At 32.0% G+C, this 115,588-nt stretch overlaps 1 protein-coding gene across 2 annotated transcripts; it reads left to right on the top strand.

Moving 5' to 3' along the window:
• The first annotated feature begins 13,242 nt into the window (after positions 1-13,242).
• On the top strand, positions 13,243-63,089 carry LOC125071501 (atrial natriuretic peptide receptor 2-like). Of its 2 annotated transcripts, XM_047681780.1 has the most exons (8): positions 13,243-13,350; positions 56,219-56,358; positions 59,329-59,473; positions 59,814-59,963; positions 61,215-61,407; positions 61,511-61,685; positions 61,992-62,182; positions 62,290-63,089. In XM_047681780.1, exons 2-8 carry the CDS (start codon positions 56,223-56,225, stop codon positions 62,815-62,817), a joined length of 1,518 nt encoding a protein of 505 aa, XP_047537736.1. In that variant the 5' UTR covers positions 13,243-13,350; positions 56,219-56,222; the 3' UTR covers positions 62,818-63,089. The 2 variants fall into 2 exon arrangements, with proteins under 2 accessions (XP_047537736.1, XP_047537738.1); XM_047681782.1 differs by lacking the exons at positions 13,243-13,350; positions 56,219-56,358 and adding an exon at positions 59,052-59,091 and having other exon boundaries at positions 62,290-63,087.
• Positions 63,090-115,588: the final 52,499 nt, after the last annotated feature.

Below are 115,588 nucleotides of genomic sequence, written 5' to 3'. Positions count from 1 at the left end.
CACTTATGTCACAGACGTCGACAACAGATTGCTTCTCGGGAATCTTTTCGAAGAGGACTTACACGGATATTGCCACGATTCCACGAGACTTGGAATCTATTCGATTAAAATACCTGAAAATTTGCAGGCATGCTTTTTCATTTAAACAAACAAGTTATGCGTTTAAATCTGAACTCACTATAACTAGCAGGCCTCTAAAACTCATTTAATCGACCCCCTTAAATATTAATTGTATATAGTGTACTAAATACATTAAAACAAATGAAAAAATACAGTTTTCTTTAATGAAATATCGACTGGGTGTTTTATTTTTATTATGGTTAATGGTAATTGTAACTATATATTTTTTTTTAAACATAATTTAAAAACAAACATAATTATTAGTCAGTTACTACATAAATATTCACACTACCGATTTCAAATTACGGTGCTAAAGGAGTTAAATCCTGATATTATGATGACCTATGTTTATACGACTTCAATCAACAATTTAATCCGGGAAAATTCGAGCTGAGATTGAATTTATAATAATTTAAAAGGCAATTTCATATTTCCATCATCTCGACACAGTGAACCTTGAAATATGAATTAACCGGATGACACAAAATTATAACACGCAAAATTTAAACTTTCACGATGGAAACGGAGGCACTCAAAGTGTTTATGAGTTCATAACACTTACAGCGAATGGTTCGTTCCAGAAGCTTAGTTTGTATTGTAAATTTGTGTTTTTGTTTTATAATGATTGTATTTTACTATTCCACGTTCATTATTAATTCTATGCAAATATTAAAAATTCGAAAGTAGCTCTGTTTCTCACGGGCACACCGCTGAACAGAATTTGATGAAATTTGGTACGAATCAAGCTTGAACCTCAATTAATGTTTACAGTAATTAGTATTATAAAATTTTATTTATATTCAAAGTGCCTTATTTTATAAAAGCCATCATTCGCTTGACCTTGTCCGGTAATTTGCGGTCGCGCGCAGTGTTGAAACTATGTAAATTTGGCAGCAGCAAACCGTTAAAAATATAAAACATTTGTACTAAAATTTTATTGAAGAAGTTATATTATTCTAAATTGCACTAACGTTTTGTGCGCCGCAACCAATATAGGGTTTCGATTTTTCTTATAAAAAAGGAATTTTTGATTCGTACAATCGTATAAATTGTTTTCTTTCAATTACCACGTTTGTTGGAGAACATGCGTAGGCAGACTTGCATGCTTTTGCTGTTTCCCTGCCACCAAACAGGTTGAGAAGTTTGTGTTCGATTGATGTTGCATAAATATTGTATCAATCGGCTCTTCTATTATATTTATGTAATTGAAATTCATTTACACCGTTTACCCTGTGTAATATCCCACCGTAAGCATTATATGGAAACTCGTTGCCTATGGGGTATTTCTCATATTTAAATTTCACTCTTAAGGAATGAATTTTTAAAAACAACGGTTTTTCGTACAAAATTACGTCTCTAATTTCACCCTCTTAGACAATACTTTTCCAGAACATTTTTATTCTTATAAACCGAAGTACTTATAATCATAAACTTGGTAATAAAGCTTTCCAAGTTTGTCTGGGTTCTCACTCGCTTATATGTTATATATTCTACAACCAAGTAGCAATAAATACTTAATATTGTTGTTTCGGTTTGCTCACCCAGAGCCAGTGTAATTACAGACACAAGGGACATAACATCTTAGTTTGGCGTATTAACAAGGTTGGTTTGGCGCATTGGCGATGTAACCAATGCTTATGATTTACCATCTGACATTACCACTTATAATCATGGGCTCATAATTTTGCTCGTTTGGCTAACAATTTCATAAAAAAAGAACGTGGGATACTTGAAATTCTCACTATTTATTAAATTTTCACAATTAGAAACGGAAAAGTCACTTTAAAAAATAGCAATAGATACTTATTTATTTAATGTTAGTTTGAGTATTGAGTATTGAGTCTCGGCTACAAAATTAACCAACCCGATGTGACGCTCGCAACATTGGCCCGAAGTACCAATCTTACTTACTAGAAATTTCGGGTATTCCTCGTAATATGTATTATTTTAAATAAATAAAACTATAAATATTAAATAAATAAAACTCAATCTTTATTTTTCCCTTTTTTATTTAAAAGATCAAATATTAAATAAAGTCACTAACAGCTAAAAAATCGCATCCTTTCATAAGCGTGATATATATAAAATATCGGATATATTTATTAAAAATATAGGATTTTTGCTAACCCTGCTTTATACAAACTCCTTGTCCTTTATTGCAACATTTAAAAATGCTGTTAAAAATTATGGTATCTAAAAATAATTTAGACGACTCAAATTAATTTCCTTGTATTATAACATTTTACTATCTTCATCTTAAAAATATGTTAGATATATACATATATATATAATATTTATATATGTATTAAGTATAAGTATTAGTGTGTTAATATTTGTCTAATTAGCCATAAATCCGTTGTATAACTCATCATCATTTCATTTTTTTTTGTTTTGTCATAAGATTTCTTTATATTATGTTTGTGGTGTACAATAAAGTATATTAACAATTAACAATATAGAAAACAGTATTGTAGTTTAAATAAAGCTACTCATTGCAAATGGTGTACAACTAACGTTTAACATACATAAGTGGTAATAAATGCGAAAGTTTACTCAGTCTAGACGAGGCGCTATAACGCCAAGTATCCGTCGTATCGATGTTTATAACATAATGTTTCCATAAGCAACGTTCAGCTTATCGGAGACTTGAGATCCAATCCGATGCGAGAACGTCTTGATAGTATTTGCCTTAGAAGATGAAAGTTTTGAAAAGCGAGACATATTTTCGGAGAGACAGCAGAGATAACATAAAACTGCAAGTAATATTAATAATCATAAAAGTCTATGGACATTATTTTAAGATGAATAAATATGCGTGTCTAACTAAAACCTCCTTAAAGGGAGTGCCGGCCTTTGCCCAGCAGTGGGACGTTTACAGGCTGTTATAGTAAATATGTATGTAGAAGTAACATAAAAGAAACCTTTCACATAACGAAAGGTTTTTTTAATATATAAAAGTAAGTTTTACTTGGTGGTAGGGCTTTGTGCAAGCCCATCTGGGTAGGTACCACCCACTCATCAGATATTCTACCGCCAAATAACAGTACTCAGTATTGTTGTGTTCCGGTTTGAAGGGTGAGTGAGCCAGTGTAATCACAGGCACAAGGGACATAACATCTTAGTTCCCAAGGTTGGTGGCGCATAGGTGATGTAAGGAATGGTTAATATTTCTTACAGCGCCTTTGTCTATGGGCGGTGGTGACCACTTACCATCAGGTGGCCCATATGCCCGTCCGCCAACAAATGCCATAAAAAAAGTACTCAATTTTTTATAATTTATTTTAGAAAGGTGGACAAACTATCTATCTCTATATTGTAAATGGTCATCTTAGACCACAAATACTGGCCCAGTAAGGAATCTTTATTATTTGCGTAAAGAAATAATTGTAGAAGTAAAAGTACAAATTTACTTTAATTTTTAACAACGAAAAATAACGACGTCAAAATATTTCAACAATTTTATCACAATAGAATTATTAAACGCTGGAAACGCTGCCGTATTTCCTTTGACGATATCGTGATTTTTTATATTCCATTGCGTTGTTTAAATTTTTCATTTTACAGTTCTCTTAATGGGTTCCTGCTTTTTGAAGTTTTCAATTATGTACCTACTCTTTTAACCGACTACGGCAAAGCAAAACGTAGAGTAATGATATTGACCGGTATGTTTGACCTATGTATGTATGTTCATCTGTTCCAACATAACTTCTAAATTATTTATTATAATTTGAATAATGACTTGTCATTGAAAGAGCAAGACTCTTAACTCGTTAACTGGTTTAAGGCGGTTATGTGACATAAGTTACTCGCGGCTTTAGTTGCCTGATAATTGGTAACAATTTATTTTCAAATCTAAAAGCATGAAACAGTGAAATATTTTCATCTGAAATTGTTGTTCTAACTATTCAATATTTATCGTCTATAAAATAAACAATTTACACGTAATATATTATAATGCATTTAATAAATATTCATAGTCATGTTTTGAGGATAGCCATGCGATCGGAAGTTATATTCAGCTGTACGAATGTATAAAAGACACACGTACACACCATATTTATTAATAACTAGACTTTATTTATGGTCTGAAATGATTATCACAATATATGTTTTTTTTTTATGACTGGTAGACGGACGGTCAAATGTGCCACTTGATAGTAAGTAGTCAAATATAGGTATATATATATATATTGCCACTAACCTTGGGAACTAAGTTTGCTGTCCCTCGTGCCTGTTGTTATACTGCCTCAATGACCCTATAAACCGGAACACACAATAATGAGTGAGTGGTATACCCAGACGTATACACCTACGTCGGGACGTACATACCCACTAACCCCTTTTTTAAGCTTTTTTATATCTTTTAACTACTACTCAAGTCAAAATACCGATACTCCGTTAGTTATTATCTATATAAATATACTTAAATTGGAGTGTCTGTTTGTAATTTTAAAATAACCGCTTTTTACTAAATGCATATGTATGTATACACGATACATATACCAAAATAACATTTTTTTTTTAATTTTTGTCTGTTTGTCGGGCTAATCTCTGAAACGGCTGGACCGATTTTGATGGGACTTTAACTGGCAGATAGTTGATGTAATAAGGAGTAACTTAGGCTACAATAATATTTTTTTTGTTAAATTCAAACGCGCACGAAGTCGCGGGCACATCTAGTTATTGTATAAAAGAGCAAAATTTTATATTTACTGAAACTACAAACTCAGCTTTAAAATTTTACAAAAAGGAATAGATTTTGTTTATCAGTAAATTGGAATATCTCAACCAACATAGAAATTCTTTTTAAATGTGACACTTTTAAAACGACCGAATTGAACGCTCCATAGAAGTGCTCCCTCAAGCTCGCAAGTCTTGTTACAAGGAATGCTCCCTTGAGAGCTACACAAGTGTAGCTGCGAGCCACTGTACCCACTACAAACTCACTGTAATGCACTTGGAACTTGACGACCCTTTTCTTAGCGTCGTCGTCCAACTCACTCGAATGTAAGCATCATAGTTGCCCACGTATGAGTTGTTTGGTCTTAGATATTTCACTTGATGGTAAGGCTTTGTGCATGATAGACTGGGTAGGTACCACCCAATTATCATTAACTCTACCGCTATGCAGTACTAGTATCCATGGTTGGACTAGGAATCCATTTGGAAAATTCTTTTGTTTAAATATAATTTCATTTTGATCTCATTAAAATTTGATGTCTTAAAACTTCACAGTCGTGTTCTGCGGAGAGATTTGAATTTTTACTTACTATTCTACCGACGTTATATTGTTGTGTTAATAGTATTTAATGGGTCATAATTATTTTACTTCATCAGGTATCACCACTGTTTGTCAGATTGTCAACCAACGCGCCGCCAAACTAAAGGTCCTACCATATTTTACCACTTTTGCATGTTATTACACTCGCTCACTGACCATTCAACCAGGAACATAGAAATATAAAGTATTGCTATTTAGTAGTAGAATTATTAATCAGTTTGAATGACTAATAAGATTTTTTACCTTTATTTTTTTCTATCAAATACAAAAATCATCAAATTCCTTAAGTTTTATTAAGTGTAAAATAAAATGTTAAAAGTGTAATTACTTCCCCGACACGACCATAGATAAATGTCTCTGGTAATGAGCTGCACTGCGGTAAAAGGAGTTTCAAAGTAAACTAATCACGGAAAAACGTTCACTCTTGATAGCTTTTGTTATGTTATCACTAAGATGCTTGCGTTGTATACATATTTTTATACATAAATACAAAACATTCATTGCTTTTCGTTTTTATAAAATATAAAATAATATTTTAGAAAGAAAAAGTGTGTGTGAGAAATATGTTTTAATGTCAATCAAAAAATGTTTTATAACTTACAGAAAGAATCAGAGACAAAAATGGCTTATGATTAATTATAAATACAAAAATGAATACTTTATTAATAAGATTTGTCTACTGTTTATTAATAGTTTTTAATTATTATGAAGAGTATAGTATATGTATATCTTTGGTAAGTATGAAAACATATCTGACGCAAATAGGTTTCATATCTATCACCTGAGTGCAGACTATTTTTTTTTATTTAAAAATCAATATCGTAATATATGTTAATGGTTGAATTATATAGTTAGTTAGGTGACATGATAAATTTTAAGTTTAGCAAGATTCCGAGAAGAACCGGCAAAAAATCATTAGTTATTATTTCTCATCAATTATATTACATGCCATTTTAAACAAAAAAAAAAGCGATCAAAACGCCTTATTTATCTTAACATATATATCTTATCAGTGTTTTTATTTAATATGAGATATAAATGTATTATTTGTCAAAATAAATTTACCTACTTTGTGTTCATTTTTATAAAAAGTCATCTTAAAAATCCAAACAAAATATCACATAACAAAACACATACATTAGTATTTCTGTCATTTTACGTTCCTTGGCTTCGCCACAGACGTCTAAAGCATAAAGACGAGGCGACGGCTAATCCGCAAAGCTTACACAATATTTAAATAATCTGAAAGAGCATATGCGCCATTCTCCTTTTATATATACCGCCTACGCTTTCTCTACGCATGACTGAATGTTTACTATAACCATATTTATCGCAGATTGCCGCGTTCGATTAGCAATAAGTCATGAATAATAATTTACTTCACCACGCCGCAGTGGTCTTCTCTGGTGGAATAATTCCATCATTGAAAAATACTCAGCCGTGGATGTTTGAAGTATGTATACTCCCGTACCTCGAAACGGCAAGGAGCCGAGATGGCCCAGTGGCTAGAACGCGTACATCTTAACCGATAATTGCGGGCTCAAACCCAGACAAGCACCACTAAATTTTCATGTGTGTTAATTAATTTGTGTTTACAATTCATCTCATGCTAGGCGGTGAAGGAAAACATTTTGAGGAAATTTACATGTGTCTGATATCAACGAAATTATGCCACATATGTGAATTCGCCAACCCGGATTGGGTCAGCGCGGTGAACTATACTCCTAATCTTCTCCTCAAAGGGAGAGGAGGCCTTAGTTTAGCAGTCGGAAATTTACAGGCTGTACATGTTGTACCTTGAAACGTGCTTAAAGCCATTGGTCTTGCGCCTTAACTCTATCCGGGCGTGTCGAGCTTGCCGTTCAATCGGATTATGGTAGTGATGGAAGTTGGGAGGGAGGGGAGTAGGGAGTGCTTGCGCAGAAATCTTGCAGTGTAATATGTACTTTTACCAGAATTATCACATTTATATTTGATTTTGGCACCGTTCCCTCTGACTAATATTACCATAGTTACGGTCTACGGTATGTGGTTGGTGTATAACATCGCTTAGCATGTGAATTTACATTCATGTACATGGAAACCACAGTTCCATTATGATGTTATTGGAAAAGCATTCAACGAATAGCCACGTTCGACTGATGTTATGCCGCATTAGGAAATATATCTCGTTTATATAAGTTTCCGGTTCAATAATTCGCGCTTAACGATAATGTAGGTTTATTTTATAAAATATTATTGCATTATTAAGGTTTGCATCTTTATGTGTGGTACGTGGACCCAAAACTTAATGACGCCAAATCTATCAAAATGATCACAAATCGATAACCGGCTATAACTATTAGTAAAAATTGTTATTGAAAGTGTTAATATAATAAATTCGTTTGTTATTTCAAAAAGTAACAAACTTTTAATACGCAGTTGTTCAAATATTATCTCTCCTCTTAAATAGAAGGGGTGTACTCCGCCATATTACTCCATTGTGATCAGATTATTTAATAATATCAATAAAGCCAATTAATATATAAAGATGTTGGTTTGGATTTGAGCATGCAATCTCCATTTAAATTCTATATATTTCATCTTTATGCTCATTTTGTTTTGATTGGTATTTGTAATAAAAAATATATCTTAATTTGCTTCTTCATGCTATTTAGTTATAGTTTGTTATTCTTCTGTAAGTTGTATGTCATTGAAATTCTAAATTATTAGACCTATTTTGATGATTTTTAATATGTTTAAGTGAGTGTTTTTGATTTACTTGGTGGTAGGGCTTTATACAAGCCCGTCTGGGCAGGTACCGCATCATATATTATATCAAACGGTCATACTTAATATTGTTGAGTCCTAATTTGAAGGGTGACTGCCAGTGTAACTACAGGCACTGACAAGGGATTGACAGCTTATCTTCCAAGGTTGGTGGTGCATGGGCGATTTAAGGAATGGTTAATATTCCTTGCAGTGTTTATATATTATATGAGCGGTGGTGACTACTTACCGTCCGGTGGCTCATCCCCAGGTAGGCCCCAATATCATAAATAAAATATTCAGTTTCAGAATATTTTTTTTAAAAGACAAATTCTTATTGTGCCTTATCGTAAATCAAGAGTTTATTATATAATTTAAAAAAATATAATGTTAATATTTTTACTTTGAACTTGATAATATTGTAGACTTTCCAATTGTTAAATGAATATGCCTGCTGTACTTGTACAGACTCATTACATAAATTAAGCAAGGATCCCTTGAAAAGCATTATGTTTCATAATTTAAAAATATCCTTTGCCAAATATATTTATAAGACTAAAGAATCAACAAAAAATTCAATTCCTGTATCAAATTCGGTTGCGTGATCTTATTTTCGTCTAGAGTAGACATTTTATTGATAAAATGGGATATTTATATCATGAAGAAATACATCGACTTTCTGCGCGATTAGGCTTCATAGACAAATCGCTATGAGGAGGCAATAAATACAAAGTGCTTGGATGCCTGGATTCCTCAGAACATTTAGTATCATCCATTACATAAGTAGAATATTATTTGCATTAGATATTTATAGATAAAATAAAAGTTAAAGGAGGTCTTACATGCGTTTAATATTTGTATGAATATTGTTTGATATAAATAATAAATATTCATATTGTAAATTCTTTTTTTTTTATTACAGTATACTTTACTGAGTTGTAACCCTTTACGTATACCTTATATCTACGTACGTTAATAAGGTTTTATCAGCAATTGCAAAGTTAAAAACACATTACATTACTTATAATAGAATTACAATTATTTTGATGAGTTTAAAAAAAAACTGTTAAGTGTTATAGTCATAAAGCTCACTTATAATTGACTTTTTTTTAAATAAAGAATAACAACAAACTTGACATCTAAATATACAAACATAAGATATATATATAAGTTATACAAGGATAACAACACTTGGCAGTTACAGTTACTAAATAAGCGGTACCTAAATTATAACATTCGTATACTTACACTTAATCTTAATTATAAAAATATAATTATTTTTTCCTTATTCTACGTCAACCAAAATAACATTTGAAAGGTTTTCGATGCGCGTATCATTCATTCGAATATTTTTATTTTTTGTACAGTTGTTTTTGAAACGAGCATGATGGTTTCTGACAGAGTACCTTTAATGTTATAAGTGAGTCATAAATCGTACCATAATTACAAAAAAAACATGAAGTTAGGTTTCTTTGAGTTTAATTCAATTGTAATTAATTGACACACCAGTATAATTTTCGGAATAGAGTAACTACTAAGTATCTATCTGTTTTTTTTTTGTAAAATTTATATTCCGAATTAAAGATAACTTTAAATTTAATTTTATCTCTTAAAATGGCGATTCTAGAGTTCTTGTTACGGTCTACTTGAATAAAGTGTACGTGATTTTTTTTCCAAGTAACATTGAGATGACATTCTGCCATTACTCAACGAATAAATATATAAACGACGATACAGTTTATATAATTGTAAAAAACAAAATAATAATGTTTTGAATAATTATAACTGCCAACAATTATTATTATTATAACCCGACGGCTATAACAATAATAATAATTTCTCAAAATTTTCGATGTGTTTGTGAAGTATAAAGACGCTTATCAAGGAATAAACAACTTTATGACCATATATTAAGAACTATAATTAAATATAAATTCGAGGCGGCGCGGAATTAAGATAGACTCAAAACTATGAACTTGGCGTATTATTTTATTCTATGTGACTTGTTTGGCAGACGGCCAAGGTTCGGTCGATGTTGAACTTCTGGAGTTCAAAGACCTGAAATGACGGATATAAATCAAACCAAAGAATGAAGATTATGAGAACTATTACCTGAAACTACTGCTGTAAATTACTGCAGTTATTTGAGAGAGATAATTATTTTCTATTATCAAATTTGTTTTCTTAAATATTTCTCATGTAGACTAATAAACCAATTTCAATTAGAATAAGCGAATTTCAGTGAAATAAAGTTTAAAAATTGATTACACATTGAAATATTTTTTTTTCGGAAAATTAAATACACAAATAAAAAAATAATAAAATGATAGCTAATGAATAACGTAAAATCCTTGGTATTAGATTATAAATTAAAAAAAATCTACCAGTAAATTTTGAAGTTTGAAATTGGAACATAATTTTCTCATACGACCTTTTGCACTAAGTGACGCAAAGGTATTAAATTGGTTCTAGCTATTACGTAGTCTTGACGTCACTGTCAAGTGCCTGCACCTGAAACAGATTGAAACAGCGTAACGCATCACCTGACATTGATATAACCGCAACAGAAATGGTAATTTTACCTTTAAATTGAATTCAATTACCTTAAGATAAATTGACTATTACTAGTCAATTACATATTGCGGTAATGGATTTATATTGAATAATAATTTTAAATTATTAATTAAATTGAGTAAAAATTATGTAATAATTAATATATTATTAAAAACATACCTATTGCAACTTGCAATAAATTAAAAGCAAACTTAACGATAGCAGTGAATTTTAATTATTAAGTAAAAAAAACAAATTGATTAAATAACATAGAGCTTTTATGTTCTAAAATATCATTTAATTTTTAAATTGTATTTTTCATTTGTATAAAGGTTGACTAGCGAATTATGGCTTATTAGATGACATTATGTACTTCCTCTGTGCCATTGTGGTCGGTTAAGTTTAAATAAAATAATAAGTGTGTAAGAATAAAAAATTGTAAATTAAAACACTGAATATATTACCTATAGATTTCTATATTTTACAAAAGTATCTCTTGTATACATATATATGTTAATATAATATTAACTTTAATACATATGTTAATTAATAATTATAGTTATATCCTTACAAAATAAAACCTTTTTTTTACTAATTGATTGGACTAAAAATCAATTATAAATGCTAAGATTATTTATATATTACGATATAGTGTCGCACTAATAACTATAAAAAGCCAACTTTACTATCTTAGTGCGCTATATCACAGCTACGCTTGATACTCCCTAAACGTCATACTACTTGAATAGTGTGCGTGTAAAATATAGTGGCCTACTGTTGGCCACTATATTTTATCTATATATTGATATGTTTATTTAGACATTTAAATAATAATTAAAGCATAAATGTTATTGTTATTTTCTTATTTAGTATAAAATTATCTTTTTAATTATTTACTGAAATTCAAAGGGTTATTAAATTAAAAAGTTTTCGTCATATCATATCATGTAACTTAACTTCAAACATTATATTCAGAATTATTAAACGTTATAAAGTTTAAAGTAATTAATAATTTAAATAATCACTTTTGTCTTTGTACGGTAATTTCAATAATTTAATCTATCTGTGTGAATTTCAGTTTTAATATACTTATAAAATTTATTGCTATATTTATTTATTATGAAATACATTTAAATAAATATCTAGTCAGTTATTCGTATATTAATTATTACGCCTTCGGTTTAGTTTAGTAATAATAATAGGCCAAATTAAATGCTTTTGTTAAAATTATTATTAAACCTAAGTGGTACTTCATTTTGTGAATTGCAATAGTGAGAAATATTTAAAGTCTAAGTATTTTTTTGATATGAAAATAGACAATTAAATAGCTGCCGACGAAATTGAATTTTAACAAATATTCGCTCCTGAGTTTTCTTCCGCAATTTCCACCGAGAAAGTCTAACAAGAGGAAATTGAAATAATCCCCTCAACAAAAGATACAAAAGATTCGTCTCTTTTTCTTTTTTAATAAATTACTTGAAAGTATTGTGGGTTAGAAGTTGACAAAATTAAGACATTATTTTAAGTAAAGTAAAGTATTATAAATTTTTTTTATTTATATAGTGGTATTGGAACTGATTAATCACGAATTCTCAGATACTATACCACCTCCAAACATGAAATTTGGCAGGTAGATTCTTATAGGGTGTAGACACCCACTAAAAACAGATTTTATAAAAGTCCATCATGAGGGAGTAAAACCTGGATTGGAAGTTTGTATAAAAGTCCTGTGTTTAAGAAGTAAGAGACTTGAAATTTAAAATGTATACTCTATAGATTGTATGGATATGCACTAATAATGTATCTTTAGAAATCAACCCCCATTTGGAGTTAAAACAGGGGATGGTAGTTTATGTGAAATTCCAAGTAATTATGAGAAAAGTATTTTAGAGTATAACGAGTGGACCGAGTAGTACATAATAATATTATTAAATTGTAAAATTTGTTTGTTTGTAATAAATTAAATCTGAATCTGTTGACCCGATTATCCAGTAATAATATTTTATTTTATTTCAGTAACAATAAGACTCTTACAGTTACAAGCTGAAATAAATCCTTAAGTTATACATGTGTATAGTATAACATACACCGTGGCATAATAAAATGACAAAAAATAAACACGTAATTCGATCCAGATACAAGAAAAAATGTTTCGCAAAAACGCAAAAATATGAAAATTAAACATTGTGTTGTTGAAATTTATTGTAATAAAAATAGAAATGTTCCTTATTATCGTAATACTTTTGGCCAAAAATTTAAAGCGAAAGTTTCGTTAAGTATATGTGATTATATATACGGTCATAGATTCACGCGAAAAACAGAAATAATAGTTAACATCATACAGAATCCGCGTAAAGAAAATTATTCCTTGATTTTAGGGCGCTTTACGGTATAAAAACACCGTATTACGGGTAAATCATGGTACCGTAAATGTAGTACCTCCCGGCGTTAGGCGTGTGGCCTCATTGATCAGAGTTCCTTGCTAGCCGTCGTAGGCCGAGCGTGTCTACGACAGTCGCGCTACGATCGTAGCACGCTACACTCGTAGCGGCAACATACGCTACGATAAACAAAAATAGCGGTTAAGTGTTTAAAAAAGTCGTTTAGTGTTTTGTGTACCACGTGACTTTTTGATTTCCGGTGGCAGCGTAAGTTTTTGTTAATGTTTCTTTTCGTTTGTGGCGTAATTGTATGCACCTAGTTCTCACTGGCTTCTCATACGTATTAGTGATTTATATTGATGGCTTTATTATTTCAGAAGCTTAAGAAATCTTTAAAAAAAATAAAATTGGAATTTATACATTTTTAAATATATTTTTTTCTAATATCATGTTCTCATAAATTTTATTTATTTGTCGCTAAATGTTTGCAATGTATTTTTAAATTGGAGTAAATAAGAAATTCATCTCTAAATTGTATATTTTAAATTAATAGTATAGTAAAAAAAATTTTTAATTAATATTAAACGTAATGATTTCATATTTGTCTGCTACACAAAAAATTAAAAAATTGGTATTTTTTATCTTGCTTGTTTTTATATTATGAATATAATTAAAAAAAAAAGAAATATATTCTGCTATTAAAGCAGCTATCTTCATTTTCTTATTTTATATATTTTATCAAACGTTTAGTATTCATAAGTTGTTGTATATTTTACTAGCTTACTCATATATGTGGGACAAGTCTCGCTAACAACGTTATAATAAAGAAAATAATATCTGAAAGGGCATAACCACTCCAGAGTCTAGACAAAAATAATACATAAACTATTATTTTAATAATAAGTAATATTATTAAAGAAATATTATATCTTCAGCTAAATATTTTTTATAATTTGTTTTATAGTTGTATTTTGGTAATGTGGTTGTAGAGGTCGAGTTGTTAAACGGCAATGGAAAAAAATAATTCATTTTGTGAGATAAAACAAAAAAAATAGTGACAGAAAAATTATCAAGTAAAAAGTTATTAACGCAAGGAAACCTTCTTTTACTATTTAAAAAAAAAAATTTAGATACAAAATTAATTTCAACTGAACATTAGCTGAAAATAACAATACACAAGATTCATAATATCTTGGTTCCTATTGGTGCACCGTCTTGTACCAACAAATAATTAAGTTCATCAATATGTCGTTACAAATAAGTAAACTATTTATAAAACTATCTCCTTATGTAAAATTTATATAAATAATTAATTTTAAAAGTGTCTCAAGTTGCGACGCAGACATTTTTAACCTTTTTGTACTATTTATATGACAAGAATATCGCTTAGATAATTTTCGATTACAAACTTTGATAGACTCTTTATAGTCGATAGATTGTACCTAAAGATTTTATAAATGAGGTATAAGTTGTATGAAATATTCTATTGTTCGAAATATATAATAAATGTTGTCATGAAAGAGTTTGTATAATTGTGTTATTGTTAGTGTTAATGTCAAAATAATATACCCTTACTCATTTATAGAGAGGTTACAATCCATGATCGTGTTCTGCGGAGAGTTTTGAGTTTGTTTTTACAGCAATAGGATTGCTGTTTAAAAATTAGAATGTTTCTTTTTTTTCTACTCGTGAAATATTTATGAATGACTCGGATTTAAAGTTGGTTTCAGTCAAAGTCTTTGTGAAATTAAGAATATTATTCACTCCTTTCATTAATTTTCATTTTAGTGACAAAAATATATCACTTCTTCGGAAAAAAAAAAACTCAGTGTGTGGTAAGGTTTTACAGTATGAAAAGCAAGTAGGAAATAATCCTAAAAAGATTGTTCACACTGATTAGATTATTTATTTAAATGAACCATTAGTTTTATAATAGTTATTTTTTATGTTAAGTAAGACGAGAAAAATTGCCAACCAAGTAAGTGGTTAACAATGTTTATAAGCATTGTCACTATATAAAATTTTAAACATTCCCTAATACGCCAATGCGCAGCCAAACTTGGGAACTGAGATGATAACATCTAGTTACACTGACTCTCTCACTTTTCGAGTCAGATAACAAAAGTACCAAGTGTTGCTGGCTGGCGGAAGAATATACGATGAGCTTGCACAAAACTCTACCAATTAAACATTTGTTTACAGCTTAGTTTTAAAGTAAATACGAACTACTTTTAACGCCGACTTATGTTCCATAAAATGTAAATTAATTAAATTAAATCGCTAGTATTCAACAGCATCATAATGAACAGAGTATATCATGCTCTTTCTCGTGTATTCACACAAATTTTCGAGTGTATGCACCTAGTGTACACCGCGAGTAAAACTTACTCTGCGCTCTTAATAAATGCGTTAGCTTTTAGGAATTTTTTAGTAACTACTATATCCTTTCAATATTTAATAATTATTTCAAGATAATTCAGTTCTATATACTGAGAGAGAATCAACCCAAAGTTTTTGTAATATAGAACATGTATATTCCGTCCAAACTTCAAACTGTGCGATAGAGCTGAAAACTTTAGAACAGTTCGTATATCAGTATCATTTGTTTCCTGAAGATGCCCTGGTTCTGAAGCGAATGGTTTAAGTGTATGATGTCATGCAAATCGTGTATATCGCATTACTAAAAATAAAATATTTCCATTGCAAATTTAATTGAAACGTGTCAAGAAGACGTTCGTTCCAGCTTTCGTTTTTGTTTGTTGTCATTCTGTCATTCAATACGACATTTTATCAATTCATTATTGTGTAAAATAGACATTATACATTTTTACTGAAATGAAACTATTTCTTCGGCTTCCTTCGCATTGTAGGGTTAGGTGTAAAATGTAACCTTAGTCCTTCCTTGGGGTTCAAGCTTGCTTCCAAATTTCATCAAATTCGATTCAGTGGTTAGCCGTGATAGCGTAACAGATAAACAGACAGAGTTATTTTCACATTTGTAATATTAGTATAGATTGGAAAGAAGATGACGTATGGCTGTTGTTTTGTAAAACTGTGTTATTTGAATTTATCATCAAGAAGTGGCATTGCTCTGATTTATGTACCAGCTACCCTGTTTCATACGTTTAGAAAAGGGTTCGATATTAAACGTTTATATTGAAGGTCAAGAAAAGAAAATTATCTTGTTTTATTTGAGCCGAGCTTTTATCGTAGTATGCAGAACAGCTTACCAAAATATATAAACAAACACAAAAACAATTATTTTTTACTTATAATTTGAAAACTTTTGTTTATTTATCACGTTAGACAGCCATTAATCACTAGATCTAATTGCATCTCGATGTCCTAGGTTCACTCCCAGAATCGGGCTAACAAAAAAAAAAAAAGTTTTTCTGTTAAGAAATTCTCTGCATGGAGTATAGAGGTTAGTATTGTTTACACTCTCGTGCGCTTGAACTCTCCCCAGGCGCGTCAGAATGCCGTCGCATCGGATTCCTAGGACAAAGGAATAGAGAGTGCACATATGTTGCACACACTTGTGCGTTATCTCTTGTGTTATTGACTAGGCTTAGTTGAGACTGTTTGTCGTTACCAAAATCGTTCTGGAAACTTCTGTAGATATGTGACTGCGTGGCTTATTTAGAGTTACGTGATTGATAACTTTGAGTGATTTACATCGGAAATGTAGCTTTGCAATATATTTATTTAACTTCACATGTTCGTGTGTGGGTTAAACCTTCAAACTGAATGTTAAACTAGTTCCACTTAATCGATTGAGCTGAAACTTCGCACAAACTTTGTTGCGGTGTGTTATCTAAAGATTTTTTTAAAGGTATTCCATTTTTGGCTTAAAAATTGTCACTTAAATATTTTAAGCACTCAAATCATTCAGATTTCCGCATACACACACAGACTTCATACAAATAATATGATAACAACGATTTCATTATATAAATATAAGTTGATACTCTATTTAAATTATATTAGTTCAGTGAATTGATGACTATCCTACCAATGAATATCACATAACACATATAATAAATAATCTTGCTAGTTACAAACAAACAAACTATTCAAATTTAGTTTAATACGCGTCAGTAAATACAAAAATGTGAATATTAGTTTGCTTCTTTGCGTATTCGCTTTCACGCTTGAAGTATATAGTAAGTATATATTTTACAAAGAGCTACGATAAATAACGCAATTGAATAATTAGGAAAAATATTATTAGGAATAATGATGTTGAGAGGAAATAGCCGTATGGGAATATTAACTTAGCTAAGTTTATTTATTGTATAATTATTTGTTTAGATATTAGCTTTACGTACAAGTTTTCTCGATCGCATCAATAGTATAAAAAAATTGAGTAAATCTACAAAAAAAAAATTAAAAGACTCAGTACGCGTGTTAGAAACAGTTTTTTTTTTAATTTTATATAGGGAAGTAGCACTGAAGTTCGACTTAGAAATTTTGCTCTCATCGCGATGAAAGAATTTATTCTTAAAATATTTTTCTCAGAAAATATTCCTTGATTATATTTATTTAAAGATGTGAAAAAAAAAAACGAATGTCGTCAGTCACGCGTTGCGTGACGCATGTAATTTATTGCTTATTTGACGGGTATCGTGTGAAGGTCTCGCTGAAAGAAAAGGAATAAGGCTTGATTTACAACCACGGAAAACGTATTTGATCAACTTTTCTTAAAAGTCATAATAATTAGTAGTATTTGATAGACGGCAGATGAAACGAAATATTGATCAAGGAAACTTAAGTTTTATTTTGAATGACGATATACTTAAAATAATAATTTCAGGTAATTATAGCGCGATTTAAGGAACTATTAACGCCATCTATTACTAACAAAATAAAGTAACTGTTTTATTAAACACTATTATTAGAAGTAATGTTTCAGCTTAAAGTCAAAGTCAAAGTAAAAAATCTTTATTCAATATAGAAGTGTTTACACTTGCTTATTGATTGTTAAAAATCTTCCACCGGTTCGGAATTTAGCATCTCGGACCTGAGAAGAACCGGTTTAAAAAAACACCCAGAAAATATTATATTTATCTTAGATTCAGAGCCGCAAGTTGAGCTAAATATTGATGTGTTTATTATTCATCTCGTACTCGGCAGTTAAGGAAAATTTCATGACAAAACTTGTATGATTAAACTGAGCAACGTTATATTTAAATACTATATTATCTTTTGATAAAAGACTACCTACCCGTTCCGACTTCACCCGAATAAATAAGAATTTTATTTACTTATCGATCCCCGCGTGTCCAACCGAGTCCAAAATAAACCATCCAGGGATCCATTCAAATAAACACAATAAATTTCATAGAATCGGTCCCTACCGTGTAGGAGTTCAGTTAGATTCACGTTCAGAAGATTTTTAAAGTTTACAGATTATATTCAGCTGTGAGTATGTTTTGTCTAATAAATAATAAATGTTTGACTTTACTTTTCTGGATGTTGTGTACCAACCTTAAGTCACAAAAACATCTTCAATACATTCACAGCTCCATGGCTTCAATTAATTTAAAAAAAAAAGCCAAGTCACTTAACATTTCTTTTAAAATGTTTTGTATGTCTTCGCAGCTAGTGAAATAATTCGTCTTCTTTGTATTTCGAGATTATTAGGAATAATATTTTTATATTACATACAAAAAAAATATATCAACTGTTTATGGAGTTTCTTATTTTATACATTCGAGGACATAAAAAAAGTACCTGAGAAAAATGAAATACTCAAGCAGTACTAAGCAACGTGTGCTCCGTCAGTTCGTATAAAAACATCACCGAAAATGTGTTTCAAATTCTTTACATTCACGAATTTCCATTACACGAACAAGATATGTAAATGCTTCAAGTAAACAATCGCGTGACGTCTGCTTTATGTTATTTATCGACAACCGTAACTCATTTTCATTCATATCATGAAGGTCATCAACGACAGACTACATAAAGGGATGTTATAATAACGTAATAAACCGTGAAATATTAACGAGTCGATTCTTTGGGAGGAATTTAGGTTATGTCGGTAAATAATCTGAGGTATAGTTAAGGACACATTTTAATATGGAATACGTATTCATTCACTTTTCAAGTAGATATTTTTTGTGTTTGAAATTTAATACTATAACTTTCTATTATAATTGACTTGCTGAGTGTTAAACTAAACTCATTATTATGTATTGTTGTGTTCCGTTTTAAATGAGATAGACGGTACAAGTACAGGGTCAAGGGATGTAGTCAATGTCAAATTCAAAATCTTTATTCGATATAGAAGCATTAAACTTGCTTAATGATTCGAATTGGTTCGGAAATAAACACCTCGGACACGAGATAAACCGGCGTAAGAAACGCAGCGGGGTTCTTTTTCATCTCAATTTTTTTTTATTTGACATAGCCTGGGTGCGATCGTTTTATTACCAAGGTTGGTTTTGTTTTTGGTTAACATCATAATATTTTAGTTTCCAAAGTTTGGTAGTGCCTTGGTGATGTAAAAGATAGGGGTCAATGTCTATGAGCGGTAGTGATCACTTATCATCCAGTAATTTCAATAAAAAATAGCTCTTAAAATTGATTTTTAGTGTATATAAGCGTTTGATAAATGTCCTTCAACTTCTATTAATAAAATATACTAATTATCAAACCTAAGTACCAATTAAATCACCACCTGTAATGTACCACGCACACTATGATTTGACAAATTACAATTCCGACACCAAAAGGAATATAAAATAGCAAGACAAATAGAATAATAAAATAATTTATTTGGAAAGCGAATTAATAAAACAATAAAATAAATAAAGTTCATTTTCCCCTCCTAGAATTCTAAATAAAAGAAAATCTCTCCTTTTCACTGGAATAACGCAATTAGTCACATTTAAATTTAAAAATCATTTCCTTAGAATTTTCATCTTTGGTTTTGTTTCAACTTCAATGAAAGGGACCTACGACGTTCGATCAATCTTGACCCTCGTTAGAAATAAATAAATAAATCATGCTAAGTCTTGTTTATTATTCCTATTTTTATTTTTTTTATATTTCCACATTTGATATGTGCTTCCGCGAGTTGGATTTTTTAGTGTCTGAATATTAATCAGTGGGGGGGTCTCCCTCGTTTATTCAAAAGTTTTTGTAGGAATTTCGAAACTTATGACAGGTTTTGTTTTGATTTCATTTCATTGTAAACTGCAAGTCCCTCGTCTACATTTGGCGCCCAAATAATGATACATTGTTTAAATGAAATTTTTAGTATAGCACCCGGTTTTGTTGCCTCTACTAGTGACCAGGGATCATTTTTTGCCCAGAGGATCTATCATGTTCGTAGGAACGAAGAAAACTCATGAGTTTGTAAAGAACCATGTAATTTCGCATATAGCTTCATTCTGTCACACACTATTTTAACCCACCCACTTAATTTACTTTATTATTTAACAAAGTAAAAAAGTACCCTACATTTTATAATCATGAAATTGTACAGAACAGGATCGGAATTGCGATTCGAAATGCTCCATTCTCGCCACCGTGCCGCGTGGTCATGATTTGTACAGTTAATATTTTTAATTTTTATTTGTATGTAGTTAAGGCCTTAATGTTATTTATTCTTGAGTAATAAAAAATAAGGACACGAATATAAATATGACCAATAATATGACCGCATAGCTTAAAGCACATGTTTTTGTTTAATATATGTATAATAAAAAATATATATTGGTCGAGAGTAAAACTACTCTGGTAGTTTTGAGTCTTTGCGATAAACGTAAAAAAAAATCCTCAACTATAAAAAATAAAAAAGGAAGAGAGTAAGTGAAAAAATATTAGAAAGAAAATAAAATGTCGCGTCAAAGGCGATCTTATCGGTTATAGCAATCTTTCACAGGCAGCCTTTGGTGAAATAAGTTTTGTAGGAGAACGGATAAGTGCATTCAAATTTAAGAGTCAAAAATAATGACTGCATAAACTCATACATATTAAAATAAAGCCATAAATACATACATATATTATTGAGATGTGAATACATGTGTAAATTTTATGATAAAAATGTCAAGAACCTAAAGACAACCTTATAAAACATAAAATAAAACGTACATCCAAATAATTCGAAGAAGATGAAAACTATTGTCATTTGGATCAATTGTGTGAAAACTTTCAGGTAAATTTGTTGGTACTATCTTAAAATTAATTTGCAACTTTTAAGGAAAATACAAAGCCAATTTAAAATAAAAATAAAATATTTGGAAAAGTTTAACTACATATTGAAAATAAGATAATATAATACTTTTAATATTTTTATTATTAATTTAGAATAAGTATTTTTTTTAATTTGCCTGGAATATGCCTTAGACATTTACACTGAAATATATTTTGGCGGTAGATGAGTGGTAGCTACCCAAAAGGGTTTGCACAATTCCCTAGCGTTAAATAATCCTTTATTTATGATAAATATATGTAATTGGGATACACTCTTTATTTTGAGTTCAATATTTAGAGATATTATTAATAGTTAGAGATTCTTTGAGTCTGCTATGACAGATAGATTCATAGACACGAAAGTTATCTAATATTTTGTTTTCATGTAAAATTTACAAAACTGTACAGACGCTTTTATTACATATTGTAATAGAGAGCCTGCGCATCCTTCGGGTGCAATTTATAATTAAAAAAATTAGAAGTGCACTTTATAAGGCAATATTTAATAGGCAGATTTATTTTATTAATAAAACGTCCGTTATCGCTCATTCTATCAGAGAAAATTCTATCAAAATCAGTTGAGTGATGACGGACATAGAGATAAAGCGACTTTGTTTTATACTATTTATAGATATATCTCTAAAGATGAACTAGATCCACTTTGTGTATATGAGGCGTTATATTTTGCTTGGCTGGAACAGAACAGTAAGATTATCTGTCTGAGCGTACGTAATCTTTGCCGGTGCATCGAATCATGCCTTCGAGAACAGTGTTTACGGATACCTGAATCAAGATATCGTGTATAAAACAATATGCCAGTATCTTTAAAGTCTTTCAACAAAATTTTCTTTGCTTTAAATATACTTTTACTACTGATATATAAATATTTAAGTGTACTGTATAAAATAAATAATACGTCTTTGGTTGCGGTGAGACTCTTTCAAGACATAATCAAGCACTACTGAATTTTCATGTACTTAATTTGTGTTTATAATTCATCTCGTGCTCGTGAAGGAAAACATCGTGAGGAAACCTGCATGTGTCTAATTTCAACGAAATCCGCATTGGATAAGCGTGGTGGAATATGCTCCAAACCTTCACCTCATAGCGGAGAGCAGGCCTTAGCCCAGCAGTGAGAAATTTACAGGCTATTAATGTTAAGTACAACGTTTCTAACGCAAGTAGCAAAGTGCGATATTCAATTGTTTTAAATTGTACGATATATATATGATAGATAGATGAAAAATGCTTTTCGTAAAAGAAACGATTTTTTGAACAACATATGAGGCTTTCATGAATTCTCTTTTATACTAATGATCGCATGTTAGACGTCGTTGAAATATCTCTGAAGTTACAATTATATCTGAAGTCAAGGCGGCCTTCTGAAAACAAACTTAAAAATTGAAATCTTCTTTAAAGTTAAAAGCGCTTTGATCACAAGTTTCTCTCGTAGATGAATAATTCAAGTGCAACGCTGCCTTTGAATCTAAATTAATTTTGTTTCATTTTTTGTCGTATTAAATTGGAATTTATTTTGTTCGAGAATGTTCCAATTTGAATAAACAATTTCTTATCGATGTAAAATCCCTAGAGATATCATGAAATCATGGAAGATATTTATCATTTTAGCCTATTATGTATTACTAGAAGACATCTAGTGATATTTATTTATTTATTCAGTTTACAAATACAAACAACAAAATATAAATTAAAAAAATAGAATTCATGAAAGTACTGAAATGTAGTAATTATAAGTAAACATCTTGGATTTCAGGGATGTTATGGATATGTCATGTCGGATGTGGATTTCTATACGGATATGTGAATAATATTTAACCTTTTTTAGATACGGATACGAAATTATTTCGGATTATCCGATTGTTTCGGATAGCTTCAGTTAAGAATATTAGATTATTAAGAAATCGAACATCGATTCGGTTACATTTACGGAGATTCATAGCTTTCCTGATGGATATAGTATAGGACTAGAACGTTATAAAGTTAATAATTGACAAAACGAAGAATAACATTAAATTGAATAAAAAAAAAGCATCGAATTATTAAAATGAAAACAAGATTTAATTGATAAAATAATAATAGTTGTTACGTACCATCAAATTAGTAAAGGTTTAGGTGACAGTGAGTAGTAAAAAATCCACGACTTACATAATTTTCATTGAAACACTAATGAAAGAATTAATGAATCGGAAAAAATATCGACAATCGTGAAATTATTGAGAGTAACATAGTTTTAGAATAGAAGAATTCTCACCAAGCGTGGTTTGACGTAAAGTAGGTAAATATATAATTATATAGATTTATGAGTGACGCTTGTGTTTACGAGATCTCTTAGTGTGCGTGAGAAGACTAAGAGTAGAGACAGCAAAAAAAAAATAAAGATTATATTTCTTTATTTTATTAAATTCTCGATAATTTGACGCGGAGAGATGTGTGTCAAAGATGCTTAGACAAGAGGCATATTATGATACGATATACGAGCCGTACATTTGTCTTGTTCATCCAATGGAAACCAAAAAATGTACATAAAAAAATCGTTCACATAAAGTCACATATAACCCATACAATTACAGCTGTCCAAAACATTTTTTCAAAAATGTTACCAAAACAATATTATTATTTTAATGTCAATAAAATATCATTATTCCTATTTATGATTTATACAAGCTTTTGTAAATAAAAGGCTTATTATATTTCAAGTTTGTAATAAAAAAGTTACATTCATATTCCAAATATATTATCACGATTACCAATAAAATCCTTGGTCAACTATTCATAAAGCTTAATATAATACGTGAAATTAATTGTTTTAGTTCGAATTTTAATGCCAGAATTCTGGTTAAGCATTCAATTGAATAAGCTTCTCCGAAATTGCAAGTACGCTGATCCGATGAGTCAGAAATACAATTTAAATTAATCTGAATTTATTTTCGTTGGCTCCGATGAAAACAAGGTTTTCGCGAATGAAAAAATTTACGTATGGTCGTTTAATAAGTTATACTTGTGTGAATTTAAAAACAAATAATTATTTTATTTAAAATAGTTAGACAGACTGGCATATCGGCCATCTGATGATAAGTGGTCACGACGAACTATAGCATCTACTCTATTAATTAAGATATTACATCCCTTGCGGTTGGAGTTACCACGGCTCACTCATCATTCAAACTGGATCACAACAATTCTAAGTATTGCGGTTTGGCAGTATGTCATGTGTTATGAGTGTCAAAGTACCAAGACGGTCTGCGCGAAACCACCTAGCGAATATTTAAATATTTCGGTATTATTGGTAATGAAAACGTAGTTTAAGTTAAACTTTATTATGTATTCTTGAATTTTTTCATATTTATTTACTTATAATTTTAGCTAAGGGCCAATAAACACTATTGGCGACGTAATTTTTTTTTCTTTTTTGAAGTTATAACTTTTTATGGAAGGGTAAACCGCTTCGTTACGTAACGCGTTACGGCGCCTGCCTGTCTGGCTTCCCTTTCCCTTACGCATCCGGTGGTGGTAGGCAGGCTCCTTCTCTCTCACTCTAACCCACATCGCTAGCCGTATTTCACTTCTCTCGGCCGATTTTATTATATATTAACCAAATGTTTTATGAAAATTGGACTGGTACATTTTTTTTAAATTTATTTATAAACATATTGAGACTATTTTAATTAAACAATAAAAAGCTTTATAATATAAGAATAAATGAAAGCACTATTGATTAAGAAAAAACCGTATAGTTACAGAAAATTATACATCTATATAATATTAATAAATCAAAGCGAAATAATGTGTAAAGGAAATATACCATTTTGATTCAAAGCCAATTAAGTACAATTAATGTTACTGAACAATTTAAAATAAAAGCTTTTTTCATGTTTTGTCTGAAGCGGCATATACTCTCCCGCTGGGAGTATCTAGGTTGGTTATTTTCCTTATAAAAATAAAACTTTGGCGGGAACAAATCTTTTGGATCGAATTTCGAGAAGTTTTTAAATTTGTCTAACTGTAATATTCTTTTAGAGATCCTGAGGTCCTAGGTGCAAAACCCAGGTCGTGTAGATAAAAAGTTATTGGCTTTTTCTATCGAAAAATTTCCAGTAGTAGCCCATAGTCTGGTTATGTTAGTTGGTTGAAAGTATGTACACTCCGTCACTTCGGAAAACACATAAATCCGTTGGCACTGCGCCTGAATTCTTTCCGGTCGTATCGATTTGCCGATCCATCGGATTATCAGAGTGAAGGTAATAGTGCAACTGTGTTTATGCACAGATTTGTGCACTATAATATGTCCTGCGTAGTTGGCTGGTCTCCCATGAGATTGATCGGTGTGGGTGAAATCGGTCAGGACGACATGATCATTATTTGAAGTGACATTATGAATTTCTATCGGGATACTGACTTGAAATGTATATAATATCTTTAGGCAGATATATGTAGGTAATGTTATCGATTCAAGTTATAGGTTTCTCTCCTATAATATATTATTATAGTTGCTCCCCTGGGAATATTAAAATATTAGTAAATGATGTTTATTTAATATATCATTCTGTATAACCTTAGAAATTACAATCACGAAAAATATACATATTTACTCTTCCACATTTTCATATAACGCGTAACCGTATTTTATAATTGAAATCTGTATTTATCTTTTTTTGATAACTCAAGATTTTACTTGATATACATTAGACATCTTTTTTAGTAGTTACAGTAAAAAATGTTTATTTGTAGTAGTTACAGTAAATAATATTAGCCTAAGGTTGCGCAATCAAATCTGGGTAACCAAAGCTGCATTTTATCGAAAATACGTTGGTACCCTGACAAATGAGCCACCTGATGGTAAGTGGTCACCGATGCCCATATTCTTGACGCACAATCTCTTCATTGGTGTATATTTGTATATATTTACAAACATTATTAACTACTTTTTAGATTACTTATTATGTAATGTAGTCGAAGAGAAATTCGGTCGAGCAAATAGCTTTTGTTTTTTTCCCTCCAGTAAAACTCGCTACGTTTTTCCCCCAAATGAGGTAGGGTGGGGGTGTGCCATTTGCCGGTGCTCAGGATGCCTAGCGCGCAGCCTAGTACACCGGAACCCACTAAAAAACCAGCGGTGCTCTCTCGTCTCTTCGGCGGGTGTCACGGTAGCGTTTTCGCATGTCACCGTGATGATCTGGTAACCTAGCTAATACACGAAAACTATACAATATATACATATGTACACACATACAAGATTTTTTTCTATGTAACATTTGTAAATCTCAAGTTTCTTCAGAAAAGGAAAATCATATTAAAAAGAAAAAGATCTTTTTAAAAAAATATATGTATGTTTTGGACATTTCTTTCGTCATTTGTGTGATTATTTTTTATCGAATAATATTATAAATTTGATTGAATCTCGTTATTAAATTTAATAACGATTATATATTTATATATATATAGATATATATATATATATAATATATATGTATATGTATATATATATACAATTCATAACTATGAACGTGCAATTGGATATAATTGGGCGTCAGTCGCTACCTTTCATTGAATTTGTTTATACCATAGTATAAATTTGTATATACCATTGATTTGAAAAAAATGTTGTTCTAAATATGTGCAATAAAACAGATCAAATGTATCTATCCAATGAAATAGCCCGGCTAATGATTCCCAGTTACGTAAACTATTGTCGATATGGGCTAACTTTATCTTATATTTGTTAAGAAACTTAATATCTTCGCTGAACGAACGACTTCAAGCAAAATTACATTTGCTTAGCATTAATACTAAAACAGATTACTAAATGGAATTAATATTCGTTAAAACATATTTATTCTTGTTAAACATATTTAAGAAAATTGGCAAATCTACATATATAATAAAATTTGAGTGTCTGTTAGTATTATTAAAATAACCGCTATTTACTAAATGCTTATGTATGTACCGTACATAAATAACATTTACCAAAATAATTTTTTTTTTGCAATTTTTGTCTGTCTGTCTGTTTGTTCCAGCTAATCTCTGGAACGGCTGGACCGATTTTGACGCGACTTTCACTGATAGATACCTGAAGTAATAAAGAGTTTCTTAGGCTATAACAAAAACTTTTATGTTAAATTCAACCGCGCACGAAGTCGCGGGCACAGCTAGTAATTAATTTAAGTACACACATACATTTCTCTAAAAAGGGTTTTAAAATTAAATATTCATACAAAGCTGTTATGAGAATAATGTAGAAAATCTAATTAAAATAAGATTTAATTGTAACAGCCTGTAAATACCCCACTGCTGGGAAAATACCTTCTTACTTCTTAATGCAGTCTGGGTACACAATTCGATTTCAGCAGTTTCAGAAAAAGATAAATTATAATTGATTTACATTAAATGTTTTAACGTTTTACGGTTTTCAACACGTGCGATTCGGTTTTCATGCACGGTTTTCATCCACTGGGCGATTTCGGTTCTGATTCCTATCTTAATCTCAATTTCATTGTAACAAAGTTTTATCTTTATAAGAAAAATAATAGACTAAGCGCCAGCGGGATATTAAATGCTGGAGCTGAATGGCGTGGATTTATAAAATAATAAAGAAACAAAAATATATTTACTTAAGTTATAACAATAATAATCTTAATGTTGTTGTTTGTTAAGTGTTTTGTTTTAATTAACTGAGCAATCAAGCAAATTAAGTCTTGAAGACTTCCTCCCCTTTAAAATAAAGTAAAGTAACCGTCTTATGATGCCCCATTGCTGGGTGAAGATTCTACTTTGAAGGAAATAGAAGGAAAGATCTGGAGAGAGATTTAGAGCTTGTTCCAGCAAGCTGCACCACTTCTCTATATATATACTATAGGCAGACGAGCAAATGGGCCATCTGATGGTAAGTGGTCACCACCGCCCGGTGGTGGCGCTAATAATACACAATGGCGTTGTAGGAAATAGTAACCATTCCTTACATCACCAATACGCCACCAACCTTGGGAACTAAGATGTTACGTCCCTTGTGCCTGTAGTTACACTGGCTCACTCACCCTTCAAACTAAACTGAAAAAGTGACTGACTCCCATAAAACTAAGTTAAAAATATAAGTTTTATGCTTCTAGTTTTAAAAATGACAATACCTTTAACAACTTACAACCTTTCAACCCCCTTTTCAACCCTTTACTGTTGTAAAGTGTTCTTTATTCCAAATAAAAAGTAGCCTATGTCCTTTCTCGGGCTCTAGACTATATGTGTACCAAATTTCATTTAAATCGGTTCAGTAGTTTTGGCGTGAAAACGAGACAGACAGACAGAGTTACTTTCGCATTTATAATATTAGTATGGAAGTATGGATTTTTTGTTAGATTAATCAACACAAAAGTCTTAATAATAAATATTTTTTTACTGTCTATCCGTTTCTTATTAAAAAAACCCATACCATACTATCTCATGGCAGGTACTATTAGCTTTATTGCGACTTAAATTAAAAAGTTCTCGGGTTCTCGGAATTTTCAATTTCCGTATATAATATACATGCAATCTATGAATGACTTTTTTATTTTCACATTAAACTTGTAATAGATTAAATAATAATTGTTTTTCACTGTGTCTACTTTTGATGCTTCAAGACTCTTCATGTCTACCCAGTCTTCTGATTAAGGTCAACTTTGGTAAGGGACAGTATTGGGTTCGAGTACCTAAGCAACGTACTTGTACAATGGTAGTTTTATAAAATTAGATTGATATTTATTAATTTTGTAAAGAATCTTCGGAATTACATTTAAAATAAGTATACCTTGCTACAGAGAGGATTTATTAACTTTGCGGAGTCGGAAACTTGTTAAAGTTTAAATTCCCGTGTATATAATAGTTGACCCTGTTTCTATTAAATATCCAATAGGTATTACTGGTAATGCACATATTGTTGCTGTAATATATTGTATTTAAAAATATGCTTTAAATAACTTCATCAATACTTTTAAATAAATTAAATACAGTTTTGAGAATATTTCGTAAATATTCTCAAATAAGTATAAGCTTAAAGTATAATCGACAATCTAGTCATAAATATGTCCGTTACTTTTTTTATGATATCGATACATGGACGAGCAAATCGGCCAACTGATGGTAAGTGGTCACCACCGCCCAGAGACAATGGCGTTGTAAGAAATATTAACCATTCCTTACATCACCAATACGCCACCAACCTTGGGAACTAAGATGTTACGTCGCTTGTGCCTGTAGTTACACTGGTTCACTCACCCTTCAAACCGAAACACAACAATACTGAGTATTGCTGTTTGGCGGTAGAATATCTGATGAGTGGATGGTATCTACCCAGACGTGCTTGCACAAAGCCCTACTACCAAATAAACTTTACTTGTATGAATTCTAACAGTGTATGCTCCAGAGATAAGTTTCGAGTTAGATTCTACTGAAGTTTCGAATTTAAAGTTATATCTAAAAAGTTACAGCGTCGCATTACATTACAATAACTACTGTTAATAACGCCGGTTAAACTTTTGCTTTCTTAAAAAATCTAATTAAAACTAACGGCTGATGGCGTAAACCCTACAAAATTTAAACTAATTTAAGTCTGAAGGAAACTTGCTGTTTAATTTAGAGTTTGTGTGACTTTGAATTATTAGAATATTTATTTTTAACTTTCTTATCACGATATTAATTAGCAACGACCTCTTATATTACCGTTATTAAATAAATTGTAAAAGAAATACTAAAGTCTCGGTAACAGTTTTATTTTTGTCACTACGTTATTATATAACACAAAATATGTTTGTTCTTACATATGTAAGCACTTAGTAGTGAACTAGTGGATCGTACCTTCCCGTTTAATCATCAGATTTTCAAAACCTATGACAGGTTTTGTTTGAATTTCACTGTAAACTGACGACCTCTGTTCGATAGGATAGGTATACTCTAGAGAAGCGCATTTAATCTTAGATTTCATTAGTAATTGCCATGAGGCTGGTAAACCTTCGTGATAAAAGTGCTTTATATTTATAACTCTATATGTATTAGATTTTGACACACTCTTACAGACGGTTTTATTAAAAGCATTATGTAATAAATCAAATAATAGTAATTACTAGAACTTGGCTGACACGCTTCCGCGTGTCTAGATTAGTTCATTAAGTTTATAAAATATGAATGTGACTCTCTAATTTTCCACTTTTATATTCCGATGACGGAAAAGTGGATTTGACCGGAATGTGTTTAAATATAGGACCATCGAATTTGCGTGCTTTCCGAGGAACAGGAGTTAAAAACTGTCAATTACCAGACTCCGGGTTTCTACTGCAAATTTCTCAATGGAAACACCCAGTAACTTGGTCCTCAGCAAGGAAGTCAGGCAGTTTATAATGGAACATTGTAGAGATTAACAAAGATAGATTCGAACCGATTTAACGAAGAAATATCCAGCTTTAATCAATTAATTATTTTCCTTGTTAGGAACCAGACTCGTGTGATTTATTGAAATCTTTTCCTTAATCTATTGCTCTTAATCAAACAAGACGAAATAAAAGGTAGGGCTTCATTTGATGAGACGGTATCAGAATGAAAATAAGGGAACGCGTCCGGAAGTTTTATTTACAAGATAAATGAAATGAGCTCAATGAAAATGGTTAGAAGACGTGAACCTTAACCGAAGATTGTGGCTAGAACAAGTATACGTTAATTTTCATTAATGCTTATAATCAAAGTCTGGCTCAGCCGTGAATTTGAATTTTTAATTGACATTTTCAATTGCTGGGAAAGAGAAGAGGCAAAGGTGAAGATAAAAGTTAGGTGTTTCTATATTGTCGAGTAAAACAATTAAGTTTCGTGGAGTAGTGAGTTATATAATACATAAGAAATAAAGGAGTCCAAAGATATGTGGTCAAACCGAGAAATTGTGTAAATCTGAATCACGCTAACGAGTCTCAACTCTTAACACATAGAGTTGTCATTTTGGAATTACGGAGTAATAAATGACAACCGAAGCTCGTAAGTGGTTTTTTGGATCGTGAGTGTACACTTGAAGTGACAAAAACTGAGAGCTCATTTCAGAAATATGTACATTCACATTTATTGGTAGTATCAATATGAAGTTGGAGATCTTTAAGCAAGGAGCAGAAAGGAGAGCCAAGATGCTAAATCGGTACTAGAAATGACGCCAGCACTATCAACTACTGGCTATAATGACTTGATATTGACATTTAGTTGAATTGATAATTGCTCACGTTAATAAGATTATTAGAACTTACACAAGAAAATATTATCAATATCTTCTCAATACATTTGGCAAATAACTTCAAATCAATAAACATAAACAAACAACCGCTTTCTTTTCTATTTTGTTACGCGAACAAATCGGTTTTACGATCATTCCCTGCCGGTTATATCGTACAGACGACATTTGCTATTAATAATACTTTATACTTTTTATTAATCCATTCGAGTTCGTTTTTATTACTTCTGTAATTGTAGAGAATTTGGCCGCCTCGTTGATCTTGTAGCTAAACCTTGACTTTAGAATTTTATTCGAGGTTTGTCAAAAAAAATCCAGTAGTGGCTCTGAGTTAGAGAGTTCCTAGTGTTGTACTGTCATGCCTCGGAATTCACCTAATGGATTATCGGACAAGTCTAGCGTTAGTTCTCTCCGCTTGCATCGTATTACGCTCCCACTGGACAACAGTGACGGAAGAGACAATGCAACTTTGCACTTTGCATACACACTTGTGACGATGTGTGTGTGTCAAATGTGTCTTCTTGCGTTCGCTATTCCTCGTTAAGGATGGTCGCTGCGGTTGAAGTCGGCCAGGAAGACATTGACGCGTGACCCATTTTAAGCAATCCTACGCGGGCATCATTTTAAAATTTTCATATTATTTTTTAATTGTATAAAATGTAGGAAAATGCACGTACATTGTTTTGTGCGCAATTAAATTGAATTTTCAAACGATAATATTTACTATAAATAAATAAATAAATAAATAAATATTGGACAACATTACATACATTACTCTGATCCCAATGTAAGTAGCTAAAGCACTTGTGTTATGGAAATCAGAAGTAACGACGGTACCACAAACACCCAGACCCAAGACAACATAGAAAACTAATGAATTTTTTCTACATCGACTCGGCCGGGAATCGAACCCGGGACCTCGGAGTGGCGTACCCATGAAAACCGGTGTACACACTACTCGACCACGGAGGTCGTCCAACTATGTTTCTCTAACGGTGATTATTAGTTTGTGAGATTTTGTGGCAGTAATTTGAACATAATGTGAACATTATTATTAATTGCAGAGCGAGTTTTGTGTATCAGCAACAGCATTATTGCATGTCAGATGTATTACGGTACAAGGGAGATGCAAATTAGACAGAATTGATGTATCGATACACTGAGTTAGAGGCTATAATCAATTACCAACCTTAAAAATAGGTATCCTGTAAGATACTTAAGTACCTAAGTAGCTCAAATTAAAATCATTTGTAAAAAGTACATTAATAAAAAAAGTATATTATTCAATACAATATTATATAGACGATAAAAAGCGCGATAATACTTGTGTTTTAAATGTTGAAAAACAGTAACTACTGAGTTTATTGCCGATTCTTCTCGGTAGAATCTACATTCCGAACCGGGGGTAGCTTCACTTAATATAGTTTGTAAAATGACGATTATAAAGTATACTTGAATAAAGTATATTTTAATTTTGATTTTGATTAAAATAATTTGGTGATTGCTTACGTTCACGTTCATATAGTAAACTCTGAACACAATTTGAAGATACCATAGCCTGTAATTTAAAAAATATTAATATTTAAAAGAGGTTATTATTTGTATTTGTAAGTATAGTATGTAAGTATGGGTGTAATCTCCGGAACTAATGATGAAAGTATGTTTTTTCACTGGTAGAAAGCTTTATTTTTCCGGAGGGCTATAGAGTACAAATTATATATAAATCATATTGTTTTCTTTTAAATAAATAACACATGTTCGCAGTTTAATATATTAAATAATTCTTCATTCGAAAATAGATTCGAAATCGTATATCGATTGTACGAAATTAAAAATTAAACGGCGCTTCATACGTCATTCGTGAATATTTGAAACGAGTTTCGACTTACCGGTGAAATATATGATTTTGAATATCAACTTTACGTATGTTAAGAATAAATGATAGGCTTATAATAATATAATCACATAAATCGATTTATTAAAAAATATATATACATATAGATATATTTCCTAAAACACGAGTAAAATAAGTATTTACTAAAGAATTTTTTTTAATATAAGTAAATAAAAATGATAACATAATCCGCACCGAACTTAGCGATCAATCCGCGCGCTTGTACTGTGATTCTACGTCGTACCTCACGCCGTTTATAGATTTCATTCGAGTGTTCAATTCCCTCCTAACATCTGTACTTCATTTCATCATTAAAATTTCATTTCATCAATACAGTTTAGCATATAACAAAATTTATTTTGATAAGACTCTGTTAAATGAAGTTAAACTAAATGTCCTTTCGTTCACATAGAAAGCGTCCAAGCCTACGACTACGTTGACACGAATTATCTGAATGGATATCGAACATATTATAAATATACTTTAAGGATGTTTGACATCCTATCACGATACAAAAAATATTTCGAATGAAGCTTTACAAATCTAAGACTATTATTGTAAATATATTATTATAATATTTAAGCTATTAGCATTTGCTTTCAAAGATTTTTCATGGAATTCTAGTAGAATCCTTTCGTAATTAAGCCCTTGAGCCAAATTTCTATATTACGATCTCAAAGGTGAATCATTATAATTATATTATTAATTTTAAAATGAATATGAAACTCTGTTCCTTGTTAGTATTGGCAGTATTTACATTGATTCACTCACCCTTCAATTTGATCTCAAGAATATTAAGTAGAGATGTCGAGCAGTAGAATAAACGAAGAATTAATGGTACACACAAAATGAAATAAAATATCGCTTATTAAAGAAATGAACTATAATAGCGGTCATTGATGCGTCAAGTTCATAATTTATCTCGTGCTCGGCGGTGAAGGAAAACATCGTGAGGAAACCTGCATGTGTCTAATTCCAACGAAATTCTGCCACATGCATCCACCAACCCGTATTAGAGCAGCGTAGTGGAATATGCTCCAAACCTTCCGCTCAAAAGGAGAGGATGCCTTAGTCGCACAGTGGGAAATTTACAGGCTTAATGTTGATGTGCCAAGGCTTCATAAAATTAAAAGACACTTTATTTAAGTAAGCACAGCCACCTTGGAATCGTATTATGTATATATACAATTGTATTAAACGTATAGCTACCGAGAACATGTACTATGTAAGAATGTAACAATTCTTTTATTTCATTAGTATTATTATTAGTTTACTCTCATTTTGGACACTAACAATTATGTATTAAAGTTGACTGGTAGAGTATGCATTAGCTTAAGGCGTTGCAAGTATATACATAAATAATAAATATCTTCTAGAAATCTCCTCTCTCGCTTTTTCACTGCAAAGAGAAACTTCACAATCTAATGCAAACACAAATATGTCTGCTACAGAATTTATTTTACTTCAACAATCCTAGCAGGAAAATATCCATTTCTGTGGTCGCCATTTTGAAAATATTTTCCTCAAAACAAATACCTGATTGAGTTGGAAGAGCACTGAGATCTGTAATAGAGATCTAGTCCCGACAAAGACTTGATACATGATTATTAAAATAATAATTTTGTTGTCATTTATTGCCTAACTTTAAACAATTTTAATAATTATTAATAATATATTAACATACGTTAGTTTATATTAATTATTTTTATATAATAATAATAAATAATATTTTTTTTGTGGGTAAACTAGGTAATTTCCTTACAATAAATTGTTTTTGCAGTAATACTTATAATGGTGCTTATTTTTCTCCTCTGCCTATAAGCGTTTCAAAAAATATATATTAAAAAACAACAATGGGTTTATAAAGATAAAAACAGTGCACAATTTTGTTATTTTATCGAAATGAATAATAAAATTAAATGTGATTTCCAATAATAGTTGTTTGACCAATAAAATTGAGAGAGATAAAGTTGTAAATATAAAGATAGATATAAGAGCGGGTGGCGCGAAGCCAAGAACGAAGATTTACAAAACACTTAATTTAAAATTTTATCACATAGTAAAATGTTGTCGTGCCTTTTAAATTAAAGAAATTTTATGTTTAGCGAAGTCTAATAAAAACTCGTCTTAACTTTTTCAGATTCCTTTATATTCAGTTTTATAACTAAGTAATTTGTTTATCTTTAACGACTAAATAAAAACGTTGCATATTATACAAAAACGCCCCCATCACGTCTGGTTGTCTATCTGTCTGAGCGCGATTAACTTAAAAACTATCAGACGGACTTTAAGGGCATAAATAACTGAGGTTTTGTTTGTTCTAAATGTATAAAAACATAGGAATTAATTAGAACTAACACATAAAATCATTGGCGTATTTTCTTTATATTTATTCTTGTGTCATTGTGTGTGTAAGTTCATTGACCGCAACAAGTAATTTATTAAAACATTATCATATTATTTAAAAATAACGGTAATAATAATTATATATATGTTTATTAATTACAAGTAGTTAATCATACATATTCACCAGCGCATCCCGCTTCACAGAAATAGTTATTTATATTAACTGGTATTTCATTCAAAGCAACCGGTCATCCCTAGCATTAGATCTTTCATTACTCTGGACTGGCTATTCAAATTGCTCTAGGCTCAGCTAAATTGAAATATAGTACTGACACACACACATACCACAATGTTACGAAATAAATCCTCGTATTGTTGCACCTTGTATACGGTGTGAATGTAAATTAATCGTCCATTTTAAACTTTATAGCTTTTGTAATAAGATTTACTTTTGGTCTTTAATTTTAAAATTAATAATCCTTTAAAATTGAATATACTTAAGATGTAGTATTTGCAATACATTCAAACTAGAATTTAATACATGCTACTGTATTCATCATTGGAATTCTTTATCATTGAAATTGGTAGAAGTTGCGTTGTTATGAGGTATATTAGCTAATTGTCATGGCGTCCGTTGGGACATTAACAGTAACAGACGAAGAGATACATGTATACATAGCATAAAAACTAGATATATATTTATTTGTCAAACGGTGTTCAAGTATATTAATCTCAAACAAATGACATCAATCAATATGAATGAATAATCTTAACAGTTAAGACGTAATATAAGATGAGATGATGAAGAAAAATGAAACCAGTGTTAATATGAGTGGTGCAGTGGCGTGAAAAACTGGGCGTTGCCCGTTGGAAACCGCCTCGCTGATGATCAAGTCTTGGACCATTGGGAGCGCCAGAATGTTTATTAAAAATATTTTTTTAGGGTTTTTTTTAGCATTGGCAGCCCGTAAATGTCCCACTGCTAAGATAAAGGCCTCCTCTCCCTTTGAGGAGAAGGTTTGGAGCATATTCCACCACGCTGCTCCAATGCGGGTTGGCGGAATACACATGTGGCAGAATTTCGTTTAAATTAGACACATGCAGGTTTCCTCACGATGTTTTCCTTCACCGCCGAGCACGAGATGAATTATAAACACAAATTAAGCACATGAAATTTCAGTGGTGCCTGCCTGGGCTTGAACCCGAAATCATCGGTTAAGATGCACGCGTTCTAGCCACTGGGCCATCTCGGCTCTTTATTTTTTAGGGTATTGCGAAGTATTTTTTTATATTACTTAATTTGTTTTAATGAACTTAATTACATATTCATAATATTTTATGTATGAATATCGTTTGTGCATCTGTTAGTGATTGTGTATTATAAATGACTCGACCGATGTAGGTCATTGTGTGAATACTCAAAATATTGGACAACCGGCGACGGTGCATTAGACATTATTAACCTTGTTAGATTCAAATTGGTATCGCTTTTGCTGTAATTAATTTATTAACAAATGTTAATTATTTTTTTTAATTCATTTATTTATATTGTGATAAATTGGCTCAAAATCTTCGTGTGGTATTAGTTTTAAATATCAGTCTACCTTCTAAATTACAATTCTGTCGTATTAAGGTCTGAGTTTATTTGAATGATTTAAAAATATTTATAGAATTAACCAAAAAGTTCGATATTGATTCGATGATTTTGGATTTTCTTTTTATTCATTTTTTTTTTTAATCATAAATATAGAATCAAAATTTAAATCGTCTTCATCCTGGCGTAGTCACGATTGAGGTTTTTCTCATAATGCTCACAGCTATCAACGATTGTCAGCTAATCGCATCTACAATCACATTCAACCGTAATCAATCATGCCACGAATGGCTAGTCAATGTCTAGTTTGATAAATTTTCCCACAGAATCCGTGCCGAGAAAGGTTATTGTAGGAGTTAAGAGACTTAGAATTCCATGTAGGTTAAGGATTATTATTACATTATTTCCGAGTGAATTTCTGAAGATTTTCGCTGGGTGAAAAAAAAAGGATTTTAGAATTCCATTTAGTTATCTGCTCTATTTAATTCCATGTGTTCTATTATGTTTATAATAATTTGCGTGGACGTTGAATGTGGATAATATTGTTTAATTATTCTCTAGATACGATTTAATTCAGTTAGGCTATATTATGTTAAGCAGAATTAGACTTTATTTAACTGAGCTTTAAAATCACATTTGAATAATTGTTTTATAAAATTGTTTCATTATATATGAATTTTACCAACTAAAAGAAACACAATATACCGCGCGTTTTGTTATTGCTCTAGTGCAGTAGGATTATTTAAAAAAACAAGCTGAGTCATTCGCTGGTTTATCTCAGGTCAGGGTATTTCCTTTTCTGAACCGGTAATGGTGTTTAATTTGACACTCAATAATTTAAGTGTAATATTCAATAAACTATTTTGATTTGACTTGATTTGATTGGAATTTGAGTTTAGTTCATTTATATAATAATATTATAATGTTTACTGTAAGCATAAGTTTCTTGTCGGTACCGGGAAATATTGGTAATTAAAAAGCTTACGTTGGTTTACATTTGGGTTTTACTTTAGTCTTGTTAATTAGCAATTAAATATTTATTGTAAGACAATATTTAAAGTTTATCTTGTTTTTCATTTGGTGGTAAAGATTTATAATCTGCGGATTTTCTAAATTTAAACCTTTAGGGTAGAAATTAGGATTTATAATTATTATTTGAATTCAAAGATATCGGATTTGAATTAAGAACATAATAATATTCTAAATGCGAAATTGACTTTATTTATTCGTTTGTTTGTTATACTTTTACGTCTTAACCACTCAACCGATGATACTGAAATTTTGCATAAATGCTTTCAGGGGTACATATATCATAAAATGACATAAGGTACCTAACACCCCACCACAAATGTGGATCAGACCACTGTTAAAACTGGTAAAAACATGTATGTATGTATATATTGTATTCAGTTGAACACGCGTTTTCGCTTCTTTCGTTTATTATTTGAAAATAATCATTCTTTCCCGCTTTTATTTTTCAAATACATTTCATCTCGGACGATGGCTTTGTTCGGCGAAGGCGACAGCATAAATATGATAATCGAGTTGATTCTTGCTCGAAACTCGGATGCGGTCTTATATACAGGTATATAAGAACGCCACAGGATGATGATATTCGACTGTCACAGGATATAAATTTCTCGATTTTATTTAAAAAACCTATATATTTTTAAATTATTAAAAAAAATCCCAATTTTCTGATAACCCCCATCAATTGGCCTATCGCCCATTGCCGGCTTGACGTTGATTTCTCGGACGTCCTGTATAAGCTTATGACATTTTTAACGCAACGAGAATTCTTTCGTGAAGTACCAACCTCGGGATCTTAGATGCTATGTCCGTTATGCCTGTAATCACACTGGCTTACTCACCCTTCAAACCTAGACACAGTAATACTATGTATTGCTGTTCGCAGGTGGAATATTTGATGGTGGGTGGTACCTATTCAGACGGGTTTGCACAAAGCCCTATCAAAAAGTAAATACATGAATGGCATAATAGACTTAAACACATTATACAGACTTTTTTAATGATGCAACCGTCCTCTTCATCTGGAATACCGAGAACGATCCAAGTAACGAGATAAGGGCCCCATAACGTCAAAATGGGCCCTAAAGAACAGAAAGGTCGTGGTGCAAAAGAAAATAAATATATATATATCATATATTAGTTTTAAAGATAAGTATACATTATTATATATGTGTTAGTATTGGAAATCAAATAAGAAATTAACGAAGCGAAATAAAAAAATAAGACGAAAAATGGAACTTACTCGTGGAACTCTATAGTAAGAAAAATAATAAAAATAAACAGAGAAATCTCTTTGTTAGTGTTGTTGGGAGACAATTTATTATATCTCCACTAGATATCAACCGTGAAAAGAAAACATCATTTCATCTTAAAGCAAGCCTTAATATTTGTAAAGAAAATTAGTCTGGTATTATACTTGATATCGTGTTGCACGTGTAACTGAGGTTGCACAAACAAAATTTATAATATAGAGGACGCTGATTGGTTGATACATGTTGTGAATAGTATTTTCTTTATTTTTGTAATTTTTATTTTATTTTAGATAGGACAAGTATATGGGTAGCCTGGTGGTAAGTGGTGACCATAAACTGGCATTGTAAAAAGGACAAACCACTCTAGGCACTCTTAAGAACCGAGTATTGTTGTCTATCCCCCCCCCCCCGACTATTCCAATGTCAAAGCGTCAATAGCGTAATGGTTTACGAGCCGCCTAACGATGTAAAAATTCGCAGGGTCGATCTTGACCTCTTAGGCTATTGTACAAACTCCTAGGATGAATAGGAATACGTAGATGACTTCCTTAAAATGGAACATTGCTGATATTTCTTTTTTTAAATAATTGAGTTTTCTGACAGAAGCAGGTTTCAATGCTTTCCTTCACTGCTGAGGACGATATGAATTATAAACGAAAATTAACACTTTGAGGGAGATAGTACACTAGATATTTATAGCTAAGTAATTGTTATGACGTCTATTGACGTTTACTGCTATGAAAATTCGGTTGTAGTGCGCAAATTTGTACCCACAGTCTTCAATTTAGATTGACGTTAATTCCACTTCGATTCACCAAACATATGAATAATACCAAAATTCCTGTATATTATGTAGGTACTTTTGCACTTTTGCTCATAATTGTCGCTTTCATAGCGACCAGCTAGTATCCGACATTTCCTCAAAGTTTTTCCCTCATTCCATTCGAATGCGACCCATTTTTCTGTTTCTCTTCGCGACCTAGTGGGGACCTTTTCTCACTTCAATTGTATTGTAATAACGGAGAAAAGTTACTGGGATTTTATACGGAACACTATCCCGATAAACTTTTATCGATAGACTCTTCTGATAAGCGCATTCAATAAAATAAATGTAGTTTATATAACATGAAATTATTATATATAAAAACGGTGTGAAGTACTTCAGAGTTATAAAACAATCGAGTGCATACGTTGATACATTTTACGACCAAATCTTCATTACAATTTATTTTCTTGAACATTGTCAAGAGTTTTATTTACCTAAATATATATACATATTTACATTTAATATTATGACACCGATTGAACGATGACAACACAGGAAAGGTTTTTTTTTAAAAACAAGAATATGAAATTCGTTTTTTTCACGTCAATAATCTAAATTTAAATCAGGTGAAACTATGAAGCGAAACTAAAACCTCCTTTGAAACTCGTTTCGTCGTAGTATAAATTTTACATAGATTGGTTTAGTTTTTTTTCTTATTTAGGCTTAACGACCAGTACTGCGAAACGACGCGGTGTTTTGTTAACACTTTAATTAATTAATCATTAAAGTGACAGGACTTTTGACGTAAAAAAAAAGCGTCTATAATATCGCACTACCGGGACAAATTCCCGGTTCATTATAATGTTATTCGCTTTCGTTGCTTCATTATAATGTTCCGCGAGCGTCATCTTTCATTTCTTTTATAGTCTGTGAGATATATTCTAGTCAACGGGATATGTTTGATATTTGCAATAAATAAGTGATTACCTATTAACACAAATAATATTATATAAACCGAGAAGCTCCAGTGCATTTATAATTGAATACAGTGTTACGTATCTCTATCGGTTTACTTCGCCCACAGCGGAATTAATTATTCTTGCGTGGGATCTGTGGACTGGAGCATGCGAAAGATATTAAGTGATTTACTTTATATATTTTATTTTTGTATCAGTTTTACTTTTTAGGAAGGCGTTCTTGGTACCACCTATTCACCAGATACTCTACCACTGAACATTTATAAGTTGTATTTTTGTGTTCCGGTTTGCATGATTAGAGAGGGTCGGCTGTTTAGTCCAAACGGAATTACACATGTGTTTCAAATTTCAAATACCTTACATTTCTCACAGGCCATTGTTTATGGGCAAAAGTTACCACTTACCACCAGGTTGTCTATTTCTACATAATAATACAAATTTAATGGCGCAAAAAGGAAACGATTCATAAAGAAATTTATCTTTTATATATAAGGTTACAAAATATGTAGCTATTAGGCTATTTGGCTTGTTCAAATTATAAACGAAATAATATCTTTCATCAATTTCGATTTCATACTTTATAACACATAAAAGGTAGCTTTTAATATTTAATGTAATTACATTCTCTAAGTGTTCTCAATGTATTTGTACCACTTTATTTTTATATATTATTTAAATTTTGTGATTATTAGTTATTGTTGAAATCGGCTCAAACAAGCATTGAATTGTCATTTTATAGTATTAAACCTGGACGTTCCCATCTGATACAAATAAAAGGACAGACAGGCAGGAAACTTAGTGGGCACTACACAGTACTACAGTCTCTAATGAATGACGTAGTCAATTATGATGCGTATATTTTTCACTGTTTTTCTTTATGTCAGAGCTGCAATAGGGCAGTGCAAGGCCATCGGTTATGTATTCATGGTTTGAAAGTGGAACGAACAAATATTTCTTGCAATCGATAGGATATTAACTGCGATTGTGTATGAATACAGTATCAAACTATAAATATCTAACTTTATGGATAAACCTTTTCTAACCCAGTTAAGGAATGTTTGAAGCTTATTCCAGTACGATGCACGTTACTAGCAGCTTATAAATTTCCCACTGCTGGGCTAAGGCCTCCTCTCCTTTTGAGGAGAAGGTTTGGAGCATATTCCACCACGCTGCTCCAATGCAGGTTGGGGGAATACACATGTGGCAGAATTTTGTTGAAATTAGACACATGCAGGTTTCCTCACGATGTTTTCCTTCACGTCGAGCACGAGATGTATTATAAACACAAATTAAGCACATGAAAATTCAGTGGTGCCTGCCTGGGTTTGAACCCGAAATCATCGGTTAAGAATTCGAATTTCAGTTCTCACGATGATTTCGTATGAAAAGCCTTGAAACACGAATTATGCATTAAAAATGTTATTGTTTGACTGGATTTGAAGCAATAATCTTTGGTTAGAATTTGTTGCTTAAATTTCATTGGCTACCTATTGGCTACTTAATTATTCATAAAATACCAAACCTAAATATACTAAATGGTACGTCGAGTCACTGACGAAATAGTTCTGGCTACCTGAAATAAAAAATAGTCACTATATATACATTCCGACGAAAACCAATTGGAAGCCACTCGAATCGACATCGGAAATCTGATCAAATTTGCACAATTCACACATCAAACGAATCTACTAATTTTGAAGCCGTTTCAGTTTGTCAAGTAGCTAGCTCTTCATTTGCATCTAAATAGCTGACGTCAGCATTGACGATAAGGGGAAGTGAAAGAGACTGTTAATAAAATTTTATGACGTGGTGGAAAGAAATTCTCATGACATTTCGGAAAAACCGATTGCATTTTGCAATTGTTTAGTGATCATCGTTAAATGATGAGCCAACATTTTAAGCTCTATGAATGCATGCTATCATAAATAGCTAAAGGTAAGCCATGAAGGCGGAGAGGTATATTCCAAGTGATAGTAAGACGTCACGATCGCTACTAAACATTGGTGCTGCAAGAAATATTAATCATTCCTTAAATCACCAATGCAGCATCAACCTTGGGAGCTTCTTTCTTTATTTATTGTGTCGTTACTTTTTTTTATTGTTCATTTTATTTCTTTTTTTTGTGTAAATGAAAAGTTATTAGTACTTAAGTTATTTTTTTTTTATTATTATTTTTTTACTTTTTATTTTGTACCTAATTATCATTTTGTCCCAAATAAAAGTGTTCTTTCTTTCTTTCTTTCTTTCTAAGATGTTATGTCCCTTGAGCTCGTAGGTTCTTGATGAATATTATTTCGGTCAAGTACGAGATGAAATGATTTTGTCCAATATATTTAAATACATGGTATTAATAGCATCGGTAAAATCAACAACAAGCTCAAAATCGAAATATACTTTATTCGAGTAAGTTTTTGTTGATTCAAAGTGTGCTTGACTTTTGAATCAATATTTTAGAGAACTATATTAAAAGCTATGACCGATTCAGAATGTAGATTCTACCGAGAAGAACCGGCAAAAAACTCATTAGTAACTCTTTTCCAATATTTGAAATACTAAGTTATGTTAGTTAAATACATAATTTATCCTGCCCTAAAGTGGTGGTGGTGGTGGTGGTATAAAAAGGTAATACTTCTTGTATTACCTTTTACCATTTATGTAATCGTTTGTTGAATAATATGCCTTATTCTTTTTTTTTAAATGATTTGAATTTATCTATCAGTAAAGTTAACTACCCAACGATATGCTATAGACCTCTTTAGTCCCATCAGAGTAAGCCTCACTAATACGAAATAGCTATTAGCGAACATGACGGAAATAATAAGCCAGTCGGCGACGGTGACATATTTTTCATTTTCAGAGTATTCTCTACACATCCTAAAAGATCAAAGAAAACCGAGTTTAAGTAATATTTAAAATCTAATAAGTTCAGCATAGTAAACTGCTTGGAGAATATCCGTTTTGTTGTAATTATCTAATCTATAAAAGATATCCTGAGATATTACTCGGGATAAAGCAGTTATTTTACTTTATGTTTTGGGCGATGACCGAATTGAAGCTTAAATGGTTGTATTAACAAGAAAATTTGACTCTATTTTGAGACAATAGGTGGATAGTACTGAAATTTTAGTTTAGAGCCATTTTCAAAATAGATGGAAAAAATAAATAATTGGCAGATATTTCGTCATAGTTAGCAGACTACTTCATAGTTACCTGGGGTGGTGCTACTGAAACTCATATCAAGAAATAACTCATCTTATGCACAGCTTGTTTCGCTCATTTATCTAATTGTCAAAATTCATAATCTCCATGCGATGAAAACTGACTTACAATAATACGCCATTTTGATACCTGTATCCTATCAATTTTGTAATTGTTATAGTCAATGACACATATCAAATTCCTACATTTCAAACTCGTGTTCTGCTGTGAGATTCGAGTTTCTTGTTACAGAATAGCCTTACTTCGTAAAGTTCTGACAGCTATTAATATTGGTAACTGCTATGTAACAACACTCCGTAATATATTTTAGTCCTGATTGATCTCAGGGGTACAACACTAATACACTTAATACAAAGCTTAGTCATAAATGTTTGCTCATTCTTGGAATGTATATTTACATCTAACTAAGCAATAAATTGTCAATATGCATTGACAAACTTGATTAGTTGAAATACACACAGATATGAAAAGTCAGTACACCGTACTTAAACATATATTCCTCCATTTGTATACAAGCATATATATTATCTCATAAGCACGCACACATATGAACTTATTTCTATCAGAATTGTTACATTTTATATTTGTTGATTTGCGTACTTTCTCTACATAAACACAACCGATAGTTTGTACAGTTAAATTTTATACGTTCAAGAGTATGGCACCGATTTCACACTTTTGTTGAACATACATATATAAAAAAATCCCCATCGGGATATTACACTTCATAATATAGTACTCAGTGATTAAACTTAATTCCTACTCCCATATTCGACAAGGGAGCCATGAGAGTTATTTCACATTCATAAAATACAAAGACATCCGAAGATACGAAGATTTTAAAATGCAAAAGCTTTAAAGTAGCTATTAAATTACAGCACACAATAGGTCCACTTCCATTAAGGTCCCGTGACACGATTTAAATTCTAGTTAGTTTTAGTATGCAAATATACGGGCTACCTATGCGTGCTTTGAAATCGTTTAGCTTTGCATTTAAAAGTGGTTGAATAATTTTATCATTGTGTTATAAAGTCAAGAGAGAGAAAAAGAGAGTTGAATCAGTTTTATGTACATATTAAATAAATCTGGTTTATTAGTTAAATATAATTTCAATGCAACGTTTTTGTGTAACGTTTAATCGAAATGTATTTGATGATAAATATTTTAATCTAGGTTTTGTTCATAGTATGTTGATGCTGTGAAGTGTAGATTTAAAAAAACAAAATAAAACTATTTAGTACAAGTCACGGTTAGTAAGTATCTCACGATCCGCCTCTACTTTTCTGAGGATCTGTGGATCATTCACAACAATGCTGGTCTAATGTTGGTGGTGGAGACACATGCAGATTAGATGCAGATTTCTGTCCGACCCATGCAGATTCCATCATGATGTTTTGCTTTGCTGCATCGCACGAGGTGAATTAGAAACACAAATTCAGTATCTACAAAAATGTCAGTGGTGCTTGTTTAAGTTTGGACCAGCAATATTTGATTTATATTAACTAACCACACATCATATCGGCCCAAGCCAAACACTATGACTATAAAATGTTTTATAAAAAAATCTTAATATGTATGTACGTATATATTTTAATGAATTATTAAACAATTTAAAAAAAAAAGCTGTTATCAATGCGGTTGTATTTTTATGTATGTTACCTTAGCACTCCGTTGTTTATGAACCGATTTGAACTTTTGTTTTCAGCAAATCCCTTTCAGAGATGCTTCCCATTTGATCATATTTAAACTGAAAGTCTTTATGGGCTCGATTTTTTATTTTTATAGGTTTAACGGTAGTAAATTTTGTTTTGATTTTTATATCGAAATTGTTAAAACATTTTCTCGACTAGGCAATACAAAAACTTAGACAAAAGTTTTTAACTCAACAATAAAACTGTGTACTTTGTTGATCTAATTTTTTTATTTGTTTCGTTATTGTGAGTTAAATAACATTTGATGTAAGAATGCAATATATATATTTTTATTATATTATATTAAATAATATAATATATACATATCCTTTGTACGCGTGTTGTAACTACTTCGTTTAAATCTTTATATGTGGTTTCTTAGTTTAAAATTGGACTCAGTAGATGGCGTTGCTAACGGGGAGTAAATATTTTATTTTATTTTAGCCGGACGAATTCAGGACGGGCTGTTAGTATAAATATACAACTGATATCCTTATTAGGATATGTAAAATATAGATAAAAATGTACCCTTGAAATATAGTAGTATGAATGATAAACTGGCATTTATTTTATCCAACGTTTGAATTTGGCCATACAAAGGGGAAATGTTGCCAGTATTTTGGACAGTACCTCCTATCCAACTACTCAACTTGAATTATTGTAATGGTATGCTGACACTGTTACATTCTAACGAACGTTTGTCGTATTGCAGATGTTTGACGCATAGTGTGATTTTTTTCTGTAACGCCTGTCACCACTTTTTTTCATGATTCATAATATTTTTTTCTGTTCAAGTCCGAGTTATTTTTGCAGGCTTGTTTTTAACTTGCAATGTTTGTTTATCAGTTTTTAATAACAATATTTTGTTATGATAAGAAGACCCGATTCTACACTTGATGTTCCAGTCGAAGGAACTCTTCACGCTTCGTGCGTCGTGTTCCTTCGACTGTGTGAATAAAATTTGATCTAATTATTTTTTTATATGTTTTTTTTTGCATTTATACAATCATAGGCATATGACTCCGCGCCACCTGGTGGCTAGTGGTAGTGGAGTCCAAATGCGAAGACGGCCAGTACGATCAGCGAGAATAAACTGGACAATTAGCATTAGCAGCCTGTAAATTTTCTCACTGCTGGGCTAAAGGCCTCCTCTCCCTTTGAGGAGAAGGTTTAGAGCATATTCCACCATGCTGCTCCAATGCGGGTTGGCGGAATACACATGTGGCAGAATTTCGTTGAAATTAGACACATGCAGGTTTCCTCACGATGTTTTCCTTCACCGCCGAGCACGAGATGAATTATAAACACAAATTAAGCACATGAAAATTCAGTGGTGCCTACCTGGGTTTGAACCCGAAATCATCGGTTAAGATGCACGCGTTCTAACCACTGGGCCATCTCGGCCATATGCACATTCGTGCTATTTTTTATTAATTTTGTCTTAATATTTGATAACAGCAGTGTGTTTGTGACACAGGTATTTCCTTTTGCGTTGTTATACTTTTAACTAACTGACGATTATTACTTACTTGAAACTAACAGAACTATTATATTGCATGTTTGTATGAAGTAAATTGATGTACAATATGTGGAATATGCCGTAGACGTTTGTTGATAGCGCGATTTGTATTGAAAAATATTAACTTTATGGCTTAGAAGCATAATTAAAGAATTGTGTGAAATGAATATTAAAATAAAAATATTTTTCTAACATAAATTACATTTCCTTTAGATTGATTGTCAAAATATGCTATCTTTACCTAAATATTTATTATCTCTTCCAAATGCTGTCAGAATAGGGCCTTTTGAAATGAAGCGCCTTACGATGCCAGCGCGCCTTAAATGTAGCCTGTTAGTACCGTCAGCACCGCTAATAATTGTATTATGTGGCTTCTGCCCGCAGATTCCTGCGTACACGAGAACCGAGTGGTTTAAACCTAATGTTTTAGTTATCCGGTGTATCGAGCCAGGGCTAGGCATAAGCTATCTCTATTACAAATTTCATCCAATTCCGTCCAGCCGTTTTGCGTGATTGACTAACAAACATCCACACATAAAAAATGGTATTTATAATATTATTTTGAGAAATAATTTGTTAATTAACTGATTATTTAGTTTTATTTTCAACATGGTCCTTAATTTCTTTGACATATAAATATAAATTAATTTTTATACTTTGACAGTAATAGGTACGTGTTCACGTACGTACAATATATGTAAGTTGTTGCTATTTTGGAATTCTTATAAGACCGATTTTACTAATTTAATTCAACGGATTGTTTTTCTGACGCTACACGTAAGTAATATATCACTGCCACGCAACGTTTCAAACGATTCGGAGCTAGCGTTTATAACAGATAATTTATACATAGATATTTAAATTTTTGCTCATAAATCGCGCTCAAGTTGTGCTAATTGTTTAATTTCTGCTAATTTATGTTTTATTCAAACGTGTGAATAGGAATACGTTTGTATAAGATAATAACAATATAGTTCATCTCACAGAAATTGTATAGCGTCACAACGACGATAAAAAAACGACCGGAAAGAGCCAGTCGTGTCGGATTAACTCACTTTCTGTTTAACAGTAGATACATAACTAACTAGTTGAACAATATTCTCGTCTGTTTAGAAACAACCTACTATGATGAACTATCATTTAAATCTTTCACTAACGAATTCACCCGCATTCTTTTTTTAAACATCTACATATATTCAAATATGTTTGAATGTTATAAAACCTATTTCGACGGAGAATTGAATAATACCTGCGCCCTGTAGATAGCGAGCGAATCCAGCTCGAGACACTTAAAAGCACTTTATTTTCAATTTCACGGGTATGAATAAGATTATTTGAAGTTATTATACGAAAGGCTTGAAAAAAGGTTCGACTTCATGATTTATTATCCGGATTGTCTTGTAATATTATGAGAATTTAAGTTATATTGTGCTGTTTGATATTTATTTTAAAATAGATAGATAATCACATAGGTACATCTGTTTGGAACGAGTTTGCAACAGCAACAGCCTGTAAATTTCCCACTACTGGGCCTCTTCTTTCTTTGAGGAGAAGGTGTGGAGCTTATTCCACCACGCTACTCCAATGCGGGTTGGTGTATATACATGTGAAAATTTTAAATGTACATGCAGCTTCCTTAGCGATGTTTTCCTTCACCGCGGAGTACGAGATGAATTAAATTGTTAACACAAATGAAGTACATGAAAATTTATTAGTGCTTGATTATGTATTGTATAGAGTCTGTATCAGGACTTATTATCAAGTGTAATTGTGCTCAAATATTTTAAAAAGGTATAAGGCTTAGTTGATATTTAATTTTCTCAATAAAGTTGCGTTAAGAACCAATTTTGCTGATATCATATTTAAAATTTATGACACAACTAATTACAGACATTAAGCTGAATAATAAAACAAAAATGTTAAAAAATAAATATAAGCAGTTACTTAATTTTTACTTATTAAGCGCGTTTATCTTGTTCTTGAGTAAATAAGACTTGCGACATTGTACTGCTTGCAGATGATACATCCCTTGTTTTTAAGCTCGACTAAAAACTAAACAACTATGACGTTATAAGCAGTGCTCTGTCCTGGGTTCTTGGTTTGTTTGACATAAATATTTTGAGCCTCAATGCAAAAAAGACTAAATGTATTTTGTTTTCCATGCCAAATGTCAAGGCAAATTCTTCTGCGGCTACGCAGACATTTGGCATATGAAATTTTGAATAATGAAAGACTTGAGTTTGTTGAGTCGACGGTCTTTATAGGGATAACCATTGACTCCAAACTTCAGTGGGCACCCATTTGTATGCCTTAGCAGGGAAACTAAGTAGCGCCATTTATGCAATAAAAACAATTCGAAAACTCACGGACATAAATACTGCTAGATTCGTTTATTTTAGTAATTTTCACAGTCTTATGTCATATGAAATGTTGTTATGGGGTAATGCAGTAGATAGTTAAATAGTATTTAGTCTGCAGTAAAGACCTATGCGCTATATTTACAATATTAGATCTAGGATATAATTACGCAAAAATTTGCAAGAAATAGGGGTATTAATGGCTGCTTCACAACATATTTATGATAATACAATGTTTATACAGAAGAATATACAAAATATTTCATAAAAGCAATATACATACATACATACATACTATTAATACAAGAAATAAGAATAAACTTGTAACTTCTACTTTTCGTTTGAATACGGTAAAGAGAACGTTTTTGGGCAATGGTATACGCATATATAATAATAAGATACCGGGAAATATAATCAATTTACCCTTTACAAAATTTAAAAAGTTTATTGAGACTAAATTAATAAATAAATCTTATTATTCATTAACAGAATACTTTTTAGAAAAAAACACCTGGATTTAGGCTCGGGTTCCATCATAGGACACTATTTATTGTAAAAACCAGCATGGTAAATCTGTTTCTTTGAAAAGAGCAACTATGCAAGTTTCTTGCCGTTTCTTATCGCTGGAGGTTGCTTTGAGAAACGGTGTTAGTATTTAAATAATGATGATTCAAAAACGCGTCATTGAAAAGTTTACTTGAATAAAATTGATTTGATTTGAATAATTTTTCATGTGTTAGAAATCGGGGTCGCTAGTTTACTAACCCAAAGGTGTAGACCCCAAAAGTAAAAAGTTATTTAAATATAGTTACTATACTAAACAAAAGAAATAGTGCGAAAACTTCTCATCTTTGAAAAGGCCAACAGTTGTAATGTGGTGCATAGATATGGCATTTTCATCCGAGAGAGTTGACAGTTGTTTCACAATAATATCCTTCACTAACAAGCACGAAATGAATTATAAGCAGAAATTACACTTATTGTAATAATTGAACCCGTGGCCTTATGTCAAGATCCATTTTATACACTGGGCCGTATCAAGTCTTAAAGGCTCTTCCACATTTATGTGTTATTTCTATATAACATAACGTCAATTATTTATAATGATGCCTCTTTGTTTGGAGTTTAAATTATGTGCATAATTTGTATTTAATGAGAACCACAAAATTTTGTGGGAATTGTAGGTTTATTGTTCAAACTGAATTTAAATAAACTTAATTCAAGAAAACTTTTACAACCACTTTAACATATAGCGTAAGGCTTTGCATCCAATAAGACTTGATTAAGTCGTTTAGGTAAATAGTAAACAGACTGTATGCTATAATTGACTGTTTAGTTTTGGTGAGATTTTGTTTTATCGACATGTAGTTGAACACGTATCGATTTTTTTTTATTTGAATACTTTTATACATAGCTCTGTATTAGTTTTGAATTCACGACGAAAAAGAAATGCCGAAAAAAGAGCTCTACTCTTTTATTATTCACAGTTAATTTTTATTCAAAAACAAATATTACCCTTTTGTACTGCGCAGAATATTTTAAATTGTAAATAGAAGAAGCGAAACTGAAAAAGCAGCTCGTACACGCCTTGATATCACGAGACATTACAGGCGACAGTTAAGGCAGATAAAAAATAAAACCGAATAACTGTTACAAATACACACTTATAAACTTGCGGTAAAGATAACAGGAATATCAAAACGCTGGAATACAGTCATAGTTCTAACAGTCGCCTACACATTTTTTTGTAAAGCCGATGTCTCACTTAAATATTTATAGAGGAAAATACTGCAAAAATAAATGCCTTAGATTCAACTGACTATTAGGGCTATAGGGTTAACAGTGAAAATGTAAAGCTTAACTGAAGATTGTCGGATCAAACCCAGGCAAACGCCGTTTTTTAATTAATTAAATTTGTATTTTATTCATCTCGTGCTCTGGTAAATCAAAATATGGAAAAATCAATGTTTTGGATAAAATTTCTGACTCATGTTTGTTTCATCCACAAACTCGCACTGGATGGTTTTAATGCACAACGGATTAAAACCCAGTCCCATGTAAGTGGCAAGGCCGTCTCTTGCGAGCGTTTGGACGTTTATGGGCAATTACGTCACATTTTAAAAAGTGAACAAACTTGCAACAAACTATATTCGAAAATAGCCACAATATATATATGGAAATGTCGAGGTTAATTGTTAACATATTATGTTTCCGTTCAATGTTTTTGATTTATAGTTGAACTAGGTATCCGTATATACTATATAATATACAACAAATATATTCATAAAACAAACGTAAAAATAAAACATATTGTTTGTTTTTATTGTTAAAATTCTCGATTTTTCTATACCATTAAGGTTGTATTATATGTATATTTATATAAACCTTTAGCTTGAATCACTCTTTTATTGATAAAATCCGCATTAAAATTCGTTGCGTAATTTAAAAGTTCTAAGCGTACAGACGGTGGGAAGCGACTTTGTCTTTTATTATGTAAAAGATTTATCCTGGACTAAGTATTTAGAATTATAATACACAGTGTAAACAAGTGGTACAATTTTATTTAAATCAGCCAGTTAAGATGATTGTGTATTAAAAAGTTGCTTTTGAAATAAATATGAGCTATTTGTGATTCAAAATAATTCTTAATTATACGTAAAAACAAATATTATGCTGAAATCATTAGCAATGTATCCCTGTATTTTGTAAAGGATTATGAAATGTAACAAAACAATAGTACATTATTTTTTCAGTTGATTATATTTTTCTTGTGAATATATTTTACTTCCTACCTTTACAAGTAAAGAACCCAAAATTTCTAAAGTCAACAATGGATTTAATTCGTCCACAGAGTTCATGCTTTAAGATTTACGAGGGAGCGACAAAAAGTGAGCACAAAGACACTCACAGACCATTAAACTACAATACAATGTAATAACATCATCCTTTGTCAAGCAAGCTTTTCAAATAAAATACAACTTTGTTGTACAAAATATTCTGCGATAATCCATACTGATAATATAAATGCGAAAGTAAATCTGTCTCGCTTTCACGCCAAAACTACTGGACCGATTTAAATGAAATTTGGTACACAAATAGTCTAGAGCCTGAGAAAGGACATACTTTTTAATTGGAAAAAAGTGCTGTAAAAGGTTGAAAAGGGGGGGTGAAAGGTTGTATGAAAGTATTGTCATTTTTAGAATTAGAAGCATAAACGTTATATTTTAGGCTGTACACTTATAAAATAACATATCTTGACAGCCACTAAAGAGGGGTTTTTTGAAATTCTACCCCTAAAGGGGTATTTTTATTTTTGAGATACCAATTAAAAATGAGTTGATACGTATTTAAGCGTTTCTGGATAAGCTACTGTAAGGGCTGAAATACACACCAATGTGGTACAAAAAATACAAAGAGTTCTTATATTGATGTTATATTTTAAGTTAATTTGTTAATTTAGTTAATATATTCATATTATACGCGAGCAAAGCCGCGAGTAAGAGCTAGTAATCTATATATATTTAGAGAAAGATTTATTAATGCCAAGCTAACATAGGTTCGAAATGATTCTACCTAGAAGAACTATTAAGAACTCAGTAATTACTCTTAATTCACCAAATGAATTTGATTTGTCGCTTATTAACAAATCTTTAGATTTGTTAAGTTTTCATCCAATTTCTTCATGCATTGTTCAAGTATTTTAACTTATTGAGTGTCGAACTAAATATTACTACGTAGCCGTATTAATCTTTAGTTATTTAGTGCCATGTTCCAAAACTTTAGGAAAATGTGTACTTTTTTAACAATTCTTGCTTGCATACTAATAGTATTATTTTAGTTATTATTTGAAACGGGCTCGAAGTTATTGTTTTTTTACCAAATCGTGGTATCAAGATGTTTTAGATTTAATGTCCTAAATTTTGTTTCATATATACTAACTACATCATATATTTTTTATTTTTTATTATTGTGTAACAGACATGTTTTCATACAAATAAATACAAAAAAATACAAAGGCAGACATTTGTATTTTTTTTATTTTAGTGAGTACATTTTTATAACTAGGCATCATCCTCCTGCCCTTATCCCAATTTTACTTGGGGTCGGCGCAGCATGTCTTTTTCTTCCATACTTCTCTGTCAGACGTCATCTCACAAGTAACATTCTTTCTAACCATATCGTCTTTCACACAATCCATCCATCGTTTCTTGGGTCGTCCCCTACCTCTATATCCATCCACATCCATACTCAAAACCTTTCTCACAACATGGTCCTCATTCCTCCGCATAACATGCCCATACCAAGACAGCCGGTTTCCAGATAGCTTCTCGGTTACCGGTGCCACTTTCAAACTTCCTCTTATGTACTCATTCCTTACTCTATCCATTCGCGTAACACCACACATTGCTCTCAGCATTCTCATCTCCGCCACATGCAATTGTCTTTCAGTCATCCCTTTTATAGCCCAACACTCTGATCCATATAAAATAGCAGGTCTGATCATGGTCTTATAGATCTTCCCCTTAAGTCTAAGGGGAATACGGGGGTCACAAATTGTTCCCGTAACCTGCCGCCATTTCATCCACCCTGTGTTAATCCTGTGCTTTACCGTTCGATCTATTTCGCCATCGCCTTGAATGAGTGAACCGAGATACCGGAAGTCGGAGCAGAAAGGAAGGGCTACGCCATCAAGCGCTATGGCTTCAGGACCGGAGAGACCGCCGAAATCGCAGAACATGTATTCAGTCTTCGTTCTACTGATTTTCAAGCCAACATTCTCCAGTTTCTGTTGCCAATCTTCCAATCTATTCTGGATCTCAGGTCCATCTTCACCAACCAGTACAATGTCGTCGGCAAAAAGCATGCACCAGGGTGCCTCCTCCTGTATGTTCGCCGTTAGAGCGTCCATAATCAGCAGGAAGAGGTAAGGACTTAGAGCCGACCCTTGGTGCAACCCTACAGCCACACTGAACTGGTCAGTGTTGCCGGCAGACGATCGGACGTAGGTACAGGATCCCCTGTACATAGCACGGACTAACTCCACATACTTCCCAGGCAAACCTTTCTCTTTCAATGCCCACCATAACACTTCACGAGGCACCCTATCATAGGCTTTCTCGAGATCAATGAATACCATGTGCAGGTTCTTGTGAGCACGTCTGTACTTCTCGCACAATTGGCGGAGTGCAAAAATAGCGTCCATTGTCCCTCGACCTGACATAAACCCAAACTGATTTTGGGCAATTTCACTCTCTTCTCACAATCTTCTCTCTATTACCTTCTCCCATATTTTCATAGTATGTGACATGAGCTTTATCCCTCTATAGTTGTTGCAATCCTGTATATCCCCTTTACTTTTGAAGATGGGCACTAGCGAACTACTGCACCATTCTTGAGGGATGGTTTCTTCATGCAACAACTTATTGAAGAATAAAGTCAACCACATACATCCGTCAGTCTTTAGTTTTTATAACTAGGCAGCATCACAATTTAAGTTTTTGAAATTATTATTGTTTTGACAGAAATATGATATTCTTATATTAATATTTCAGGTTTGAATTTTCGTAAACATTGTTCTTAAAAACCGTTACTAACCTTATTTAATAGGGTAAATTTACTTCATAAAGCATTTAAGCAGTCAACTTATAAATTGTTTGAATATCTCTTTTTAGTGGGTCCTATTAATATCGGCTGCATAAGCCGTGAGTAGAAAGCCTTAGGATATTTTATCGTAGTAATCTTTAAAATATATTTTAACAAGCGAGCTTCATTTTTATCAATTAATAATCAGTTTTTTATTAACCACGTATGAGCGCACTCATTAATATAAAGATATATTTGCAATAGTATATAGATTCTAAGTAAGTTGTAAAAACTATTGATTGATTCTATAGAATTCAGTTGTTTCTATAACGTAATATTCGTTCTCTATTTAAAAGTAAATTCGTTCCTATACATTTTTTTCCATTATAAACTATAACTCTATAGAGACTAAAAAACAATACACTCGAACTTCATATATTTTTTATTTCACAGAATCATGTCCCTGGTTCCGCCGGGAGGCGGGGACTCCCCGAGCCCGAGGCGTGCCGTCAGTCCACTGTTGGAATCTCGACGGCCACATTGTACTTTAGCGTGCGATTACTGCGCCGCCATATTGGAAGACAAATTTAGACGTATGTATCTTTAAAGCAAAATTTCTAAAGAAATTTGTCATCGACAATTTTATTAAGTTCAAAAGGTGGCTCAAGATTTTGAGACCTTTGGGGCTTTTGGACTTAACTTATAAATTGAAGTTGTAGGAAGCCCTAACAAGTTATAGTTTAGTAAACAGCATATTATTTGGTTTAGTTTATTTGGTGGCAGATCACCTATTATAAATAACCGAAAACATTTGAGTTCCCAAGGTTGATGGCGCATTGCTGTTCTAAGGAATGAATATGTATTAAGTGTTCCATATACATATCCTATTTACCGACTTTATAAAAATAAGATTACATAAAATTCCTTCTTTTATTTCCAAATATATTCTTTTCTGAATGCTTTTGAATTTAGGGTACTACAGTACCCTAGTGCTGCTTAGACTGCTTATTGTGAAGCCCACTATTGTATGCTTAATTTGAAATTTTAAAATATTATAAATTCTAACACTGTAAGTTACGAACAAACGACTAAACCGATTTTGATAAAATTTGGCACGAAGTAAGTTTTACCTTAAGCAAGGATAAAGGTTACTTTTTTTAATTCACTCCTCGAAGGAGTAGTTTGCGTTAAAGGTATCCAAGTTTTAGAATTTTTTTCCATTAATTAATTAATGAATTTCTTCCATGTGGTACCGCGGGTAAACTAACTTTTATTAGTATAATTATATAATTTAATATTAAGGAACAAAAAATGTATCGTTAGAATAAAATCTCAATATTCGTCTATAATCCTTATTCCCATAATACCCAAAGAGGTTTCATTTCAAATACAGAAATAAAACAATAATAGGTACATAAATCACATAAAAAATATGTACAAAAAGTTCAACAAAATAAAAGTAACAAAAGATAAACGTTGAACATATTCATAGAAATATATTAATAAAATGTTATATTCCATATTCCATGAACTATGTAATAAAACTGTATGCAACAAGTCCGTCGGTTTATAAAATACGTTCAAACACATATTCTAGGGGGAATGTGTTTGTACGAAGTTTTCTTATTAATGTCATGTTGCGTAGCGTCAAGTTTAAAACAGCCGTACAACAGACACGTATAACTTCGATGATTTATTACCAACAAAATATTGAAGCTGAAAATGTTCGACTATTTATAACGATATATATTTTATATACGGTACAATGAAAAAGTATTTCACGAAGTATTTTATTTGTATGTCTAGACTCTTCAATTAGATAGTGCATTTACGCGTTTTAAGTTAAAAATTGAGTTCACTTGAAACAAAAAATACATTTAAATTTTCTTCAGATATTTACGATAGCGTAGTTGCACATTTTGTTACTTTTTATGTAAATGACAGTATAAATAAAATAATTTTTATGTTATGAATGTAAAGACAAGCAAATGGTAGTTAGTGATCCCATTCGGTCATAAGTACTGTAAGAAATAGATCACTGCACACTAACACTTTTTCTTGTCACAAAAAGATCTGGTCACAAACTAGGCGGGGTCGTAAATAGTTCTGGAGTTAAGTAAATGATTTGAGAGCGTTTAGCCGTCTAAACCATTTTTCACGAGTAAACGAGAAAATCTGTTATTTGCAAGTAAACTTAACAAAACGTAATAATGAACTTTTGGTTGTTTGCCAACAATTTGCCAAATTTGGGAAATTGTTTTTTTTATAATTATATTCGTCGTAAATAATAGTAATATGTAATTCAGTTTAATGTTAGGCGGACGGGCATATGGGTCACCTGATGGTAAGTGGTCACCACCGCCCATATATGTACATAGGGGCTTTAAGAAATATTAACCGTTCCTTCATCGTCAATGCGCCACAAACATTTAGAACTAAAATGTTAAGTCCCTTGTGTCTGTCTATCTTATCCTTATCCTGATTCATACAGCTTTCGTACCGATATAAAACAAAACCAAATATTTCTATTTTACGGTCGAATATGTGATAAGTGGCTGGTACCCAGACGGGCCTGCACAAAGCCCTACCACTAAGTTAAGTTTTCACATAAATTGTTCAACATATTATGTCTTTTATCTTGCTCCAATATAAAATATGGACATGTAGAAAATACATGTATGCTGAAATTACTCAGTTGGAAGAGAAAGTAGATTGTAACAGAAGATTATTGGTTTATTAACCAAGCTTGTTGTCCAGTGAGTTGTTTCTAATACACTATGTATTAGAAAAACTCGCTTTACAGAAACATATTGTGAGGAAATAGAGTCGAATGAAATTATATTGAAACGTGTTGTAGAGTATTCTTGATATAGTTATAAATGCACATTTGCGTGTTTATAATTTTTTTTTCTCGCTGTTCAGAAAGTAGGGCAAAGGTTTGAAATATTAATTACTGCAGTTAATTGCTTAGACTTATATTTGTCGTACATTTTGAAGGTCTCTGCAAAGCAGTCAACAGCAATTCAATTAAATATAATTTTTCATGAAAAATGCAATGTTTTAAATTGTTTTTTTTTTTTAAATTATATTTGACATTTATTTAAATGATTCAACTTTTTCGGGTATGTGGTCAAAATTTATAAAAAGTTAATAAATTAATCACATTTTATATACAGTTTACAGAACAAACCTATGTTTTATAATTACGCAACCATTTCTTATCGGTACTTCTCGGTAGAATCAACATTCGGAATCGGTAGCTTGATATGAAAATTAACCATCTAGATGGCGATTCAAATGTGCTCGTACAAGCCTACTTTAATAAAGTATAATTTGATTTTAATTTAGTAGTAGTAGTAGTCTTAAATTACAAATATTATAATATAAATTTATTTAAATTCTATACTGTCCGATAAATCAATAGATAATGAAAATTGTGTTCGTATCGAAAGATATTTTTAAACATTATACGTCAAAACAATAAATTCCTTTACGAAAAAAGTGTTATATATATTTTAATTTAAACGATTACGTCGCTTTTGCCTAATGTTAAGAATTTTCAGGTAATGCTGATATGCGTAACCGCGGTACGTCTCCCTTATCAGTGTCACCGCGCCAGTCCCTTACGGGTGAACCACCTTGGACCCTCCCAGATGACGATCGACCGGATTTCTCAGCTTTGAAGGAAAATATACACCGAATCAACAAGTAATTAACCAAATGATATTTAATCATAAATTATTTTTTTCTATATAATAATATATCGCAGTATTTATATAATAATGTATTGAGTATATAACAAAATTAAAAAAATATATAGTATAAAGAACAGTATCCGAGTACGAGAGGAACGTAGTATCCGTAACATTTTTTTTATAAAGTTGTGTTTAATATGATAGTTTTTAGTTTTTAATTCTATTAATCATTTCTTGTTCCAAGTAACTTTTGGAGTTTTCTTTTTGTACGTTACGTTTTGGTCTTTTATGGTTCCGTTTTATTTTTTTAATTTATATTTAAAATCATTTATAATATGTATATAATTTAAAAGGGACTGCGAGACATCGACACGCTTGGACATGCTTCTGACACAAGTGGAACAATACGCAAATAATTTGGAGGCTTTGGTGGAGGAAAGAACGTCAGATTATTTGGAGGAGAAGCGAAAATGCGAGGAGTTACTGTACCAGTTGTTGCCAAAGTAAGTATTATAGTAGTCGGTGAAAATATTGATAAGTCTTAAAAATAGAATTCGTGATTCTTCAACAAATTCTTTGTTTTAAGTTTCAGTTCGTTATAAATAATTTGGGAGAAGACCTACGAAACAATCCATATATATTGGCGATAGATGACTATGTAGTATAATATATTTAATAATAATATAATATTTTTATTTCACTTAAAATATATTTCGGATTCTTTAGTCTTCAGAGCTGAGATGACTCAGTGATTAGAAGGATTTAGAAGCCCCACTGAATTTTCAATTGCTTAATTTGTGCTTATAATTCATGACGAGCTGCTCTTATTTCAATGACATTCAGCAAATGACATGTGTATCCACCAACTGGTATTGGAGCCGCGCGGTGTAATAATCTTATCCCTAAATTTAATTTTAATTTTTTCCTTCAGTCTTCATAAAAATATTTCTCAATGGTTTTCTAAAAGTTCACTTAATTAGTAAATTTTTGTAATATAGTGGTTTTATCATATTATTTTACCATATCTTTAGAAAGATAAACTCAAATTTAGCAATAATATCAGATTAAATTTAGGTTTATAGCGAAATAATCAAGTAATTATTGAAACAACGACGCAGAGAGTTCGAAACCCGTGTCAAAATAAATCATAATGGATTGGACATGTTTACGACTAAGCGAATTAACTAAAAACTGACGTCTATGAAAACATTTACATATTATAGTCATAATCACACAAAGTTTAATGTGAATACACGATGTCGGCAGTGAAATCGAAAAAAATCCCCATCGTGATTACTTTTCTCGATTAATCCCGCGATAGATCCCATAGGACTGGACTCGACCGTGAACCCGTATAGTGTTATCAGCAAATATTGATGGATTCATAAATATATTACTTCGTACATAGCTCTTCATATTTTTGGAAAAACAAATAAACAAAAAACTATTACAGATAAGCGATATTTAATTTTATTTCATATTCAGTTTTATCGATTTTTGAATATGGTAACCTCCAAACAGATTTACATAGGTCATTGCACCCATTTTTAATAGAAATTAGCAAACCATGTAGGAAATATTATAGAGTTCCAATCCAACGTCAACTGAGAGAATTCAAGCGCAGGACTTAACGGTTTTACTCCTGCTATGGCCCGAAGCTTGGGAAGGAAGCTGTCCCAATAGACAAAAGATGCAGTATTTGATAGATTAATATACTTATTAGACAGGATAATTAACCGCTAATTTTATTTTAGATCCGTAGCTTCTCAACTAATAATGGGTCAACCGGTTATGGCGGAGACGTACGATCAAGTGACAATCTACTTCAGCGATATCATCGGATTTACGCAGTTATCTGCTGAATCTACACCTCTTGAAGTTGTGGATCTACTAAACGATTTGTACACCAGCTTCGATTCGATAATTGAAAATTTTGATGTATATAAAGTAGGTCCTTTTATATAATGAGATTATTTATCAAAATAAATAGATAAATCTAAGAATAAGTTTTAGCATTTGACAACAATATTTGATTTCCACTTTTTTATAGGTGGAGACAATCGGTGATGCATATATGGTAGTATCTGGACTTCCGATGCGTAATGGTAATCGTCATGCGGCTGAGATCGCGAGTATGTCATTAGCATTACTTCGGGCAGTCAGAGTTAAGACTGTTCCACATCGGCCTGGAGAAAAATTACTTCTGAGAATTGGGATGCATTCAGGTTTGGAATTAATTGAATTTTTTGTTATATGTTCAGTACAGTTCTTATGACATAGTTAACCTTCAATTTTTGCTCGATTTCATATAAACACTAATTTTCCCGTGCCTTTTGTTTGGTAAAACTTATAGTAATGATGGGGAGTTGAAAGAGGTTAATGTTTTTGTTTGTCTGGCTTAACGTTGAAATATAGGAATCTATTTTCACGAAAATAATAGCTAGCGTTGAAAGTAAGGAAAACCTGAACGAGAAAACTTCCTTCGGCGTTATTTGCAATCATTTTTATTGTAAATTATCAACTTGTCACAGGTCCCTGCGTAGCTGGTGTTGTGGGCTTGAAAATGCCACGATATTGTTTATTTGGAGACACTGTTAACACGGCATCTCGGATGGAATCTCACGGGGAAGCACTTAGAATTCATGTCAGTCCTAAAACAAAGGAAGTTCTTGACTTGTATGATTGCTTCGATCTGGAATGTCGAGGAGAAATAACAATGAAGGTAAATTCAACATTGTACAAATAAATATACAAATTTTACTTTTGAAATTCTAAAGAATTCAAACATAATTATAATTTATTTCATTTAATTACAACTTTTGTTTTTAGGGAAAGGGTAAAATGACAACATACTGGTTAATTGGTGAAAGGTCAGCTTCTTTCATAAGCAACACCTACGAACAAACCAACAAATACAATGAAAATACAATCACTAATAACCCCAGCATCACATTTCAAGGCCCAGACAGCCCTGCATCACACTCACTCACGCACAGTCAAAGCCCGGAAAGGAATGGAACAAAAGAAAACACAACTAGGCCGACGGAAATATTAACAGAGAGAGATCGCATCAAACATGAGATAGCAACATTCGTTGCCAAAGATCTTATAAACAACATAGACAATGCTGTGCGAGAATTTAGATTGTCTCAAAGCGCTACTTTGGCTTCAGCGCAAAATATTAACAAGCCCATTTGTAATGGTAATGAGAAAGGCCTAATCACTCCGACGTACGATAAAGGGCTTGTTATCAACAAAGGGAAAGTAAGAGATGTGGTGAACAGATTCAATAATACGATCAATACAACAAACGAAGTTAAAAATACTAAACAGAAGAGCATAAAAAGTGAAGACTGAAATGGTAAACGATGAAATTATTTGCGTTAATTTCTTGTAATCTCTGGGAAGAGTTCGAAGTTTCTGCATATTTATTTATATATATTTACAGTAGAAAGTATTCAAATTAGTAATTTATTATTGTAGTGCAAAGCACCTAAATGACTCGATGGTCTAGTCAATAATTTAAACTTGTAATATGTACATTATCTAACTATAAAACTATTAGTAGTAGTCTTTATTATGTGGGTGATCTAATACCTACTCCGAATTTTAGTATAAGAAATATAATAACACAAATTATTCTAGATGTTATAAAATATACACTTATTTAAAATTATATTTCTACAATAGAATAAGATGACGCAAAAGCGAACAAACAGAAAGCCGTAGTGAGAATTATGTGTTAATATAAATTTAATCAGATTATAAATGTACTTTATAATATTAGATCCTGTAGTGTTTTTACTGACCTTTTATACTTCCGTACTTTTAAATCCAGTGTTTACTTAATCAAGTAACACTCATAACATACATTTAATATTCCATGAAATCAAACTAAAACCTTTTAAATGTGTAGAATTTGTCTTTACGTTAGTGTCTTCATCGCTTCTAATAGAAGGTATGTATATAAATTAAAATGAAAAATTCTCAGCTTTAAGCGTTAACCTTCTTTTAGAACATGACTTATTTTTAATGTGAAGTAAATTAAATTAGTCAATGAAGCGAAATTCATAGCAACATACTCGTTAGTACGTATTAGATACCAAAAGTATTGGGTAAAGTAACTTATTTGCTTTAAATCTCAGCTTTACCGTATAGTTTAATAATATTGTATCTATTTATAGTCTATTCCAATCAAAGAATGAAGATAAATAAGCCTTAGATTTACGTATTTCATGCGTTTTGTTAATGGCACAGCTATATTTTGTACTACTAACATTTCTTCATTAATATGTCTTTATTTATAATACAACACTATTCCATTCAACTACGTACTTATATCCACTTTAATTGTCAATGACGGCTTCGTGGACGTTCAAAACGCCATTTTTCCGCAGCCCACAATGAATGTCATGGATTATTCAAGTTCTCGACCAATGATATTGCGTCAATTCGATGTTGTTTATTTGGCATTTGTCCTCTTCTGGTTGGAATAGATTGTATTTCTGATAATATAGTGATTTTTGTTTTAATGTTTATATTTCATGTTTTTGTTGCATTTAAATAGATTATATTTAAGTCAAGTTTATAACTGTTAGTGTATTCACTGTTACTGCAATGAATGTTTAAGTTTTTGTAGACATGTTTCAAATTTTTAGATTCTATTTGATGTAGTTGTAGGCGTTTAATTGTGATAATGTTATTGTTATAGTACAAGATTTTTATAAGAGCTGTGAATTGAATCTATATTATTTTAAATGATTTCATGTTTCATTGTAAATTAGTTACAATCTGTCAAACCACAAATAAAGTTAAATTTGATTAAATAAATGTTTAATGTATTTTGTAGTACTTTATTTCCTAATTGTAAAACAATATACCATTCTGAACACAAAAATCGACAAATCTTGAATAAAGATTATAATATATAATAGAGTTAAAGAATCGAGAATACTTTTTAATTCTTTTAGAATTAAAAAGTATTGAAATTAAATTAGTTATTATTTTTCGCGAACTTTGAAATAGTCGTATAGTAAATCTGGAATAAAAAGAATAATAAAAAAAAAACCGAAATAAGAAACAATAATAACACGAAAATTATTCTTGGCTTATAGGTGTAAAACAAAGAATTTGACAAACAAAGAATTGTAAAACAAAGTTTTCTTGGTGGTAGGGCTTTGTCAAGCCCGCCTGGGTAGGTACCCACCCGTCAGATATTCTACCGCCAAATAACAGTACTCTGTATTGTTGTGTTACGGTTAGAAGAGTGAGTGAGCCAGTGTAATCACAGGCACAAGGGACATGACATCTTAGTTCCCAAGGTTGGTGGCGCATAGGTGATGTAAGGAATGGCTAATACTTCTTACAGCACCTTCTCCTATGGGCAGTGGTAACCACTTACCATCAGGTGGCCCATATGCTCGTCCGCCAACCAATGCCATAAAAAAAAAAGTTAGACACGCCATCCTTCTCAACAAACGACATGTGTGTTCTGTTCCCTTACAAGTTATTTCGAAATCTATTTAAGTAATATATATGTAATTGACGAATGTCAAAGTTGTCACAAACTTTTAAAACTCAAGAATTGAACTTTATTGAACTCCATGTTCAACAAAGTTCAATTCTTGAATATATTAGTTATACATTGCTTCTTTTGATATTTATAAATGATATTGGAAAACTTTTCTTGATTTCCACGTCGGCTATTGGGCAAGTTTAAAAGGCAAGTCGGGTTCGGGATGAAAGCATTTACATTGTATTTGATTTTTCTTTAAGTATGGGTGATATTTTTAGTAACCTAATGTGTAGGTCCAGGCCTTATCACTTATGTATAATTTTAATATATCTCCTGTGCATTGGTTTGCCTTTGATTTTAGCGGCTATTTGTTGAACCTTTTTATGGCTAAGTGGTAAACGTTCAGTCGGCTCAACTGATGGAAAGTGACTACCAACACCTATGAACATTTGCAACACAGGTGCGTTGCCCCCCTTTGATGAGTTTGTTTTTATTAAGTAACTTATTTTTGATTATAATCTATAATTGTATAAAAATATTTTCGAACTGTCAAAATAGATGTTATCTGCCAAAGAAAATAATGTAGTATTGGAAATATCGGACCAAGAGGCGGGGACTAGCAGCGCGTCATCGTGACGTAGCGATCACGCCACCGCGGACGATCATTTTCTTTTGCTTTTTGAGGTGGCATTCGGACGAGACGGACGTATTTAATTCTTATTGTGATTAGAGTTTCTTTGTAATTAAAAATCTATTTTCAGCAGAACTATTTTATTTTTAAAAAAAATAGCTCCACTTCTGGTTCATAAAATCAGAAGTGGGATTGACCACTAAGCCTTGATTGCTATCGCCATTTTAGTGAATTAGTTACAGTTTCTTTAAATGTGTTTTTGCTATTTTAGTGATAAATCATTTTGAGTTTTAGTGCAGTGTTCTGTTGATTAATAGTTAACTGGAAGTAGATTTTAATTTCGTCATGTCGGGACGGCCTTCACGTTCTAAGAAAATATCGGATAGCTCGCGGAAACGTCGTAGCAGGTCACGGAAAGGTCGCGATCATACTAGTCGTCATTCTCGTAAGCGGCGTCGCGATGACTCACGTATAAGCAGTAGCTCTCGTAATGATGCGTTAGATACGATTTTGGTAAGGTTAAATGCTATTGAGGGTAGACTGTCTACTACTGAATGTACTATATCTGAACCGCCTCGTCCAGCACGAGAATGCCACACTCCACCGCCGCCTGTTGTTGCCGCCACGGAGCCGGTCGAGTCCGTCTTCGATACGACGAACAAAATCGTAAGTGCTTTAACATCTTTAATACAAGCGAAACCTGTCCATTATTACATATCAAATTTTGATCCTGAGATCCACGATTTCGATGTTTGGTGTGCAGAGGTAGATAGGGGTCGTGAGCTTAATCGCTGGGATGACCGTGAGTGCCTGTCTCGGATAGGAAAATGTCTTAAAGGCAGTGCACGTTCTTGGCTTGACGAATGGGTGTCCAATGACCGTTCATGGACCAATTTTAAGTTGGAATTTCGATCTCTCTGCCCTCGAAACATCGACATCGCAACTGTTTTGTTCGACGTAATGAAAACGGACTCCAATAGTTTTATTTCTTATGCAGAATATGCTCGCAAGTCGTTATTGCGTTTGAATATCGTGAAAGGTCTATCGGATGACCTAAAAACGGCAATCGTCATAAGGGGTATTACGGATCCACAGATAAAAGCCGCTGCGTCTAATGCTAAATTGGACTGTAAGGAATTAGTGGAATTTTTATCAGTTTATACAAAACCTAAGACCGATTTTCGAACTACCCGCAATTTCGTACGTACACCGAATGTAGGTCAGCCAGACTTCCGCAAAAATAAGATGTTGAAACCTATAAGTAATACGAAATGTCATCGCTGTGGTGAATATGGGCATGTAAAATCAAATTGCGCTAAGAGACAGAAAACGGAATCTAATAAATCGTCTGCCGTTCTTGACTCTTCTAATAGATCGCCGTTGTTATGTACGTACTGTAAGAAGGTTGGGCATACTGCTGATAGATGTTTCGCAAAACAACGCGTTGAATCTAAGGGTAGCAATGTAAATACAAGCAATGTAAATTTTTGTCAAACTGCGCAGGACGGCGAAACGCAATGACAGCGGTCATTGATAAATTACCGGTCAACGTTTTAATCGACAGCGGCTCTGATATTTCTTTAATTTCTGACTCGATTCTTAAACATCTCAATTATAAACGGGTTCCTACATATCGTTTAATGCGCGGTATAGGTAGTCAGGAAATAGAATCCACCTACTATGTGACGGCGATTGTTGAGTTCCCAGAGTTATCCATAGAGGTCGATCTATATGTTGTAACTTCTGATTGCATCAGCGCTCCTATTTTGATAGGAACCGACGTTTTAAATCGTAAAGGGGTAACTTATATACGAACCATTAATGAACAACGGCTAATAAGGGGAGACAGTGTAGTTCAGGTGCATCACATTCGCGATTTAGATACGGAGGTTATAAATACGCGGTTATTAGGCGAGGATAAAAAACGTCTTATTTCACTAATTAATGAGTTTTCCAATTATTTTGTAACGGGAACGGCTACGACTACAGTCAATACGGGTAGTATGGAAATTAAATTAAATAGTGATGTTCCTGTGCATTATCGCCCCTATAAACTATCAGCAGATGAAAAGTTGAGAGTTCGCGAGATAATAAACGACTTGTTAAGTAAAGGTATCATCCGAGAGTCACAGTCGGAGTACGCGAGTCCTATCATACTCGTCAAAAAGAAAGATGGGTCTGATAGGATGTGCGTCGACTATCGCGCTTTAAATTCAATCACTGTTAAGGATAGATTTCCCTTGCCACTGATAGACGACCACATAGACAAACTGGGCAATAGTAAATATTTCACTAGTCTGGATATGGCAACTGGTTTTCATCAGGTGCCCCTGAAGGATGACGAGTCTATTAAGAAAACAGCGTTCGTCACGCCCGAGGGCCATTTTGAATACTTGAAAATGCCTTACGGTTTGACGAATGCTCCGGTGGTCTATCAGAGAATCATATCCAAGACACTTAAGCACTTGACAGACTCTGGGAAGGTCCTTAATTACATTGATGACGTTTTGATATTATCGGACTCTATAGAGGAAGGACTTGATCTATTGCGGCAGGTGCTCGTTTGCCTCACAAATGCAGGATTTTCGATAAATTTAAAAAAGTGCACCTTCTTAGAGACCGAAGTTGAATATCTAGGTCGCCTTATAAGTCAGGGTCAGGTTAGGCCGAGTCCTAGGAAGGTAGATGCTTTAATAAAGTCACCAAAACCTACGAATGTCAAGCAAGTGCGGCAATTTTTGGGTCTCGCTGGTTATTTTAGGAGGTATATTCCCAATTATGCTGTAAAAACGGCTTGTATTGCTAAATTAACTAAAAAGGGACAACCTTTTATCTGGGGTGACGAACAAGACGCGGCGCGTAATAAAATCATGTCATGTTTAACCGAGGAACCGGTGCTAGCAATATTTGACCCAGGATTGCCCACTGAGCTTCACACTGATGCCAGCGCGATAGGTTATGGCGCGGTGTTGCTACAGGAACACGAAGGAAAACGGAAACGCGTTGTTGGCTATTACAGTAGGGCGACTCACGGGTCGGAGTCCCGATATCATAGTTATGAGCTCGAGACTTTGGCCATTGTCAAAGCGCTGCAACATTTTCGCCACTATCTTATTGGAATTGACTTTAAGATAGTGACGGATTGTAACTCGCTAAAGCTTACCGAGCGAAAGAAAGATCTAGTTCCACGGGTAGCTCGTTGGTGGGTATACTTGCAAGACTTTCGTTTCACGATCGAATATCGTAAGGGAGCTTTAATGCAACACGCTGACTTTCTCAGTCGAAACCCACCAATTGTCTCACATATTCGTCGCCCTAATAACTGGGCTCAAATTGCCCAAACTGCCGATTCTGAAACACAGGAACTAATGGAGAAATTGAGGGACGGTCAGTTAGATCCTTCGCGATATGTCGTAAAAAACAATCTTTTGTACTACAAGTATAGTTCTACTGGAGAGGAGTCACGTCTCCTATGCTTCATCCCGAAGGGTCATAGACTCAGCCTCTTACGCGTTTTTCATGATGATCATGAACATATTGGTATGGATAAGACTGTCAACTTGATTCTCCGTCATTTCTGGTTCCCTGGCCTTAGACAATTCGTTAAGAAATATATAGGCCATTGTGTGGTCTGTCTCTCGCATAAAAAGGTTCCTCGGGCTCCTCATCAGCCTATAGAATCTTGGACAAAGCCTGATAATCCCTTCTCGATTGTTCATATGGACGTTTTAGGTCCCCTACCTGAATCTAAGGGATTTAAGTACGTCTTGGTATTAGTGGACGCATTTTCAAAGTTCTGCCTTCTATATTCCTTATACCGTCAAGATACCGAAGAATTAAAGCGTGTCTTTACAAATGCAATATCATTATTTGGTACACCATCCTTAATTATAACTGACCGGGGTAGAATGTTTGAAAGTTCAGGGTTTCAAAATTGGGTTTCTGGGTTGGGTTGTGCCACGCATTTAATCACGCCCGAAATGCATCAAGAAAATGGCCAGGCCGAGCGTTACTGCCGTACAGTCCTAAATATGTTAAGAGTAGAAGTAAACAATAAGGGCAGTAGTTGGTCCGATACTCTGTGGAAAATACAGCTGACACTTAATATTACAAAACAAGCTACCACTCAGACCTCACCATTACAACTTTTGATTGGAATTGAGGCAACGACACCCATATTGAGGGCGCTAGTAAGAGATGTAGCATTAGAAGATTCCAATACAAATCGAGACGCATTAATGACCTTGAGGCGACAGCAAGCCTCCGATCTCTTGGAAGCTAATCAAGCAAGTCAAGATCAACGAACCAATGAGACGCGAAGACAACCACAAGTATTCGCTGTTGGCGATTTTGTGTTCGTTGGCAAAAGTTCACAGAGTTCCGGCAAGCTGGACTCCGGCATGAGGGGTCCCTACAAAGTTATTCAGCAACTTCCTCACCACCGCTACGAGTTGGAGCTCCTTGCTGGATCCTATGGCAAAAGGACCCAGGCAGCTGCGGAGCACCTGGTTCGGTGGCGTGGAGAGTGGACGCCGGATGCGTGTGCAGCGTTCTTCACGGGTGGTGAGTATAGCCACGCGCGCTTGCCCTATGGCAGCTACCTATGGCGTGTACTATATTAGCTACGTGCGCTTGCCTTTGGCAGCTACCTATGACGTATGCTTGTCTTGTTTGAGAAGTCACGTGCGCTTGCCCTATGGCAGCTACCTATGGCGTGTACTACATTAGCTACGTGCGCTTGCATTTGGCAGCTACCTATGACGTATGCTTTGTCTTGTTTGAGAAATCACGTGCGCTTGCTTTATAGCGGCTACCTATGGCGTGTATTTTACATACTTCTTATGGAAGGTTATATACCTTAGAGCCACATGCGCGGTCTAGATGCCGCTACCTATGATGTGTGCTAGTTATTGGTTATTTTAGGATAACATTTTTGTTATTTGCTTTTGCGTATCTTATGATAACAAATAACATGCGCTGGTCACGGTTGTTTGAGTGCACGCTTACAATTGTGATACGGAGCTGTTAATTGTTATTGACTACTGGACTACTGGATCTTTAGTTAGATGCTTAAATGATCCTGCTTTACAGATGACGAAGACGCTGATCAGTTGCAAGATTTCCAGGAGTCATCCAGCCAAAATCAAGCGGTCGAGGACGCCTCGCAATCAGGAGAGGCCGTATTGGAAATATCGGACCAAGAGGCGGGGACTAGCAGCGCGTCATCGTGACGTAGCGATCACGCCACCGCGGACGATCATTTTCTTTTGCTTTTTGAGGTGGCATTCGGACGAGACGGACGTATTTAATTCTTATTGTGATTAGAGTTTCTTTGTAATTAAAAATCTATTTTCAGCAGAACTATTTTATTTTTAAAAAAAATAGCTCCACTTCTGGTTCATAAAAGTAGTTATTTTATTAAATAAAACAAATTAAACCATCGTACCCAACACAATCGGTTTATACATATTATGCCGAATGTTAATCGAATTTAAAAACGCGATTGAGGCCGCAGTTTCACCTACGTTCAATTTGATTGTATACTTGTCTCCATTGGGCCGGAGTGGTCAATCTTTCACGAAAATAATTGTTAAAGTCTTTATTGTGTAGGATTATTATTACGCGGTTTACAGTGAACTGGCTGAAAACGTCACGTAAGGAAAAACGCGTTATGCCGCCTCCAAGTGACCTTTCCTTCTTTTTTTTTGCGTTTTTTTTTTTGTTACATAGTCAAGAATAGTTTTTAGAAAAGAGAGCCGAGATGGCCTAATGGTTAGAACGCGTGCATCTTAACCGATGATTTCGGGTTCACACCCAGGCAGGAACCACTAAATTTTCATGTGCTTAATTTGTGTTTATAATTCATCTCGTGCTGGGCGGTGATGGAAAACATCCTAAGGAAATCTGCATGTGTCTAATTTCAACGAAATTCTGCCACATTTGTATTCCACCAACCCGCATTGGAGCAGCGTGCTGGAATATGCTCCAAATCTTCTCCTCAAAGGGAGAGGAGGCCTTAGCCCAGCAGTGGGAAATTTACAGGCTGCTAATGTAAATGTATGTAAAAATTTAGGAATAGTTTTACTCGAGAGTCACATAAAAACACCAAGATGTAATAAATAAATAATCATAAAAAAGATAAAACATCACTTGAAAGCAAAGTCTTGTTTCGTTGTATGAAAATAGATTTTGTCCCTTTATGTGGATAGAATTGACTTTGTTCGACCTTAAGGACGTCGAGTTTTGTGAGTTTTACGAATCATATTTACGAATCCCTAACGCAAATATTATTCTTTGTTTATCTATCGTTCACATTGATCTATGATTGTGTTAACGTATTTGGTTTATATATTTTTATAAAATATATAGTATGACTATATATGTATATTATTTTATTCTTATTTAATATTTTGTAAGGACAGGATTAGCTTAGCAATTTTTTGTGATAGAAAATATAATAAAAAAAAAGAATTAACGAATTAATTTATTTCTATTTCTCCGTGGATTGAAAAAGGAAGTCTTATCAGCTGGGTAGATAATTCTCATATATATGTAGAGACTGATGTCTAAAACAAGGCATATTCTTTAGTTTTCGTCACCAGGCCCACAAACATAAGCAGCCCGTAAATGTCCCACTGCTGGGATAAAGGCCTCCTCTCCCTTTGAGGAGAAGGTTTGGAGCATATTCCACCACGCTGCTCCAATGCGGGTTGGCGGAATACACATGTGGCTGAATTTCGTTGAAATTAGACACATGCAGGTTTCCTCACGATATTTTCCTTCACCGCCGAGCACGAGATGAATTATAAACACAAATTAAGCACATGAAATTTCAGTGGTGCCTGCCTGGGTTTGAACCCGAAATCATCGGTTAAGATGCACGCGTTCTAACCACTGGGCCATCTCGGCTCTAGGCCCACAAAGTCTTTTTATATTTAATATAATCTTACATTGAATTGTAAGCCTTATTTATCCATGTTTTTTTGAGATGAGCTTTAAATTTTTTAATAGGCCAAGTTAAAAATAACTGTGGAGTTTTAGTATAGAAACCGTGTAACCGTGCTCCAGGAAGGATGTATTAACTTTGCGAAGTCCGAAACTAAATGTTACTAGTTTACCTTTCTTCTCGTGTCTATACAATACTTATCACCGTTTCTATAGTTGACTTAATTTTAAATAATATTATCATTTGATAATAAAATACATAGCTGCGTAACATATTACGTACATTTTCATATATTATATAATTTATATTATATGAAAATGAATGAAACTAATTTCACGATGTATATTATATACCTTATTCATTAATTTTAGTAATAAATGAATATCATCAAAGTGAAAATTAAAATGTTCGTAATTTGATATTGGTCATATTATTCAAACAATAAAATATATAATCTATTCTTATCAAATTTATTTGTATAGAAAATTAAAATGTTTTTTACTAATTGAAATTTCTGTTTTCAAATTACAATTTTGATGAGGAATTTTGAAGATAATTGAATGAACGAGAAAACATTAAATACATGGTGCATTTGTTAAATAAAATATATAAGTATGTTTTAAATAAAAGACCTGAGAGTATGGGAAAGGAGATTGCTTGGCTCGATATTACGAAATGTTGACATAACATTTATCTCACATTCAAACATCAATTTTATCAGGAAGTAATCGGGATAAATATGTCTAACAACAATATATAATCTAATTTAACAAAGTCGTATATAAATAGCTTTAGTTTCGTTTTATCCATATATTTTTCCGTCTGAAAGCACAACTTCACATTTATTTTTTGGGCAGCACCGACGGAATGAAATCGATATCCATTAAAAAACTCTAGTTTTGTCGATTACAATACCAAAGTGGATTGGTTGCGGCGGAACCTCGTTCGTGGCACTAAATCAATGTTCCACTCGTTTTTTTTTTTCAAACCATACATGTTTTCTAGCGTGTATATCTGTACGGACAAAAACATTTACATCTTTGTCACAATAAATGCAGGAACAACGAAAACACGTCAGTAAGAGACAAATTGCTATCTTGTTTGTTCAACTGTTTCTATTTATTCCATTGTACCGTTTATTTTAACCTTTCAGTATTCTTTTATCTGTTTTTTGTAATAATAAACTGGTACATCTAAATGTTCTGTGAATTATCAGTCGCTAAATAATTTAGTTCACTATTAATGTTTTATTTCTTGACCAACTTCTAGCAGCTTTTACATTACATTAGCAGCCTTTAAATTTCCTATTGCTGGGTTAAGGCTTCCTCTCCCTTTGAGGAGAAGGTTTGGAGCATATTCCACCTTGCTGCTCCAATGCGGGTTGGTGGAATACACATGTGGCAGAATTTCGTTGAAATTAGACACACGCAGGTTTCCTCACAATGTTTTCCTTTACCGCCGAGCACGAGATGAATTATAAACACAAAATTAAGGACATGAAAATTCAGTGGTCTGCCTGGGTTTGAACTCGAATTCATTGGTTAAGACGCACGCGTTCTAACCGCTGGGCCATCTCGGCGCTCAATTAGCTTAAAGTTTAGAAATTGGTTTTGATTACGTAACAGTTCCCGTGCCTTAGAAACATGTTTTTTTGGATGATAAAGATATCATTTCTGTTCCCTCATTTTCTTAATATAATAGGACAGTTTGCTATTAGTTTAAGAATATTAACGCGCCCTATACTTGCACTCTTACACGTGCACTATTACTGGCAAAATTGGCTAATCTCTGTTAAGAATAACCTTTGTGACCAGAATCGGTCAACATCAGTCGTTTCTCCCGATGTTTTTATAAATATCAATTGTGTATTGATATTTACAAACATATTATAAATATATTATACAAAAGGCTTTTTATAATATTGGTTATAATAAATTAGCAATGACGTCATAATTTTGAACTCGAGCGGACTCAATTTCGTTAAAACGATTTTCCGTTCGAAAGCTTAATATTTAAATCTTCAATGTTAAAATGGATTTCAATTACTTAGTTTTATGAATAATCAAAACTTTAATTGAGTTTGTTTTAAATTTAAATACTAATATATTATTTTCACAAATAAATAGTCATTATTAAAAAGAGTTTCTTCTATTATTAATTAGCTTTCTCTTAAATTATAAATATTGCAGTAGGTAGCTGTAAGAAATATCAACATTACATCGCCAATGTACCACCAACCTTGAGAACTCAGATATTATGTCCATTACTTGGTGGTAGGGCTTTGGGCATAGGTGATGTAAGGAATGGTTAATATTTCTTACAGCGCCTTTGTGTATGGGCGGTGGTGACCACTTACCATCAAGTGACCCACCCATATGCTCGTCCGCCAAACAATGCCATAAAAAAAAAAATTATGCCTGTAGTGACACTGGCTCACCCACCCTTTCAACCAGAACACAAAAATACTAATTACTGCTTTTTGGTGGTAGAATATCTTATTATACCACCAAGAAACTTATATCGATACGTTATATTTTACAAACATCCTTAATAGAGTTTTTTTTATTATATAGTGAATGTCGCATATCACGTTCTGACATTTCACAATCGTGTTCTGCAATGAGTTTCGAGTTGCTGAATAGCTTAACAGTGTTTGTTTCGGGCCTGTTGCCCGAATGGAAACTAAATTAACAAACACTCGTATTTATAATTATAGACAGGATTACTTGATTTGATGATTTATGTAAGTCATGTTAGAGTTATTTTTTTACACATTTTTCACGATTAATACTGGCCGAATATCTGATACTGGCCGGTAAGAAAAAGAATGTCAAGAAATCGAACGCGGCGGCAGTGTTTCGTTATAATTCTACTTATTTCTAAAATAATTAGAATTATAGGCGAGATTTGGATAATACGGGATGTATTCTGAAACACGGATTAATGTATAAAATAAATGTGAAAATAAATGAATCTGGAAGAATATCGTTGTTTAAACTTGCGACCATCCTAAGAGTCATTTAAATTTGTCTGCATTATCACTCGTATAGCGTTTTACAAATCTTTCATCAAAAATCTCAGAGAGTCTACTAGAAACAGCGATGAATCAAAGTTCATTAAATACTACGAGCACGTCTTAATTAGACTATTCATGATACATACATAATTAGTCATTAACAGTTCTTTATTGGGTATAATTAGGCCTATAAGAGTATGCAATTGATATTAATTAATAATTATGCAGTATTATATTATTATACTAGATGAAAACCCGGCTTCACTCGAGTAAATAAATAAAATTAAATAAATATAAATGCAGTTTATCCTTTACTTTTTATATAACATATAATTGAGTCTACCGTATCCCTGCACGAAACCATTATTTGGAACACACTTTCTGAACGCACAATGGCCGCCCGTTGAACTGTCATGTCATTGAATTTGATAGATTAAATATCGAAATAATATCTCGACTTTACGAATTTTGTGGGTATAATATGCCGTCGACAAAAAATCGATCGGGTTTATCGTAGACCTGCACGAACTTATTAATATAGATTATACAGTAATATTTTATATGGAATTAAATATATATGGGTACTACTTTATGTGTTTATATATATTCATACATTGTATATCTTGTAAAAAATTTTCACCTAGATATCGTCAGTAGATTATTTCCTTTGCCTAACATTGCCTGGAAGAGATCTCGCTTTCGCCAAAATGGCCACCATCAAAATATATATTGTTTGATTTGTTACCTGTAGTGTTTCTGTCTTGGTATCTTAGAATGAAATGTATTCATATTTTTCTTGTTAATTATAAAGTTTGTACTTATAAAGTATGTCTGTATTATTGTAATAAGTGTAGTGTTTACGCACCGCTATATAGTTTATAATAAATTTATGCCAGTTAGTGGTTATACAAGATTACCTTAATGAAAAATGTAATATGTATCTTTACATACAGTATGTGTACATAAATAAATTATGCTAATTATATAAACCTAATAAGTTTTTAAGGGCTTCTCCTGGTGTCCAGATATATAAAAATAATATTTTAATGAAATTAATTGGGTATACAGAGAATGACCCGGTTTATCAGGGATATATTTAATTGAATCTTTTTTATATAATAAAACATCTCTTAATATGTTACCTACATATATATAACCAAATAAATGAGTCCGTTTATTATCAAGAAGTGAGCGTTTGATCGTGTAGTTTTCCATAAAACGGCAGTAAACGGAATATTAGCGCAGCTATTTGGATTGTGTGCTGAGTAGCCATTAGGGATGGCGATATGTCGTAATATACCATGAAATGCCTCTATTATTAACGCTCGCTGTAATACTTTATATGTGATTGTAGTTTCTGTGAAATGTGGTAAAGTTCCTTCGTTTCTTTAAAAGTGGCTTTTATCACACGTTTAGAACTTTGGATTTGTAAGAGTACAATATTTGTTACAACGAATACGGCGTTTTTTATCTAATACTTGGAATTGTTACGTTTATAATGTTAGCTTGTGTCGAAGGGAAGTTTCTTTTGTGATTGATTATTTATTTAGTGTTATAATATATAGTAAGGTTTATAATTAATCAAGTATTTTTATATAACGATAATTTTGTGACATTACAACTTATTCAAATCGTCTTGATTAGTTTACACAGACAGATTTTGTTATGGTGATTTGTTTTAAGGTTCATTATTATTATTATTTTTTGTGTCATCTTTTTGTTGTGTATATTATGTTTATTTTGCAAAGTATTGCACGCTCATTTAGTCTGTAAGTGATGGAACGCAATCATTTATACCGTGTTTGTCAGTTATTTAATTTTAAGTATTTTTTTTGTTTATCACATTGGTTCCGTATTAAATAAATAAAGAGTGTGTCGTTGATCGATTAAAATTTTTCCTATTGAAATGTAAAGTCACGGGTTTGGTTTAGTCTTTTTTTATTAAATCGCGACGTCCTTTTATTGACGAAGGCTATAATGGAAGACACATTCAACTAGCACTTAAATCTTTGTGAGATCATTTCATCTTCCGTTAACATTTCATGTTTTATTCTCTGAGTGTTTCTACGCCGCCACAAGAACATTCCTCTGATAATTAAAATATTCTCTTACCTAACAAAAATATCTGTCTTATTTGTGTATAGGTTGCAGCCTTAAGGTCCCGAGTTTGAATACTAGATTGACTAATTTAAAATTATAATATTTCTGGCCCTTGTTGGTTTTTTACGTCTTGTGGTGCTTTCGTGACAAACGACTTAAGATGATACGCCGTTTTGATATGTTTTCTATTAATTTTACAATTATTAAAGCCAGTATCGTAGTGGTACCGTCGTTACTTCTGATTTCCATAACACAAGTGCTTTAGCTACTTACATTGGGATCAGAGTAATATAATGTATGTGATGTTGTCCAATATTTATTAATATTTATTTATATTTGTTCTTATTTTAAGTATCTTAATCTGATATTTCACGCTTGTTTTGTGCGATGAGTTTTGAGTTTCTTCTCACAGAATAGAACTCAGGTTATTGAATTGATTAAAGAGTTTGCTAAAAAGACAATTTTCACACACTTTTTTTGATCATTCCAAGCAACTTAAATCGAGGTTATCTGTATACATATGATTTATTTATTTACAAATCAGTTTTGCTCTTACAACTTTACTAACAATCAACAAAATCAGTAATATACGAAGACCTTGATTATCTTTCAAACTCTAATAAATTGTAACTATTATACTCTTTTCCCATTGGCTACTATTTCTTGTTTAATCCATTTGATCCCAATCGCAATTCACAGTAAATTTTGTTACTATTACGTTCTTGTAAAGGTTCGTTGACCGGAATTCTTTGTCAGATAAAACCAATGTAAATGTCACAGTAATATCGATTTCCTTATCTTTGAACTTTCCTTTGTAAGAAAAGTTCTCAGTAATTGTCCTTTTGTGGATCTGTTAGAATTAAGACTTCTAATGAATACAATCTTGCCCATTTATCTACTTTTCTTCGGAGAAAAATATAAATTAGTTCATACTTGACATACATTGAAGATTTGTTCTCCCGCAAATAACAACAATTTCGTGTTGTTCTAATTTTAAATATACCTATTTAACTTTAATTTATTCTTTCGATGAGGAAACAGAACATATTTGTCGTGTTAGTGCACTCACTTGAGCCCTACAATAATTCTGGAGGAGATAATTATCATGACTGTTTCCCTAACATTTTGTTTATATGCATTTGGAATGTATAAATGAAAGGATATACTATATATACCTGATGTATGTTAATGTTATGTTAATATACTTTAAAGTACATCACACACATAAAATACAGAAATCTTAGGGCTGTACACAAAAAAATAAAATAGAAACAAAAATATCAATATTTGATGTGTTGTACAACGGGCGGACTTATGGCTAACTAGCCATCTTTTCCAGATAACCCAAATGTACTTGATTTAAGGGCGTTGTGCAATCCCGTCAGGGCAGATACCACAAACTCATCGCAAATTCCAACGTCAAACATCAATTCTTAGTATTGCTGTGACCCAGTTTGTGGGTTAAGTGAATCCTGTTTAAATACAGGAAATAGAACAAAATATCTTAATTCCCCAGATTGATAGTGAATTGTCGATGTGATGGATGTTTTATGATGCTAATATCTATGGACAGTGGAAACGATTTACAATTAGGTGGTTTAATTGCTAGTCTGCCTACATTATAGAATAAAAAGTTTCAAATGGTATGTAACCTCAAGACATGCCCATGTCCGAGCAAAAAATAAATCCTAATAGAATTAGTAGATCCTGGGATTAGCGCCTTTAAACAAACAAACTGTATGTTATAAATTATGAAAATCGAACGATCAAACGTATACGCGATACACTTAAACACGATAAACACGATAAACGTAATTTTACAGAACTATATCAAAGTAACGCCACCACGATAACGATTTGAGTTTATGAATCCCATCTATATATTTAAGCAGAAACGATCACTTACAACACTTGATACGATTGTCCGTTGGTTTTAATATAGAGAAAAATTGCCCTCTCATTTATATAATTTGAAAGACATTTTCACAGACGAAATATTTCATCCTTCGGTTCCCCCGAGTGAGTTCCATTATATTCGTGTCAAGTTCAATTCCGGTTATGAATATTACCATTTTTTTTTTTCTGTTTATAAATAGCTTTTGATCGGTATTCTGTTAATTAAGTGTGTTTTATTATATTTTATGTACGTATCATGTTATTTGATTATTTATACATCGGTATTCATTTGAGAAATAAATAATTGAATTAATTATCGGAGAGTACAGTGAGTAACATATTGAATAACTGATTATTTTTATTAAAAACTCAAAAATAAATATAATGAATATGGATGTATTATATGTACATATAAATGCATATCGGGGAAAGCTTTCTGGCTTATAAAATAATAATAATAGTAATAAATGCCATAAAATAGTATAGTAGCTACATAAAATTAATCTTTTTAAATTTAATATTTAATTTTATTATTAAAAAATACATATATTTATTTAAAAATCAAATTTTGTTTATATCAAATTATAATTAATTTAATTCTCATTATATTATAATGATTAAAACATAACAATAACATAAACAAACGCGTTCTTAATTTATATTTATAAATTCATCTCGTTATTGAAGGTGTAGAAAAACATCGTGAGGCAACCTGCATATTATGTCCAATGATAATTTGCCACATGTATCACCGTCCGCATGTGCCACCATCCGCATTACAGCGGCGAAGTAAAGAGGAGGGTCTTAACTCAGTGGGGGAAGACATTTACAAGTTGTAACTCTTTGCGAATCAATTTATTTATTCGCTCGTACTATGTTAATACATCTTCCTGCCCTCCTCACCTCTTTCTCATGCGAAATTTTAAAGCAAAATAAATAGACATTTACATTACATTAAATTAAAAGTATTATTGTATCTGTTGTAATATTGGAAGCATTTTCCTATATTGTCATAATAGGTAAGAAATATACAACGTAATAATACTTTAGACTCTATAATATAGCGGCCCCACACCTTTTATTTTCATGCGAGATCTCAAAGCAAAATAAATAGACTTTTTAATTTGAAAATATTATTGTATCTGTTGTAATATTGGAAGTATTTGCCTATATTATCATAATAAGTAAAAATATACAACATCTATGGATAGATCTTCAAAAATTATATTGAGGTTTCTAATATAATTTTTTTCTAAACACTTCTAAAGTGGTAAAATGTGGCCCCCCCTCCTGTAACTATAATAAGAGAATGATAAACCTAAAAAAATATTAGGTGCAAAAAATCGAAGTTACAACGAACTACAAGAACTTTTATATAATGTTACTTGCTGATATTCCCTTCATGGGCGAGTCCGACTCGCACTTGGCCACTTTTTATAAATTTCGCTGTGTCGCAGCCATTTACTTTAATTTGCCGAAAAAATGAATATTTATAATATATATATATATATATATATATATATATATATATATATTAATAAATATATAATTGTAGTCTCAACATTTTATATAGCTATCAGAATTTTCTCCTACTCAGAGTGTCGAGTGAAAGAATAACAAAAGTACGTCGTGTATTCGCTGTAAAATCCGTACATACGAGTATGATTAAAAATATAAAAATCCTTTCTACTTTGAAGTCCGTTAAAAACATGTAGGTATCGAACCATATTGATTCGATATTTTTTTTAAGATAAGCAGATTATTACTTAAAGTTAAATACTGGTTATATCGATTTTGATTACAATAGTATTGGGGGTATTATATCATTTATATGTTATCATCATATTGAGTCGTATATATATCTCGCGCATTTGTAAACTGTCGAAACATTGTAAAGGGTTATTCAACTTACATATACAATTTAAATAGATCATAATATATCGGTTAGGTTAGGTTATTATTTATATTTCGTAGTTAAATTGACTGAAATTTTCTTCGATAGATTATAAACTACCAAAAAATAATGCGTTAAATTGTAAGCAGTATTTTGCAGTTCACAACCTTTCGATAGTTCACAATCTCGCGAGATAGATTATAATCTATTTACAATTTTACGTATATACAATCAGACGCCGAAGTTGTTTCCTTAATAATAATACTATTCCATAGTAAATTAATTAACTTTGTGTCACAAATTTGCCCATTTACAAATTAATGATTATTATCTTGATAATCAACATGGCCGTCTGAAATATGTATTCTCGGGCAACCGTAAGCGTCCGCAACCATTTTATATTGAGATCGTTGGTCAGGTGAACGATGACGTCTTGTCCGTTGTAAATTCTTCTCATAAAAATAGATACACATATTCACAGCAAGGCCGTAATATAAGAAGATGTTTGAAGTCAAACATGGACAAGATCCATTCAGATTTATTTATGATATTTTTTATTCGTATGTTTATTTAAGCATATTTATAATTATTTTATGTAAATAAAATTATATAAAGTAAAAAACAGTCAGTGAATTTACCATTGCTGGGCTAAGTCCTCCTCTCACTTTGAATAGAAGGTTTGGAGCTTATTCCACTACGCTGCTCCAATGTGGGTTGGTTTCCTCACGTTCCTTAACCGCCGAGCTAGAAATGAATTATAAAAATAATTTAAGCACACGAAAATTCAGTGATTGACTGGGCTTGATCCCGCAATCGTCGGTTAAAATGCACGCGTTCTAACCACTGGTCTATATCAAATAATGCTGAGCTATGATTAAAGTAAATAGTGTCACAATGTTAGAACATATGGGCCATATACTAGGACTTGACCGTTTTTTATAAAGCGTGGCTCATGTTCTCGCTTCACGGGATTTAATTTATCTCTCGCGTTGCTCGTTACGGATCAAATTGAAAACTTTTTTATGTACTCCTATTATTTCCTTATACACCCTTATTATAAATGGCACTGTTTTTCTCGGTTACTTGCATAATCCTCATTTAGCGTGGATATTTATTTGTTAAATAATTATTAAAACAGTTTTTTTAAGCCACAATAGTTTTGGTCGTATATATTAATCTAAATATAAATAAATGGTGTATCTTCAAGAAAATCTAGGATTAAAAATGGGCAGTAGTGAAAAATCTAGAGTCAACTCGAATAAAACTGTATTGTAAAAATTAAAACTGTTTTTTATATCAAAACTATTTGTTATACTAGCTTTTTATAAAATACAATATTAAGGATGATTTTCATTTGTTTCATAAGATATTTTTTGGTTTTATTTATATAAATAATAAACGCAATGTTAATATTACGTCGTTAAAATCAAAATTGTATGTAAATAAGACATAACGAAAAACGACAATTATTTGTTTGAGATACTGTTACTTAATCGTAACGTCAATAGTTATTAATTATATGACATGACATTGTCAAATTCAATGATGATATATCTGTAACGGTGATAAGCTATTTTGTTGCTTATGACGTTTATATTAATGTCATAAATATCATTACAGTCAATGTCGCATATCACTTACTGACATCTTGTTATGCAATATTTTGAGTCTTATAAAGAAGTCCATGTTTTGTATTGACTTTATAGTTTTTAATAAAGTACATTTATAGTTACATTCTCTTCGTGTGATTGTTGGAGGAGGAGTTGTTATTTATTTCTTACAGTGTCAGTGTTAACATATATTACATAAAAATATATATACACATATATGTATGTATAAGACTATAATGAAACTTAGGTATATCTTAGATTCGCTTATATTTTTGTTTAAATTTTAATTCGATTATGTGATGGTAAAAACAATGGAATAATTTCGCTAAAGACTAGGAACTCAAAGAAAGAATATGAAATTAATATAATGTACATTCATTGAGCACATTTATTCATCGTATTGAAAAATGAAAATAATTATAAAATGAGACAAAAAATCTGTTATTTTTTTTCACTCGTTCTACTTAGATCTGGATATTTTCATTAACAAACCCGTGGCAGTTTTTCTTTGACTATTAATAATTAATTGCAAAGATTCTATTGATTTTTAAGTAAGGAATTTTTATATTTAGTTTGTAATTTTAAAAATTCTGATAAATATTATAATTACAGATTATACAACTATTAAAAAAAATGTTTTTGAACTATTTATGAGTATGTGTTCTTGTAAAGGTAAATATCTAATTTTAACACATATTTATTTTATTTCCATCAAAAAGTACATTTCGTAGATGCATTATGACACTAATACAAATCATTGTTATAATCGATAATATCTAATATCTATTAAAAAGCCATCGTAAAAAATAGATAAAAAAATACATTAAGGAAACATATTTCGCCAGCAGTAAAAGTCGCGGAAATTTTACGTTCTACGAACATTTGACGTTCTATTTTCAAACCTTTCCGTACGTCAGATAACAAGACAATACATCTTTTGTTACGTTTTATGGTGACCATAACTAACGTAATTGTTGTGTGTAGTAATAATTTCTTACAAGAGACGGAAACAAGTTATACGTATTATGTATGAATGCCTCGTCGGTCTAGCGGCTAGCTTCTAGCCCTTCTAGGTCTAATGTTCAAACCTATGATCGTGAATAAACTTGTGATTTTGCGTCGAGATATCCTTAGCAACGACAAGGAAGTTAACTGTGCTTATGTTCCAAGCAAGTAAAGCTGTTACTCTGATTGAACTCTTTTCGGTCGTGTTAGTTTTGAGTCTCATCGATTTATGAGATAATGGGGAATAAAGATTGCACTTGTGCCCTTTATTATGTAATAGGTAAGACAGGCAAATGGGCCACCTGATGGTAAGTGCACATTAATATTTTTCAAGAACCCTGTACCTTTGCACTATATATTTAGAATGAATCTATTTCTATAAAAAAGTACTGCAATGATTATTGGTAGTTTTGTATTGGTTTAGATTAAAACCTCTTAAGTATGACTGTTTATTAATTACTCAACAATATTTTATTCTACCCATAAACAGTCATGTTTTATTCTTTCGCAATGTTTGTTTCATTGGCTTTATTGCCGCAATCAAAAATAAAAGGAAATATTAAATTCGACGTTATTGTTACATTAGCGCTAACACGCGATTCTGCTCGCGTTTACCTTTACTTTTCTTTTTTAATTTGTATAACATATAAATTAAATAATAATATATAAAAATAATTTAAACCAATTGGAAGGCCTAAATTTATATTTTTTTATGTGATCAATCTAAATAAAAATATTCATGGTATAAAATAAATGTGGTATTATTGCGTAATATTCTGCACAAATCTGATCGGATTTAACAGTGCTTTATTTATAGAGCGATTCTAATAAGGGATAATCCTGTTAACAGTTTATGTTCCCGTTTTTCCCAGGTTAATTGACCACTTGTACCGTTGTGTTGATAGATTCATTTTGAATATCTCAAAATTTATTTTATACCTGATTTAGTTAGTAATCGATATAACAAGTGACCTCTTAGTCGTCGAAATATGTATGAGCTTGCATGTTTACTATTTGGATCTTCTTATTTCCCTAAAGTTTTTATTGTTACGCACGAAAAATCGTCTTACAAAGTGAGCAAGGTAACACCCACTGCTCATTAAAATTAATAAGAATCTAAAAAGTCTTTTGGAAAGATAATATGTCAGCGGAGCACCGGAACCGCAGATACGTAATGTAAACCCGAACCCGATCCTCACATCCATGAGGCCTTTGGCGGGGTTTTAGTGGCTAAGGATCCCATGCGGATATACTGTATCCTTATTTTTAGTTACTGGAATGCTTTGAAGTATTTTTTAATTAAAACTTGTCATAAAATAAAATGTAATCGGAGATCGCACGAAGTAATTTGTCCAGTCGTTCTAATAAGTCAGATGAGCTTAGCTTAGACGTAGCTTTATGAGTCCGCAAATTGGAACCGAGTTTATTCCACCAAGTCTTATAGTGTAAGTTCTATTTATAAATTAAGTTCTATTTTTCAAATTTGAAATTAGAAAATAAAATTTTATAGAAATAAAGACAAATTTTTTTGTGTTGATAGAAGTTTTTAATGGTTTTCATTTTTTTTTTTGTATTGGATTAACATTTGATCTGCTTGGAAAACGTAGGTGGTCACCGCCGTTCATAGCGATTAACATTGTAAGAAATATCAATTATTCCTTACATCGCCAATGCGCCACAAACCTTGGGTACTAAGATTTTATATTCTTTATGCCTATAGTTCGACTGATTCTATGTTACTCACCTTTCAAATCAGAACATAAGAGAACTAAGAATTGCTGCTTGGTGGAATATATGACGATTGGTCGTTACGAACCCTCCACCATCAATTATAATTTTTATTTCAAATATATGCTTGGAAAAGTTATCCTCTTTTTAGAAGAATACATATACGTTTCCTGGCGAACGTTTGATTCGCGGCCGAGCTTGAAATTAATTATTAAGGCATACAAATATACAAAGGCAGATTAAGGATTTGATATCAGACTCGACCTTCGGATAAATACCACGCGCTCTGTTCATTCGTATTAAATCTAAATATATAATCAAATTGCGTTATTTTTTTCTCGTAAGAAAAAAATGTCTAAATTAAATAGGTATAAAATGATATTATGACTCGACTTTCGCTGCCTGAAGCTGCTTCAGGTATAGTAAGTTATATTTTAAGTATATTGAAATATCTAAGTCAGTTTTTGGTAATTGGAAAAAGATTTTTTTTTTTTTATAAAAGATTTTTTTATCATCAAGTTGAAAAATGTTACACTTCTTTTATTCTTAACTACTTAACGTACTTCTAAACCGATGTTTTTGATAAAAAAAATGTGTTTGAGCCGGTATTTGACGCCGCAATAGAGTTAATATCCGGTTAATTTTTTTTTGATCATAAGAATTAAATTCTGGTTTCTCCCGTGCCAAGTCGGTACAGACAGTTAGTAACATTTTTATTCGTTTTAATTGCAAACAAAATAATACCGTCATAATTATTTTAGTACCTATTATTACAGGATTAATAAAATTTAGTTGGTGGTAGGAATTTATGCAAGCCCATCTAGGTAGGTACCACCCAGTCATCAGATAATCTACCGCCAAATAGCAGTACTCAGTATTGTTGTGTTCCAGTTTGAAGGGTAAGTGAGCCAGTGTCACTACAGGCACAAGGGACGTAACATCTTAGTTCCCAATGATTGCTGATGTAAGGAATGGTTAATACTTCTTACAACGCCATTGTATAGGCGGTGGTGACCACTTACCATCAGGTAGCTCATTTGCGCGTCCGCCTACCGATATCATAAAAAAAATACCTATGGTCATTTGCCATGAAAAATTTCAATCTAAAATATTTTACACCCTGAAGACTAAATTTTCATCGTAATATGAGCCAGACAAATCTGGGTCACAGTTTATATCTGAGCTTGAAATTACCAATAATCTAAAGTGGAAGTGTTTGACGGAATACATCTCTGAACCGAAGATGAATCGTTGGATAGTTAAGTGAATATTAATGTTATTTAAAACGAATTATTCGATATTATCAATAAATCTGCAGATCTTATACCATTATAAGTCTTTTTAATATAATTATTAAAGATAAATTATTTGTCAGATTGTAAGAAAATAAAAAACATATGTTATGATACGTAAAATGTTTTCCAAATACCACTCTCACTCGTACTACTAAAATAACGACAAACAGAGAAGTATCTAACCAAAAATTTTAATTCGTTTCTGAGGCTAAAAAGAATATCAGTTTACACACATGTATTTTAGAACGCTTACTTTTTACTACCAATCGAAACATTCCATTTTTTTCTCATCAGCTAAGTATAAAGTGCTAGGAATACGACGGAAATAGTCCGAAGATTGAACATCGAACCTTTGACTTTATACTGAGTATTATAGTCATTAAAAATTGCACGAAAAGGCTTTTCCTGCATATAAAAGAAAGTGGATGAGTATGCGTATGGCAATTTTTCAGCTGACACATGCACATTTGTTATATTTTCCGTCACTGCAGAGCACGAGATGAAATATAAACATGAATTAAGCACATGAAATTCAGTTGAGCTGCTTGTATTTGTTGCCCATAATTCGGTTAAAATTCGCTAATTTCAACGAAATTCTGCCACATGTGTATTCCGCCAACCCGCATTGGAGCAGCGTGGTGGAATATGCTCCAAACCTTCTCCTCAAAGGGAGAGGAGGCCTTTATCCCAGCAGTGGGACATTTACGGGCTGCTAATGCTAATTCGGTTAAAATTCGCCTGTTCCAAGCACTGGGCCTCTCCGCATGCAAAGAAAACAAACGTATAGTTTATAATGAAAGACGAATATGTGTACGATACACTTCAGCATTTTAATTTCGTATCATTTTCTGAACAATGATTATTGATTTCTTTTATTATGTCAGAGTTATGCCCTCACGATATAATGACAGCGGCTCTCACACAATACAAACGCTCTTTATTTTATCGTTATATACTAACGTTGATATGATCAATGGATGAACAAAGGCAACTTATAGGAACGCAAGTGATATTATATGAGATATTGAAAAGCAAAAACAAAGCTTATCTAGGTTTTTATACCTATTAGGTTTTGTCTGCATCGTTGGTCTAGTGGCTGGAGATAAGGCCGCAGATCTTCTGGGTTCAAAGCCTAGGTCGGGCCAATAAAAAGTTACAAGATTTTTCTGTTGATTTTTTTTTGGAACAACCTAGAGTGTAGAAGTTGGAAGTGTGTGCACTGCCTGGAGAGCATGTAAAGTTGTTGGTACGCCTGAACTATTCTGGTCATGTTGGATTTGCGATCCCATCAGATTAGACCTGAGTGACAGAATAGAGTGTATTTATGTCATCAAACTAAACACTGATCAATTACTGGCTATCCAAGCTTAATTAAATAACCTGTGTTAAGGAGTTAAATAACATATGTCCTATGCAGATGGATGATCTCCCATGACATTGGGAGCCGTGACCTAAATCGGCCGGACGACATTATCACGTTACGTTTTTATCAAACGGCGTTCTGATCAGTCCGTACAAGCCACTCCCCATTTTTACTATCAAATAGCAATACTTCTTTTAATTATTTTCAAATTTACGTTGAATTTGTCGATATAATGATTCGTATACACACTGACATAAAAAAAACCTAGACGATTATTTTATATTATATCGTCTACGTTTTTTTATTAGTGTGTGGCTGTTGTTGCACTGTTGTTTATAAAATCTTTGTTACCTATAAAAAAGTTACATTTTTATTTATTTTTTTATTTTAATTTTTTAATTGTTTAGTAATTAGTTGGTAATTTGTAACTGTCTTGTCTTTTGTAATATGCGTTTTTTGTATTGTATTATTATTGTTAGTATTTTTTTTCCCCTTTTTATATAATATAGTAGAAAAAAGTTGTGTTAGGTTAATAGATAAAACTGTCCTTTTGCATGCCGTAACTTTTAATTGAAACAACACTAAGCTAAAAATGTTATTACCTTTATTTTTAAACTCTAAATGGTGTATGTTTTGTAAGTTGTCCTTAATAATAAATAAATAAATAAGTATCTGTCGAATTTCATACTACGTAACTCATGTCACTATCCACTGCCATCATTAATTAAAGTCATTATTTACGTAAATGGATATAAATTGTGTCGCGTCAATAATGAATATTTCAACATAAAAGTAATTCCGAATATATGTTATCATTTGAAGGCTGGAGATTACAGCATCGCATTCGATCATCGCTCTGTAGCTGTGAGAGTAATTAAATTGATGGAGGAGCTTCGACATTTATTAATCATCTTTATAAATATAAGCGAGGTACCTAAATATTTTGTATATATATACATGTACCATTCATCACGGGATTTTGAAACTATAGGTCCGATTGAGTTGACGTATCTAGTCGCTCAATAACGAATTGGAAATTTCAATAACAGTAGAAATAAATTGTAGTTAGAGCATTGAGATTTGGAAGTACAGTCGTTTATAACGGTCCGCAAGGAACAGATAATATTCGAGTACCTGTAACTATCCCCCTTCCCCCTAATTTTACGGGAGTCTCAAAATGCCGCTAAAGTACTAGCGGCATTTTGAGACTATAAATACCAAAGGTATATAGAGAGTAAATGAAGAAGTTATTTCCGGACTATGTGGTAACACTGAGCCCAGTTACATTAGTAATTTTATACTTCGCAATCGTTTGACTTCTTCAAATTTTAAATTTAATAATTTTAGTGGAATAACATTCTAACTTTTTTACGAAACTGTTTTTTTTTTAATCATCAAAGAGTACTTAGGTCAGGTTTTATTTACTAACAAGGCCCTACATTCTCCCTAGCCATGCCCTAGGGTACCGGAATGGACTGTTTAGCAAGTTAATCTTACAAGTATATACTTATCGAAGATGGTTGGTCCTTTATTCAAAAAGAGCTTATGTCACTTAGACATGATGGAAAATGAAAAAGGTGACTTTTGACATGTAGTCCGTATCGTATCTGCTTATTGAGGGCGTAACCCATACTAATATAACAAAACTTGAACTAAGCCCTGATATTTTAATATAGAAAAACCACTTGACGTTTTAAATTGACTGTAGGTATGTTTTTAGAAATCCTTAGAATTTTTTTCAATTACGATTCGAAATAAAAAAGAAAATCAATCTATCATCGAGTGTCTTAAGGGTTCTCGTTTTCCTACTGGTAAGAGAACCCAGTAAACGGGGGTAAATTCTGGGCAAAGCTGTTTAATTGAATAAGTAAAGAAATTTCTTATATCTTATATAAATGTACCAGTTTTTGTTATTTACTTAAAGTTTTTCCAGTTCGTATTATATTTACACTCTCTCTCTTTATCTTACTGTCAACAACAGAGAAAGAGTTATAATACATCATTACATTTACTAAAAGTATTTTTGTGAAACGTAATATTTTTTTTACATTATAAATTGAACCTGTAACCGTAACTCAATTATTTGCTTTACGATTCAAGTCCAAGGCCTACTATTAAATGTTTACTACTAAATAAAATGAGAATATGACACCAATCAAATCTAAAAGATAACAAAACTTTTAAGTGTCATAATAAAACAGTCATAATATGTAAAGGGTAACAAAAGGTCGCCACAAGTAGGTTAAACTTGTATGACGATATCACTGGCCAGTGACGTCACAATTGTAGTCTAGCTATGAATAGAGAACTTTAATAGAAAACAGGATTTTGTTTTTATGGCATTTTTTTTTAAGTAGGTTTAGGAACACGCTTCTTGATATACAAAGAGAATTATACATCACAAGAAAATAGAGAGTAACGACACTATGATATTTGTCTTTTGGTAATTTTGTATGTCTTTTTTACGATTTAAATTTACGTTCTTTTGTATTCATTCATATGTCATATTTTTATACCCAGACAGAATTAAAACGTAAACTTTAGTGCACTATGGCTAAAAGTGATAGCGAGGAATGAGTTAAGTCAAAATATTTAGACAGAGATAGAAGTATGTAATCAAAGCATCATTACAATGTATGTCAGTAATTTTCTACAAATTGCTATAAAATTAAATATTATCTTTAGATATTTACTTAAGTGCAATTAATTTGTCGGCTCTGATTCTTGATTTTTTAGTCTAGAAGTGTATATTATATATTTTTATTTCAAATACGGGTAATCCAGTGACTAGGTAAGCCCCAGCCTAAAGGTAGGTAGGTAGCTTTATTTTTCTAATTCGTCACGTGATTGGTGCCGTTGGAGAATATCGTGAGTAAACCTACATGAATACAAAATTTCAACTAAGCCCAATTTTAGTGTAGTGTATTTAAATAATTATCTACATATTTCTCCAAGGAAACAGGATGATCATACGTTACATATGTAATGTTATGTTACGCTGATTATTATTTAACAATCCTAGCCTCACCAATCCGTTCTTGTCAAAGATTTTAATGGGCCAAATTCCACACAACCCCAATTGGTATTGGGTATCGACAGGTTTGCTTTACAGAAAAGACGATCCATTTTTAACTCTTTAAATAATATTATCATTGCGGTAAAAACATACAATGTCACTTTATGAGAAAGGAACGAATCGAAGGACGAACGGAACGATTACTTAAAAGCATCTATTGTTACCATACTCTGTATAATCGAAGTGTTTCTCCCCACTTGTATAGGTGTCAAGTTTCTATTTATTGTTAGACGCAAACTAAGGAGAGCTATATTTTATTATACAATACCAACAACACAACTACAACGTTCTATATGAACGATCGATTGTAGCTATTTTCAGATATTTTAATCTGATGTGTTGGTGTGACGTAATATAAATATAAACAAAAACATTTTTAATTATCATAACAAAAGAAGCAGTTTTTGTTATTGGTGAAAACAAATATTAAGGTTTTCGTCAAGCTATTGTCAATAGCCCGGATTTAGTAAGTTGGCCAATGTTAGTTATATATAATTCGACGGTTGGCAGAGTTCCGAGTGGTATTCAAGATTATTAGAGTGTTGGAATAAAAAGTGCAACTGTGCACTTTTATATTATTTTATGTTTTATTTAAGACATATTACGGTACGATTTAATATTTGTGTATTTATTTCTGGAATACTTTATTCTTCATAAATTAAAATCTTCAAAGATTTACTTGGTGGTTAGGCTTTGTGCAAGCCCGTCTTGGTCGGTACCACCCATTCAGATATTCTGAGCCCGCCAAACAGGGATACTTAGTACTGTTGTTTTCCGGTTTGAATATTGAGTGAGACATCTCATTTCCCAAGGTTGCTGACATATTGGCGACGTAAGGAATGGTTAATATTTTTATATAAAATAATTAACGTTAGGTGGCCCATTTGCACAAATATTATAGGGTTATTCTGAAATTTGATCTCGGAGCTTACCTTGGTTCAAAATCAAAATCAAAATACACTTTATTCATATAGGCTTTTGAATCGTCATTTTAAGAATATATCAAGTAATGCTACCACCGGTTCGGAATATGGATTTTACCGAGGAGAACCGATTTTTGTATTTAAATTTAGAATAATGATTACGTATTATCTATTATCAGACACTGAAGAAGTGCGTTGTTGTCTGTTAAGAGTGAGAAATAGGATGTGCAGGAGTATGGACAAAGTACGAACAGGTGAATGACCTGGCTGGCAGCCAACTTTTTTCTTTTCTTATAAAGCAAATAAATTTAATCTTAACACGTTCTTTTCCATTGTTGATAATCATGTGTTCATTATATATAAATAAAGTGTGTTTCGGATAAATATATACTTCTGTACGATATAGATACAAAAAACCTTATACGAAGCTCAAACTTAAAGTCGATAGTTCGGTTAATATGCGTTTTATCTATTAAAGATTTTTACTGTGAACATACTATACATAGCAAGGATTTCGTTTATTAGCTACTAAATTCTAAGTAGGTATAATAATTATAATTGTTTTTAGTTGTGTTATTGTTATCTTAATTAGTGTAATTAGACAATGTCCGTAGTAATTAAATAGTTTCGTGTTCAATTTCAATTAACTTTCAGTTTTATTTAATCCATAATTCTAATTAAAAACAAATCTTATCTAATATATACAATTATAATAAATATATAATTTCAAAATAATAAAAAAATTAGGTGAAATAAAGTTGTTATTAGAAGTTTAGTAAAATTATGAATATATATTATTTGATAGAAAATTTTATATTATTATTGATAAGCTCAGCTGCCTTAGAAAGTTAATTAGTTTTTATTCTGAGCTAACTCACGTTGCGACATTTGCGAAGAGCGTGGCAGTAATTTGAAATGTTTATGATGTTTCCATATCATGCATCTTTTATAGTATTCAGCTTTAATAGTTAGTACGTAGCTGTATTATACACAGCTTTACGTACATTATTTGAATTAAAACAATTTAAAAGAATCTCTATAAAAAAACAGGATCCAAATATATTTGGCTAAATAAATAATTGGCTATCCCTTTTCAACGCTACATAAAAGAAAGATAGAGCAATATTTTTAGGTCTGTCAATTCCTGGGCTTAGAAATATTGTAGAAAGGAATTGGTGTTAATATTTTATGAAATATATAATATTTTACTATCTAAAGAGCAAACGAGCTCGATTCTTGGCGAGCTTACTTATCAGCGACAAAACTCAAATTATCACCAATATAACCTGAACTTCTTACCAATACGGATTTTGCAATTCAGTTACAATATTTTTTTAATAAAATGAATATATTATAAATGAAACTTTCAGCATAGTATACACAAACATTTGACACCAAAACAAGTCTTACATAAGCCGACAAAGTTTCAACTATTACATTAAAAGATGGAGTGAACCTAATAAGATAATTAAAGTATATAAAATTAGGTTTTTTTATTTTATTTTAAACTGTAACAAACAAAACAAAGAATATTCAGGACAAATTGATTAAGGCTCTTAAGAACTTAAACAAATTCACGTTAAAGATATCTTAACCTTACGTACCTTATCGTAAAGTTTATTATAATTATCACATGCTCTTACCAGAAAGCTATTTTTGGGACAGTCCGTTATGCATAAAGGGTCATAAAAGGTATGCTTTGAATGGAAAAGGTATGTGGGCACTCGATACAAATGTTGTTAACTAAGTTCATATCAAAGTCAAAAATCTTTATTCAATATAGAAGTGTTTACACTTGCTTATTGATTGTCAAAAATCTACCACCGGTTCGGAATTTAGCACCTCGGACCTGAGAAGGACCGGCGAAAGAAATTCAGCGGGATATATATATTTTTTTTTAACTATTTTCCATGTACAATGATAATTATATTTTAGTTATTTGAAAGTTGTTTCGCTTTCGTTTGTTTTAATTGGCTCATTAGTTCGTTGAAACGAGGTCGCAGAGTCAATTTGTTGTCAAAAAATAAACGGTAAGTATATCTAATTTGAATTTATTCATTGATATGTTAGACGTTGAAAGTATAATGATTTTTTTTTAATTTTGTAGGTATGTATGTAAGGTAGTATGTAGGTGGATGAGCACATGGGCCACCTGATGTTAAGCGGTCATCAAGGCTTTAGGCAATGGCACTGTAAGAAATATTAATAATTCCTTACATCGCTAATGCGCCGCTAACCTTCTAAAATAAGATGTCATGTCCCTCGTGTCTGTAATTCACTCTTCAAACTGGAATATAACAATACTGAGTACTGCTGTTTGGTGGTAGAATATATGCACAGTGTGTAGTACCTACCCAGACGCAACAAAGCCCTACCACCAAGTAGTAATTGCGAGGAAATTGATATATGTCTGAAAAAATCTGCTATTTAATATATCCCCACCAACCCGTATAACAGTATCGTAAGTTTTCTTTAATTTGTTTATTTCATTGTCCGGTAATTGATAATGGTCACAGATTTAGAGCTGGCTAGATACCGCATGTTCGCATTGGACAGTATAAAAACAGAGCGTGTCAATTTTGATGACGTCACCCAAGCCATATTTGAACATCATAAAAAATGCACCACAAATTTAGACATATGAATGTCACGATAGCCGCCCTCAGTTCAATCGAAAAATAAAATTTTTTATTCGTGCTCATTTCTAATGTTATGGTAGGTATATCTTATTTATTGTATAATAGTTAAAGTTGTATTAAATTTCTCATCTCTAATGATTGATTATGTTTAATCTACCTGTAAATAGTAGAACATTTGCCAAGACAATTTTTAAATATATATATATATATATTTTGATTTGATATTGTGTCTACTTTTGTTTATCCTACTGAAAATACTACCCTAGAAGAGTAATTGCAGTTTAGTAGTACAATTATATGAGTACAAATAAAGTAGTTGCACGTCTAGTTTGTGCATAGCACAATCTTCGGGCACGATGTTTGGACGGCTTGTATTATCTAGCCTACTCTAAATCTGTGGTAATTGTCTTCCTACGATACGAATGCGTGTTTGCGTTTACTAGACAATTTGAGAAAATATTTTACATTCCAAATACATGTTAAAATGTTAATTCAATTAATATACCTCAATCTGACTAGTATATTAATTTATGATTAAAATAAAATATTGACTTTGCACACATAAAACGTGTGGTTACCGATTAAAAATGTACAAATTATAATAATATAAATGATGAGGTATAATGCGCTGTCAATTAATGTATAATTTTATTTTTACTCTTTTCCTACGTGTTATCTATACTAATATTATAAAGGCGAAAGTAACTGTCTGTTTGTTGCTCTTTCACGGCCAAACTACTGAAGCGAATTTGATGAAATTTGGCATAAAGCAACTTACTATAAGTACTACTTCTACTACAAGCCAGAGGTGCGAGATATGCGAGCGGGGCCGCGGCTGATAACTAGTATAACATAAAGAAAATAATATTTTAAATTAAAAAATAAAAACAATACCTGCATTCCATCAAATATAAATAACGATGATGAATTTAATATTTCTATTTTGATGAATTTACACACACATATATACACAGTATTAGTCACAATGATACAATTTAATTTTGAAAAACTCTGTAGATTATTTTAATTATTAAAAAATATACGTAATTGGACTCCACTCCAGAGCACTGAAAATCAAGCATTCAAATATTAAGCTTCAACCGTAAATTTGGCGAACGAAATTCCGCACGAGTTCATGAACATGACGTCATTGTCTATTAAAAACCTGTACTACCTATAATATTATGAATATTTCATACAAAATATTTTTTCATATTGTAAATGAACAATACTTCTTTTTCGACTATTGTTCATTGATCATTGTGATTCCCCTGCTATATATAATAATATTATAAATGTTAAAGTTTGTATGATTGTTACTCAATCACGGAAATGGCTGAACGGATTTGTATGTGGATTAAAAATTATACATTGATTTAAAACACGAGCCTGAGAGTTTCCCAAAGCAAGCAAAGCCACAGAGAGAAACTAGTATTAAATAACAAATGAAATATAACAAACAAAAAGATTTATCTTCTTGGCTGATCCTGACCACGGAAGCCATTAATATACCTTATAACCAGCACCAAATATTTCATCTCAATTAGTTGGATCAACTGTCTTAAAATTCACGTGACATGACCCGTTTTTCCCTAGCACTTAACAGTCATTAAATTTTACCCTTGTGAAATCAACACAGGACAACTAGTTAAGGATAGAAAATAAAGAATATCTATTTTCACCTAGTTTATAATAATACGAACAGAAAAAGGAATACTAAATCTAACTAACACCAAAATCAAACAACGCGTTAATTTTATCTACGGACGATATAAGCCTCACCTTTTAAGAAGTCGGTAAAAAAAGTACCATCGAGGTTGTAACCCAAATATGCTGGATAAAATATAGATACGTCGTAAATTATTCGTTGCATAATGGAATCTGTTTTTCTTGCAATACCATTAGGTACTAACTCTTTTGTTTATCCGTTATCTGTGACGCTCCCCTTGTCACATAATCTATTTTTACTCACAATAATACTGATTTGTTATTGTAACCGAGCAAGGGCACAGTTAGATAAGAGACTGGCCTTACTATAGTTCTTTTAGAAATTCAACCTTTTTATGTCGAAATTCGATTTTTAGCATTTTTTTTAGCATTAGCAGCCTGTAAATTTTCCCACTGCTGGGATAAAGGCCTCCTCTCCCTTTGAGGAGATGGTTTGGAGCATATTCCACCGAGCTGCTCCAACGCGGGTTGGCGGAATACACATGTGGCAGAATTTCGTTGAAATTAGACACATGCAGGTTTCCTCACGATGTTTTCCTTCACCGCCGAGCATGAGATGAATTATAAACACGAATTAAGCACATGAAAATCCAGTGGTGCCTGCCTGGGCTTGAACCCGAAATCATCGGTTAATATGCACGCGTTCTAACCACTGGGCCATCTCGGCTCAATCTGTTTTTTATGTATACACTATTATTTTTCCTTGTACTGTCACTTGGCGCAGGTAAGATTCGCGTTGTCACGGTAGCATGCGAAAGCGATCCCGTAGTGCTCACCGAAGAGACGGAGAGGACTTTTTAGCGGGTATTCCGGTGTACCGGTGCGCATTCGGCATCCAGGGTACCGAGTCCCACAATACCCCACCCCCCCCACTTTTACGAGGGGGAAACGCGCAACGCGTTTTTCCAGCGAAAAAAAAAATGTGAAATTCGCGTTAATTGTTTGGTTGTGATAAAAGCCTTTTTCTATTTGTCCGTGTCAAAAGCATTTGATTTTGACACGGACACTTTCCAAAATGTATATATATTTTTTTATGATATTGGAAGGTGGACTGGCGTAAAATAATAAGATTTTATTGATTAATTTAGTTTTAATAAACTTTTTAATTCTGTTAAATGGTAAATTGATTATTTTTTCCGATATTTTACTATATATGGCCCTATTGCTCCAAAAAACAACCACAATACTATACTATACACGTATAGAATTACGTCTACTTACGATAAAATAATATAATATTATGTTTTGCCAAAATATATGACAAAATTATATAATAGAATATTTGTTTGTTTCAATAGTTGTAATGTAAAAAATATACAGAAATCAAAAAGCAATATAAAAAAAAGATTTATTATAAGTGTGTACCAATGGATATTGTTGCATTTTTATTAAGTAATGGGTCGCGTGACATGCCTGTTTCATAGAAGCATTTATTTTCTTAGAAACATTTTGTAAGAAATATTTTCCTTTTCGTCTAATAATGTTGAGAATTTCAGATGGCATTTTGATTTAATTAAATAACTGATAATCGTCAAAACAAACGTTAAGTAGTATACCTACACTCAAATTTGACCTTGAAATCGAAATCTTATAGCACTTAAGGAGGTTTTACTTCAAAAACTTAGATTGCATAATAAAGCCTTTGTTTTTCCAAGATCATAAACAAGTCGATCTAATACAGTCCAGCTCACTAAACTCGTGTAATTTGTGGAAGGTCTCTTGAAAAACTGGATTTATTTGATAAGTTATATACGAGTTGAGATCTATTCAAAGTTTTTTTTTTACAGGAAATCATAATAACAATATACTGAAACTCAGTTGGATAAACAGGAAAAAATTATATTTCTGCCACGATACATCCAGCAAATATGAAATATCTACATTGAGAGTTAATGTAATAATTAAATAAAGCGGTGCCTACATACACACCTATAATGTTCTCTGTGCTGTATTTTGTGTTCAGCCATTCATAGATTATATATTCGTTTATTGATTATATGTTAATATCATCATGTATTCGTTCGTGTATAGACATTGATTCGGCAAAAAACTATATTACGCATATAAAACCTTAAATATAATGATAATTTTCAAATCCTTAAATTATAAAACATTAGTTGAGCCGAAATAGCACAAATATAATAGACGGTTAAAAGCGGCCTAGCACCAATGAATTTTTAGTGCTTAATTTGTGTTTAAAATTCATCTCATGCTCGACGAAGAAAAACATCGTGAATAAACCTTCACGAGTCGGATAAAACCTTTTACATGGGTAACCAACGATCCCGCATTGGGGATCGGTCGTAGAAAGTAGATCGGTTGTAGGAAAAAAGTCCTCAGTTCATCAGTGGATCATTTACGTCTGTTCCTTTACTTTACTTTTAAATGTCATGGTAGAAAATCAATGAAATTAATGTTCTAGGCTTAAGTTTTGAATTCATAGTTAGATCAGCAGGGCTAAAATTTATAGGATACACGTATCAAAATGGCGTATCACTGTTAATCGACTGTCAACATTTCAGGAGTGATTGAGATGCGAGGTGATTTGTTACAGCATCGCACTGCAGGTCAAGTTTAAACATGTCAAAAAAAGAGTACATTTAAATTAATATAAATGTCCGACTTGTGACTAGTTAAATGTAAATAAAAAAAAAATCAGATGATTTTTAAAGATAAAACATTTTAAAGGGCATTTCATTAAGAGGATAAACCAAATATTTATCGAGAAATCACCAGTAAAATACGCACATAAAGTTCTCATTTTAAACGAAATGAAAATACGTTCACGAGCCTTTAAAATTATTTTCGTATATTATTTAGCGTAATTGCGACTTTGTCGAAATGAGGTTTGTATAATTTATAATTGGTAAATGAATATGCCCAGGATTTTTCCCTTACAATTAAAAATGTTCAACGTTATTATTTCTCAATAGCTATTAAATATCTTTCGTAAATATTGTAGAAGCAATTATAATACTATTTATTTACTTTTACTGTAAATAGATATGTATGTATATTTATATTACTTCTTCAAAGATCTCATTATGATATGGTTTGTTTTAGAGCAGCTATTTGGTGCCCAAAAAGGCGTTCCGAGTAATTTTTCCGTTAGATTTGAAAACTGATCTGTTTATTCATAATGCAAAAAAAGGCAAGTACATATATAAATATTAAGTTTATTTTTTCTCATTTATTTTATCACACATATTTTTGTCGTTACATGAGTCGAAAAGCTTATCAAAAAATTGTTTTTGGGGTACTGCATTGAATACTGAATATTCCCGAGAAAACATAGGAGAAATTCAAAAATAACATCTAGTAAAAAAAATACTCAAAATTTTCAACTCATGCTAAATCTAGAATAAAACTATCAAATGAGTTGAACTTAACAGAGAGTTAGTTTGCAATTTCTTAACTATTTTCTGATTATGTATTATAAATGATTCGAGTTCAGTCATAGTGGTTTACTAGATACAGGTTTTTATTTAACTTCGCCTGTCAGTTTGGTTAAGTCAAATCTTTAAGTTAATTTCAAGTAAAGCGAACATTTCAAAAAGACTTCATTACGTAGAGTTAAATAAATTGATGACAATTTTACGGGAAAAACAAAGTAGTCTTTTAAGTTCTTGGCGTTGTTCGGCAATGGGCAACGGAATTCTAAGATTTAGTAGTTATTGCACCATTAATCTTTAACTTTTGTCAATATTTATCAAAACAAAAAGGTCTTTATATCTTGTCAGTTTACTGAGAAGTATGGAAATACTTCTTTAGACATTACGATATACGCCGACATTTTATTTGACGTTTTCTTTTATGAACATTGGATGTAAAACAAATAAAAAAATAAATTATAAATCTTGATGTGTAGGCGTTATCATAAATTAAAACCGCTATATTTATGAAACCATTTATTTCAATCACAAACGTAACTATATAAGTTTGGTTTTATGTTGTAAAATCATCAAAATCATCATGTAATATTTTAGAAAGTACATACATACTGATGTTTGTATTGTAATGTCATTGATCCTGTATCAACAGGATCAATGACATTACCTGCTGTCTGATGTTTAAAGGGTGATTAAGCCAGTGCAAATATAGGTATAAGGGACATAACAAGTGAGTTCTCAATTTCAATAATAATAAATAAAAGATTAATAAATACTGACTCCACCCTTTATTATTTTACATGCAAAAGCAAGAACTTATTTCTTTTTTAAGGCTTCTTATATTATAATTTATTAGTAATCAACATAAAAAAATTGAAAACATCTTCCAACTTGGTTATAGTATTAGTAAATATTAAAATATAAATGTATTATCATAGTATTAAATATACAACAGAACTCAGTATTGTTGTGTTTCCGGTTTGAAGGGTGAGTGAGCCAGTGTAATTGCTTGCACAAGGGACATAACATCTTAGTTCCCAAGAATAGTGGCGCATTGGCCATGTAAGAAATGGTTAATATTTCTTACAGCACCATTGTCTATGGGCAGTGGTGTCAACTTACCATCAGGTGGCCCATATGCTCGTCCGCCAACCTATACCATAAAAAACTCTTCACTCACAAATAAGCGCCTCCACTGTAAATTATCAGCATGCGTGACGTGAGTTAAAGCACGAGGCTTTAAGTATGCATGAGATGACTAAGAGTAAATACAGCTAAAAATACAAATAAGTGAAATAATTGTTAAATTTATTTTATTTAACATTCCTATATGCCATTTAAGCACAAGCCTCACTCACTCATACTAATGGATGCGAGTAATAATTTAACGTTAATAGATCTTTACCACTGTAGCATATATTTAGCTGTGTAAAATATATACGAACTTTAGGAGAGTGACACAATTTGATTATTAGGCCACGTTCATAAAACTGAGTGCACTTAACATGTTGAGTGTCAGTGCGGCCCGTTTCGTACCCTCCTAAATCTACTAAATGAATATTTACGTGGACCAAATTTTAAATTTGCTTTTCTTATTTGTCTGAACTCAATTATCTCTTGGTTTGATGAAGAATTTTTGGAAGTGTTAATTTTTTATTATTAAAATTTAAATAGAAATGCGTTCGAGTAAATGGTCAATTGATGGTAACTAATGACCTGCATCATTCGATGTTGGCTTTATGGCACTAATTATACAATTACTAACACTGACTGATACTGATTTACTAAGGTTTAGTTATATACCAACAAAATATTATGAAATTCATCAAGAATACAACTGACAGTCGCAAATTTGCTTCCACCATGACAAACCAAGATGGATGCCCCTTTCTTTTACTACGTCTCAAAGGTGACGACACTTCTTTGACCACGTCATTCAATTTTCGTACAAAAATATAATATTTTTCTAATAGCTAAAGATAGAAATTCTGTTGACATTTTACTGATATATAATATATATGAATGTAAGGTTTTTTTTAATAAATCGTTTTTGAAATATTCCACGTGCCTGTGAAGTCTCATCCTTGAATATTTTTACTAGAGCAAAGATGTGATTTACGAGTTTTCACGTGAAGCGTTTTTTTGGCATTTGTATTCATTAATGTGTACCCGATGTGCCTTCGCGAGAAATATTTTATATTCATAAATGTAGAAATCCCGTACACAAATTATTCCTATAATTGTGAGCATAATTCACGTACGCCTGTAACTATTCCAAACGTACGTTCCTGTCAGTCTGTCAACCTAAATGTAAATAGGGTCGCACCTGGCCTTTATTGAATTAACCCGACATTCCCTTGACCAGATAACTCGATTTTCTCCTTACCACGTACTTACGAGCTAAATCAGTTTATTAAATATTGAAATGTAATTTTATAAAGTAAAAAGATTAGTTTTGTCGTCAGGAACGGAGGTTGATATCGTGGTTTTATGTCTAATGTTCGGATCGTACGGCCCGTTAAAAGTTATGGGTTCATTGGAAAAAAATTCTCACTATCAGCTCAAAGTTTCGACAAACTTCTGGAGCCGTTGGTTCTGCATCTGACCTCCTTCTCGCCAAGTAGTTGTAGTAATTATCTATAAACCGAAGTTCCTTCATGGAGATGTTAAAGATAATAGCGCGAAACAATTTACACCTATTTTGTATCGACCGTTATCCGCTTATTCTTCCTGGACTTTACAAAAATATTTTTTAAACAGTTGGTATGAAAATTTAACCCTCACGTAAACCCTCAATTCCCCAAGTATAATAGTCAAAGATCTACGTGACTACATTTCAAATTAATAACAGATGCGCCAGAAAGAAATAAAACCATCCAGAGTTTTGGCTTTTGGAATCTCCATTACAAGTTCGGAGACGGTTATAAGCAAAATTGAAAATAAATCAAAATTATATTAAATATACGTACAGTATTATTGTTGAACGCCTATATATTATACTTACAACCAGTTTCTTAACGTCAAAGTTATATGAATCAATTGGGTTTCAATGTGGTCGCTCATTGCTCGCCTATTGCGTCATCGGCACCATCGACCAATAACTATTGAGATTAAAGCTAAATTAGTTAATTTGATTTTAATCTAACTTTGAGAAAGTGGAATTTAATCTAGCATAATTTATGTTATAATAAAAATATATAATTATTTTATGTTATATGTATTTATAATTGTTATTTGTATATAGTTAAGGACTTAATTTTAATAATAAATGCATAATGTCATTGTGATAACTTTATTGATAACGTCAATTTTCACAAATCTTAATAATACCGTCCTGATTTCCGATTTAGTATGAACCGTGTGGCAGAAGCCATTTCCTTCTCATATTATTACTACTTAAAATTCTAAATAAAATTAAAAAAAAAACCGAAACCATTAATATTAGATTTCAATTATAACAAAAATAAATTTTATCTTAACACATTGTCTTAAAATATAAAATATAAAATCATATTAAAATAAGTTTTAGGACCCATTCTTGAGTTACCTTTCGGATAGTATAACAAAAATCCCCCCTTGGATAACACGGAAGACCTCTCTCGTCATGAGACTGATAAAAGATATTTGAATGATAATATTCGTTAAGTACGTAGCTAGTTCTTAACATTAGTCTCTGTGGCGGTAGTTCGGTCAGGAGCACTTCATATGTAGATACTCTAATATAACTGTTATAGTTACTAAAAGGCTTCTACGACCTAAGTATTTCACAAAATGGTTCACTTTCGGTACAAAGAGACATTTTAGTGAATCTTTGTCACTGCATAATATATCTTATTACTTATAATTTAAGGCTTAAGGTTGTTCTTTCTTTTATGTGGCTAAATATAAAGGGCCTTGTGTAAACTTCGCAAGCAAATTGAGTCTCTCCGTGTAAGAGACACCCCATAACATATTGATGTTTGATGAATAAACTTTTTATATGAAGTTCGTCTCTTAGATATTCGATATTATTAAATGTTACATAGGTATTATTTTCATCTAATGATAGTCTGTTGTTATTTAATATGAACATAACATTAACAGCCTGTAAATTTCCCACTGCTGGGCTAAGGCCTCCTTTCCCTTTGAGGAGAAGGTTTGGAGCGTATTCCACCACGCTGCTCCAATCTGGATTGGTCGATACACATTTGGAAGAATTTCGTTGAAATTAGACACACGCAGGTTTTGTCCAAGGAAGAGAAAGCCTTTGCCCAGCAATTATTAAAGCTGACCATCGATATGCAACTTTTCTCGAATGGATTAAAAACACACGAAATGTACAAAATTATCAAAGAAAACTTTTTCAATATATAGGTAGTTGAAGAGGCATTAGAACTGTAGTAATAATAAAACATGAATCTAAATGTTTCTCATAAATAAACCAATTTATTCTTTAAAATTAACATTAAAATTCATAATTATGAAGTTCTAACATTGCCACAAATGCAGTCAATAGGCAATTGGTCAGATAAGAAATTCCAAAATCAACACTTACTAACAAAACCTGAGCAAAGGTAATAACTATTTAGAGCAAGTTTAAAGATGGCAATGAGCCAAGAGTATCTTAATGGTACGTCGCAGGTTCAAATTTGGAGCAGTTGTTATGTATGTTATATGAAAAGTCTGCTAGGAATTCTGACTTCTTAATTTGCAAATAAGCCGCGTTGATAAGTTATTCTTACCTTCGTTATAATGAGAAGTCTTTGGCGTATTATTGGACAAAATGTGTTTTTTGAAATTTTCTTTTGGTAAACTATAACTAAGCTTGGTTGTCTGCTTTTGGTCATCTTCGCCCATGCACACAAAGAAATATGAAACACACCTACACTGCTAATCGAAATTAAGATGTTATCTCCCTTATGCCTGTAATTACACTGGCTCACTCACTATTCAAGTAACACCGAATAATATAGAGTATTGTTTGTATTGCCGTGGAATAGCCTATAATTGGATAATGACATACTGTTGGTAAATGTCATAGTTGAATATGGTATTTACAAACGGCAAAACGTTAAACAACAACAAATGCTACATTTTTGTTATTCACAATGTTGTGTTCAAATCGTCTATATAGATTATTTGTACTTGAGTGGGTATATTAATATGAATTTCATATGAAATCCATGAAATATACATTCGTTGAAATTCATAATTTTTTTTAGTATTGCATATGAAGCTAACGAGTGTTACGAGTGATATTTACGAACGGTTAAATAAGTAAGAAAATAAAATCTGAAGAGGAAACGAGAACTTGCTCAATTTATTATTTTTAGTTGACAGAGCAAAAAGTTTAATATTTGACGAGAAAACTCCAATATTCTCAGGATAAAAGTTATAACGGCTGTCAAATTCTTTCGGCACACGAAATAAAATATGAGCTTGGGATTTGTACCGGATGCTGAAGTTATATTATTAAGGGACCTTTTAAATTGTAGAGTTAGCGTATTTAAAAGTTTACGGTTCATTTTTTTCATTATTATACATACATAGAACCAAAAAGTTCCAGAAGACCGAGCACGTCCGCAAGCACCACTAAGTTTTCACGAGCTTAATGTGTTAACATTTATATTCGTCTAGTCCTTAGAGGTGAAGAAAAACAACGAAAGTAAACGTTTATATTTATAATGATATTCTACGACATTTATCTACCAATCCGAAATGAAATTCAATAACTTACAAAACAGATGGTAGGACATTTCCTGGCAGTTACTTAAATGTAAATATTACTGGTGAAACATCATTGGTAACCAGACGATATGATAGGACTTTTGTTGTAAACGCAAACACGGTCAGTATATGATTTTAATATTTTCTGGTGTCAGGTGGGCGGTTCATTTTTTGCCCAGAGAATCGCAATTGTGATTCCTAGGGGAAAACTGGTAGCATTCTTGATAGCATTCCACGCGGTCATGATAAGTAACTATTTTAAATTCTTATTTATATATACTTAAGGCCTGTTTACATTTAATTTGTAAGATAAGTGTGCTGTATTACTTGTTTAGTGAAATATCGTATTAGGTAAGATGACGAAAACTCTTTATTAAAATGATGAATAAATCATTCAATTATAATAAGCAACTACAATTTAAAGAGTTAAAAAGTAATATATAATTAGTTTTGTCTTCTAATTAATTGCAACTAGGTCGTACTTTTTGATGAATTTATTTCTAGTATATCTTACCTAAGAGCCGAGATGGCCCAGTGGTTAGAACGCGTGCATCTTAACCGATGATTTCGGGTTCAAACCCAGGCAAGCACCACTGAATTTTCATATGCTTAATTTGTGTTTATAATTCATCTCGTGCTCGGCGGTGAAGGAAAACATCGTGACGAAACCTGCATGTGTCTAATTTCAACGAAATTCTGCCACATGTGTATTCCACCAACCCGCATTGGAGCAGCGTGGTGGAATATGCTCCAAACCTTCTCTTCAAAGGGAGAGGAGGCCTTTAGCCCAGCAGTGGGAAAATTAACAGGCTGCTAATGCTAATGCTAATATCTTACCAACAATAATATGTTGTTATGGCTTATTATAAGTATTGAAGATTCAGTATCAAGGACAATAGATACAGTCGAATCTATTTTGTTAGCTGTTAAACTCTCAAGTTTCGGATAACGATGTAACGGACGAAGTTTTGAACTTGTTTTCAAGATCCTTTAAAGGACAGAACGTGCGCAAAGTTTTCTAAGATCGTTTTCGATATCGAAGTAATAACTAAAAGTAAAATAAATTTTATGGTCTCGGGTGGGATGATTTTCACAAAAGGTTATCATATACATAATGTATGTACTTAATGATGAAATTTTTTATGCTAGATCGAGTTAATTTAAGTATCATGCATTTATTATACATAATTAAAATTATGTATACAAATTTAAGATTTTAACGTATATACTCGTATAATTAACTCTTAGAAATAGAGTTCCCTAAATAAAAAAAACGGGCGCATTGCATTTGTTTTATTATAATTTATAAATAAAATAACATCGTATCTTAGCTTAAAAAATTTTGAAAACGTCCAAGCACACGCTCGAAAAAATAAAACTAGGTATGTCGCTGATGATTTAAAAATAAAAATATATTTCTCGTAACCAGTCATTTCATTTGGTCAGACACGTGATGCTTTTGAAAAATAAATATGTTTAATTTTAGAATTTGCACAACCCTATTTCGCCCCTAATATAAACCTTCAAAATTAGAATTTATTGCCGGGGTCACCGAACTCTACATCAATACCAAATTTCATATGTTTTCGTCCAATAGATTAGGATACTTCTCATGCATACATAAATGAACCTATATGTTTTTCTCCTGAGTATTTTCCCGGCAAATTGCCAGCATCTGTTTAACATTCTGGTCGAGCTCTGTCAGGTTTCTAGTATTTATGTGTAGCGATTGGCATTTGACCTCTGAGACCTTTATGAGCGACCCACTACATAAATTGGGATAGAGTAATGGTACTACTAAGAAAAAACGATTAGATATCTTATACATAAAAATAGATATTGGTATATATGTTTGTGCCGCGATGGTCCAATGGTTAAGACGTGAATCTTAACCGATGATTCTGAGTTCAAATCCGGGTAAGTACCACTGAATTGTCATAAGCTTAATTTGTGTTTATAATTCATCTCGTGCTCGACGGTGAAGAAAATCACTGTGAGGAAGCATGTGGCGGATGAAATTCTGCCACCAGTATCTCAGTATCAGAATATCACTATGAAATGCATGCTGGGCATTAATTAATAAAAAAGTATTATCGTTGAATTGTTTTTTTTTATAAACTAGCAGTTAAAATACTGTGAATATGAATAGTACTTTATTATATTTTATAATGAAAGAATTTCTAATGTACTGTAGATAAGCCGAGGAGCTTTACTTGGTGGTAGGGCATTGTGCAAGCCCGTTTGGGTAGGTACCACCCACTCATCAGATATTCTACCGCCAAATAACAGTACTCTGTATTGTTGTGTTCCGGCTAGAAGGGTGAGTGAGCCAGTGTAATCACAGGCACAAGGGACATAACATTTTAGTTCCCGAGGTTGGTGGCGCATAGGTGATGTAAGGAATGGTTAATATTTCTTACAGCGCCTTTGTCTATTGGCGGTGGTGACCACTTATCAGGTGGCACACATCAGGTGGCCCATATGCGCGTCCGCCAACAAATGCCATAAAAAAAATTATGGCAAATGGTCTACTTAGGTCATTGATATTGGTACTGTCATAATGAACAGATAAATTTATAAGCAGTTAATGCAACACTCGTGATCTAAGATGTTATCCTTTGCAAGTTTTTAAGCCTAGCACTTGGTAACTTATTCATGTCGAACTGAACATTGCTACGCAAAGTATTACCCAAGTGACCATTAAAAAGCTTAACACGCAATTTTTATGTGAACACAACGATTTGCATAGCAATTTTAATCGCTTTATACGTGGCATTGTTTAATGTTTTATGCAAATAAATTAATGAGTTCACTCAATCAACACGAGACAAAAAATAACGATGTTCGATTAAACTGAAATAGAAAAAAACAGGCCTCACGAGTGTTATGTTCACGTACATACGTACACTCTATTCTGAATCTAACAATATCATGTCCTTAATGGAATCGTTCATGGCAATGGCGGTCCCCTGCAATAAACGTCACAAACCTTTTAACTCTGTGCCATATTGCACGTATTCATGCTGATCGTACACTGAACATATAGCGCTAAATTCCATTTATATCTATATAGATTCAGATGAATTGAAAACCACCCCCATTTTTTATGGCGAAAAATGTTCTAAATTAAAGGAGCGTACCAAGCTATACATTTTTTTTTAAATCATATATTTATAAATGAACAAGTAAATATTCATTTATTTTATGAGTATTTATTATTGTAAAGTGCAGTTGCAAAAATTGTAAGGGACCTAAGAAAAAACAAATTCACAAACAAACAGGTAGCAAATAATATTTATGAGTATAATACGCAAATGAGTTGCGGTTTTACTGAGGAAAAAAAACTTAACAACTATATATATTATGCAGCAAATAAAAAATTAAGTATTTAAGGTAAATACGTTAAATAAAATAAGTTATTTCTTAAAAGAGGCATAATGAGCCGATGTATAGAGCACGGGGATCGTAACTGAAGATTTAACCAGATTCATGAGATAAATTCAACAGATTCAATCCAAACCAGCCCCACTGAGTTGCTTACAAATGCATTTGTGGTTACAGTTCATCTCCTGCTTGAAAATTGCAGGCGTCGAATGTAATTCGATCATATGTATTCGTTGTGAAACAAACTCCAAAAATTTGGAGAATGAGTTGTTTAGTTCCAAACATTTTCGTTATAAAGGAGGATTCTGCTTAACAGTCTTTAGTCAGTTTACGTCAGGCTCTTTCTTACTTAGTTATAAAATATTTTTACATTTCAGCTTATACTTTAAATCTCTACTCAACGATAAATATCACAGGCTATTTAACTAAATTATAAATTTAAATCACAATAAATTTTTTTAAAGCTAATCAGCATAAGATTTTTCGGTCATTATGTTTAATTAACATCTACGACGTATCAAAATATTTTATTATCATTAATCACTAAAAGACTAAAATTGTAGTTATAACTGGCTTCCTATATTAGACGGGCGGAGAGCGGAAAGGAAAATTGACTACCTGATGGTAATTGATCATTAACTCTCATAGATATTGGCGCTGTATGAAATAATAACTATTCCTTACATCACACCAATACGCTACAAACCTTGGGGGATTAGATTAAGCTATGGGCTTGCACAAAGTCCTAAACAAAGTAGTTACCTACATGGGGATTGAGGATTGGGGTTAAAATGTTATAGTACAGCTTAGCTGTCAGTGTACACTCATAATATTGAACAATTCTTTTCAGCACTGATTAGATCCTATTTACTTTTCCTTAGAAAAAGTTTTAAGATATAAGTGAATTGAGATCAAAGTACGTTAATGTTACACGTTTCTAGAATTCTCTTTTACAATGGAGATAATCATCGTAATGTATGTACAGTTTTATGTTACCAGTATCCTTTTGAAAAGTTGGTTTTTTGTTTTAAATAATAAATAATTGGTCGTATTGCGTGTACCAATTCACGATGAAATAATGATAAAGGCGTGAAACAACTTCCTGTAAATATTTTGCTGTCTGGTATCGGCCGCCTTTCGCCAGTTACTACAGCGGGGATTTTTGGATAAATCCGACATACGAAGATTGGCTTAAAATGTTTTCTTACACCGAGCATGAGGTGAATTACAAATACAAATTAAGCGCCATTTTTTTAATTATCCCAGTCATTTTTAAAACTGATTCAAAATCTCAGCTGTTTCAGGCAAAATAATATTTAAATAAAAATAAACCGTTGTTTCATTGTCGTGGTGGCGCATTGGCGATGTAAGGAATTGTTAATTTTTCTTACAGCGAGATTGTCTATGGGCAGTGGTGGCCACTTACCAACAGGAGGTCCATTTGCTCGTCCACCAACGTGTATACCTAAAAAAAAATGGTTTTTAGATATTAATAGTTAATATACACAACTTTGTGGTTACTTTATATAAGTTAAAAAGTGGCGTTTATAAAGAGGAACCTTTAAGTTTTATCTGAAGTACTAAAACGTATAAAATCTTAAGTGTCTTTTAAAATTAAAGAATTGCTTTAATCATTTCTATATAAAAAATATGTACGTTTAACTGACATTTTCATTTATAGATCAAATGGTTTTTAATACGTTTTCATTAGGTAATGGGTTCTCTATGAGCTTGGCACAGCTTTGCTGCACTGCGGAGAATAACTATAACTTGATAAAGTACACATGCCATGTGTAAGTTCGTTTGGGTACCACCCACTCATAAGATATTTTACCGCCAAACGGCAATACTTTTTATTGTTGTATTTCGTTTGGAAGGATGACTGAGCCAGTATAACTGCAGGTGAAGATATTTAACATCTTCATTCCCAAAGTTGATGGTGGATTGGATATATGAGGAATGCTTAACATCTCTTGCAGCACCAATGTTTGTGGGCGGCGGTGAGCACTCACTATCAAGTGACTTATTTTCCCGTCCGCAAACCTATATAATAAAAGAAAATATATTCATAAGCTTCCATATACATTAAGAAAAATACTCATAAACTAATAAGCAAATATAAATGGTGCTCAGCTGGGATAGATTCGAAATGCACACTTCGGTCGTAGGATTTACTTATTCTAGTCACTACAGTTTCTTACTTAATCCAACAAATCAAATATAAATTATCGATAGATTCTATTTTCAAAACTATTTCTTCTCATGCACTTGTCACTTCTTATTTAAATGCTGGATATGAAAACATAATAAGTTTTTACGATATCTTTTAAATTATCTGACTTATATTTCCTGTGATATAATCTATTACGTACCTAGGATATAAACTGTCAGAATACATTAAAATCTATTATGTAATATTAAAATTATGTTATATATATTGTATATTCAATATTTTTGATATTGAAATCTATCACCAATCGAAATTGGGGTATTTACCTCAGATCTGATAAGAACCAGCTAAAAAAAATCAGCGGGCTTCTATTTGATAACTCTTTTTTTTATTAAGAATTTTTTTGTTACTTGTCACAGATAATTAAATATAATTCAAAACATTCCACTACCCCAACTACAAAATAATTTAGGTTAACGATCGCACTTATATTGATATATTCTCTTGAATTTCAAGGTTTGGTTGGATGGTCTCATGCATTTTATATGAACCCATTCGCTCCACTTCTCACGATATGTTGTTTGTAGAAAACGTTCATCTTTGGGCGATTTGTTAGACGGTACCAGAAAGAAAATACATTTTCACGTACGTAATTGTTTTTAATTCAGTTTATATTACAGACGTAAATAAAACTTTATTCACTCAAAGTTTTCTTAATGTTTATCCTTTGTTAATTGTTACGTAAGAATTCCAAATTTCATTCACACCATCTTTATGTCCGGCAATCAAACAACGTGATTTTTAAAGCATTTTCTACCTCGCACAACACCTCTGTGTATTTTTTCGAACCAATAGGATCCCATGGACATCTGAAATCCCTCAGGTGATTTAGATGTCCATGTGAAGGTCACTTTCTATCAGGTCAGCCTACTGACCGTTTGCCATATATACCATAAAAAAACAACATCTTTAATTATTTATTTTTTTGTGTGTTTATTTTTTCTATATTTTCTATTTTAAATTCTAATACATTATATATCTTTACATTATTAATATATTAAAAGTGGAACTGTGCTTGGATTGAGATAAAATAGATAATAAAGAACAAAGCTACCCACTGTTTCAGTCATCTTCACAATCATCGAAAATCACTATATGCTTTCTTTAAGCTCATTTTGTGATGATAATCTCTAAACGTAAAACAAACTCGGCTCTCCATAATTATTTTATAACTATATATTTTATATATGTCTTTAAGCTTAATTTTGTAGTTGTTTATTTAATTAAGACAATAGTTGTATAAATGCTAATAGATCAATTAACCCTAATGTCAGTGTTTGTTATTTCAATGCATCTTGCTCGGTTTCCAACTACCAATTTCAATTAGACACATGTAAACTTAGCTTTACTAAGTTGCTATTAGATAGCTTATGTAATTAGAATGTTATTAGATCAATAAGTAGTTAATTAATAATATCTTCTATGAATGTATGCTGTTGTATCGATTATTAATTGTTTTGTTTACCAGTAATACTAACAAATCTTAAATATAACATTGGTGGACAAAAATCTTCCATTCCTCTCGCCGAAAAGAGCCTTGGAACTTATTCATCGGCATTTAAATAAAATCAAATGAAAATATTTTTTTTTCAATAATCTTTTAGAAGAACTTGTTTTTGGTAATTTCACGGTATTTAAATGAATGTTAACTATGATAAGGAACGTAGATTACATCGTGAATAAAAAGCATACATTATACATTATAAATTATATGAATGCTTTTTATCGTCCATATCATCCTGTATTGAGCAATATTTATATTTGTTTTCCTAATATCAGATTTCAATTTATCAATTTAATTTACAATACACGATAATATTGATGTAAATAATACATTTTGGTACAACTTTAATCCTCCAGTGAAAATTATTTATCCATTGACATTATCTTATTACGAATCCTGCAAACCAGTGTAACTACAGGTACAACGGGTGCAACATCTTAGTTTTCAAGGTTCAAATCTATAATGATTCCTAAAAATACGATCGTATATTTTATATTAAGATAACTGTTCTTTATTAAAATTTTCGCTTGTGTACATCAGGCGAAGCAAACTGCTTTGGTATTTTGGTACTTAAAACTGTTTTTATTGTTCATTTAAAAAAGTAGTGAAATAGTATCAAAAAACTACAGGATTTCACTATTACGATGAGAAGAAGATCACACAATTATAATAAGATTTATACACACTAAAAAAAGAAAATGCCCTAAAATGTATCCTTGTGGTACACCCATTTTATTATAGAACCAGAAGACTTAAATCTATTAATGAAAACTGTTAAATTCTTGGCCTTTAGTGAAGTAATCGTACGAAAAATTCTTCCATTTTATTATGACGTAATATTACTTTTTCAGTTTCACTGATAAAACCTTTAAGGAGAAAAACAAAATTCGTTCTGCATTTTGTTCAATTTTTAGTTATACAATTACAAAAAAGTATGTTCTATTTATAGAGACCAAGATTTATTCTATATTAAATTACGTAATCATCTCTTAACTGTATCTGAGAATCTCATTACAATTTATATCTCGCTACACCACATAAAATGGTTATAAAAGACCTAATAATTAAAATCTTTTTATAACTGAGTTATAAAAAGATACTGACATTGTATACCGGAGAGCTAAAAATGATCCTTTACGCTTTATTAATGTAAAGCTTATTTACGCGCCAATTAAAAAATATGAAACCAAACGCAAGTGTGAAAGTCTATAAATAAATAAATATTACTTTACTCAATTTATGGAATGAAAAGTAAGCGTTTCAAAATCACTTTTCAATAAAATTAATGTGGATGTCAAAGAAAAAGATTTTTTATTTTTATTTTATTATATTTCTATAAAAATAATAAAAAATCCTGGTTATATGAAATCCTTACCATTTAATTCCAATGAGATGGTATTCCGTAATTTGGATTGGAATACGTATCCACACTCCCCAGTAGTGCCAACGATTGCGCTTGAAGTCATCGCCGCATCCTCAGAGGAACAACAGTGATTTATCTCGAGACTAAGAAATATCTTAAGACTTCACAAATACTCAGGGCATTTTTTTTAATCATTTTATTTTACGCTAGGAATATGTAGGATAATCGCCAATGCAATAGCGTTCAATTCCCACCATTACTCGTATGTGGCCCTCGTTTCGCTGTGATATTAATCTTCAAAACGTATTTAACAGATATAATGATAAATTGAAACCCGAAATAAATTTAAATATAATTTTGATTTGATTTCTTATCTTAAAATCTTACTTTACACACAAATATGATGGATGACATATTTTAAAAACAATGCGATCTGATTAATGAATTTTATGAGAAGCACGTTAATTACATTATTAAACGATTATTTTATATCATCAATCAACTTCATAAATTGCCTGAAAGTTTATTTCGAAACAACAAGTATAAACATTTTACATTCCCAAGATACAAAAATGATTTATTAAGGATTCTTCCCTTGCTACCACTCTGAAGTCCTATTTAGGAATTTGACAAGTTACGTACAGAAATACATGAATTTTTTGACATGAAAATACTAAAGTATAAATTTTGATGACATACGAATGTTAGTGACTTTATTGACATTAATTGCGTGGAAAACCTAGTTACCTATGAAACCTATTCGTCCTGACAGTCACAAACAAGTTTGTCATGCTTCACCATTCTGAATAAGTCCGGCAACGCATCTGAAAGCCCCCCGGTGTTGCAGATGTCCATGGGCGTTGCTAGTCACTTTGCATCAGTTCTCTCCAGAGCTTCCTGCTCGTTTGCCACCTATCACATATGATATTACGAATTACTTGATGATAAGTAGTCGCTACTGCCCATAGACCAACCGACACTCATTCTTCAAATTGAAACCCAACAATACTTATTATTAACGCTTGGAATATATGATGACTGGTGAGCCCAAATGGGCTTGCACAAAAGCACAGTACACAAAAGTTAATTTGCCTATCTTATCTATCTTTTTCCAGCAAAAAAGTATTATTTTTGGTTAATCTATTATAGGAAAGGTTGTTATTATATTCGTGTATTGCTGTAAGATA

The sequence above is a fragment of the Vanessa atalanta genome, chromosome 19 (genome assembly GCF_905147765.1).
Source record: "Vanessa atalanta chromosome 19, ilVanAtal1.2, whole genome shotgun sequence".
Classification (NCBI taxonomy): Eukaryota; Metazoa; Arthropoda; class Insecta; order Lepidoptera; family Nymphalidae; genus Vanessa; species Vanessa atalanta.
The sequence above is the reverse complement of the archived record's forward strand: the minus strand, read 5'-3'. Positions and strand labels throughout refer to the sequence as shown.

Bases quoted from the DNA above. Each gene is read 5' to 3' on its own strand.
- LOC125071501 (XM_047681780.1), top strand. From the start codon at position 56,223: ATGTCCCTGGTTCCGCCGGGAGGCGGGGACTCCCCGAGCCCGAGGCGT. The intron at 59,474-59,813 runs GTAATTAACCAA...ATAATTTAAAAG, and splicing joins AATATACACCGAATCAACAA to GGACTGCGAGACATCGACAC. The intron at 62,183-62,289 runs GTAAATTCAACA...TTTTGTTTTTAG, and splicing joins GAGGAGAAATAACAATGAAG to GGAAAGGGTAAAATGACAAC.